We start from the raw sequence: 144,179 nt of genomic DNA, 5'->3' as shown, positions 1-144,179 counted from the left end.
AGCAAGATAGATTATAACCAGTGAGGCCACACTGACGGTATGTGGAATAATAGTTTACAATGGTGGGAGGAGAGAAAATACATATCCAACAACCACAATGCACAGAAGTCTTATTTTATATAGCTACAGAAAACCTTATAAGCATGAATTCTCCAGAGGACTTATAATAATTAATTTCCGAAATGGTTGAAATAAATTATAACTTCTTAAAAGGAATAAAGTTTTCAAGAACATATAATCAAATCATTGATAATACAAAAGGATTTATGTTATGAAAGGACCTGAGGCTATATAAAAAGTGTAAGACTTGCAAAAGAATGGTGTCAGAAAGCTAAATGGAGTTAAGGTAGAGAGTTTATCTTGAAAATGCTTCCCCTTTAAGTATTCTAAGTATGGAATAGAAAGATACAGTTAATTGGATGTGAGAAACTAATACTTATTGAATGGTTTTCTGCGTGGTGGCAGTAATTGAAAAGGGATATTTCCATGTAACTAATTACTAAGCCTCATAATATCAAAATTTTATCAATCATTTGAAATATTTGACCTAGAGAATTAAGAACAGGTAGGATCTGAAGGAAAAAAGTTTCTTTCCTCTGTTTGAGCTTTTTAATGCTTAAGAGCTTAACTTTAGAAACAGCCTAATCCAGGTCTGAGTCAGCATGATCTCTGTGTTGGCTTCCGGAAACCCTAGGGTTCTCATCTGCAAAATGGAGCTAGAAATCCCCATCTCACAGGATAATGGTGGAGACAGACATGGAAGGCAGGCAAAGGGCTTAGTACAGTCTGAAACCCAAGGTTTCAGACACTCAATAAATATTAAATATTACAATTATCATTCTTGTTTCCTTAGACAGAAATTTGAAAGCAAAGAGATATTGGAAAATTCGAGCTAAGAGCATTAGCTGTTGGTCCCATAATTTGGGATTGAGGACTGAAATCAGGGTGTTTTGTTTTGTTTTGTTTTCTATGTTGAAATCAGGTTTTACTTTCATCTGCTTTTGTTTCTTTGATTTTAGTACAAAATTTGAGGAAACCCCCCAAATAACTGACTGCTTTTTGAGGGTGTCCCTAGATGCTTTGTGGGCTCAACCTTGGTTGCTACCATTATTCTACCTACTCCAGACAAGGATGTCCCTGAGGTTAATTTTTCTTCACAACTACACCCAGATTGAAGACAGAGTTGAAGTATGCCCCAGGTCACATAGCTCATTCGCTGTTCAAGAATCTTCCCTAATCCCCGGTGCCATTTGGGAATGGTTTCAAAGGCATTCCAACAGCAGAATCATGCCAGTGCACTGGTTATCAATTATTTTGTTGATCCTTTAGCAAATCCTCAAACTGATTTTTCTACCCTCCTGGGGCACAAATCACAAAGCTGACCTTAACCGCTTTGGCATCCCCCTCCATTCCCAAGGCGCACAAAAGAGCAATGCGGGGCTAGTGATTTACTGTTTTCCCACGCAGGTCATCCTCTAGCCCAGACAGATAGAGAAGATCTGTCTTTAATGAGAGAAATGTACCATTACTTGGTCATAAATTCAACTTAATGGTAATTTTAGTAGGGCAGCTTGCCCAGGCTTTGTAGAAACACAAATCAAAAATCCCAGATTCCAGGCATATCCTCTTAGAAACTCTTTTGGCAACTCTATTCCCTTTGCTTTTTAAGGAACTCCATTTCCCTAGTTATAGTCCCTAGTTGCTTAGGGTAGATTTGCACAAAGTCTAGAATCACTGTGGCAGCAGAGAGGGGAGAGGGTGGCATGCTGTTCAAATTATTTTTGCCAAGCATTAGGCCCTGACTTCAGTCGTCAAGGAGGCACAAATGAACTGACACACAGATTCTGTATACAGCCCAGGAAAAGTAGTTTGCAGTGAGTATTCACACAACTCTTTCTAAGGAAAGGTTTTATTTTGTTCAAACCCTTATGTTCTTGACCAGTTCTAAACCAACTAATACTAGTCCTTACCAGGCTTAGATTGCAGAACAAGTTTTTATCCCCAGAGTTGACTTAATTTGAGTTGCTGTGTTAGAAATGTACGTAGAACAGGTTCAGGCATAATGGTACCAGACACCTTGACACACTTATAAGTAGACTTGAATGTATCCTCTTACTTTGTATCATATCCTGTGCTCACTTCCATTTTAACAACTAGCAGCTCCTTTTGTGCTTAATTCATGTATGCCGCCTTGGACTAAACTGTGTCCTCTCAGGTGTAGGATTATATCTGAGTATGTCCTTCTAGTTTCTAGCCCAGTACCTGCCATGTGACAGATGTGTAGTTAACATTTGTTGAATGAACAGAAGTATGAATAATCATATCTTTCCAGTAAGGGCTGACTTTTAAGTCAGGGAGCCTGGTAAATGGCCATTTCTTTCTATTTTCAGGATGATATACTTGGCTAGGTGAGGCAATGCTCTGGAAGACAGAGGAAAAAAACATAGCTGAGGACAACTGCCTCCCATATGTAGGGTAACTGGAATCTATTAAAAATATTAGTTGGTTAATTTAAGCAAATATGTACAGATGGCCAACATAGCTAAAGCAAGTGTCACAGCTACTGAAGATCATTCAGAGTAACCAGAAATCAAAGAGCTTATAATCTTTTAATCTTTAGTTCTAAGAGCCAATGTACAATGTTATCATAAACTGTTTTTTCCAATAGCATAACTCTATCCAGAGAAAAGACATGAAATTCCAGCTCTCTTCCTCTGATTTGGTATTATGGGTAAGTCTACCGACACTCCTGTCTTCAGTTGTAGAGAGAAGTTTAATTGGCAGTTTATTTGTGTTGCTATTCATTCCCCTAGGATATGGGAGAGTCAGGATTAGAGCAGGAAGGGACACCTGGAACACCCATGGGATGGCGTGTTTGGATCCTTAATTCTGTAGGAAAAGTGAGAGAGAGCTATCATTCGTACACCTTCCATTTATGTGATGTTAACTTACATATGGCAATTATAGCTCAGTAAAACTAGAAAAAAGGAATTCAGTGATAATGACAAAAATACAGTGGCTCTCAAGCTTAGGCAAATATCAGAATCACCAGGAAGCTTTTTTAAGACACAGATTGCTGGGCTCCACCTCCAGAGTTCCCAAGTCAGTGGTTCTGGGTTAGGATTCCAGAAGTTGTATTTCTAAAAAGTTCCCAAGCAGTGCAGATGATACGGGCCAACACCCGCTGATCCGAGGTAAGCCCTGATACTTACCTGATGTCTTTTTCTGCCATTATCTTGTGTAACCCCATAGGGTGATTCTATTTTTACGGTTTTGTCAGGGTAGCCTGGGGTGAAAGAAAATCAGTTTGAATTATTTTGTAGCTATTTCTTAGTGACCCAGGGCAAGTTTTTTAATGTCAGTTATTTTCCTTTTGCCATTTATCCTATGTACTTATGAGCTGCCTCTCCTGCCATTCGTTGGAGGTAAAAACAATGATAGTATCAATGAAAGCAACACATAAATGTACTGTTAGCAAAGACATGTATACATGTGAAGTATTTTACTTATGCCACTGACCTTGTGTGAATAGCTACCTGAAAGGATGAATTTGACATTAGCTCTTGGATTTTTTCTTCTTTCCTTCATCTGCTCTAATTAGGAAAATAATTGTAGTTTCAGTCTAAATCGGGAAATATCAGCCAGGTCTTTCTGTCTTCTAGATAGTTCCTGTAGTCCAGCCAAGCTATCTGGTTTTCTGATTATACAGTTTTTATAAAGAGAAAAAAAAATTTTTTTCCCCAACAATCATTTTTAGTTATTTTCCCATCTCATGATGAAAGGCTTATCTAAAAGCTCAAACTTCATTCAGGATTCTTCTGCACTCTTTGTCATCACCCATTCTTCCCTGACCCAACTCACCCCTCAGACAGCCAGGGATTTAAAAATATGTTGGAAGATTTTAATGGTGTCTGCAGAGTAGAATTATATTCTTCTGTAATGTAGCATTTGGACACTGAGCAGGAAGATAACACAGTCTGTCTAGATTTTTGTAATTAGTTTCATGATACTGTTTTAATTATGGCACAACTTAATCACTGGCTATGCACAGATTATACCACATAGTTAAAATAATTATGGGGATTTGATAAGATAATTCTTTGAATTCATAAAATGCTTCTTTTCCATTGGTCTCCATACTCTAAAAGGAAAGAGAGCAAAGGAGGATAGCCAATTGATGCTAGTATTTGTCATTTTCTACACCTTGCCAGAGCTGGCCAAGGGAATATTATTCCTTTATTTCAGTTCATCTTCTATCTTCCCAAAGCAACATTTTATCCAGTACTCAAAGATTCTGAAGATACTATGAAATGATACATATCCTGTTTGCAGGTAATATTTGATAGAGATTACATACCTAGTAACCTACACAAGCCTGTGTGTATGCATTAGTTCTAAATCCAGTGCTTTATTTACATAACTGATGGCTGCTGTCTTCATAAGCAGTTCTTTACTATCAGAATAGTGCAGTCTGATCTTAGGTCTTTCTTAGAACCACTCTACAATTTGTATGGTTTATTGAACATTCATTCGTTCACAGTAGTATGCCTCCTATGTGCCAAGTGCTATTCTAAACCCTAACAGTAAACAAGAGAAGCAAAACTCCTACCCTCATGGCACTGATGTAGGGGACATTCCAGGGGAACTGACAGTAAACAAACAATAAAATAATGACTTCAGAAATGATTAGTCCTATGAGTACAATAAATCAGGGTTAGGGAATAGAGAGTGTCTACAGTGGAGAAATTTTAGATATATCAGGAAATAACTTTTTAAAAAGATAACATTTGAACAGAGTCCTGATGATGAGAAGGAATTAAATATTTGAAGATTAGAGGAAAAGGAATTCTAGGCAGAAGGAAGAGAAAGTGTAATGGGCTGAATCTATATCAAGCTTAGTGACTCTGGGAACAGCAGGCAGAGTAGAGGGGCTGGAGCAGAGTGAGTAAAGGGGAGAGATGTTGGGGCGGAGGTAGAGGCAGAGGCCAGGTCAGAGTGCTGTGCCCAAGGGCTGCAAGTTTGGATTTTAAACTGATAGTAGGTCTTAGAGGGTTTCCATTGCCTGATTTACATTTTTTGATTTTTGATTTCTAATCTGGCTGAAGAGATTGGATTTATGAACAAGAACTGAGATGGGAAAGATAAAGGATATGAGACTTTTTTTTTTTAGATACTCGAATTTGAGATAGGTATTATACATCCATAGGTCCAAGTGGAAGAGATATATGTGGAGTTCTTCTATATACATATAGTATTTATTATCTAAGCTGGATGCAGGGCAAGTGGAGAAATGAGGCAATACAAAGGAAAAATATACATTGTTGCTCTATCCTAAAAGAGATTTTTAGGAAAAAATTTTTTTTTTTCAATTTGAGCATAGCTGACACACAATGTTACATTAGCTTTAGGTGTATAACATAGAGATTCAACAAGTTTAAACATTATGTTATGCGGGGGCGCCTGGGTGGCTCAGTGGGTTAAGCCGCTGCCTTCGGCCCAGGTCATGATCTCAGGGTCCTGGGATCGAGTCCCACATCGGGCTCTCTGCTCAGCAGGGAGCCTACTTCTCTCTCTGCCTGCCTCTCTGTCTACTTGTGATCTCTTTCTGTCAAGTAAATAAATAAATAAAAATCTAAAAAAAAATTTTAAACATTATGTTATGCTTTTTTATGATGCTTGTAATGAATAACAAGAAGTAACAGAGTATGACTTTAATACATTTTTGATTATTTAGATACTCAAAAAACTCTTATCCTTCAAAGAAGCCATTTGGGAGTGTTAGCCAATTGTCTTAACAATACTGCCATTTCTTAGAACTTTCTTGTAAAGATTGTGACCCAATTTTAGTTTGGCTTATGCCACATGAGAAAGTCAGCCTAAATTTTCATAAAATTTTAATCTCATTTTTTTTTTGTTTAAAAAATAGAACTGGCTTAAAAATTCACCTGCTATTATACTTGTAACATTTTTTAAAAGATTTTATTTATTTATTTGTCAGAATGAGAGAAGAGTGAGAGCGAGCACGGGCAGAGGGAGTAGCAGGCAGAGGCAGAGGCAGAGGGAGAAGCAGGATCACCGCCGAGCAAGGAGCCAACGCAGGACTTGAACCCAGGATGCTGGGATCATGATCTGAGCCAAAGGCAGCCGCTTAACCAACTGAGCCACCCAGGTGTCCCTATACTTGTAACATTTTTAAGAATAAAACCAAATACTTCACCATAGGGAGATGAGTTGACATTATTGATGATTTTATTTTATTTATTTATTTTAAAGGTTTTATTTATTTATTTGACAGAGAGATCACAAGTAGTCAGAGAGAGAGAGAGAGAGAGAGAGAGAGAAGCAGGCTCCCCACCGAGCAGAGAGCCCGATGCGGGGCTTGATCCCAGGACTCTGAGATCATGACCTGAGCTGAAGGCAGAGGCTTTACCCACTGGGCCACCCGGGCACCCCTCACTGATGATTTTAAAATGAATTTTCACTTGCTTTGGGGATTTTCTGAACAACATTTGGATATGTTTTGAGCAATAAGGGGATGAGTGGGATATGTACACCCTGTGTAGTCTGTGGTATGTGATAAATTTGTGATAGCTTTGAGGGAAATGTTCTTTTGGGGGTTTGAAGTTTTGGTTTTAAGTCTCTCATTCACTTAATCATTCATGAAAAAAATGTATTATCTACTACATGGCAAGTGGTTTTCTAGGCAGTGAAAAGGCAGTTAGGAGCAATTTAAAAAATAAGAAAATGCTAATTTTCAGGACTTCATCTTCAGCCCCAAAGATTAGTATGTCTTAGCCTTCAAAAATCTCATTTCTGCAAATGGCTCCAGTAATCAATTTATTGAAACAAAAACATTTACATGAAGTAATAATATTTAACTTTACCTTTGCTTTCCCCATCTGTTTTTCTCTTCCTATCATATTTCCAGAAGCCTAACTCTCAACCTCTGATTCTCAAGTTTAAAGTAATCTGTGCTCATATGCCAGAGATCCCCTTCAGACATGGAACACCTTGTTATTTTCTTTGTCCCTCATTTTGTCACTAGGAGATGTTCATAAATTTCTGAGGTAGGATTCTAATTTATTAATTAATTCATAGCAAGGTGTAAATGACTTAATGCTGATTTACTATGGCCTGAATTTTTATTTTAACAACAGAACAAGATTCAGACCAAAGAAATACATCTGTATTGATGGTAAGTAAAGCATTTGCAAGGAGTAAAATGATATATTTCTTGGCTGAGAGCTTTCTCCATGTTTATGAAATCACAGCCTATACAGCTTACTTAAATTGGCAATCATAATTTCTAGGAACAAGAAACTTTCAGTTTCCCCTTGTTGCTACTATTTCTTTTTCTTTTTAAGAAATATTCTGTAGCCCTTCCGTGTCATATAATAAATTGGCAAGCCATCCTCATAGCTTTGCTAGAGCAATGGACCATATTTTGTCTTGGCCTTTGTTTAGCTGGAAGGTGCCTACCCACTGAACTGGGGCTTTCCACTACCATTGCTCCTTCAGCCTTGTGCAGCATATTATTACAATCAGCTTCACTTGTTCCCAGTTCTTTCAGCATCTGTAGTGGCAGCTGGCGCATCTCCCACTTCATCAGGAAGTGCATTCAAGGGTATCCGGCTAGAAAGCTCCCCCAGCAAGCATTTCTTCATATTACAAAATGAAGAAACAAGGTTTCAGTTGGAGGTATTCATATTTGGGGTCAAGTAAGGTAGAGTAAAGTTGGGGAGATCTTCCATCATCAAAATGTCTTCATCATGGGTGAGACCAAACCAATAATAATAATAAAAATCCATTATTTTTTTCTAGTGGACTGGCATTCCTTTGACCCTGGTTTAATCAGAAAAGGGATGAGCAGAATTATGCGATTGGCACTGCCCTTGTTTGTTTTCTAAATTCTCAAAGAGAATTGTTCTCATACCATGGGTTTCCCTCAAGATCTACAGTTCTGATTACTGTGGTTCACTTTTGTGTGGAGTTTTCTGCATTTTGTCTTTGGACACCCATATCTCTATTCCAGCAGTTAATAGGAAAATTCCATTGTTCCACTTGTGGTTTGTTCTTTTTTTTTCCTTGAGAAAACAACCTCTGTTGTCCTCCACTTGCCTTTACCTGCTGCATTCTGTACTAATGTGTAATTGCTTGTAGGAGAGGTGCTGATGGTGATCAGCACATGTCAGAAAACTGTTCTGGTTAATTAGAAATTCTAGAGCTACGGTTTCAGAGGTCTAGTTCTTGTGAAAATAACTATGGCCCAGAGAACTAACTGGTATATTTTCTCCCTGGGGAAGAGCTTTGGGACAATGTCTCTCAAGGTCACTCATTTTTGCCTTTTAATTTTTTAGTATGCTGTGCATCCAGTAATGAGCACTAGAGCCAGAAGTGTTGCTAGCCTTCAACAGTCTTTGGCAGATATTGAGATAGATGTGTCTCTTAAAGAAATACTAATTGGAGCCTGATATATTTAAGGAAACTGACAATTATTGAGTACTTACTTTGTGCCAGGTAGTATGCTAGGAATTTCTACAGGTATTATGTCATAAAGCCTCAATTTTTTTGTGTGTGTCATTGTTGGAATATGGATTTTACTTATTTTTTTTTTAAGATTTTGCTTATTTATTTGAGATAGAATGAGTGTGAGAGAGAGAGAAGGCACAAGCAGGGGAGCAGCAGGCAGAGGGAGAAGCAGGCTCTCCACTGAGCCAGGAGCCCAAAGCAGGCTCAAAACCAGAACTCCAGGATCATGAGTTGAACTGAAGGGAGACACTTAACCAACTGGGCTACTCAGCGCCCCTGATTTTACTTAGTTTTTTTTTTTTTAATCTTGTTTTTATTGATTTGGTCTGAAATGTTACCTATGTCATTTTATACTACAGGGAAAGTGAATTTGGTGTTCTAAAAGAACAATGGTGGTAGTAAATAATTTGGAATTAGACCTTTTTGTGAAATATATAAATTCAAACAAATTTAAATTACAGTAGGGCTAGTCCACACACCAGAGTCAAGTGAGTAATTCCAAGAATTTGGTACTGTGGTAGTTACTGAGACTGTTCATCATTATTTCCCGATAACCCCCCTGAGTAACACCCTGTGTCCTATAACATGTTAGTAAACAATCCTCATAGTGAGACTCTACTTTCCTACATCCTTAACATTAGGTGTGGCCATGTAACTTACTTTGGCTAATGCAATATGAACAAATTGATGAGTATTACCTTCAGGTAGAAGCCTTTAAAGCCAGTGCACAAATCACCATCTTCCCATTCTTCAGTCATTATGACTAACAGCATTCTGAAGGGGGAGGTTCTGCCAACTGGGTTATGAGTGAGGATAATACTAAGCCAAATTCACTACTGACCCAATACAGCATGAGTGAGAAGTCACCTTGTTCTAAAACATTGAGATTTGGGGATTGTTTGTTAATGGAACACAACCTAATAATGTAGGTTCCATCCATCCAGAATGTAGAAACCCCAAAGTCCTTCCTAAATGTATCTGCTTTCCTTATCTGATGGTTTAACCAGAGTTTCGAATTGGCTAGCCCCTTGAGATGATAGGATAGTTTAGAGGTTAAGAGGTCTGTGCCATTAGGCTACCTCTATTCCTATACTGATCTGCTATTTTCTACCTGTAACTTGATGGAGTTACTCAATCTCTGAATCTCAGTTTCCTTATTTGGAAAATCAGACAATTAAAATTCCTACCTTACAAGACTATTATGAGATGAAGTAAAATATTGTATAAAAAACACTCAGCTTGGAGGATACCCTTCTAAGGTCTTAGGAGGGAGGGAAGTGGGGAGTCACTAAAAATGGGCATAAAGTAAGATAAATCAGCTCTAGGGTCTGCTGTACAACGTAGTGCATACCGTCAATGTAAATTTGCTCCAATGTAAATTTTTACCGGTGATGGTAAGAAAAAGAGGCTACGAGGCAAATGGATCCGAGAGATGAACTTTATTGCAAGCACCCTCGGGCGAGGTTCCGTGACTCACAGAAAGAAAGAGAGAGGGGGATAGTGAGTCAGGGAAGTCGTGCTGGGAGGGACTTGGCGAGGTCCTTTTATGAGTTGAGGTAGGGCATAGCCTTGGGCCCACTGGGCATGTGGTGATCAGAAGGTGTGGGGCGGGGGTGGTCCGTGATGGCCAGTTTTCAATTTGGAAGCTCCTGGGTGGAGAGTTTCAGTCTCCTGACGGTAAGATGGAGGCCGCAGGGAGGGTGGCGGGATAGACTGCCATTTTGGAGAGGGTTGGCGGGAAGATCCGCCATTTTGGAGCCCCCGTTTCCCAGCCAGCCCATCAGTCAATAGGCACATACTGTACACTTAAACATTGCTAAGAGTGAATCTCACTTTAAGTGTTCTTTCTGCAATAATTAAAAAATAAGTGTTACCTATCATTCTATTATCTGGTACCATTTGAGACTGGCTTTATGGATTTGATCTTCTAATAGCTTAATTGTTTGGGTGAGTGGTCCTTAAATTTCTTCACAGCTTTAAACTCTGTGCTTCCAAGAAATACCTTGCTTTCTAGTCCCCTAACTTCACTTAAAGTAGCTTTAGCTGTGGCTTGAATTTTGTGGTACATGAAGGAACAGATGCCAGCAGAGTTTCTTTGGCTTAGGAAGAAATCATCTACCAAAAAATCAATTTATTCTACTTCAACTTTCTCCCATTAGTCCACTCCATCATTCTTTGAAGTTGCTCCAGAATTCTATTTAGCTTTCTAGTTGCTTGCTTCTTACTCATTCTGAAATATATTTTTATTTTTGGCCTTTGATCCGGGACAACATAAACTTTTTTTTTTAGTAGACTTGCTTATGTATATAGTAAATAAGTCCAGGAATATGTCGAGGAGACTTCCCGAAGAGATTATGGAGGTTTTTGGTAGTAAGTGTAGTAAGTAAGTGTAAGTAAGTAAGTAAGTAAGTAAGTGTAGTAAGTGTAGCATACTAAGATCTTCTATGTATACTGAGTATATATATACTGAGGAGGAGAGGGGAGAAACACTGTTAGACACATATTGACTTTAATATTATACCAAAATATTTCATATGCACAAATTTGTAGGAATATTTCTGATTTGCTATGTATATTTGCAGTACTCGCTCTGGGAAAGAATGCAGTGTCCCCTGAAAAAGTAGTCATCATTGGCTAAAAATATTTTGTTAAAATAAGAAAGTGCAGTCTTTAAGTATTTCAGTAGTGTGTTTGGGATCAATGACTGTGCTTTGAAATGCAGAGGTAGATTGTGAAGCTGTGGACACAACTGCACAAGGAAAATGGCATTGTCTAGGATGGAGGAAAAGGGCAGGACCTGTGTCAGATGTGAGCAGGTAGTGCCAAGGTTATGTGTAAAAAAGATGATGAGAGAGGAGGAGGGTTGAGTTCCTGGGACAATAGCCTGAGAGCTTGGGGCACTGGAAAGAGAAGGGGGCAGGAAAAGTGACCCTGGGTGTGGGGGAGGTAAGAAAAACTCAGCAGGAAGAGGGAAGAGATCAGAGAGGATGTAGAATCAAGGCAAGCTGCAGACAAAGCCCTCAGGACCAAAAGCCAGAGAGAATCCCAGTTTGTTTAGTCCAGAGACAGGAAAAAGGACATCCTCTAAAAGGACCTAGGTTAAGGGCTGGAGGGAGAAGATAGATAACAGGAAAGAACCCAGCTTCTCTGGGGACCCAAAGAGCAAAGCCTGCCACCACCCATCCCCTCTGTATCCCTGCCCTAAGCCTTTTCACAAGACAATAGCTTGAATCCGAAGGGTAGAAATGGAACAAACTGCCTGACAGGAGAAAGAACCTGAGCCCCCCAGCCAGGGGACTGCCAGGGAAGGGCTGGCAGGAAGGCCAGCATACTAATGAGGCCTGCAGTCACAGACCATGCCAGGAAGAGCTTGTCTCATACTTTGAAAGCATTCTTTTATTGAATAAGTGAGTGTGTGAAGTGGGAAGCTTTGAGCTTGAGCTGAGCTTACTAGCAGCATGGCATTCAGTTCTAACTCTAGAAGTTCAGAGCCTGCAATTTCCTCACAGGTGGGAAAGTGCCTTGTCTGGAGTTGATGCCAAACAGGTACTCTGTGAGGGAGATGAGTCCTTCCCGGAAGCTGAGTCAGATGTGAGTGGGGGTGGAGAGAAGGAAGATGAGAGATACCCTGTGCTGGAAAGCAAGTGCATTGCGGCAATTCCCTCTTTTCTACTGCTCTCCCTCCCCAGTTCTCAGATTAGGTGAGTACTGGGAAACTCAAATTGATAAATCCATCACCCTAAATGGCATTGTATAATTTACTGTAACACTTCCATCATCCAGGCTATATAAAGGGGTCACTGAAAATCCAAAGCAAATACAGGAAGAGTTTGGGAAACAACTAATGCTAGGAAAATTTCCAGAATCCTCCGTTGATTCGGTGTCTTGAGTCCTTAGCTCTTTTTCCTTTGCAGTCTTAATGGATCCCAGTTGAATCAGATCTGATTTAACCTTAAGGGACGTTGATTCCCCTAGTTCGGGTAACTAGATCTTTGATTTGCATCTTTTCTTCTGAGGGGTCTCAAATGTTTTCTGGGAAGATAGCCTTGGGTGCTAGTACCTCAATCTCTGGTTCTCCACTTGTTAACTCTATCTTTAGGAAAGTACCTTACTTCTCTGAATTCTGTTTCCTTGTATATAAAGTGAAGTACTAGCACTACCACAGGGAAGTCTTATGAATAGATTACATGATATATTTGAAAAGTGCCAAGGTGTGTAGCATCCAGAAGGCAACCAGTAAATATTTCCCTTTTCTCAGAAGGCCAGACATCTAGTATGTCTTAGTGGGGGGTTTTGCCTCAGCAAAAAAGCAAGACAGCATGGTGTAAGGGTGTCAGAGGCTGCTCTGAAGAGACAAACTTTCTCCTTTCTCCTAAATGGATGAACAAGCGTGAGTAAGGGACAATCTCATGGCCACTTTCACGCCCCCAGCAGCAGAGCTCTTGAGACTAGAGACAAGAACTTTGCTACTAGAGACAAGAACTTAGAACTGGGTCAGCCACTGACCCCTCCGTTAGTACAACAGAGGACTGGGCTTGAGAATAGGTGAAAATGTGTACCAGTACATGAATGTTTTAAGTGAGTTATACTTACCTGAGATCAACTTAGAGGAAGTAGGTCTTAGCAAGCCTGAGGATGATATCAAATAGGGTCATTTGCTAAATGTGGTCTTTTAGCAAGTCCTAACAGGAGATCCAGTTAGGTGTTTCCCCAACCTTCAGCCACATTACCCTAGAACCCAGTGTGGTGACCTCATGATTGCACTAGCACTGTATTTCTGTCTTGGCCACAGGTTATAAAATAATTTACTAGCTGTCACACAAATGTGACCTTAATGACTTATATTTTAGCCCTCCACCTGGGAGAGGCTGAGTACCTCCAGCCTCGCTGGGACCTCCCCAGGCCTGCAGGATTTGTCTGACGGCTGCTGTGATTCAGAGGGTGAGCAGTGTGCATAATGTGGAATCCTTTACCTTTTGGTGGACCTTGAAGAGCTCATACCATCTGCATGAAGGGAGCTACATTTACCAGGTTTCCTTGCCACCTCGTTTGCAGGTGGGTCTGGCCACTGTGAGGTATTGGTGGAAGACCAGAAAGTAGGATGGACCAGAGTATTTCTCCTCCTCTTTGCTTCAAATGAGGCCTCCAGCACTAGCTGCTTTTGTATGCTTGTTTATTTATGTAGTTTCAGCTCCTATCAGTCAATCCCATCTTCTGTTTTCCCAGCTACTGTGGCATATTCCCTACCACAGTTCTAAATCTCAGCCACTGGCTTCAGTTCCAGGCTCTGGTAATGCCCCATCTTCCCTGGGTCCCTTCAGCCCTAGGCTGGGGGCATCTTTCTGTTCTTGCTAATAGCTGAGTTGCCTTACCATCCTTCCTTGACTTTTTAGCTCTTTCATCACCTGTGTAACCAGTTCCTTTGACATTGTTTCTGTCTGAAATTCTTTTGGCATGTCTGTTTACCTTGCTAGACACCAACTGCTATACCTCCTTCAGTTAATGCTATTTTATCTTTGTGTTGGAACTGAGGCTCTCAGGCAAAATTTGTAGTCTCCCAGGCCATACACTGGGAAACCAAGCAATGGTTCCTTGCAACAATTAGGTGCCTGTGAACATGCCCTGGGTTTCACTTATGCTTTGGGCTTATGACCCTCTGAGGAAGACAGGATGCTTGTCCTTTCTTAGTGAGCTACTTTATACAAACACTAGTTAAGCTTCTTGAGATTGTCCTTGTCCTTTAAAAAAAAACTGCTCTTAGCTCATCATACATTTCCCCCTTTTCCTTGGTTTATGTTACACACTCTGTTATTTCTCTAAACTTTGCTACTAGAGACAAGCCTTTAAATAAAAAAAATAAACACACATGCAAAAACAAGTCAGGGATGCAGAGCATTGGGGACGCACAGATCCATTAGAGTGATCAGTAGCTACATTTGATTTCCAGGGACAGCAATGATCTCAGGGCTATCATCAATATACAGTGGTATTGGTAGTGGCAATGGTGTCTTCACCAGCCAGGTTCTGTTACATGATTTTGAACATGATCCCTGAATGTGTAGCATCTGAGCCTGGTTTGCTGACTTTCCTAGAGATTTTGTGAGCTACCTAACATCATTTTTTTGGCAAGTCATAAAATTGTTTCTGATACTTACAGCTAAATAAAACGTACAGAAATTGGAATCATGCACAATGTTTTCTGATCCATAAAACCCCTACATTCTGGTGTGCCCAGGTGTACTTTAACCTGTTGTACTTTCAAAATGGTTCCACAATATCTGAGTTCCATATAAAAAGTCACTAAAAGGGCCTGTAATAATTAGGTGATTAATTATGATCTGTCCTTTGAATGCCAGTATGTCTTTACCTCAGCTGTGCCAATGGTGCTGAGTGGACTCATTAGTTAAGTGGCCATGGCAGCAGGAACTAACTAGTAGTTTAATTATGTGGAATTCCCTTCTCTAAGGACTTCCCAGAATCACCAACTTGTCTGCTCTAGTGACCAACCCTAACCGTCTCAACTAATACCATTCCAGTCATTCACATGGTGGCAGGTTCATCATTTTTGACTTCTTTTGTGGAGGGAGAAGCAGTATGTCCTTCCTAAAATAGTTAATATTTGGATTTGGATTTGTTTCCCTTCCCTCCATGCTTCTGCCAAAGCCATCATCTGTAGAGACTCTGAATGCCTTGTTCACTGTCACAGTATCTCACCCAATGTTGTTTCTCACCATGAAACTCACATTTTAGGAAAGGATGCCAATGGGCTGATGCCCATGAAAATTCATAGTCTCACCATAAGCTCTGTTCTGGAAGCACCTGTTTTTTTGTGTTGTTTTTTTTTTTGTTTGTTTGTTTTTGTTTGTTTTTTAATAATAGAATGAGTTAAGACTCAGTTACTATGCCAACATAAAGTTAACATCTTGAAATGTTGGAGTACCATTTTAGAGGTGAGACTTATGTTTACTTGTGTTTGATATGTGGTGCAGACCCTTACAGAAAATATGGATCCAGGGACCAAAGTGAGGAAATGGGAGTTCCACTTCTCATAATTACATTTAATATTATGGTCATTATACTATGACTTCTGGGCAATCGTTTTATAGCAGCTTTAGTACTTGGAGAAGACATGACTCTCCCAGAGGAAGAAACAGAGACTGCCACTCTCCCATCCCAGGCTCCTTTTACCCTGGGCCAGGAAAATATAGACCATAATGTTGGCTGGGGTGACTAATGTGACTGATCCTGGTTACCAAAACTTTCTGATACAGTGTGGTCAGAGAGGAGTATGAATGAAATCCAGAGGAAACTCATAGGACTTCCCTTTTCAATCATAAGTTAAGGGAAGCTATTTTAATCCCTTATAAGCGGGAACCACTGAAAGCTCATATCTTTCAGGAATAAAATTTGGGGTCAGTCTGAACACTGGCCATCTGAAGAGAAAATAAAGGGATGAGTAGTGGATGAGTAATGGAGTGGATGAGTAAATATGGTAGACCATATTTACTATGGTCTTCTTTTTTTATTTTTTATTTTTTTAAAAATATTTTATTTATTTATTTATTTGACAGAGAGAGATCACAAGTAGATAGAGAGGCAGGTAGAGAGAGAGAGAGAGAGGGAAGCAGGCTCCCTGCCGAGCAGAGAGCCCGATACGGGACTCGATCCCAGGACCCTGAGATCATGACCTGAGCCAAAGGCAGCGGCTTAACCCACTGAGCCACCCAGGCGCCCTTTACTATGGTCTTCTTATCAGAGGAGTCATGGTTTGAGAGTAGACATGAAAAAGAATAGGAAGTAATCCTCATTTTCAGGAACATAAAGGAAAACCTCTGAATATTTACTTTTGCAACAAGAATAAATTCCAAAGTTTACTCTGATTTACTGTGTGAGTTTGCCACTGCCTAACTCTCTCACTTCATTCCCTTCTATCCATTGCCTGTCATGTTAAAGCTTACCAGCAAGTTCATTCTAGTCTCGAGAATTTGTACTAGCTATTCCCCCAACCTGTAGTGATTTCCCCCCAGATATCTTACATAATCTCATCTCTCACTTTATTTGGATTTCTGCTCAAATGCCCCTCATCTGTGAAACTTTCCTTGCCCACGCTAAACTTTCCTTCCACTTCCTCATCCATGCTTTAGTTCTAATGACTATATTGCATATTAGATAATAGACATTATCTATGTCCATTCTCTATGTCTATGTATATTAGATAGTAGACTCATATATGTATTTATTGTTTGTCCCTCTCCAATGGAATGTGATCTCCATGAGAACAGAAACTTTGTTTATTATTATATCCATAAGGCCTAGAATAGTGAAGGTGTTCAGATATACATTGAATAAGTGATTTAATGAATTAATTAATTGGATAAATTAATATCTAAATTAGATAAAATGTATTACCAGATAATGGAAAGCCTTGCATATCAGATTGTATCTCTCAAAGTTCAGACAGTTTACTAAGCATAACATAAAAGATGTTTGAGAGAGTTTTTGAAATTGCTCTGGGTCCTTTGCTATCTTCCAAGTTCTTTAGCCATTCAGAATTGTGCTGATGGCTTATACTACTCTGAAAATGCTTTTATGTATTAGGCACCTATTCTTCCCAAACTACTCCTAATTCTTCCTTCCAAATCTCCCAAATGAGCATCCTCATTTCCTTTTCCAGGAAACTACTGACTTCTGTTTTTTTTTCCCCCAACATTTTCTTCTCAAGTGATATATCTTGATTATCTGGCAGCTGGTTCATAAAGATGGTGGGAGGGGGCCTTATATCTTTGTTATCACCCAGCATCCTGATTAATGTGCCTGTTTGCTTCTGTATATCAGCTTTTGAAGTTATTCTGAGCTTTTGTGTGGTATTTTCATTATCAGAATGTCCACATTGCTGCTCAGAATGACTGTCTCTCGTGAAATATAGTATGGAGTTAACTCTTTACTTTCCCATCAGGGTGGTTAAGGTGGCCTTCTCTCCACTTGCTCTGTCCACACTATACTGCGGTTTCAAGATTTGTCCAGAAATTTCTGCTGCTCTTCCATGCTTCACTGCTTTTCTCTTTGAGCTCATTTCACATATACAGTTTCTACCTCACATTTATGACCTTAATTACATACTGGTTGGCATTTTATTTCAGTGGGGGTTCAAAATCTTTTCTACCTCCAGACAGTTATCAGATCCCACATTCTCATTACCAAGATCCCTCTCCCATCAGTGATCATCAGTGTGGAGAATTTGCTATGCCCCGCTGCATTCTATTTTAAAACTTCTGCCTCTGCCTATTGTCTCAGTTATCTTTCTCAACCAGTTTGTAACTTCTGGAATCCTTGATTGTGTCTCAATTTTCTACAGTATTCCTCCAAATAGTGACTTAACATCTGGGATAGTGCTAGGCACATAGCAAGTGCTCTTTTCAACAAAAAGTAATTGATAGATTTTTTTATTGATTACTAACTGAGGGTTATACTGAAACTTAGGTGAGTCATTATATGTGTATATACACACACATACACACACACATATATATAATGACATATATATTTATATATAATGACATATATATAATATACAGTGACACACATAATATATTTGAATACTTTTACCTCAATTCCAAACTTTCAGTAAGGCTGTTCTTGGATTGATGACATGATTGCCATGATTATGTATTATGGATGGGGGTTCCACAGCTCCTTGGAAAGTCCAATTTTAGTCTGCAAACCTTAACTCCCATTTCAAGTATGGCAAAGACCAGGCTCCAGGTTACCCTCAGGCCTCTTAGATCAGCCTTTGGGGAAGTGGAAGTGCCACTAGAGACTGAGTTCAACAATGTGGGCCATCAATCAATCAATCAATCAATCAATCAATTATAGTTATGTAATAAAAGCTAGTAAAAACTCTGGACACGGAAGCTGAGTTTCCCCAGTTGGAAATTACTGTGTTTGTATTGTCACACATTGATGCTGGGAAGGTAATGTGTCCTGAAAATGACACAAGCTTTGCACTTGGAGCTCTCTGAAATGATCTTATATGAGTTTTCCTTTTGTTTGTTTTGATCCCTGTAATAAATTATGACTCTGTATATCATAGGTTTCAATGAGTTCTGCGAATCTTTCTAGTGAATGATCAAAACTGAGGTGGTGTTGGGAATCCCCCAAACTTATATTTAGTGTCAGACATTAGTGAATTTTGAGAGACTGTGCCCTGAGACTTTGCAGTTTGGCTAGCTCTGGTAATGACACCCCCATATTTCCCTCTTTTCTCAGAGTTTGAAACATGACCAGAAGTATTATTTTAGCTTGAGAGAGACAGGGCTGACCTTTGCTTTTGTTTGATTTATTTTTCCATCCCCTCAGTCTGTGCTGGCTTTATTTCTACAGCCTTTTTCAGCTTCTGTTTTCGTTTTCCACAATGGCCATTACCTTATACTCAAACTTGCTCGGCTCTTTACTTCACAGAGGTCGAATGGATAGGAAGAGCTTCCTCTCAAGCTGTTGTAATTCACTATAGGTTCTCTAAAAGTTAGACATGGTGTTCAGGGATCTAGGGATGACCCATGCCCAGTGTTCCCCAGACTTCAAACTTTCCTCATTCCCCACCGCATAGAGACTTAGTACCACAAGGACGGGTCATCAGCTGCTTGGGGATGCTGACTTTCCTTTGCATTAAAAACCTTTTCTGCCCATTCTCAGCACTTTCTAAATTTGCTTAGCCAGGTGTTTCATAAACCTGACTGATTATAAGTATCAGTTGGGACTTGTTAAACTTTCAGATTCTCAGCATATCTCATGAGGATTTTGTTTGTAGGTCTGGGCTTTGGCTTGAGAGTCTGCATTATTTGTATTTAAATACTAAGTGTATCAGTTATTCTTATGATTACTAACCATATCCATGAGTCTGGACTTCTGCTTCTTATATACTTCTAACTTTCAATTACTATCCTCTGTGTTTTTCTTATCCCTGCTGGTGTTAGGACACAAACCTGAATCTGTTTTGTATGCCCTCTGTGTTGAAGGAGTCATGCCCTAGTCTTGGTCCTGGGGCTGGCACTCTTCCTACCCCACTTTGTTATGGCCAACACTCCTCTCTGGCACTCGGATCTTTCCTGTTCCATATCCCAGCGTCTGTAGTCTTGCCACACATGGATGGATGGATATCAAATATGATGACCAACTCCACAAACAACTTTATTTAATTCAATAAACATTTACTGACTTGAATTATGGCCCAGGCACTGTGCTAGGTGCTGATGAGATGAAAAAAGGAAAATACTCATAGTTTAAAGACACGTAAAGAAACAGCCATAATACCGTATGATAAATGCTTTAGCAACAGCATGTACAAAGTGCTATGGAAACTCAGATGGGGAAAGTGATTAATTCCTCCTGGGAAGGGTCAGGAAAAGTCACAGAGAAGAGTTTACATTTGGAAGGTGACTGAAAGTTCTCTTAGAGGTCAGGGTGAGGGGAAGGCATTCCAAGGAGAGAGCAAATCCGAATCAAAGCCAAGGAGAGTGAGAGTGCTCTCTGTGCTCAGACAACTTGGACTGAGTAACCTGCTGGACAAAGAGCAGTGTTTTTTCCAAGTGTGGTCCTCACGCCATCTGCACCATCATTCTCTGGGGAATATGTGGAAAATGTACATTTTAAGGCTTTTACCTCTTACTGATTTAGAGTCTCAGGGGTGGGAGCTAAGTCATCTTTATTCTTAACAAGCCTCCTAGATGATTCTTGAACCAATCAATGCACTGATTCTCTACTTCAGTATGCTATAATCACCAGGGAGCTTTACAAAATATTAATGCCTGAGTCTCACCTTCAGAGATTGTCATTTATTGGAACTTGAGTGTGGCCTGAGCATTTTGGCAAGCTCCCCTGGTGATTCTAATGTGGAGAACCAGCCCATCCCACATTGAAAACCACAGCACCACAACATCAGATTCAAGAAGGTGAATGATGGAGATGTAAGAAGTTCATGAAGGAGTTTGCAGAGATTGCGGAGTTTGGTTTTGATTTTATGAGTGATAGAATGGGTGGGGGGGTGGTTGGGCAGCTCTTACAAGCTCACATTTTTCTTTTGGTCTCATTAAATACTAGTAGTAGGAAACAAGACCCAGTCTGGTTTGTATACACATTTGGTTGGGGGAAGAGATGTTTTCCTGGGAGCTTGTCTATATGAAGTGGCCCATCTATGTGTGACTGTGCTTTCCTGGTAACTGGGCACTGAGTATTCCTGTTACTTTCTTCAGAGATGCATTGGGCATCTATATGATGCCCACTGTTGAAAAATCCCTGTCTGTATCCCAGGTGAATTCTTAGCCATGCTAAGCTTCAAGGAGGCAAGACTGCAAGGAGATTGGTAGTGGGAGTTACACATTTACATAGTCTCCTTTAAACTCAGAGGTTAGAGGTATAAGCTTCAACCAAGCCCTTGAGATTAATGAATTGAAAGAAATGTGTGGATTATGGTGCCTTTGGAACACAGAGGAGAAGTTTTGAGGTAGACCAAAAGAGCATCGATGAGGGAGAGATAGGAGATGAGGGAGAAAGTACAGGAAACAACCAGTCACCATCCCAGGCTAAGACCCTAGAAGCTTTGTGATCAACTTGATCAAGATAGAATAAAATATTTCATGGGTACAGGTATGAAGGCAAAGGAAAGGGGATCAGAAGTATAGGAGCCTACCTAGCAGCTAGGCAAGCAGAACTCAATGAAATCTCTTCCTTTTAGAGTCTGCTCCAATTACCCCCTTTCCTCTTCTGTATTCTCCATGCTTTCTCCTCTTCATTAACACCGCTGCATCCTCATTACACATAGGGCTCCCAGGAACAACAAGCAAAACTTTCCTGACTCAGAAGTTTGTTTTTTTTTTAAAGATTATATTTATTTATTTGTCAGAGAGAGCACAAGCAGGCAGAGGCAGCGAGAGAAGTGGGCTCCCTGCTGAGCAAGTACTCTGATGGGAGACTCAATCCCAGGACCCTGGGATCATGACCTGAGCTGAAGGCAGCCGCCTAATTGACTGAGCCACCCAGGCATCCCAGACTCAGAAGTTTTTGAATGAGCCCACAAGTTACAGCTTTTGTTGAATCTTAGAACTGAGAAAAAGATTCTTCGACCAAGAATCTTTAATTTGTGTATCTTCTCCAAAAAGGAGCAGATACACAACTAGTCAGTGGTAGAAGTGAGACAGACCACTTGGTGTTATGTGTAAGTAATTAATCACTAAATTCTACACCTGAAACTAGGATTATACTGTATGTTAACCAACTGGAATTTAAACAAAAACTTGAAAAACAAACCAACCAATGAACCAAATAAATAAAAGATAGACCCATGTCTTCTGACTTTCTCTCTGGGACTATGTCTGCTGTACTGAGCTATTGTCACAATGGTGAATTCTTAGGTTTTGCATGCTTTGAGTGAGAAATTTTATATTCATCAATTTGGTTCCTATAGCCACTTTATAAGAAGGCTACAGCAATTAGTTCTCCATGTTTGCTAAGTCAACTGAAGAAGAAAACTACTTTGCTTAAAAATAGAATTTTCTCTGGAAAGGAAATACAAATTTACAAAATAGGGAATTTCAGGCTCATATAATTTTAGGCCATATGATCAGATTTTTCATATAGTAGATTCTAGAATTATAGTTTGCCATTATCACTATTTAGAGTCCCAGAACCACTATCCTGGGACAGGGAGACACTTTTTTGATTCTGTGGTTGAGTGCAAGAAAGGACATTGTGTGGTTACATTATGTGTGACCTTTGTCTTACTTTCTTTTCAAGTCTTCTGACCTTACCTGCTGCTGCACTCACACTAGGACGTGGGAAATGAGCTCATTGCTTCTCTCACAAAGCAATACGGTGGCGCCTTTGGCTACGGCTTTATGGAACTTGGGAACCTAACATAGTGTCTGACTCAGAGCCCGATACTTAGCAGATATTCAGGTTATTTGCTGAACTGCGTTGAGATGACATTTGCAGAGTTGCACAGAATTACTATCAGAGCAACCTTGGACAAGTCATTTCCATTCTCCAAGTTCACTCTTTGTTCCTACAAAATAGCAGATAAGAACCAGACACTCTGATAGTCCTTCCCACTCAAGAGATTATATACATTTTGGCATCTCTTTCAAAAAATCCCAGAAATTTGGACCAGGAGTGACTTTGAAGGTCAATTAGCCCAACCCACAGCTTGTTCAAGGCAGAGCTAGACTATTCAAAAAAGTGAAGATTTGGCAACTTTGTGGTTTGTGTAATAGTGAAAGTCAGCCAAAAGGAATAATTCAGATTAAAAATCATTTAAGGGCCAGAATTATTCTTTTTTTGCTCAATATCCATCAAGTCAGTAAGAAATAGTTAAGTCTCTGCTTTGGTTTTCTTCTTTGTTTTCTATGAATGTATACCTTACATACAATAAAATGCACTAATGTTAAATATACAGCTTGGTGAATCTTTACATATGTATCCATCTATGCAGCTACTTTCCACATCAAAATATAGACCTTTTCAACACCAGGGGAAAGCTCTCTCATACTGTCTCTTAGTCTTTGTCCTCTCTCAAGGAATAGAGATCTAATTTCTACCACTACAGGCTGGTTTTGCCTAGTTTTGAACTTTACATGAATGGAGTCACACAGTATATGCCTGTTATGTCTGACTTTTTCACCCAGCATTAAGTCTGAGATATATCCATGTTGTTTCACATGTCAGTAGGTTGTTTTACTTTTACTTACTATATGTGAATTGTATGATTATATCACATTGTATGACAGTCACACAACTTAAGAATTTACCAGTGCAGAATATTAGCTATAGCTCAGGAGAAAAAGTCAGAACACTTGGGTTCACATCTTAATTTTACCACTAAGTAGCTTTATAAACTTCTCTCTGGGCCCATTTTCCTCATTTGTAAATGAAAAGGTTGAGCTAAAGAACCACTAGTAATTTTTCTAGCTCCAAAGTTCAACAAACATTATGAGTCACAGACTCCATAAGGAATTGGAATAGTTGCTATATATATATATATCTGACTCATATTGAGAACTCATATCAAAGAATGCATATCAAGAATGTATAAGGGACTCCTATAAATCAATAAGCAAAAATGATAGATAACACAACTAAAAACAGGAAATATGCTTATATGCTCTGTGTGTGTGTGTGTGTGTGTGTGTGTATGTGTTACTGTTGTTGCAATGGAGTAGAAATTTGTCCAGTAGGGAGTCTTGGGGGTGCTACGACAATGTAATGATTATACTTAGGCAATCAGAATCATTTGGTCATCTATATGCTGCAGAAACTGATTTTTCAAAAAGTGTCGCTTTGTATTATTTTCTGTAAGGGAGGCACCATATTTGAATGCATGAAATGTACATAAAAAGGCTTCATAAACTGTAAAACTCTCTGCAAATGAAAGGCACTGTTATTATTCCAGATATAATATGAATGCCGCTGACATCAACCTCCATTCATCCCATTTGCAGGTGTAACAACCAACAAGGGTATTTTCCTTTGTTCCTTTGCCATGGCCATGGGAGAGTTTCTGAACCCAACACACAAATAACAGCTGTGATTTTAATTGAGACTTCTGAGTGGATAAGCAAGGTGTACACTGAACTCATAGCAACAGATAGACTTTCACTTGGGCAGACACATTATTATTTCCTCAGACTTTGAAAAGGGAAAGTTTTAACAGACCTCTTGGAAGTTGACCCTTATTCTCCCCCCCACCTGTTCACATTTACTTCACAGAATGCGTCATCTCTCTCCCACGCACACAGTGGGAAAAAAACTTTGCCATGCAGAGCAAAGAGAGTATTTTGCTCTGTCAGGGATATGAGAATCTGCATATGGTTCACTGTCCATTTCCCAATTAGGTTCCCTCCCTAGGCACTGGAGTTTCCTGCCCAGAAAGCCTGTCTGGGATCCTTATCATTTCAGCAGAAATAAGTCATCATGAGAGGCCCCTGCAAATCAGAATTTGCCAGAATGTTTGTGGTCTCTGCCTTGCCCTTTCTAAAAATTTTGCAACTCCAGTCTTGCCTTAGAAGGGTGAGAAGTTGTCCCAACAATGTAATCAACCCAGATTGGTCAACCGAAGGGAATTTGCTTGTTCACTCATATTTGCTTTCTGTATCTTCTTGGATAAGGATATGCCCAGGGCTCTGCCCTTTGACTAGGATGACTAGCTATTGGGTGTTTCCAGTAGTGGGCATAGTGGGCATTAATATTTCCCTTATCATGGATTTAGCAGCTGTATAGCGACACACACACACACTCACACACGCGTGCACACGCACACACACACACACACTAATAGATGTAGAGTGAAAAGGGCTTCAGAGTTCGGAAAACCTGGGTTTGAATGTTGGATTTATCACCACACCTGGATGATAAGACTCAGTTGCCTCATCTATAAAATGGGGATGAAAATACCTTCCTTGCTCTCAGGATTCTTTTGAAGTCAAGAGAGGCAAGGCATATACCTCTTCCCAGTGAGATCTGGCTCATGGTAACTGCCTCATAAATGGTGGATTGTTCCACAGGTTGTGCAACTGGAAGTGATTACCCAGTAGTGCAGGGAGGTGGCTAGCCCAAGTTTTGCGGTAAGTTAATGGCAGACTTAAGACAAAAGTTAAGGCTCAGAGCTGTTTTCCACTCTGAAGCAAATCAGGCCATGTACAAGAATTGCTTCTGCAGGTTTTGGGAGGAGGCAAAATGAAACAAAAGAAAATGAACCAACATATTTCAATGAAACAAATTTTTAAGCTTTGTTGATTTCTTTTTTTATGTGAGGTTTTATTTTTTATTTTATTTTATTTTGTAGTGTTTCAATATTTATTGTTTATGTACCTCAATGTTTATAGCTTTGATGATGTCTTAAATTGAGTAGACTATGGTTGATTGGCATGAAAGGGAGTTTTTTTTATTTTTATTTTTGTTTTTGAAGTACTAACCTCTCTTTATATTTCAACATTTCTTCCATGTTTAGCCACAGGCATCTATATTGCTTTGAGGAGAGTTAGGATTGTTAGATAAGGAAAGCAAAAAGAAAGAAACTAATAAAATATGTTCATGTGCATCACAATTCCGGACTTCAAGCTCTATTACAAAGCTGTCATCATCAAGACAGCATGGTACTGGCACAAAAACAGACACATAGATCAGTGGAACAGAATAGAGAGCCCCGAAATCAACCCTCAACTCTATGGTCAACTAATCTTCGACAAAGCAGGAAAGAATGTCCAATGGAAAAAAGACAGCCTCTTCAATAAATGGTGCTGGGAAAATTGGACAGCCACATGCAGAAAAATGAAATTGGACCACTTCCTTACACCACACACGAAAATAGACTCCAAATGGATGAAGGACCTCAATGTGAGAAAGGAATCCATCCAAATCCTTGAGGAGAATGCAGGCAGCAACCTCTTCGACCTCAGCCGTAGCAACATCTTCCTAGGAACAACGGCAAAGGCAAGGGAAGCAAGGGCAAAAATGAACTATTGGGATTTCATCAAGATCAAAAGCTTTTGCACAGCAAAGGAAACAGTTAACAAAACCAAAAGACAACTGACAGAATGGGAGAAGATATTTGCAAACGACATATCAGATAAAGGGCTAGTATCCAAAATCTATAAGGAACTTAGCAAACTCAACACCCAAAGAACAAACAATCCAATCAAGAAATGGGCAGAGGACATGAACAGACATTTCTGCAAAGAAGACATCCAGATGGCCAACAGACACATGAAAAAGTGCTCCACGTCACTCGGCATCAGGGAAATACAAATCAAAACCACAATGAGATATCACCTCACACCAGTCAGAATGGCTAAAATTAACAAGTCAGGAAATGACAGATGCTGGCGAGGATGTGGAGAAAGGGGAACCCTCCTCCACTGTTGGTGGGAATGCAAGCTGGTGCAACCACTCTGGAAAACAGCATGGAGGTTCCTCAAAATGTTGAAAATAGAACTACCCTATGACCCAGCAATTGCACTACTGGGTATTTACCCTAAAGATACAAACATAGTGATCCGAAGGGGCACGTGTACCCGAATGTTTATAGCAGCAATGTCTACAATAGCCAGACTATGGAAAGAACCTAGATGTCCATCAACAGATGAATGGATAAAGGAGAGGTGGTATATATACACAATGGAATACTATGCAGCCATCAAAATAAATGAAATCTTGCCATTTGCGACGACGTGGATGGAACTAGAGCGTATCATGCTTAGTGAAATAAGTCAATCGGAGAAAGACAACTATCATATGATCTCCCTGATATGAGGACATGGAGAAGCAACATGGGGGGGTAGGGGGATAGGAGAAGAATAAATGAAACAAGATGGGATTGGGAGGGAGATAAACCATAAATGACTCTTAATCTCACAAAACAAACTGGGGGTTGCTGGGGAGAGGTGGGATTGGGAGAGGGGGAGCGGGCTATGGACATTGGGGAGGGGAGGCGAACCATAAGAGACTATGGACTCTGAAAAACAACCTGAGGGTTTTGAGGGGTCAGGGGTGGGAGGTTGGGGGAACAGGTGGTGGGTAATGGGGAGGGCACGTTTTGCATGGAGCACTGGGTGTTGTGCAAAAAGAATGAATACTGTTACGCTGAAAAAATAAATAAAATGGAAAAAAAAATATGTTCATGCAGCCTACAACAGAAGCATAGATTCGAATGCCGGAACTTTGGATTTGGAAGAGACAAGTTTTGTTGATAGAGGAAAAAAAAATCCTTGAGAATCCTAAGGAAAGGTCCTTAAGGAAATAGGCTATATAATCTATGGCATAAAGTCAGGTGCCATTTAGGGGAGGGCCGTGTTAGCTGTTTCAACCTTTTTTGTTGAGGACCTTCTATAAACAGCGGCCTGCATGTCACCTTTGCGTGACGCTCAGCAGAAGTGAAACTCCACAAGGTCCCAAGATCTGCTAAGATTCCCTAAAAGCACCTATTTGGATATTTCTCCTTTAGTGGCCAATGACACTAACAAATAACCTCCAACACAGCCACACTTCTCAGAAGGTGGATGGAGATGTGGAGGGTGAGCCCCTAGCACAAGTATCCTGAGTCATCGGCTATCTTCATTAGGTTTAACATTAATTTTGGGAGTTAACAGAGCGCAGTGATTAAGAGTATGTGCTTAATATCTTGTTTCTCTCCCCTTTTTAGATGGGGATCTTTGAGAAAATTTACGAGACTCTCAACCCATTAGTTTCCTTGTCTGCCAGATGGCATAATCACAACGTCTGCTACATAGGTGTGCTTTGGTTAAAATGAATTAATACCTATGAAAGACTTAGTTAAAACAGTGCTTGACACATAGAAGTGTCCACTAATTGTTATTTCTAGTTGTTCTTACTATCTGTATTCAGCCACACCAGAGCAAATTTTTGTATGCATAGTACAGATCTGACAGTTTTTTTTACAATAACCCAGAGGTAAGTTACATTTCACTGTCTCAACTTTCTACATTAGGTTTTTGATTTTCTATTTATTTATTTATTTATTTATTTATTTATTTATTTATATGTGCTTTCAAGAAATATTTATCCAGTCGCTTCTATCTTACTGCCAGGTAGTGTGCAATGTGGTGAGGAGAAAATGACATAAGAGAGACATATTTCCACCCTTGTGTAGTTTCCAACCCCAGATATATTTTCAAATAACTTCTTTCCCTTTATCTGTTCTGGGCACACAGGACAATCTCCTGAGCATATTCCCTGGTGCTGACAATCTGGGGTCCTGCAGCAGGCCATAAAATGCATGGTATATGGATTTAATAATGTCAGGGGAAATTTTCAGTTAATCCCTTGGACTGTGGGTACACTCAGGATTCAAAGGCCAGACCAAAATGGCATGAAGAGAAACAGAGAACTGGTAATTATCTGGTGAATTTGGGTCATGTGGAAAGCCAAACTAAATTACTTTAGCCAAGGAAAAAATGACTTTTTTTTCTCTTCACATGAATTGGTAGTTTTGGTAAGATTTTGCAAGGGTCTCCCTTCTTCTCTTTGCTTTATTCCACCAGGTATTTCCTAGAAACCAGCATATTGTGAGAAAGAACTGAAGACAAGGACTTTGAGGGAAATGACAACTGTCCATTATGGGATATTATTTAGGAAGCACTGGTCTTTTCAGTGCATATATGGAAAATCAAAGCAAGGTTTTCAGTCATATTAAGTCGGCAGTGCTATCAAAAATCCAATCAACTACTAGGTGCTCTAACTTTGAACTAAATCTGACAAATGTTTTTCATTTGTGAAACAAATGTTTTGAGTTAGATGCTTTATTTTAGTTTTAAATTGTATTATTAATTTGCATTTCTAAGGCAAAAAAGCAAATGAAGGGAACATGATTTAATTTTTATGTTTTGAGTCATTTATTACCCTTTTAATAGAAGATTTCAATGTATTCCCCATCCAGGAAATGGTAATGGAAATCTCCTACTTCAACATGTAATCTATAAAATCTTGTTAAATGGTGTAATGAGAATTTGTCACTTTGTCACCTAGCTGAACTTTTACAACCCTGAGACCCAAAGTGAAATGACACCTTCCCCCATTCAGATGAAATGCCCACGTATTTTACTGTGTTCTTACCAAGAAAACCCTTCAGCCAAAATCCAGCTAGTCCAAGTCAATTTTTAAGCAAAGTGCATAACCAGAAATTGGCACAAACATTTGTGTATCATCCTTTCCATATTCAAAAGCTGTCTGAGACTCATTTGATTAAGCATAAAAATAACTCTGTGAATGTCATTAGAAAGGCTGATGAACATTCCATGTCTGGTCCCTTGAATTTGTATTCTGAAGATGCATTATTAAGTCACTGCTAAATAGTTTCTCTTGTAAGAACCTGATCATGCTCTCTAGAGTCTGAAGGAATTATTTTTATATTGAGTTTAGGAGGTTTAATTTTTCTATTTCCATTCAACAGAAAGGAAACAGCTGGTAAATTAGGGAAGACCATTACAATTTATTTGACTACGTAATCTCCACTGGCTTCTTTGGTTAATAGAGCATCTTTATTCCAACCAGGGCCCCCTCCCTGCCAAATCTCCTCATTAAACTGAGTTGTGATTAGAAAAGAATAAATGACATTTTATTTCATATGTGGTTCCTTCCAAGCTTCATGCTCCTCTTTAAGTTTTCCTCTTACACTACTTTTCCTTGGCCCTAAGCATTTCTTCTCCCTGGCAGCTCTTCCATACAAGATGTGCAAAAGTTTTTGTCCAGTCTTATAGATTCCTACTGAATGTAGCATCTCCTTGTCCCCTCCTTGGACTCAACTGTTATCCATTCATTTATTCATACCACAAAAAATTCTTACGCACAAAATGTTCTTATCTACTTTAGACTCAAGCAGTCATCTTTGAGGATAATTTATTGGTTCAGAGATGGAAGTCCTCTTTGCTTTCTCAGATTTGTTTCTCTATTAGGTGGGGCAGTGGTGTGTGTTTGTGTGTGTGTGCGTGCGTGTGTGTGTGTGGGCGTGTGTGAGTGTGCACACATGTGCATGCTTCTTTCCAGAGTCAAGAAAGACCAAAATATACCTTGCATGTGGTAGAGTGTGTTCCAAATGTTGACTGAAAAAGTATACTTGAGAAGTTTGACTGAAAAATTATCACTTAAGAAGTTTGTTAAAAATGGAGATTTTAAGAGCTTAGCCTGAAGATGGCTTAGGAAGATCCTGAACTTACCTCCTACAGACACAGCGAATCTATAACTACCTATGTAATGATTCCTTCTGAAAAGACCTGAAAACTTGCTGAACAGCATCTTCACAACAAAGGATAAAAGGACCATATCAAGATACGTAGGAGAGACAGAAATGCAGTCTTGCTAAAATCCCACCTCTGGCATGATGACGCACAATTGTGAGGGATCTCACAAATATGGAGCTTATCCCTAAGGAACCAAGGGTTTGTGCTCCACATCAGCCCTTGGGATCTGTCCTGGAGAGACAAGTCACCAAAATATTTGGCTCTGAAAACCAATATGGTTATGTCCAGGAGAACCAGAGTGCTGTCAGGAATGAAGATTCCACTTTTAAAGAGATCACATAAAGACTCATTTATCCTGGGACTCAGTGAAAAACCAACAGTTTGAAAAGCACCTAGATCAAGTGATAAGATTAATTTGCTAATCTTAAAACATCTATTAGAAGGACAGGAGCTTGTTAAAACTCTCTGGGGACTGAGTCACTGGCAAGAGCCATTTTTGCGTTCTCCTTCTAACCTGCTAGCGGGGGACCCACCTGTGTGCTGCTCCTATGGCCCCTTCAAAGCCATACATGCAGCTCATACAGGGGATGCCCCTTGAGCACTTAGGTCTGGTGGTCAAGGGAGTAGTTCTCTTTCTGGGCCCCATGGATCTGAAACAGTCAGGGAGATGATTCCTGGTGGGCTAACACTCCAAGGCACTGCACAGAGAGCAGACCAAAAAAATACCCTAGTCTTCCTGTGAGAAAGGCCTATATACTCGTCCTAGAGCTTCAGTCTGAGGTGCAGGCTTTAAGCTTACCACAAATCTAGAGGCTCTCAAGAAACACAGCAGGGGATGCCATTCTTATGCTCTCTCTTGACCTCACTACAACTCACTATTATCTTCCAGAAAGGAGCTAATATGCTTGTCTGGAGCCCTGATTTTTGCAACTGTTCCTGAGGCGACATCTCTAGGTCACATGGTTTGAAGGCCAACTGGCTTTACAATCGCAACCCCACAGGACAGTATGCATTTATATATACTAAAAGCTGCTTCCTGAAGTTCTAACTTCCAATCAGCCTGAAATTAGGTGCTGATGAGATCCTGTCTTCTGGAACATTTGACATACCTTTAGTAATAGGGTTCTATCAAGAATAAATCAGCTTCTTTGTAATCACAAAAGTTCAGGAGAAAAACAAGATCTAGGGCAAAGTTAAATGATAAGGTTCATCTCCTATACAAGGCTGCTCCTTCAAGACTGGATGAGATGTTTTACCTAGCACATAAAAATAAACACAGAGAGTCAAGCAAAATGAGGAAACAGAGGAATATGTCACACACATAATAAAAAAATAAAACTCCAGAAAAAAACCTTAGTAAAATATGGATAAGTAATTTATCTGGTAAAGAGTTCAAGTCATCATAAATATGCTCGCTGAGCTAAAGAGAATGGATGAACACACTAAGAACTTCAACAAAGAAAAAGTATAAGAAAGAACCAAACAAAAGTCATAGAGCTGATGAATACAATTATTATATAAAAAGCAGTAAGAGAAAAACAACTTATGTACAAGGGAACCCTGGTAAAACTGTCAGCAATTTATCAGCAGAAACTTTTCAGGCCAGAAAGGAGTGGAATGATATATTCAAAGTGCTGGAAAGAAAAAAACTTCCAAATAAGTATATTCTACCTGGCAAAGTGATCACTCAGAATTGAAGAAGATAAGCAAAAGCTATGGAAGTTCATAACCTATTCAACTGGTCTTATAAGGAATTTTATAGTAAAGGCAGCAGATAAATAATTTATAAAGCTAGTATGAAGGTTAAAAGACAAAAGTAGTAAAAATAACTATAACTATAATACTTAAGAGATATACAAAATAAGATGTAAAATGTGATATCAAAAACAAAACATGAGGGGCTGGGTAGTAAAAATGTAGAGTTTTATAAACTTAATACACTATCAATTTAAAATAGACATATGTATTTATATGTGAGCCTCATGGTAACAACAGAACAGAAACCTGTAGTAGATACACAGAAGATAATTAGTAAGGAATCTAAACATTAACATTAGAGAAAAACCACAGGGGAAGAAAGCAAGAGAAAAAGAAAGGAACAGAAAGGAACTACAACAACTAGAAAACAATTAACAAAATGGTAGTAAGTACATACCTAAAAAAATTACTTTAGGAGGGTATGTGCTATGGTGAGTACTGTGAAGTGTGTAAACCTGGCAATTCACAGACCTGTACCCCTGGGGCTAATAATACATTATATGTTAATAAAAAATTTAAAAAATACTTTAAATATAAATGGGTGAAACTCTCCAGTCAAGACATAGAGGGACTGAATGGAAAAAAAGACCCATATATGTGCTACCTACAAGAGACCCACTTCAGATGTAAGGACACATAGATTGAAAGTGAAGGAATAGAGAAAAGATGTTTCATGCAAATGGAAGCTGGGGTAGCTGCACATGACAAAATAGACTTTAAAACAAAGAGTGTCATAGAAGACAGAGATGGACATTACAGAATGATAAAGAGCTCATCCAATAAGGTGTACCATTTATAAATTTTAAGCACTCAACTTGGGAGCACCTAAATATATAAAATAAATATTAACAGACTTAAAGGGAGAAATTTACAGTGATATAATAATAGTAGGGAACTTTTATATCTTATTTACACCGATGGATATATTACCTAGACAGAAAATCAATATCAATCTTAAGTTACAGACCAAATGGACTTTATATATATATATAAAATTATATACATATATAAAAATATTTTATATACATAAATATAATATTTCATCCAAAAGCAGAATAGACATTCTTCTCAATTGAATATAGAACATTCTCCAGGATTGAACATATATTAGCCCACAAAATAAGTCTCAAAAGATGTAAGAAGATTGAAATCATCACACATTATTTCTAACTACATTGGTAGGAACCTTGAAAAGAACTGTAAGAATATAATGGGAAAAAAACCTCACAAATATGTGGAGATTAAACAACATGTTACTGAACAATCAGTGGGTCAATGAAGAAATCAAAGGAGAAATGAAAATACCTTGAGACAAATGAAAATGGAAATACAAGATGCCAAAATATATAGGATGCAACAAAAGCAGTTCTAAGAGGGAAGTTTATGGTGATAAGCTCTAACTCAAGAAACAAGAAAAATCTCAGATAAACAGTCTAGCTTTACACCCAAAGGAACTAGAAAAAGAGGAACTAATGAAGCCCAAATTTACTAAAAGGAAATAAGAAAGATCAGAGAAGACATAAATTAAATGGGGACTAAAAAACATTAGAAAAGATTGATGAAACTAAGAGCTGTTTCTTTGAAAAGGTAAACAAAATTGACTAATCTTTAGCTAGACTCATTAAGAAAAAAAGAGCAGAGCAAGGGTTCAAATAAATAAAGTAAGAACTGAAAGAGAAGTTACAACTGATACCAAAGAAATACAAAGGATCTATAAACAAGTCTATACTAACACATTGGACAACATAGAAGAAATGGATAAATTCCTAGAAACATACAGTCTTCCAAGACTGAATCATGAAAAAATAGAAAATATGAATAGACCAATTATTTGTTAGGAGATTGAATTGGTAATCAAAAAATTCCCAACAAACATAAGTCCAGGACTGCACAGTTTAACTGGTGAATTTTGCCAAACATTCAAAGAATATTTAATATCTATCTCCCTCAAACTCTTTCAAAAGAATTGGAGAACATGTCCAAACTCATTTTATATGGCCAGCATTATCCTGATACCAAAACCAGACAAAGATATCACAAAAAGAAAATTACAAGCCAATATCCCTGATGAATATAAATGCAAAAAAAAAAAAAAAAAATCCCCGAACTCAACAAAGTATTAGCAAACCAAATTCAGCAATGCATTAAAAGGATCATTCATTATGATCACGCAGGATTTATTCAAGGGAAATAAAGATGGTTCAATCAATCAGTGTGATATGCCACATTAATAGGATAAAGGATAAAAACCATATGATCATCTCAGTGGATGTAGAAAAAGCATTTGGCAAAGGTGAACATCGTTTATGATAAAAAAAATTCTCAATGAAATGAATATAGATGAAATGTATCTCAACATAATAAAGGTCATATATAACAAGTTCAAAGCTAACATCAGACTCAACAATGCAAAGCTGAATGGTTTTCCTTTAAGATCAGGAACAAGACCAAGATGCCTTCTTTCACCACTTTCATTCAACATAATATTGGAAGAGTAGCCAGAACAATTAGAAAACTTTAGGGGAAAGAAATAAAAGGCATTTAAATAGAAAAGGAAGAAATAAAACTGACACTGTTTGTAGCTGACATGATTTTACATACAAGTGATCCTTCAATAACATAGGGATTAAGGATGTGGACTCTCTGAACAGCCGAACATCTGTGTATAACTTTTGACTCCATCAAAACTAAGTTACTAATAGCCTACTGTTAACCAGAAGCCTTTCCAATAACATAAACAGTTGATTAGCACATATTTTGTATGTCATGTTTTGTATACTGTATTCTTACAATAAAGTAAGCTAAAAAAAACATGTTATTAAGAAAATCATAGGGAAGAGAAAATGTATTTATAGTACTGTACTATATTTAGTGAAAAACAAATCCATGTTCATGTGGACCCACACAGTTCAAACCTATTTTGTTCAAGGATCAACTCCATAGAAAACCCTAAAGGCTCTACCCAAAACTTTTAGGGCTAATAAATTCAGTAACATTGCAGGATACAAAATCAATATGGAAAAATCTGTTGTGTTTTTACACACTAACAACAAACTACCAGGAAGAGAAACTAAGAAAAATATTGCATTTATGATCAAAACAAAAAGAATAAAATACCTAGTAATAAATTTAACTAAGGAAGTGAAAAAAACTGCACACTGAAATCTATAACATTGATAAAAGAAATTGAAGAAGACACAAATAAATAAAAAGATATTCCATGCTCATGGGTGGAATAATTAATATTGTTAAAATATTCGTATTACCTAAAGCAATCTACAGATTCAATGCAATCCTTATCAAAATTCCAATGGCCTTTTCAGAGAAATATAACAAACATAAAATTTGTATGGAACCAAAAAAGATCCCCAAAAGCCAAAGCAATCTTTAGAAAGAAGAACAAAGCTGGAGGCACCATACTCCCTGATTTCAGAATATATTACAAAACTATAATAATCAAAACAGTGTGGTCTTTAGAAGTTCTGAACCAGTTTGGATAGAGTTTGTGGATTTTTTTTTTTTTTAAGATTTTATTTATTTATTTGACACAGAGAGATCACAAATAGGCAGAGAGGCAGGCAGAGAGAGAGGAGGAAGCAGGCTCCCTGCGGAGCAGAGAGCCCGATGTGGGGCTCGATCCCCAGACCCTGAGATCATGACCTGAGCCAAAGGCAGCGGCTTAATCCACTGAGCCACCCAGGTGCCCCGAGTTTGTGGATTCTTATGCTCAACGAGCTTCTGCCCCACTGATGTGCAGGGCTACAGTAATAGCAGTTAACTATGCAACACTTTAGAGAAACACCTAGAAGGCAGAATGGGAGGGCTTGCTGGCTTGAGGTAGCTACAGGAAGGAAGGAAAGAGAAGGATCAAAGGTAACTCATTTATACCTATTTTTTCTCAGTTCATATATTTACAAAAACAAAAAGAATACTTTTCATTTAAGACACTTTTGGAGAAGCTTTTGGAATAGCTTTAATGAAAAGGCACAAACAATATTCTCCAAATAATTTTTTGATTTCAAAAAATAAATGTCTGATAGAATGCACACTTTTTGATTGATTATAAATTTACTGAAAGTTGAATGAAAGTAAAACTTAATGCTATACATTTTCTCTAGTATATTTAACCTATAGTCACAGACAAGTGATCATATTGGCATATATATTTGTAATCTTCAACTTCAAATAGATATTCTCTGCTAATACATTTCAGTACTAAGATTGTCCTTCTACCTACCACAATAAATGTATTTTAGACCTTTTACTCAACCACCTCAAACTTTGACTTCCTTCACACCTTACACTGTCCTCACTTTTTTTTATTATATACGTTTCAGGTATATAACATTATAATTCAACATCTGTATACACTAAAAAGTGATCCCCCCAGAAAGTCTAGTTACCACCCATCACCCTATAGTTGGCTGCATTTGCCCCTTTTGCCCAACTCTAACCCCTTCCCTTCTGGTAACCACTGATCTATTCTGTGTACTTATGAGTTTTGTTTATTTGTTTGGTTTGATTTGGGTTTTAGATTCCATTCCATTTGGTGAAATCATATGGTATTTGTCTTATTCTTCTGATTTATCTCATTTGGCATAATACCCTCAAGTTCCATCCATGTTGTTGTTGATGAAAACATTTCATTCTTTTTGTGATGACCTTGAATCCTACCTACTTCACAGAGAATGTAGGCATCCTTAGATATGCACACCCCATTTTTTTCTTTTGTTACCAACGTTATAAGTCTATCTGAAGCTTCATTTTTTTCCTCCTTCCTTCCTGTTATCATTGAGGAAGTACCCCCTCTCTTATCAAATATGACTTTTTTTCCCCCCTGCAAGGGTCTGGATCTTATCCCTTCTCATCTTTTCAAGGACTTTGTTCTTCAAGTTTTCCCTTTCTCTCACTTTCATCTTTGATCTTTACCTTTTTACTGGGTTCTTTCTGTTATCATACATGCCTTCTCTAGTATTTTCCATTAAAAATAACTCTTAGACTCACATCCCCTTTTGTCTCTGACACCTTGTTGATCAAAAGTTCTCTATACATTTTTCTTCATTTCCTCACATCTCATTGATCTTTTACCTTCACCTTAAGGTGTGCTCTCTCTCTTATCTATCAATATTATTCAAGAAAAGTCATAATCTACCAATCATTTTTATCACCTTTCAATCTAGTGGAACACTGACAGTCTCCTTGTAACATTTTGTTAACCTCACTCCTTGGAACCTCAATGTTCTTGTTCTCTTCCTATCTTTGTCACTGCAGCTTCTCAGAATCCTCTTCCTTTACCCAAACTCTGAGTAATATAGCTCCTTGGGATTTAGTCCTGGGCCCTTCATTCTTCTGCATACTCTCCTTAGGGGTTTTAATCCATTTTCTTGTTCCAAATGATCTTCCTTTCTTTCCTTCCCCCTTCTTCCACCCTCCTTTTCTTACATCTATCTATCTAGTCTATTGGTATGGTCTGAATATTTGTATCTGCCAAAAATTCGTATGTTGAAAACCTAATGGTCATTGTGTTGATATTAGGAGGTGGGAGCTCTGGGAGGTGCTTAGGTCATGAAGGTAGAGCCTCATGGATGGGATTAGGACTTTTATAAAAAGAGACTCCATAGAGCTTCTTAACCCTTTTGTCATGTGAGGATATAATGTAAAGTCTGCAGTCCAGAAAAAAATCCCTAACCGGATCATGCTAACACCCTGACCTCAAACTTTCAGTTTACAGGACTGTAAGAAATTAATTTCAGTTGTTTATAAGCTACCCAGTCTGTGGTATTTTGTTATAGCAACTTGAATGGATTAAGATATTTATCATCTATCTATTTATCTCCATAGAAAAATGTATTGTTTTTTTTTCTATTGCATATATTATGTGCCACCATAGATATCATTCTAAATCTTGCTTTAGACATCTATTCATATAGTGTATAGAGATACACCCCATTTTTAATACTAAATGATAGTGTTCATTACCTGAATGCAATCAGAGTTATTTAATCATTTCCACACTGTTGACATTGATATTATTTACATATTTTTGCTTTAACAAATAATGCTGCATCAGATATCCTTATGCTTTCCTTTATGCACAGACTTGTCAGGAAGTCCCTACGGTAGTGAGTTGAATTGATGGAGGATATAGACATTTTAAATTTTAATAATTACTGCCCACTCACCCTCCAATGAACTAGAATGTACATCCACAAGCAGAATATAAGAATACCTGTTTTTCTGTACTCTTGTCAATACTTGATATTAACAAACCTTAAATTTTTGTTTGAATACAGGTTTTAGGGGGATTTTATTTTGGACTAAATATGCATTGGATGGTCAAATATGTTGCTAAGGTCAACTCCAAGGTTCTAAACTTGGTTGATTGAGTGATGGTGCCATAGACAGAAGTTTCAAATGGTAAATTCCTTACAGGAGTGGGAGCTGGGAGAGGAAAATGGGTTGAAGTCAAAGTGATGGAAGATATCCAAGTGGAAATTTCCAGTAAGCCTTAAGATGACTAAGGGATTCAGAGAATGTACTCTCTTTCCAAATCTTCTTCTTCTTCTTTTTTTTTTTTTTTTTTGCCTATATAGAAAGTGTTTACTTTATGTGTTTCCCTGTGGCTCTGTTGATTACATTCTTATGTGTGGTTTGAAGCTTCTCTGGCTTCAAACCTGTATTTGTTTTGGGCATGGTTGGAGTAGAGTGCTAATGAGCCCAAGGTCATGGGTTTGATCCCCAGAAGGGCCAGTTAGTTTCATGGAGAGGAAAACTGTGTTCTGTGGTTCACAGACTTCACCCCTAATCTTGTCTACTTGTCTCTAAACTATGTAGTATTGGTCCCAAGAGGGCCCATGAGAAGTGTGAGTGATTGTGTACAATCCATTAAAATACTGGAAGAGTGGCTTCAAGTGGGTTTATCTGGGTTGCTTCGTCAAGAAATTTTGTCTGCCTTCCTCTTTCAGCTTGTGGACAGAGATCATATTTTCAGAGACAATGTTATGACCAAGAGCCCACGGAACTGTCTTGTTTAAAGACCCCCCACATCTGTTTTTCCACACTTATTTACTTCTCAGGTAAAAGGCAGTGTGATGATCTAAGACTGTGTTGCTCAGTGCAAGTGTCTTCTTGGAAATATTAGAATATTATCACTCTGACTTTGTGAATCGGCTTATTAATATTGTACAAATAAACCCCGGAGTGCATGAATGTACCCAAAAGACTCTCTTGGCAAACCTTTCACTGACAGATTTTCTTTATCTTATCAGGCTGCTCTAGCTTGCTGCATACTCTTACTGGGAAATACAAGTCTACACTCAGAATTCTTGCTAAATAGTCATACACAGATACAGCTTAGAATGTCCTGTGTTTAAACAAGTGACAATGTCCATAGAACAACCTTTGGAAAAACCCACAGGAGGCATCTTCTACACAAGCACAGAGTTGCCAGGATTTGCTGGGATAATATCTGAAGTCTGTTTCTGTGGATACTGCATTTTCCAAAAATCAATCCCAGAGGTTCTCAAATCGCTTTTCCAGTTGACTGATACATCACTGGGTCCTACAGGAGCAACCCCAAAGAGGAATTGGAATAATATTACACACATATTGAAAGATTCAAAGTAAATCCTCACAGCTTAGGAAGGACTTGAAAATAGGTTCACTTTTCTTTCAGGGACTCTGTGTTTGCCACATCAGGGATATTTCTATTTGACATTATGGAAAATTTGAAAGGTTGAGGAGTAAGAGACCAGATCATCAAATATCATTTAATAGATTGCCAAAAATTACAGTGATGACTTAGAAGAATATGGTATAGAACAAATATGACTAAAATTAAGAGGTAGAATAACTAAAGTTATATGCTGATGAATCCAGGAAAAGTGGTTAAAAAATTAGTGGAGTTTGGGTTGTACATACTGACACACAAGGGACTTAATTACATTGTTTTCTTGAATTGATTATAGTGACAAGAGGAATTATTTTGGTACTACATAGGGATAGCCTGAAAATACCATATACGTAATTAAAAATCATTATTTGGAAAGTTTGTAGCCCTGATGGCTGGACTGGGGTGAATAGAGAGGATCAGTGACACAACAAGAAAATGCCAGATTTGAGATTTTACATTTGCCTTTGTAGTGCAAGGAATTTTAGGTTCAAAGAGTACTTTTCACCTGGTTTTGCTAAGTCAGAGTAAAATTAGGGAAAAAAGTGACACTGATCACTTGGTCACTGTCAGAAAAGTTGAGGCTATGAACCAGAATGTACACAGAAAAGAATATGACAAGGGACACCTGGGTTTCTCTGTCAGTTAAGTGCCTGACTCTTGATTTCAACACTGATCATGGTCTCACGGTTGTGAGATGGAGCCTCCCTGTGGATTCTCTCTCTGCCTCTCTGCTCCTCCCCCTGCTCTCTCTCAAAATAAGTAAATAAGTAAATAAATAAACAAATAATAATTAAAAAAGAGTGTGAAAAGCCAATGGAAATGTTCTACCTTGGATATCTTAGATCTTTAATTAATTCTCTCATAATTAATAATAACAATGGAAGTAGTGATATTGAAGGTACCTTTACAAATGTTAGGAACCACACCACACAAAAGATGATAAGCAGACCAATGCAGAACTGCACCAGTGTTTTAATCTAGCCATAAAGAAACTGAAAAGATGAAAAGAACAAATACAATGTGATGAGTTTCCCTAAAGGTTAATATATTAAACTTCCCTTTATTCTGAGATTATATCCATGTTATTTAAATAAATTCCCTTGTAATGACATAATGATCGATGTTTCTTTAAAAGAACTTATTTAGCCAAATATATTTTCCCACCTTAAGTCAATTTATAGTTTTATTTTTGGAAATTTCACTATTTTGAGAAATCTAAAAGTTTAGGGACTTGCATAATCATGTTTAATCCTCAAATAATATGAGGTAGATTATATTGTTATTATTATTATCACTTTCCAAAAGAGGAAACAGCCTCACAGAAATTATTTTAATTTTCCAAAGCTTCCAACCAGAAGTGTCAGAACCACAACACAACCCATGTCTGTCTGATTTCAGTGCTCATGCTTCTTACCACTATGTTATTCCTTTGGGTATTAGTTAGGGTCCATTGAGGGAAACAGAAACCATTCTAGGTATGTAAACAGAGGGTATTTAATACAAGTGATGGAAGAAATAATTAGACAAATTAGAGAGGGGAGTCAACCCACATATCAGTATCAGGAAGTCCCTACTGTCCCTAGGACTAGAGATCCAGAGAGGAGGTGGTGTTCCCATCTGAGAAAAACTATATGGTTGGGTCTAGATTTCCTCCAGGGACAGGGTCCATGACGGAGGAACTGCCATTGTTGCCAAAGATGCTACTTGAAGCAGAGAGAGAAAACGGGGGGTAATACCCTGGCTTCTTCCCTCCCTCTGCTCTGCTTCTTTCCTTAGTGCCTCTTATTATTAGGCAAACCTACTCAAACCAGAGAACACAGGGACTGGGAAATGTTCCTTATGAACATAGTCAAAGAAGGGAATGTTGGGAAATGGATATGAGAGTGAACAGATAAACGACCAGTATATTATAGCCTAAATATGTATTAAATTATTTCAGTGCACCTTTTACTATGGCAGTGAGGTCTAGAGATACCAGAAGGGACTTATCAGTATTAACAGTGTAAGAAAATTTATTTGGCCATAGGAAGGGGATGGGCAGGTTTCCATTTCCAAATGACCTCTAAAGCAGAGAGAGACAAAAGAAATAAAGAGAAAGTTTTGGTCTTGAGGTAACCCTGCCTTTGAGTATTTTAGGTTCCATAAAGGTGGCTGAATTAGATGTTCTGGGCCAAATAAGGTGGCAGAGCCCAACCCTATCATTTCTCCCTCTGTCATTGTGTCTCCTTTCCTCTTTAGAGGAACAATCACTTTCTCTTCACTCTCTCTCCCTCTCTCAGAGTTTTGGAGTTGGAAGGACAGTTTCATATTTGTGGAGTAGAATGATGGATTCAGCCATTGCACTTATATAGAGACTAGTCATAAATGGAGACTAGGACCTCCCCACCCCCACTCTCCAACTGCCATTTGGAGAAAGAGATTAGTATTTCCTCTGGAGGATGTTGGGGGCTAAGCAGGAGCCATTGAGTTAAAAAAACAAAATAGAATAAGGAAATTATAGGACAGGTATTCCAGTTTTAACTTTCCTGGTAGTAGCCATTAGAAAGAGAAATCTCATGGGGTGCCTGGATGGCTCAGTTGGTTAAGTGTCTGACTCTTAGTTTTATCTTATATTGGGATCTCAGGTCATGAGGTTGAGCCCTACCTTGGACTCCATGCTCAGTGTGGAGTTTGCTTGAGATTCTCTCTCTCCATCTCTGTTTGCACCTCCCCCTGCTCTCTTTTTTCTCTCTCAAATAAATAAATAAAATCTTGAGAGACAGAGAGAGAGAAAGAGAGAGAGACCTCCTTTATAGGTCACACATTGTACCTTGCTTGAGATCCAAGGTCGAATTTTACTTCTGATGTACTGTTGCAATTGTCTCAAATCCAATTTACATCTGTTTCTGTTTTTACTGATTGCTTTATTCTCTTCAGAATCATCTCATCCCGTCACAGGGCGAAGGAAAGAACATTTAGAAACCAGATGTTATATTAGCCATAACCATTATCCTTTATTGGATCCCAAAGAGATTTAATCTCTATCCATAAACAGGTGAGGAAGATACCAGCTTTCAGCTCAGCTTTACACTTTAAAGATGCCTCACTGAGAAGAGGACAAAGGCTCTGCCACCCACCTGTCATTATGACCCAGGAAGGTTCATAATTGGTATGTATAGACCAGTGGTTCATTTCTATCAAACCCAAGCTCTCCTTTATGTAACAAATATTTTATGATATATCCTCTGGTGTCCCGAAAAGAAATTTATAGATAATGCTGACATATACAATTTCAATAAAAATCAAAATGATGCATGAACTATAATATAAAGGAGAACTAAAATGAAAACAGTTTATAACAAGAAAACATGCATTATAAGATAAAAAGGCTCAGACACAACTCTATTAGAACATGTAATGAAGTGGTCAGATGGTTACACTTATGTGGAGAATCATGAATGTGACAGCTGCAAGTAGACTGATCTGCTCAGAGAATGGAGAGATTTAAACAGCACAATTAGCATTGTCATCGATGATGTTTTTTCTAAAATTGTGGACAACACTTGGTAAAGTTCCAAATGAAATAAAGTACCACCTTCTTCTTAATTTACATGGTAATTGCATTCCTGAAAAATTCCATTTATATTAAAATCACGCAGAAATACTTTGAGTTTGTAAGTAAATTAGAGTTATAGCCTAGGCTTAGGTTATAAATAAGTCAATGACAAATAAGTTTGTTGTATAATAAGCTTGTTGTATAAATAAGTTTGATGACAAATAAGTTTGCCATCTACATGAGATTTCTGAAACCCTAACCCCCTGCCCAATTAAATGCCAATAATGCCTTCCTCAGTTACCATGAATGACAACCCCAAATGTCCCTACACATTTCCAAAATGCCATGTAGGGCTAGCATTATACCCTTTGGAACTCCTGAGAGTGGGGTAACTAAACCCTTTCGAAGAGCAGAGATATAAGAACATGGGTCTCATGAAACTGACTCCCCAAATTTACATTTTTGTCTGTGGAAGCCCTGATTCAACCATGTTCCTTCAGACCACACTGGCTTTGACAAACCATCAAGAGAAAACTCTTGGCAAGCTTCTTCATCATCAACTTCTAGTTTTACTTATGTAGAAATGGTTTATTTCTGGACTGTATAAAGATAAAAGTCATACCTCCTCACTGAGAAATCCTGAGATTGTTTTAACATCTGATATTACATACACCATGTGAAGGAATACCAAGAACTGACATTGCAGTGTGAAGGAGCCGAGAAATGGCAGCAGGTAAGGTTGAAAGCCCAGTTAGATACATGGGTTAATGAGCAAAAATGCTTATTTATCTTGATAATGTAATATTCATAAATAGTTTATCACTCAAAGGTGCAATTACCTGTATTTCTGCCTGTACCATGTAAAAACACATTTTAATAGGAATGTATCTGTCTCTATCTGGAACTGTCCTTGTGTCTGGAGTGGGGCATGAAGGGCAATGTAGTAAAAACACAGGTTTGATATCATTAGACCCAGATTCAAGCCCATCCTGCCTATCTGTGACCTTTAGCAAATTACATAATGTCTTTGAATCTCCATTTCCTCACCTGTAAAATAGGGTTCATAATAATGCCTGACTCAGATAATTTTTATAAAGACTAATGAGATAATAGAGGTAAACCACCTGGCATAGTGACTAACCCCTAGTAAGTACTCAGCAAATATATTATTTTTATTTGTTTTGTTTTGTTTTCCATGGGAAGGGGCAGAGGGAGAAGGAGAAAGGATCTTAAGCAGGCTCCATGTTCAGCATGAAGACTGACATGGGCTCAATCTCACAACCTGAGATCATGACCTGAATCGAAACCAAGAGTCACATGTATAACCAACTGAGCCATCCAGTCACCCCAAATTCAATATTATTAATCAGCAGTATTAACCATTATTGTTGGGGTGGTCGTAATTACCACTCATAAGATCTTACAGGGAGAGGCTGCAATTTGACTTAGATGGAAAGAAGGAAGACAGAATTCCTCTTAGAGACAGAATTGCTTTTCTCTTTAGGAAAAATAATCTTTGGGGCACATTCAGTAATAAAAAATGAGAGGTCCTGCTCCCACTCCCATCATGGGTGAATCTGGGTTGGTCAAGATTGCTCTGCAGGAGAACAAAATAGATTTCCTCGCATGTCCTTATTTTTAGGAAGGGGGAGGGATAGAGGGACAGGGAGAGAGAGAATCTTAAGCAGGCTCCACGTCCAGTGAAGAGCCCCACCAAGTGCTTGATCTCAAAACCCTGAGATCATGCCCTGAGCTGAAACCTAGAGTCAGATGCTTATCTGCCTGAGCCACCCAGGTCACCTAACCCCCATCACCCCCTGCAAGTTCTTTCTAAGGGAGAGGATGGAGAGTTGGATAGGAAGTAATTCCAGGGACAGTTTGCTGAGGGGAGGAAGGAGGCTTACTAAAATGACCAGAGGCACATGAGCAGCCAAAATTCCTTAATGAATTTTAGTTAATAGTGATGTTTGACATTAGCAGCCAATTTTTGCCACGTGCTTAATTGCCTCCCACTTCATCATTCCCAAAACCTTAAGTGAAAGGCTGTACCCAGTGTAGCCTAGTGCGGCTAAAGGGAGAAAAGTATTGTCTAGGGAGAGAAGCAATGCAGTTAGAAGCTCATGGCCATAAGCAGCAAGATGTTGAGCACAAATAGGACAAAGAAGTCTAGAGGATAGGGTTAAGGAGAGCTGCGGCAACTCTGAGGGAGTCACGGGAGTCATGGTGAGATGCATGTGGGAAAATAATGAACTGGAATTGCTAGTAATTCCTTAAAATCAAGTACAAGACTCCTGAGCCTTTTTTACATTCAGGTAACTTGAAAAGTTACTTCATGGAAGTTTTAAGAAAAGGAAAATAGAATGAGATACTTTCAAACAAGAGGGAAATTACTCATCTTTCCACCCTGTGCTTCTACAAATGCTGTTGTGAGTTTGATATTCAGCAAAGATTTAGCAAGATTTATTGAAATAAAAACTCAATGCTAAGAGACCACATTCTTATGGAATCTCACAATATGTGTGAATATTGAATGCTACTTGTATATTATGTGCCCTGTTTGATAGAAAATCTATTTCCAGACCCTTTGTGTCATGGATTATAACTCACTGTTGGGTTACAGTGAGTGGGATCAGTTAATTACACCTGCTTTATTGTTAATACATATATCGTACAATTCATACATCTCTTACATAGTTTGTACAAGCTCTTGGAAACATTTATTTTTAAATATAATCTGTAAATTCTATATCTCCATTCTGGTGTATGATTAGTTTTATTTTTCTGGGTAAGTTTTCTTGTTTATTTGCTGCAGTGACCTCAATTAATAGAAATACTATATAACAACAGAATTCTTAAGGAATGACACATTACACCAACATTGTCCAAAAGAACTAATTAATCAAACATGATTAATTTTAATGTAATTACTAAAGAAAGATATATCATTTTATTATGACACTCTAGCCATACATTTTCCCAAATATGCTTACTTAACAGTAAATGTAAGATAATGATTCAGTTAGTTACAGTTTTAGAAGTCATTAGGATTGATATTCCTCTGCCATAAATGAATAATGATTTCAAATACAGAATTAATTTAATAAAAAATAGGCTTTTGAACTAAGACAGATAACGAATGACCAATCATTATTTTCTGGTTTCAAAGTAGCAGGGAAAGATTCAGTGTCCGTAAGTGTATTTATCACACTTGGCCTGTAAGTGTGATAAAACCGTATGAAGCAATACACAGGTTGTAATCCCAGTTCTCATAGTTCATTAACTCTTAGTAACAGGAGATCTGACATGGTATTTGGGGTCTTTATGTAAACTGAATACAAGCTGCATGGTGTTTGAAAGTTTTTAATTTTTTGAATAGACATTTTAATGATACACAGACACAGATAAGAGATGTTAGTAGGCAGTTGAAGGTTTCAGAGTCCCTCCTGCAGTGTGTTTAGCAGCAGGTACAAGATAAATATCCAAACAAAATCAGATTAAGGGATTAACAGAAGTGACTTTGCTCTGGGTAGGTAAATGGGGCCAGTGGGTGACTTGGAAGGGATTTTTGAGTTTTGTTTTTATTTTTCCTATTTTTACATCAGTGCATTTTGGCCAAAAGAAAATGAATAATATTTACCTTTAGGATGCAGTAGGCCTGGGCAATTAAATAAAAGGCAGATTCTAAGGCTTGCAAAAGGTCCTTCTGAAGGTGTCAGGTGATTCAATAGGGATTAAGTAGGAGAAACTATCTCCATCTAAACTCACATTTCAATTGGGCAATAACATTTGGACTTTTGTGTTCCTCTTTTAAAGTTAACACTTTTTTTTTCTTCAGACCCTACCAATGACAGCTGAAGAATGGGGAGAAAGAGCGACCATGTTTAAGATCAATGTGTCATCGTAAATTAGGAGGGGACATGTGAAATATATATATTTTAAAGAGGTCCCTTTAATTCCAGGGTTTAAGTTTGGTCACCCCTCTATAAAATTTTGAAGCAAATACTAAATGAATAAGCACTTGGAGGAATAGAGACAGTTTCAAAAACTCCCTGGGCCTCTGCCTTATATATGAGAGGTTTCCCCAAAAAAGTGTTGTTCTAGATAGGACTTGGTTATTTCAATTGGTATCTTTATCCTGTACCATAAAGTTTCAGATAGTCCTCTCATCTCCCTTTTTTTTAAATAGAAATCACACAAATATCTATGTATCAGTTTCTAACATCTAATAAGAAAGTCTTTTAGAATATTAAAATAGCAGTAAGCAAATATGTACTATAGGATTAAATGCTAGCATTGAAACAAACCAAAAACAAAGAATCAACAAATTTTTTCTCTTGTTTTTAGCTCCCTCATGTTCTGAACTTCATGATCATTGCAAGGGAGGGGCATAAAGAACTACAATTCTTCTATTAAAATTTTTTAAAATAAATGATACCATAATGATGGATAAATCATATTTATCTTTTGAAAACATTGGTGGGAAAGCCCAGGTGATTTGAGTGAGAATGCTCTTTTTTATGAAGAGAGCCAAACAGGATCTGTCTCTAATAAATTAGTACACTCTTTAAAGATTAAAAATAGGAAAAACATTTTAAATAGTCTGATTATAGCTTCAACAAGTCAAACATACACTTCTATCTAGCCTATAGTTTTAAAGAGTCTATGTGGGTTTAACTTATCATCCGTCATTCCAATATAAAAAAAGAAGAAAGAACCAAGTCATTTTTGAACATTAAGATAGTCATAAAGACTGCATAAAGTAAAAAACAGAAAAAAAACCCAAAACAAAAACAAAAACAAAAAATCTTCACAGATTGTTAGCCATCTCTTTCAACGATTTCTCATAAATTCTTCTCTTTCCTTATCAGTAGATAACCCCCATCTCATAAGGAAATGCTTTCCAACACTTCCCAATGAGATCAGTGATTGCTTTTTATGAGAGCTACTGCTCTGAGATGTTTAGTTGAAGGGAGAGTATCTTCTATAAACCAGTAAATGCCAAAGAATGACTTAAGGGGGATGTGGCAGAAGCTATTTTTAGCAGATTTAATCTATGCATTGTTTCTCTTTGTTTTTATTTTCTCCATTGCTGAATATCTGTTTTAGAACGGAGAGCACAAAAATCAATAAGTAACTTTATCATGTTTTGTTCTGCCGTTTGCCTAAAAGGTCCTTTTTTTCCCCCTATGTATACTCCATGCTCTTGATTGAGGTGTTCAGATTGGATAACATATTGCTAATTTTGCTGAGTTTGAGAGCCAGCAGAATAACAGAGCCTTCTTACTTTACAAAAATTCCATCTTCTGTCCCTACACCCCCAAACTCACAATTTGGTGAACAGTACTCTACTTGTGAGTGATAAAAAGTTGAAAGGTGGTGGAAACTAGACCTCATGCTATTTTATTAAGCCATCTATCTATAGAATTGTTGTTTCATACTTTAAAAAAATATGTCTATGCTTTCTTTTTTTCTTTTATTTTCTTTTTTTTTTCTTTTTTTTTTTTAGTCAAGTACTTTCTTAAAGAAACAATAGCACCACAGTGGCATAGCTGGCCAAACAATAAATGGGAAAGCAAGATGTGCTACATCTTTCATTGAAGAAGTCTCCCAAGTGCATAAACTAGTAACAGAAACCCTGGAGCCACAGTGCATGAGACGGTTTCATCTACACAAACATTGACATTCCAAGAAGGGGATGGATTCCCAAGGGAGGCCAGGCTTTTTTTTTTTTTTTTTTTTTTTTTTCCTAGTAAGTTTTTTCAGGGAAGTGATTTCTTCTCAGTATTCCATTGGTCTCTTAAATTGACTGTGTGTGTACACGTGCTTGTGCATGTGGTGGTTGTGTGTGGGGGTGTTGCAAGTTTTTATTTCTAGAAGAATGGATTCTGATGGAAGGATGCATTTACTTTTTCAGTGGAGCCTCCTCACCTTAAAGTGTTCAAAAGATACTGTGATGTTATTTGGGGAACTGGGAACCAAAATTTGATCTAGGCATTCAGTTTTGTCAGTTAAATTAGAACTAAGCCTGTAAGCTGAAAGCTCATTCTTACCGATATTTACAGCTTGTCCATAAAGCTTTTGAAATTGCCTCATTTGAAAAATCCAAAGCAAAGGTTATAAAAGTTTTGAGATATGAAATTTTAGGTGCTCCTTTCTATAGGTCGCGGGTCATTCTGCTGTAGTGTGTAGATCAACTGACTTTTGAAGTTTTACATTGATCTGTCTTCTAGTTTTAGTGCATTTAAAAATTAGATAGTGAGTTAGTATAATTAGTTAATTTTTAATTCATTGATTTATGATACAGTTGGAGAGGATTATGTGTCAGAAAAAATTAAAAATAATATAGCTTTGCATATTTAAGCTTTCCTCACTAGGGTAATTTTGGCTGTGAATAGAACTATTAAATGAATCAAATAAGTCATAGACATTCTTAGAATTACTATATCCAGCTGTGTCTGGAAACCCATAGGTCTGCAGAGGATCACATGTAAAGTGTTGCTGGGAGACAGTAATTTTAAAAGGTATACACGAAGAACAAGAAATAAAAACCAGAATGCCTGTCATTTTGGAAAGGGAGGTCCTGCATCTAAATCCACAGAACACATTGGTCTGAAAACAGATAAAGGGCAAAAATGACTTCCAGTTTCTTTTACATTTGTGTATAGTGATTACAACATTGCTCAGCATGCCAGAGGTGCTCAATTCAAGTAATGCTGAGGATCTGAGGGTTTAAGCACTTACTGGCTGAGCAGGGGGACCCACCCCATAGGGCTTCTTTTTGCATATGTTTGAAGATCCAGGAAGTCTTAGACTTTTTCTGGTTTCTGAACCTTGAGGTGAACCAGTGGGATGAAAACTACAGATGTTATTTTTGTTTTCCATGCACAATTTCCAAGAATAAGGAAATACAATTTGCATGAAGTAATCAGGCCTGGTTGCTTTTCACCAAAATGTTTGAAGGCAGATAAAAAGACATGAATGATGGATGATTCATTGTTCTAATAAGAAAATCTTAGTATGTAGATGGGAAACATTTTCTAGGTCACCATGGGCCTGTCCTCACTGTTGGATTTTCCTGATATCAATTTTCAGTTAAATGGATAAGATGCATCTGCAGAGGGCCAGGGATCACTCTGGTAAGCAGACATAAGGGAAATTTTCTAGTTCTAAAGGAAAATTTTGCCTTTCAGCTAGCAACTCTAGTCAAATATATTTTAACAAAATTAAAAAAAAGTATATGTAAATATAACTAAGGGTGAGAGCAAAATTTATTAAAGAAAGTGATTTTGTGATTTTTTAGAATTAGATATTATTTCAATATTTGAAATCTTGGGCCATTTTTTTTTTTTTTTTAGATTGCCCAAAGAGAATCTGGGAAAGAGAAAGAGAACTATATTTTTCAAAATGAATAAGATATCATTTATAATGTTACAAGAAGTATTACTAGGTTACTAGTAACTGCCTGGAAGAGTCAGCGAGTGCTAACAGATGGCATAGTCGCTCTTTCACTGGTAGAAACTTTTTCTTTTCTTTTTCTTTTTCTTCTTTTCCTTTTTCTCTTTGCACTTTGTATTCACAAATCCAAGTGCAGAATTCAGAGCAAATTGTAAATCAGTTATTTCTTACTTATTTTGAAAGGGTTTTAAAAGAGATGGAGCTGGCAGCTTTTAACTAGGATAGTTGAATAGTTAGCAGGATAGCTACATTGACAAGAATTAGCATGTCAGGAACATTTGGCTGATCAGTTTCCTAGCTATGCCATGAATGGGTTGTTTCTATAATTCCTTGCAACCCAGCAACTGAAAGGCTCTGACCTTGTGCCCTTCTAGCAACGCAGGATAAAATCTGGAGCTTTATCTTTGTAATCTTCATACCACCCCTGTGAGGTAGGTAGATGTCGTTTTGCCCCCATTTTGTAGATGAGGAAACTGAGGCACAGAGAGGTGAAGTGACTTGCCCAAAGTCACACAGCGGTGAGTCTGTGACAGAGTCAGTAGATGTTTGTTCCTTCAGTGAGAAATAAAAGCCAGGACTATTAAATTCCTAGCCTTCTGCTTTTTCCACTCCTCTCTGGACTCCCCAATCAAATTTGCATTAGCAGACTTTGCGTCTTAAGTTTTTTCTTGGAAGGCATTGTTGGGGGAATTTTGCCTTCTTTCCCAAATGGATGGATTTTTAGGACCCTTTCCCTTTGTGTCATCTTTGGCTCCAGGCTTCTTTTTTTTGCTTTCACCTTTTACCGTTTTGGCCAGTCTCTTTCGTATAACAAACTACAAAATAGCACCATTGTACTAAAAAACAGAGTTTTACATACTGTTTGTGATATATCCTGTATTCTTGATATGCTAAATTTACATAGTGCTCTATATGGAAAAAATAAAAAGAGAAAAGTTACTAATCACGTTACACACTAACTCATCATTTGAAGGAACTGTTGAGAGTTTGAGACTTTCTATGCTTAAAACATATGCCTAAAAATGATTGGCCTCAAAATTGCAACTACTTGCATTTTTTTTTTTTTTAGCAAGATGTGGAAAAATAAAGCTTTGTGTCTAAAATAAAAGCATCCAACTTATATTTGGTACAGATGCCACAGATGGAATTTTTTGGGTTAAAATCTTTTGGGTGTGCTACTTGACTGCTTGTTGCTGCTCTTGAGGAGGCCAAATTTGGCAAATATAAAGATGATGAAGTGGAGGGTGGAGATAAACAAACAAGATTATCAGACACTGTAATGTCTGTGTTGGCCTGTGTTGTGTAGTAAGAAGTGCAAATTAAAAAAAAAAAAAAAAAGAATAAACCACTTAGACAAGACTGCTGAATGAATGGCTCCAGCAGCCAAGACTCAGAAACAAATTAGTGCAACTGGATCTATACAACGCCCATGCATTTGTGGCTCTTGAGAGGCAGGGACTAAGATATATTTATATATATATTTTTCTCTATAGAACATTATTGATAAAGGATCAACAGCAATCTACCAACTCAGGACCATTGTTGCAAGGTGCAAAGCTTTTAACAATCACTCCTAAAGACAATGCTGGAATGTTTACTTGCGTATTTCATTAGGGGAATGCCCATCTTTTGAAATGTTATCCAACTTTTTTTTTTGGTAGGTCTTCTGGTGTTTATCAGGTAACTCCTACAGAGCAAATGATCCTGCCGGTGGCATGTCATTCTTCACAAAACAGGAAGGTCTTCCTACATTCTGTAGTTCTTGTTTCCTGCACTCCCTCTACTTGCGTTCTTCAAATGTACTTCCTAAAAATAAGGGAGAAAAAGTGACATTAACTTGATGAAGTTTTATGTGTCCTCCCCATCCATTTCTAACACCGGGTCTCAACCTTTTATAGTTGATACCTCATCAGTCAATCTCATGAGAGCTTGGGCCATTTTTGTTTGTTTGTTTGTTTGTTTGTTTTCTAAGAAAGATATATGTAAATAGGCTTTTAGTTTTCAGTTTAGTGAAAGTTAAGCTACTTTTATGTGCCCTTGGTGTCATGGGGACTAGAGATTGCCTTATAATCATACAGAAGTGTGTTTCTATTCACCCGCCACTATCACAGATTTGTTGACCAGAAGGAGACTCTGAAAAATCTAGAATTCTGGCCTGTGGCATCTTTTCCTACTAAGAGGGGGAAAAAAAACCCTCTTAAAAACAACACACTCTGGGGTCATCCTCTTTTGTTTTAGTGCATTTTGGGGGTTTAATTTTTGTTAAAAGGAGATATTTTTCATTTTTTTCCTTTCTTCCTATAGAGAGGGAGAGTTTTAGAAGTAAAAGATTGGGATGTTTTATAATTGACTTAGAATCTGTAAATCACAGATATACTGAGCTAGGTTCAAATTCTGACTCATTCAGTTTTAGTTACGTGAACTTGTACAAATGGCAATCTCTTGTGTCTCAATTTCATCTATAAACTAGCATAATAATAGTTCTTACCTTATAGGATTAAGAATTAAAGAATTAGTACCCCCAAAGATTTATAATGGGTTTGGCACATGGTAAGCTCTACATAAGTACTATTTATTTTTATTATTATTAATATTATTATTATTTAGTCATTATTATTATTATTTCATCTTCATTAGAAACCATTCCTGGACTAGAAACTCTGGGTTCCTTGTTTTGGTGCTACCATTCATTTATCAGCAAGCAATGCTATTACCATCCAAGGAATATTGAGTTTTGCTTAGAATAGAAGCCCTATATAATAGAGACCCATCTGTCTCTTCACTGTTATATCCCTGTGTCTAAAACAAAGCCTGGAATATTGCAGTTGCTCAATAAATAGCTATAGAATGAATTAAATGAGTATAATGGCTGTCTAATAATGTCATTATACTTTTCCTATAGTTATTATTTTGTACTTGAATATATTTAAATTGAAAAGTGTATTTCAAATCACTATACTTTTCCTATAGTTATTTTATACTTGAATATATTTAAATAGAAAAGTGTATTTATACAAATAAGAAGATGTGGATTAAATACAGGAGGAAATAGCATCTGTATGCATGAATATAAGGTGCTTTTTCTCTTGGTTTTACCTCTAGCCAGGAGGCCCTTAAAGGAGGACATAATGAATCATTATTGGTACAGAATGAAGTTCAAGAATCCCCAATATCACCTTCTCTCAGAACATGTTTTCATCAAGACCAAAAACAAGAGTTTTCATGATGGTGTCTGGAATCTCCAAATTATTCCTTCTGGCTGAGGTAATGACCTCTCAACCCAACCATTCTTAGGAAGTTATAGGTCATTGTAAGGGACTTTGGAAAATGTTCAGACCCGAGCCTGCAGGGTGTGAGAAGCTGGGACAGAATCAACTATGGTCCCTGAAAATAATACCTACTGGCTGAGACCCATTGGGATTTGGTAATATTTCTTACACATATTTTTCAGCTCTGAATGGAATGTTGGAGTTATTATCAAGTTCTTCAAAAAAGCTAGTTAGCACTTTATAAGTTGATGGTCAATATCCTGTACCGACTAAATAGAAAGAAGATAGTGTTACTGTGTAAATATGTTTATTAAAGTAACTAACTCAGTGGCCATTGAAAACTTGTGGGAAGAAGTTTGGCATTTGTATAGGATAGCTTGAAATGCATCTGTTTAAAATACTGGCACATTCCCCCCAGACATCATACAATTTTACCAAGTCCACTCAACATGCATTCATAACTATATAAAGCATCCCTGTTAAGCTACCGGTAAATTTATATTCCTAATCTTATATGTTATTCTGCATTCTTAAAGGAGTTCTCCTGAAAAATGGAAGAAAAAAAAAATGGAGCTACAGAGTTTGATCACTATTGTCTCAAACTCCTTGAAACTTTTCTGTTTAGTATGCAATGGACCCTGCAGATGGTATTTGGCTCATCCAAACCCCCAAATGGTCATTATTATGGATACCACCTCTCTACAAAACTACTAATCAAATTAAATAACAGATCTAAAAATATGCTAATTTGATTTTGCTCTGTTTTCTCTTTAATATCCATACCAGCTTAGAGAAAGAAGATTTTAAGAATCTGGATAATGAGCACACTAAGAGAAATGCTCAAGAACGAAATAGTAACAAATTAAAAGATGATTAATCTTTAATCTCCAGTCTAAACATATAAACATCAAAACTAAACTGTTTAGTCTCTAGTTTAAACATCTCTGGATGTTTAAACTGGAGACTTACAGAAGAAAAAAGTTCAGGTATCTTCTTTATGTCCGTCCCTCTTCAAGTTCATGAGGGCTGTAGCAAAAAGAATTGATGTTAGATTGGTCAACCATATGGATCTTATCCTTTTCCCCAACAGATTCGTTTCTCTCAAAGCAGAGGTGAAGTGTCAGTCTGAGCACAGGGATCCTCTGGTGTATTTCTTCTGAGTCTGTTTCCGCCTTGCAGCAAAGCCATGGGCAGAAACTCACTTGAGTGGAGCAGACACTGCTCCAAGTAGCATGGTTCCCATGCATACATGCGTAAGGTGGAGGCCATTGAAACCCAGCTGGGATGTTGTCTGGTTTGCATTTGGCTCCCTTCCCAGGCTTTGACATGTGACTTCTTTGTTGCAGACAATGACAGAGGCAAAACAAAAGCACTCAGAGATTTGGTCTCAGTCGCATCTGTTGCTTTGCTCATTGTCTTAATTTAATTACGCTGGCCACCCTTGACAATGGGCAGCAAGTGGAGGCATGTTAGAAGTAGCCTGAGCTGGCACCCACCTTCGATGCACTTCTTGAGGATTATGAAACTGTCCCACATTCAGCCAAGCAAAAACTTTTCACTTCAACAGCTTGTCCAAGACAAACAAACCAGCTGAAACTGTTTCTAGTATGCAACTAGGCAGATTTTTGAAAGGAAAACAGTAGTGAGTAAATACTGTTTCCTATTGACACCAGGGAAGGTATGATTATTTTAAAAAAATGTTGGTACTCTAGCTCACTCAGGTTGATTGAGAAAATTTATCATTCTGAAGGAAATGTTAACTAACTCGTCAGGGAAAAAGTTTTGGAACATCTTAATTTGTGATATACATTATAATACATTGTGTACCATACTCAGATATTTAGGAAGCTGGAAAATACCCTGAGGTATTATATGACATTCACATTCTCCTATTGTCTCTTGGCTCTTATCCTAGCTCCTGGCTTTACAAAGGAAAGTAATCCACAAACTTTTTGATTAAAAAGATCACTGAGAGCTAATAACAATAGCAGTAACACAATAACCTTGATTAACATTTGCAGACACTGTGTAGTTTATATGGTAATCACCAGTAACATGATATTGGCATCATTCTTATTTATAACCTAAGGCATGCTAAGATTTGGTGACTTGCATGAGGTCACATAAGAACAAACTGATAGACCTAGGACTAATAATTAGACAACTTATTATTTTAATAAGATAGTTCTATCTCTCAGGGCTGGGCACCATATTATATATGTTAATTGCACATGTTTTTCTTATTTAATTCTCCTCATTCTCTTGCAGGTGGATACTATGTCTTGCTCATCTTACCTTTAAGGAATCTGAAGCTTAGAAAAACTAAACAGCCAGTTTTTTTCTGATTCTGGAACTTACCAGTTAGCCATTCTACAATATTGTTTCCCCAAAAGATAAAACATTATCGGGTGCTTCAAGGTCCAAATATCTTTCCAACAATAATAATAATTAACAGTATTATAAGCTGCCCATGACCCCAGATGGTGGTATATTCTTGTTTAGAGGGTAAGGCAAGAGTCTAAGTTATGGAGGGGTACCGTTCCTTACCACAAGAGTGAGCTAGGACCCATTCATATTATTATTGATAGGAATCTAGTAGCACACTATTCATTTAGCAAAAGCTAACCCTGTGGATATTTTTTTGCCCCACCTATCTTTATTAGATTTTTGCCTGAGAAATAGTATCTAAAAGAAGGATGATAATAGTCTCTTTAAATTTCAGAGAGGAAGTGGTGACCTTTTCAATAGACTGTGTTTCCATCTCAACAACTCCAAACAAGTAAGTATTGTATGACATAAAGTCTAATAAAAGCCTGGCACCCTGGAAGAAATGCTAGGAAAATACTGTCCAGCATGGAATATTAGCAGTCTATTGTATAGCATGAAGTCCTAACTCAGCATTGACCTTCTCCTAAAAAGGGCAAAATGGGGGAAAAAAAGAGCAATTAACATATATAATATAGTGGATGTACTTTAGCTATTTTGCTAGTTTGGTCTGGAGACACATGAAATTGTGGAGGACAATTTAGATGTTTCAGTATCAACTTTGATTATCTCTTTACTTCAGGGAATCACAAGTTCCAATTCCAGGAGAGTTGGGTAAGCCTTTCATCTCTGGGAGCCAAGAGAGTAAGTGTCACGAGAACTACTTGGTGCTTTGGGATGTGACTTTTAAAACCAAATGACAAATGTGCACATTTCAAGAGACTTGTGGGATATCCCTTGTGGGATAATTGCCTCTTCAACAAAGTAAAAGTTATATAGACTGAATGTAATGTCATTCTGCTTAGGCTCTTTCTTTTTTTTTTTCTGGAAATTACCTCATCCTACCTTTTCTCTGGTTATGGTGGGAATGGCCATTTTTTTCCAATAAGACCCTTTTCTCTGGCCATGGTGAATGGCCCAGAGCTGGCATCTTCTCTAATGCCAAGACTGAGTGTGGTGGGGATATAAGGTAGACCCATTCCTGGGAAACATAAGATTTCTTTTATTGCCAAACTTTTGATTCAAGGTCTACCCAGTGGCTTTTCTGAGTGTTTCCTTAGACTGTACAGCAGTCCAAGACACTTCACCCAACATTATCTCTGCTTGCCCTTCTCCTTCACTTGTGGTCAAATTTACATTGTGTTCTGATGGCTTGCCCAGGCTTCCCAGTTCCTCCCCTTTCACATGGGTATTTCCCCTAATAATATCCTGCTCCTTTAACCCTGTCTCATCTGTTTCCCCAAAGACCTGGGCTTACATACTTAGTTTGGATCCTACCTCCCCACACAGGAATTAAGGACCTTAAGAATCATTACATTGTTCTCTCCCTGGTTTCCTCTTCTGTAAAATGAAAGAGTTGGATAAGAGCACCCACCTCATAATGTTGTTATGAGTGCAGGTGATCACCCTTACTCATTTACCTGAAATAATTGCACGTGAGAGAGCCTACTCTTTCAAGAGCCCTTGATTTTGATCCATTCTGTGAAGTTATTTATTAGCAACATCAGTTTGCTCAGGCTTCGGTGCTATCAGAGTCCACTCTGCCTCTTTGTTAAAGCATTGATGTGTTGTAGAGTAAACTGTACCTGTGTTTGTTTCCCCACTGAAAAGTAAGCACCTTGAGCGCAGGTAACATGTTTCCTTTACCTCTATATCCTCCCCAGAGGCATGGTGCTTTGAACAAACATAGCAAACCAGGAAAAGCTGGCTAAATTGTTTTAATTTTTCTATAGAGGTAGTAGAATAGAGTTTAAATAGCAACACTTGCATGGCTGCCTACTTCCTGCTGTGCTCTTAATGGAGACAAATAGCACAGAGACCCCTCTTATTTTGCGACTTACAGTTGGTGGGTTGTAGTACAAGAAGTATCAATGAAAAAATGCAGAAAAGAGAGTGCAGTGCATTGTTAACACGCTGGAGTCCGTCTTGAGTTTAGATTCTGGTCTGGCGATTTGTTAGAGCAAGACCTTGGTAAGACATTTAGCCTTACTTAGCCCAAGTTTTTAAATTTCTACAATGGGGATAATTTTAATATTTACCCTATATACTAATGATGAAGATTAACTGAAATAATTAACTATAATCCTTACCACAGGGCATGTGCTTAATAAATACCAGATATTCTTACTGCCCACTGACCTTTTATAGTTACTGGTGTCAAAGCACATCCCATAGGAGGGTGTTGCCTTTCCCTGGCTGGAGAAAGGGAATCTACTGACTGAGTGCTCAGGGCTTCCATGAATCCTGGGATACCAGATAGATACTTCTTTTTTCTAGAGACTGGTGTATCCCTAGGAATCCCTAGGAATCCCTAGGATTTAGGGAATTTATATTTGTCCCATAATTATTCATGGATTATCCAGATTTAGCAACTTTCTTACTCTTCAAAGGATACCACCTGACTCTACTTCAAAAGTTTCTGTCTGTGATGTAAGAAATCACTACCAAAATTGTTTAAAAGCCTGGAAAAAAAAAAAGGAAAAAAAAAAAGTGCTGAAGGGTATTTTCCCTTGTGGTCAAGAGGTATTTACGTTGCCTTTAATAGTCTTGAAGGATGCTGTAAAACACTTCAGGGTTCAAACTGCTTAGACTGTTGATTTTATGGGCAGCTTGTTTAGTTAGCTGTTTGTGTTACATTTTTAAATTAAAAAAAAAAAGTTTAAGCACACTATCTTCCCCAGAGAGAGTTGATTTTGGAATTGCTGAAAGGTTCAAATGTTGTGGTATTATAAAAAGTAAAACACCACATTCTAGCAATTTCACTGATATGTGCTAAAATTTCAGCACATTTTTACCTAAAAACTAGATTTGACTATTTTTTTTCCCTCAAGCCTCCAAAATGCCATACATCTGACATACAACTTAATGCTGGAATATTTTTATGCTGGAATATTTAAAGTAGTGTATGAAGCGATTTATATTGCCATGTTCTGAGGAGATGTGAGGCCCAGGGTTGTACCTTTTGGTGTCATTTCAACGCCATAGTGAAGAGTTCACAGGATCGGTAGGAAAGGGTGTTGCCTTCCTCCACTCATTCTTTGTGTGTGTGACACATCTGGGTAGAACACTCAAAGTCTGTGTTCTAAATTTTCCTCCTCGCTGAATTGAGAGAAATTTTGGAAGTTTGGAAGACTTGTCTGAACTTTTAGGATGAACAAAATAACACTATGACAAGTTAAAGTGATTTGCATCTGTTTGAGGTTGATGGGAGCCTTTCAGCATATAAAAGTAAACATGCATGGGGCCAGCGGAGCTTTTCCAAGACAGAAAATGGCACAAGAGCAATTCATGCATGTATATAGTTTTTAGAAATCAGAATTGTTTCATTGTGCCAAAATCACTTCTGTCTCTATCATAATATTCATTTGAAGAAGGAAATAAATATCATTATTTACAGAAAGACAGACCAGAACATCCAACAGTGGCCTAAGTCAACCGATACTGACAAAGTGACAGTAATAATGCTATATATTTATTGATTCACTTAGGCTTTCCTTATTTTCTAGTCCTACAATGCCTCCTGGAACTATTCAAGCATGCCACACTCACTCACACCATGACATAAATATTGCATATTCCGAAGTCTACAACAGTCAACAGAAATCCGTACCCAACCCTCAACCTGCTATAGTCTTGCACCTAATCATTTGAAATTTTTGTATTGTCATAATTATTATTTATAGCTGTGAAAAGAGCACATTGTATTTTTGCAGATGGCAGGGATCTTTGAGTTGGTCTTTGATTACTTGACCTCCTGGATCCGACCCGACAGAAAGCCCCATATAAACATTTATATATTTTACACAGAATTTTATAAAAATTTTTGGCATAAGACTCTCATCTTAGAAGAATGGGCCACTTGGTCAGTTTGGGTTTGATGTAAAATCTCTTGGTCTCTCGTGGGAACTTTGGGGTTATTTTACCAGATAGAACTGCCATCATGCTTAGTCTTTCATAGGTCTTGCTTTTAACATCCCACCTTCCTATAGAAATTCTGACCTTACTAGTTAGAAAGCCATGTAGGATGGTATAAATCATTGCCACTTTCTTTCCAGAGAGATAGTAATACATGTCTACTCAAATAAATGTATGTAACTTCATATGATCCAATGGAAACAGAAGTGTATGTATGCCAGAGGTAATTGAGGAAGTTAGAAGTTTATGGTTATGGAAGGGGAAAGTGGTACAAAAGGCATTGGATTGTTTTTGCCAATAACCCCAATCTCTAACAGAAGTAGGGGCAGGGGATGCTGGAATTAAGGCAGACTGAATGCATTGAGCTATGATTGTGTTGGGTCAAGAATTAGACCTTAAAGTTTCTAAAGTTGCAAATTGGTTCTATGTGAAAGTTTCTGTTTTCTGATCTACAGAGCCATTCTCTCTCTCCGTAGATCAGATTGGAAGTAATTGAAAAACATGGACATTTAGAATATACAATAGAAAGAAAAGTGACTCCTTTCTGCCCCTTCAACAATGTTCCCATTATTTCCTGAATAATATTTAATTTAGGACTAAACCTTTGAGAAGATAGAGGAATAATGTGATTTCTCCTGAATGATGATTAGTTTTCACATAAGAATTTGCCTTCTCTGAAAGAAAAGCCAAGATTCTGTATTTACCTATAATTTTGGAAAGTGATTCACCCCAAATCCCTAGTGGTTGCAACATTGCTAGAACACAAAACTATATAAACACACATAAGCACATACATACACATGAAGAAAGTAGAGAAAAGAATCCCTTTCTCCTCAAAACTATTTTCTGTAGTTAATTATAGATTGTAAATTACCAGCAAGGACATTTAAAATTAAAATTAGTTTTCTATCAAACTCCCGCTTTTCAAAAGAGTTAGTTTCCTGACCAATGGGTCTTAAGAATGTAACCATATTAGCTAATAAAATAAAGATAAGAATTTTCCAAAATGTTTTCTAGCTCTTGTTACTTATCTAGCAATATCCCATCGTTATCTGTAATTGAGCTTCTAGTATATGGTGAGAACTTTCCTGGCTGTTCACTAGAAGTACCAGGTATGGCCTTACATCTTGCTTAATTTCTCTGTTATTCTCAATTTCTATTTCTCTCTTTCTGAGTTTAAACATAAGTCAGTAATTCTAAATAATCTCTTTTCGTTGCTGGATAAAAGTGAGATGGCACTAAAGGCATTAAAGAGTTCCATCAAAGATGAACCCCAAACATGTGGACATCAGGGAAAGGTGCTCAAATTTCAGTTAGCACCCTAAGGATGGAGAAGCTGATTTTGACCAGGAAGTTTAGTGGCCACTGAAGAACATTTGTTAACTTCACCTGCTCCTTCTTTAAAAGTGGACTTGTCTTGCTTAGGTTAATAAATACTGTCACTGATTTTCATAGCAGTTAGTATCTGGGTTTTTAATCATTTTGATGAGCATATAACCTGAGGAGTTCTTCACTGAAAGAAAAGCCAAGAAATTGTATTTACCAAAAATGTTGGGAAACGATTCACCCCAAATCCCTAACCTCATAAAAGGGCATCCTGCTTTGTCTAAAACAATTTATCTTCTTATTGCTACCAAAGGTGTCCACCACTTTAACTTCAAACTATCAAATTTGCCCTTGGATTAAAAGTCGGCTCCCTGTTACCTATTAAATAATGAAAAAGACTTACTCCCTTCACACAGACAAGTAAAGAGAATAGACCTCATCTTTCCTCGTGGATGTTAATGGGCTTGAGAAATTGCAAAATGTTATTACTTAAGAAAACATTATTTCCTGTTGGTGGTTGGTGGGAGGGTGGTCAAGGGGTGAAGGGAGGGGATAGGGGCTCTTGGAGGACTCCTTTTTTGCTTCTTTTTCCACCCTTACATCCTAACAGCACGCACATTTGAAGCTGTATGAGGTTCTGTTTGTTTTCAAGAGATGTTTGAAAGAAGATCAAATGCGTGTGAAAGGCACTGGATCGGCAGCCCTAGAAACTGAAATGTCCCGGAAGATGTGTGAGCCCGGAAATATCCCACATTTCTATTTATTTTGGCAATTTTACTTAAAACTAGTAAGAGCTGGAGTTCATGCTACAATTAAATTTTCTTCAGGCACCATGAAATGAAAACACACATTACATTTGATTTTAACTGGTTGAGAAAAATGGTGGTTTCTGAAAGTTCATTCTGTGACCTTGAAATAAAAGTTAACGGCTCCTCATATGGGAGAGCTGAGCTTTCACTTAAGCTGGAATTATTCATAGAACTGGGGTTCTCTGGGTTGGAAGGGCTCTTAGGTCACTGAGTTCCCTTCTATCATTTTCTTGAAGCCCCGATACCACCTCTACAAAAAGGGCTAGCAAGCTTGGCCTTGAAGGTTTTAGTGATACAAGATTCACTTCTACTTAAAGGGATCTATTTCTTTTTCAGATGGCTCTAATTTTCAAAACTAGATAAAATAATATTAACTAAAACTCTAATAGTGATTACTATGTGCCAGGAATCATTTTAAGCAATATAATATGTATTTGTACACAAATGCTCACATACAACTTTATATAGATATTATCTCAATAAATCCTCACAACCATAGGAGGTAGATTCAAATAGCACCGTTGTTTGACAGATGAGAAAACCAAGGCACAGGTAAATGACATGATTTGCCCAAGGCCACACAATTAGTTAGAGTCGGGAATTCAACATGGGCAGCATGACTCTAGAGTCTGTATTCTTAACTGCTATGTTTTACTGCATCTTCAATCTTTATAATTCTCCTTCATCTTAGTACAGAGATTGGCACATTGTAGGTGCTCAATAAAAGTATTTTTTGAGAATTTTATTTCGGGATTATGATTCCTTCCATCTCCCCATTAGTTTTACACACAATCATCAATTTGTGCCAGGAAATGGTAGAAACAGAATTTTAAATGATGATCAGTACTCAGCCCACTTCCAAAAAAACATCCAGGAAAGCAACAGGTATATAACATTCACTATAAAGTACTACTCAGCCAGTTGTCACCTTTAGCAATGGGTCTTTGAACGATTTCAGTTTAATCTCTAGAAATGCAATGCTAGGCTTGTATCAGTGCAACTCCTCTGCCCTCCTTTTTTTTTTTTTTTTAAACTCTGTCCATGCCTCATTGTCCTGTGCAAGGACGAGAGGAATCATTTCATCTCAGCAATGACCCTTATTTTTATGGTCTTTCTCTGCCATTATTCAACTGCCTTTCTCACTTAAATTTGTCCATCTATTTCATCCATCTATCCATCCATCCACCCACCCATCAACCATCCATCTAGCATTATATGCCATGTATCACTAGGTGCTTCATATTGACTCTAGAAAGGAGGAGATAGAAAGACAATAATAGGTCCTTCCTGTTTACTTTCTTCATATTATTCAGAAATCATATGTAGGCATTCAGGATGACTGCTTTAGAGTTGATAAAACCCATTCCAAAAAGAAGTGTATTTTAATCCACAGTGTGAGAATGAAGCATTTTTTAACTAGAAAGTTCCATTCCTTTTTTTTTCTTTTAGAGTCTCTGCCTCACTTTTTTTGAATGAAGTTTATCATAGAGTATAATTAGAGTTTATCCAAAACCCTGAGTCATAATTGACATTTCCTCAGTCAACAATGAAATAGGGACAAGATAATCCTCTAAGGAACCTTTCTATAGGACATGAATTGTTAATTCTTCTGTGGAACTTGAAGAACCATCTGTGTTTGCAGGCTACTCTCAGGTGGTGGTCACAATAAACATTGGCCTATGCATGAGGCTGGTCTCAAAGCATGGATGTCTTAGTGAAGAACTCTGCATCTCCTGAATAAGGTGGCTGGCTAGACAGGCTTAGGCACCAGCCTACCCTCGTCTATTCAGATAGGCCAAGCTTTTGTAACCACAGCAGAAGTGGCTTAGCTCCCATTTTAGGCTTGACATGTTTCTGATTGGACTTTTCCTCCTGGGTTGAGCCTTGGGCATGGCCTTACATGCTTTGTTATATTATATTTATTATATACCCTGTGTTTTCACTGCACCATAGAGCAAGGATGATCCTGAAGTAGAAACATCAGGGGTATGAAGGATCAGGCAGAAAAGAGGTTCCTCTATATCATGACATCTTCAAAGTAGGTTACTTGGATGAAACGTTTCACTTCTTGGTTTAGTCATCTTCTTACACCAAGTGTCATCATTTCCTTGGAGACCACTTCTTTCCTACACCCTCTCTCAGGTCTTATAATTCACAATTTGGGTAATCTTGAGACTTTTTGTTTTATATCTGTGAAGACTCTACGCCTACTAATTAAATCAAAGAAGCTGAAGGAGAAGATTTACAAGACATGAATTCTGTGCTTCTACTTGGCTTTTTTTTACCTTCAGGGAAAACTAGGGTCCTGGGATCGAGCCCCACATCGGGCTCTCTGCTCCGCGGGGAGCCTGCTTCCTCCTCTCTCTCTCTCTCTGCCTGCTTCTCTGCCTACTTGTGATCTCTGTCTGTCACATAAATAAATAAAATATTAAAAAAAAAAAAAAAAAAAAAGAAGATTTCATGTGCCATCTATTTCTGCCCTGTCTTTTCCTTTTGGAATTATTTCTTAGTCCATTGATTATGTGCTCTTCTCTGCTGGCCAGAAGGAGGCCAGAAGTGAAGGGAACCCATCAACTTCCGAAGCTTTTTGTCCTAGTGTTTCTATGGAACAGAAACTTACAAGATTTCGTATCTGAAAACCTAGATTTGTGTGCGTGTGTGTGCGCGCACACGCATATATGAAACAAAGATAGACATACACACAGAGTTTTATAGAAGATAGGATTAGAAGGCAGTAATCAGATGTCAGAAGTCTTCTGTTGTGGGCTGAATTGTGTCTCTCCTTGGCCACTCGTTCATTAAAGTCCTGACTCTCATTATCTAAAACATGTTCTCTTTGGATATAGGAACTTCTAGCTTCCAGAAATGTATGAAAATATCTGTTGCTTAAGCCACTCAGTCTGTGGTACATTGTTATGGCAGCCCAAGAGACTGATAGAACTAACACATTTTTATATCTGATTCCAAAGTGCAAAAAAAAAAAAAAAAGGTTCAGTGACCTTCTCTTATAGGTTACCTCACCGGCTTCACAGGCTTTTAGGCAAATACTTAGTGCCCTTTGGCCTGAACCTGGACTTGACTAAGAAACCCAGCCTCCAATGATACTGCAGGAAAGAAAATCTGGGAACTTCTATGACACAATTCAGTTTTGCTGAGAATTTTGGGCTAATATTTAACTCTGGACATATATTGACCTGGGCAATTCTTCTATAATAGCTTCACACAAAGTTTTAAAATGCCTATAAAAGCCTTGATTTCTATCTTAATTCTTTTACTCTTATTTAATTTGTTTTTGTTTTTGTTTTTGAGGGGAATGTAGTATCTTATTTGCCTCTTTCATAATTTGTGTTCTTTTTTTCATTCTTGCCTCTGTTTTCCTTTGGACTTCCTTGCATTACATTTTTCTTTTCCATTATCTCCAAGTGTGTTATCCACATTCTACAACAGGTTCCTTCTCCTTCCATCACATGCATTATCTAGCTCCACCAGGCCTACTGTTCTTCATTCCTCTACAGCACTTCCCACTTTTCTTTATCGCTGTCTGCTTCTCTCTCATCGTCCTTGCCTCTGTCTGCTTAGTCCTTCTCTCCTCCAGTTTCCTTTTTTTGCCTCTGTGTTCAGTTTCTAGCTCCAGTCTCCCTTCTCTGCTCTTTCTTCTTTCCTTTCATCTGCTGACTTGCTTCCGTCCCCACCTTCTGTTCCCCTCCTGGGTGTTTCTTTGGCCCACCTTTCCTTCTCCTCTGAGACTTCGTTTTCTTGGTGGTAGATGGGGGATGATACTGTAAACATCACAAAAATAATTGTATTGAGAACAGGTGGTTCTCTTGGTGTGTCCCAGAAGACAGAGCCTTTGAGTCAGCCCAGAAGGCCTGGGCTCCATGTGGTACAGGAGACAACATTGGTGCTGGAGGGATGTCTAGGCCACAGCCCAAAGACCCAAACTTCTAGAACTCTGGGACTTATCTCCGACCCCCACCCTCTCCCCAGCTAGAAATTTTGAGGTGCTGGGTTACCTGGGAAGAGAAAGAATTAACCTGCCTTTGTCCCCTCAAGCACACTTCTCAAACACATTCACTTAAGTTACTTCTGTGATGCTTGCTCCCTGACTTACCCACTGGTTACTGTATTCTCTGTGCACCAGATTGTGCCCATCCCTTTCCATCATTCATGGTGGCTCCCTGGGGTCACCTCTCCACTAAGCTCCCTGGTCATCCTCCAGGCTCAGCTGCAGTGTAGGACCAGAAATCAGCACATGTTTCACTGTGAACTTCTTGGTTTCTCTTCTTATGCTTTCTGCACAATGCTAGTTTTGGCTCCAAAGAATAAAACCACAGTTTTTTGTTTTTGCTTTCTGGTTTTGGTTTTTCAAACAGTGTTCCCAAGGAGACCTACTTGGGCTTTACTCTCCTTACCACCCTTCCTCACTTTCTTTTTTCTCCTTCACCTACCCCTGACTCTTCAGTTCTCATTCTTTCTATTTCAGGACTAAAATTTAAGCACTTCTCATTTGTTCAATCATTTATTCACTCATCCAACAAAATTTATAAAGTGACTAATATGCATGAGATGATTTATGTATTTTTGATGGCATAGATAGCAGTTGTTTCTTTGAAGTCTAGGTCATAGATAAAGACACCTACAGATTTTGATCATTAGAAATTTCTAGGTATTCCTGGAGCCAAACAGAAATTTCTATGTTTAGTGGGGTTTTTCTTTAATTGAATTTGTTACTGAATGTGAATTTCAAATAGTTCCCACTTTAATACATATTTTTTTACACCTTTGCAGAATACTAGGACTTGAAAAGTTACATGCATTGTTATTAATTTCAATTACGAAAGATGGTAACACTTGTCCAACAGTTAATTTGTGTAGGATGTGAAAAGAAGTGCATGTGTATTTATTAATTCTTAAAACAACTTGATGCAGTAGATATTATTACCCCAATTCTACTGATGAAGCTAAGGTTTGGATAGGCTATGTTATTTGGCCAAGGGCTCTCAGCTGGTGACTGGTGAAGCTACGACTTCAGTTTTGTCTGATACTAAGGCTCACGTTTAGTGACTGTTCTCCATTTTCTTCTGGCATCAGATTGTCCAGAGCAGTGGAAAGGAGAATTTGCAATGTGGAGGGATGGATATCTGAGGTGAGAATGGTGCTTTTTTGACCTGTAACTCAGGAGATTGTGGGGCATAATTTCTGTCTGGCCTACCCACAAGTATCCTCAATATCTTGAGGATGGTGGATCCCTCCCCACCAGCTGGCTTACCTTCTGAGCCTTGGGCATGTCGGTGTGGCGCTGGGCACGGACAGAACGGGCAGACTTGGCGGGCTTGAGGGGTGCGCAGTACATCTCTAGCCTCCTCAGATCACAGCTCCGGAAGCAGCACTCGTCCACAATGCCTGTCTGAGGTGCCCTCCGACTGCTTGAACCATACCCCGTGGGCTTGTCTGTGCAAATCAAACACACAGTGGCCTGGCTTTAGAGGGGAAACTGCTTTCTTCACAGTTCCACCCCGCCCCTGAAGCCTCTCCTCTTTTCATACCTGGCCCACCTACACATCTCAACCTCTTCCTAAAGTTTCCCCAACAATTCCTAACTCCACAGATTCTTCTGGATTCTGGTGTGTCTCAGGACTCTGCCCCACGCTCCTTAGCATTAACTCAAGCACCATGTACTTTATTTGTGTTAATTCTCGAGTTCTCAGAAACCTGTAGTCAAGGATCTTGTCTATGCCCAAACCTAGTCTTTCTTTAAATATTCACTTAAGTTGGAGGCTGCTAAGAATATTAATTAAAAGAAGATAATGTTTTAAGTTTTCTTCCATCTTTTTAGCAAATCTGCATAGTTTTTACATGCAGGATGGCTCAAGTGTTTGCTCTTTTGCTTAACTGCTACCATTGTAATGTCAGGTTGAGTATCAAAGGAGTGTTAAGTCTGGAAAGGGCTCCTCATTTTACTGATGTGGAAACTGAGACTCAAGGTGGACTTGCTTTAAGTAATTCATGCAATAAGGGGTTGAATCAAGATTCAAACTCAGATCTATTCCCTGCAGAGTTCAAGTGCTTCAGAGAGCCCAGGAAACCTGTGGTGTAACTATGGACAAGTCACTTAAGCCTCTTGGGCCCAGTTTATCCATTTGTAAAGTATATTTAATAATATCTTCCTTATAAGAATTCTTTGAGGATTACATGAGATAATGTATGAAACGTGCTTAGAACATCACCTGACATAAAGCAGATCCTAAAGAAATGTTTGTTATGTTCTCTGAGTACCCTTTTCCAGGATCTTATATAGTCTGTGACGAAACAGCTTCAGTGTTAAGTGCATCCAGAAGCCTTGGAATTCGGAATTGATAACAGAACTAGTGTGATGGTGCTTCCTCTACTATCACCCTGGAGAGCCCAGAACAATCAATTCTGTTTCTTATAGAATAGCTACTACACTGAGACAGAATGAACTAAATGTCCATCTTTCATGTGATTTCTAATTGCCCAGAGGGCACATCATGAATCAAATTTCTTTTGATGTTCGCAAATTAGTTAGACCTCTTTACTTGGCAAATAGGTTTGGGTTTAGTTTTATTTTGCATTGTTTTGATTTGGACATAATTTTCCTGGCTCTAGAATTAAAAGAGAGGGCAAAACAAGCTTACATGAACTTGCCACGGGAACTGAAAGTGTACCTAAGTTCTTTGTAATCTTTTTCATTAAAGTAGAACTTCTGTTAAACCAAATCATGCTTATATACCAATAGATAAAGCAGACAAAAGTGAAACTGCTCTGGCTCAGGCAAAGGTGGGGGGCCAGGAACTTGGCTTTCTCTCATCTCCCTTACCTCGCTTGGGAGGTAGGGGGCCTGGACTTCTGCATTGATATCCAGCCTTCATGGAGGAAAATTTGTGAACCACTGATCCCAAAGAATCCAATTAATCAATCTCCATATATTCAATCTTTATTCCCGACACAGAAGACGATGTTATAGTTTAAACAAAAAGTCTTATGCTTGTGCAATAATGACACCATTCTGCAGAATGGTGTTTTGAAGGTCAAAATCCCCATGTATATTTTGAACTCCCTAGTTAGGGAAGATCAGACCCTTGGTAATGGCCTGCTACCAAACTAGTTTGGCTGCCTTGCTGCTTGAAGGGCCAACCGTTCATGGCATCCTCTACAAACCCAAATGTTTTCCTGATGTTTGGCACAGCAGTCTGGGGATGCTTCCTCCCCGTAAGGCAGGTTTATTGTCATTCTTAGGGCAGCTGAGGGTAGTAACTCAGGGAGGGTTCATTTGTGGTCTCTTTGGGTGGGGTCTGCTTTCTCACTTAGCGGCAAGCCCTGTGGGTGCCTCATGGTTGAGGGGTTTGGGAGGGACAGGCAGCTGGCCCCAATTGAAGCCTCAGTAGTGTTTTCACTTGCCATTGGAGAATGCACTAGCACAGAAGACTCTCTGGTTCTGCTCGCCAGCCGGGCTCTGGCAAGCTGAGACTCAGCCAGTCCCCTGGGCAATGTAAACAATGTTTTTTTGTTTTTTGTTTTTATAATCTCTTCCTGGGACTATAAATTAGAGGAAGGACACAAATGGGCTTACATGGTTCATTGTAATCCACAAAGGACTTCTACATACTTTTTGCTAAGTGGTTATTTCAAGAGGTTGAAGGGGTCAGCTGTAGCTGAAACACTGGTTTTTCTCTTAGGGTGGGAAGAAGAAGGTGACTTGGCCTACTTTGAGGTATCCCTGCTGTTCACCATAGGTAATGGTTGCTCTTTGTCGAAACTATACATTTCTTAATGGGACATAATTGGGATTTTTTTTGCTGTATAGTATAGAATAGTAATTTGAAGTTTAAAGGTGGGGTGGTAAAGGTGGTTCCAAAACCCTTCAAACTTGGCTAACTCGGAAACAACTAATTGCAAAATTCATGCTTATGGGTTGAAGATGGAGAGGGGTAGGGTCTGCAATTCCAGGACGCCTTTAGCATTTCCATTTCATGCATCTCTAATGTAATCTTCCTTCTGGAGGAAGACACCACCCTAAATCTTGGGAAGGCAGAAAACACGATGTACTGCATATTCCCTTCTTGAAGACTGTCAGTAGACATGAACCTCACCACAAGTCTATTTCCTCTTATGAAATAGAAAGTAATCATCAGCATAGCAAAAAAATAAATAAATAAAATAATAATAATAATAACATACCTGGGTATCTGCTTTGTCATCTTTCTTAGATGAGCTCAGAATTTAACATGGCTCAGTCTATAAAATAGCTATGCTTTTCCAGTCCATAGATGAATGAATTTAGGAACAGAAATTTAGGACATTTTTGTAATGACCCATAAAAGTTTACCTTATATCCATATCTTCTTAAATATTGTTGAAATGGTTGTATATAGTCTTGGATTTTACCATAAATGTAACTGCTGGTTAACTTTAGTTACCACAGTTCTAGAAAGATGTTTTTCTTTGTTTATATATTCATCATATCTATAATGGACTAATGACACTTCATTGGGAATATATGAATAGAGCAAATGTTTACCTATTGCCTTTTAAAGTTTATTTCATCCTTTGAAGTGTCCTATAGTCTCGATTTCTACATCAAGATATGTAACCAAAGAAATCATTTCTCACTAATTGAGAGGCCACAGTTGAGGGTCAAAGTTTTGTCCTTTATCTTCAAATGCCCCATATGACTTCTTTTGTTTCTTTAAATTGAACTACAGCTGACATACTCTATTATATTAGTTTTAGGTGCACAACGTAGTGATTCAATATTTATATACGTTATGAAATGATCACCATGATAAATCTAGCTACTATCTGTCATCATACAAAGTTATTACAATGTTATTACCTATTCTCTGCACATTGCATTCTTATTTTTCGTTTTTTTATACCTGGAAGTTTATACCTTTTAATCCCTTTCCCTTATTTCGCCCATTCCCACCCCTTCCTCTCTGGCTTGTTTTCTATAGCTGTTAGGCTGTTTCTGTTTTGTTTTGTTTGTTCCTTTGTGTTGTTTTTTAGATTCCACATATAAGTGAAATCGTATGATATCTGTCTTTATCCATCTGACTTTTTTCACTTTGTATGATACCTCTAGGTTTGTCCATCTTACTACAAAGGCAAAATTTAATATTTTTAATGGTTGACTAATACTCCATTGTATATACTATATACAACATCTTTTTTATTCATTCATCTATTGATGGACACTTAATTGCTTCCCTGTCTTGGCTATTATAAATAATGTTGCAATGAACATAGAGGTGCAAATATCTTTTCAAACTAGTGTTACATTTTCTTCAGATAAATACCCAGAAGCAGAATTACTGGATTATAGGTTCTATTTTTAATTTTTTGAGGAACCTCCATACTGTTTTCCATACTGTGGCAGGACCATTTTGTATTCCCACCACCAGTACACTCCTATTACTTTTTTTAGAGAACCAAAATAAAAATATTTGTTGCTATGGCCTAAAGCTAGAAGTCTGAAACAATATGGTTCACTGGAGAGGCTGTAAAATCATTTGCTTCAATATCAATTTTGAGAAAAATAGGGACTTATTATGACGTGTAAATTATAGCTTTTGTCATTGTGATTAATTTTTAAATGAGATAGAATGAATTGTTCTATCCTTGCCTTTATAAACTCCTCATTAGGAGCTATGTAATTCTGCTCCAGTGGGCAGTGTCAGAACTGGTAGGTGAATGAGAAACAAATATTGCCTTAGTATAAGAAGAAACTTCTAACAATTTGTACTCAAAACTGTTAAAAAGTAGATAAACTTCTTTTAAAGATAATGAACTTCCCATTGTTAGAAACAGATAAGACTGTATGAACACCTGCCAGAGATCTTAGGAACATATTCCTATATTGTACACAGTGTATGACTGCCATGGTCCCATCTATTTCAGATTCTGTAACAAATAAATAAATGGAGGAGAAAACGCATCTAGGCCAACTATTCAGTATGGTTGGAAGTTACTTACATTGTGTTCAAGAAAGAGTTTCAAATATTTTTTAACTTAGAAAGTGAAAATATATTTTTTCTATTTATTACTTGAGTTTCCCAAGAGGCTTAAAATATTTTTTCTTCACTTGGGACTACCAAAAAAGAAATAGAATAGAAAAAAGGAGAGTCCTTTCAACAAGTAGGTGCATTCCCAGAGTTCTGTGGTACTGGCATTATGAAGTGACTATATACTCACTCCACCATTAGCATGAACAGATAACATATATAAAATTTCACAGACTTTTTTCTTGCTGACAAAGTCTTGACACTGAAAATTTATTTATTTATTTATTTAGTCAGTAGTTTTGCTCCAAAGCATGCACACGAAATGTTGCTTAGCAGACAAATTGGCCACCACCTAACCTAGGCTTTGACTCCATTACGCGTAGACATAACATGTAGTCACAGTGCGCTGCTGTGTCTTGAAAGTAGGCGAACAGACAGAATTCCAATGGTTAAGCAGCTGGCTTCTATAATAATAGCACTTCCCTTTAAATAATGCATGGTCAGTGGAGTAATTCAATAATCTTCAGGGCAAACTTGCTAGTTACAAGGGTTTTGGGCAGAATTGTGGCATCATCAAAACCACACCAATTAGCTGAGTCTCACATTTTGTCATGGAGGCAAGCAACTTGCTTCCCTCCATCTCTGAAGGAGAAGGTGTAATGCTGAGATTAAACTGGGATAATATTTTCTAGAACAAAGAGCTCTAGTTGTGCATTACTGGTAGAAATGATATTAACTCTTCTGGTGCTATGTATGCTTGTGCTTCTTATAGGTTTCTCGGAAGGCAGTTGGGATGCTGTACTGAATTTTAATTTCCTTTGAAACTTCCCCTCTTATTGAGAAAGGTTTACTTTAATTATTTAAACCCCGTCAATGGAAAAAGGAGACATTGATTTGAAGTATCAATATTTAAACAATGAAAAATGCAAACATTTTGCAAACAGGAAAATATTCAGTTCTGAAGACACAACTTGCTACTATTTGGGTTCTGAGGAATAAAACTATATTCTAGAAATTGCTAACAGGAATAGGTTCTAAAGTCAATCATATTTTGAAGGCAGAAAAAAAGAAATAAGACAATTCAAGTTGGCTGTTTCTAAAAAAATCCTCAATTACGTGTTTGATGGAAAACACAAATGGAGTTATTAAGTAATAAGAAACTCCTTCCATTTAACTTTGATTAACTGAAGATTGATCTCAAAATTAACTACTACAGTAAGAATCCACAGAAGCCAGAAAATTGGGTTTCTCACACCAACTATTTATCCAAAACCTCCAGACATGTTGACAATTTATAGTAACTCAGAATGATTAATTTCTTAGGGCAATGTTTCCCCATGGGCCACCTTGTCTAATAAAAAATCATTCAGTTAACATAATTTTGCATGGTATACTCTAGGAAAGTTGGGTAAAATATGAGTAATCTTGAACTTGTCTCTATTTTAGCATTTTAATTGTTATTTTCATTGGTGGAAACGTGAGAATTACTTCTCAATCCTTCCTACACATTTTATGGCATTATATGGAAAACTAGGCTCCTATTGTGAATTTCTAACAAGGAAAATTGCGATAAGACTATTTATCCAAACACAAAATGTGATACATTGATGGTTGATATTTTCTGAATTCATAGGATCGGCATTTAACTTAAAGCCTTTTGATGAGTCAGTATTTTACCTTTAAAAAATTTTTATGGAAATCACACTTGAATGAAAACAATTATTGAAATATATGTTGTCATATGATTAGTAAAGATACAGAAAGAGGCTTTCACTTCTGTAAACTCGGTATATTATTATGCACTTAGAATAACATACATGCACACACTTACACATGTATCAGGGAGTCAAGTGACTTAAGGCTACTGTCATACACTTTGAAATTAAGATTGTTTTTGAAGAAGTTTTTCTGCCTTGTATGTGGCTAGTGGACTCTACATTTCTGCTTTTCTACACAAGGAGCTTTCCAAGTAGGATTGACCTTTGGCATCTGCAAAAGTGAACACTGAGAAAATGTCCACTTTTCTATGAACTACCTGTCATGAACTTTTCTGGAAAACCTATCACACTTAGGCATTGATTTCATTTTGGCCTATGTTAATTTTTAACTGCCGGTGTTTACTGGTCCCACTACTTCTTAGTTGGACGAGGTCATCTTTTCTAGGAATCTTGGCTCTGTTTGACCTCATCCCCGCCCCCACACTCAGCAACTCTTTCTCAGCTACTAAATCCCCACAACCCCAAAAGACCAAAATCTTCTCATTACCCAATCAAGTAAATGTTTGTGTATCTGTGGGGCTGAAAGGAATGAAGCAGAGATCCATGGGGCTTCCATTTTCTTTAAAGCCTCCTTTCTTTTGGAAGCCTCAACTCAAGGGCAGGTGTAAAAATAGTGTTATCTCTAAGACCAGGAAACTAAAGCACAAGACCTGGGGACAAGAAAACTGGCGATTCAGAGCAGAAATATTACCGTTTTAGGACTCTGGAGAAATGGGCCAACAAAGTGGGAAGCAACATGATATATTACTTTAGCATGATACAATGCCCTGGAGGACAACCGTCTTGCCAGGACAGCACAATTTACTAGCTTAGGTCTGATTCCAGGGCTTGGAGGAGATAGATGTAGCCAACAAAATTATATTTTGGCGAGAGAAATGCTTTGCTGGACAGAAATGTTGCCCTAAGGGAATGGTTTGGTTTATCAACGTCTAAGGTAAAAGATAATCAAATGCCAAGAGGTCATTTTTATGTTTGAATAACTTCAGTTGGGCCTGCTATATAAGTTAGCTACCATTTTCTAGTTGCATAGTTTCAGTTATTTAGAACATATTGCAGGATTTGAGCATGATCTGCCTGTGACATCAGTCATACCAATGAAGGAGGTAATATGTGGAATGGCTAAAAGCACAGGTTTTGGAGTCAGGCAGATCTGGATTCTGCCACTTATTCACTGTTCACCTTGGGCAAGACACCAAATATTCTAAGACTCAGATGTTATAGAAAATGGACATATGTAAAAGAGTACCTCCAAGATTGAGTGATAACGTGTGCAAAGTATCTTGTACGATGTCTGGTATGCAGAAAGGTCTGGATAAATGTTAGCTATTTAAAGCAGTATAATTACGGAGCTGAGTTGGATAACATAGCTCGGGGGGCAGGTATTGTCCTCCTCTCTTAATCTGGGTGTTGTGCAAACAATGAATACTGTTACGCTGAAAAAATAAATAAATTAAAAAAAAAGTTAAAAAAATTAAAAAAAAATGTATTTGCCATTAAAATAAATGAATAACAATTCCCTTTGAAAGGATATCCAAACTATAGGTTGTATAGATTGTTCTAAATAGTTTTAATCTAGAATAGACCTTCTGAAAATGGATGCATCTATCAAGTTAAACAAGGCAAAGTCACATGAGCTTATCTTGAACCCTTGTTACCTTTGATTTCTCCCCAATAGCTATTCAGTGTTACTATCCCCATCCATCCACTTCTTTCAAAACAGTGTTGCAAGGCATGAGGTGTGTGCGGGCAAAATAGGTGGTCAGAACTGGTTTCCCAATCACTTTCAACCAGTGTACGTATTTTTCTCCTCTCTCTTCACTTCATGCCTCAGCTCTTTCTTTCCTCTTCCTTTCTGTAGCTTCTCCTCTCTTCCTACTGACAACTGCTGATGTTTTTACTTACTGATGAATTTTAGGACAATTTCTATGCAGACTTCATAGTAGCCTAGGAATTAGAGTTTAGTTCCCTCCCTGGAATGACTGAAAACTAGGGCTCCCTCCCCTGCCAACCTCACTTTGGGAATAAGCAGTCACCAAGTATACAGTGTCACCAGGCCCGCTTAGTCACTACTCCATCTTGGACCCATGCCTGCATGAGATGAAAATAGACAACAAGAGAAAGAATATGAAGGGATGTTGAGGAATTACGTATATGGACTTCACTTATCTCATTTTTTTGAGAAAGACTATGACGGAAATTGTAAGATGAGTCTGGCTCCAACCTGGAGATTGTAGCCATGCTACCAACTTTATCTCTTCTACTTGCATTGTTATCGTTCGTTTACTCTTTCAAATGTGGTAAGAGAGGCCTTGTAGGCAAAACACAAGGCACTGGTGAGTAGAGGGCAACACCCTTCTCTCTGGTGCCACAGAAAAATGAATCAGCCAAAAGAGTATTGAAACACATTCTATTTTTAGTTTCACTCTAAAGTCTATCATTTCTCTTTTCTTTGCAACTTGGCACCTGCTCTGCGTTCTCAGGGGCCCTATTCCCTGTCAGTCTCCCCACTCAGGCCTCTGTGTTTTGCTCAGGGCACATCTGGAGATTTTCCCAGGGGTGGGTGTGACACAGTCAGGATGGCAGGTGAAGGGGTGACAGCTGCCAGGGCAGTCTGGCATGTCTGAAGGGAGAGTGTTGGTAAGGAGAGGCAGTGGGCCTGCCTCAGGGAGTGAGCTGTTGGAAGGCTGCCTCCACAGCAGCAGACACAGCCCTCGGCATGATTGTAGAGAAGGAACAGCCAGAGTCAGCGACAGATTGAACACAGGGAGAGAAGGAGGGGGAGGGAGGGAAGGAGAAGGTGGCCAGGGTGTTACATGATATAAATAACCACATGGTGTGCAGTTTGGTGCCAACTGGGTTGTGTGTGATGTCCCTTTCATGCCGGTGTGTCGCCAGCGCTGTTCCTGAATTGAAAGGTCCTGGGAAGTGTTGTAGCACCTACAAGAGTGCCATATGCAGAAAGGGAAGAAGAAGAAGGCCATGTGGTATATTGAAAACAACATTGGATTTTAGCTCCAGATTCTAGCTCACAAGTCACCCCAACTCTCTGAGATCCAATTTTCTCATGTTGACCACCAAAGTACTAGAGAGCATCAAGCACTCCTAACAACATGACCTTAAGGATTATCTGGCTGGTTGCGCTACCCACTTTTTAATCAATAATGTACATATGGCATATCAGTGTTTCTCCTTAATAATAGGGAAATATATAGTGAAGAGTAGTTGGATGAGACAACCAGGAGTTTGCTCTCTGTCAGGTTTAAATTTAGATGAAAAAAAATTAAGGAAGAAAAGAGTTTAAGGAAAGTAAATATCAGTGTTGGATTTGATGGAGGAAAATAGGGAATGTCTAATAGGGAGGCAGGCTTGAGTAAGAGGAGGGGACAAGACCATGTATGGGAATTGAAGAAGCCAGTTCAAGGAGGATACAGGTGTGAATTAGAAAGAGGGTAATATTTCTCAAAGAGCTGGAGCAAATAATCCTAAAATTTGTATGGAATCAGAAGAGACCCCGAATTGCTAAGGAAATGTTGAAAAACAAAAACAAAACTGGTGGCATCACGTTACCTGATTTCAAGATTTACTACAATGCTGTGATCACCAAAACAGCATGGTACTGGCATAAAAACAGACACATAGACCAGTGGAACAGAGTAGAGAGCCCAGATATGGGCCCTCAACTCTATGGTCAAATAATCTTCAACAAAACAGGAAAAAATATACAATGGAAAAAAGATAGTCTCTTCAATAAATGGTGCTGGGAAAACTAGACAGCTATATGTAGAAGAATGAAACTCGACCATTCTCTTACACCATACACAAAGATAAACTCGAAATGGATAAAAAGACCTCAATGTGAGACAGGAATCCATCAGAAACCTAGAGGAGAACATAGGCAGAAACCTCTTCGATATCAGCCACAGCAACTTCTTTCAAGATATGTCTCCAAAGGCAAAGGAAACAAAAGTGAAAATGAACTTTTGGGACTTCATCAAGATCAAAAGCTTCTGCACAGCAAAGGAAACAGTCAACAAAACAAAAAGGCAACCCACGGAATGGGAGAAGATATTTGCAAATGACAGTACAGACAAAAGGTTGATATCCAGGATCTATAAAGAACTCCTCAAACTCAACACACACAAAACAGATAATCATATCAAAAAATGGGCAGAAGATATGAACAGACACTTCTCCAATGAGGACATACAAATGGCTATCAGACACATGAAAAAATGCTCATCATCACTAGCCATCAGGGAGATTCAAATTAAAACCACATTGAGATATCACCTTATACCAGTTAGAATGGCCAAAATTAGCAAGACAGGAAACAACGTGTGTTGGAGAGGATGTGGAGAAAGGGGAACCCTCTTACACTGTTGGTGGGAATGCAAGTTAGTGCAGCCACTTTGGAGAACAGTGTGGAGATTCCTCAAGAAATTAAAAATAGAGCTTCCCTATGACCCTGCAATTGCACTACTGGGTATTTACCCCAAAGATACAGATGTAGTGAAAAGAAGGGCCATCTGTACCCCAATGTTTATAGCAGCAATGGCCATGGTTGCCAAACTGTGGAAAGAACCAAGATGCCCTTCAATGGACGAATGGATAAGGAAGATGTGGTCCATATACACGATGGGGTATTATGCCTCCATCAGAAAGGATGAATACCCAACTTTTGTAGCAACATGGACGGGACTGGAAGAGATTATGCTGAGTGAAATAAGTCAAGCAGAGAGAGTCAAGTATCATATGGTTTCACTTATTTGTGGAGCATAACAAATGACATGGAGGACATTGGGAGATGGAGAGGAGAAGGGAGTTGAGGGAAATTGGAAGGGGAGGTGAACCATGAGAGACTATGGACTCTGAAAAAAACCTGAGGGTTTTGAAGGGGCGGGGGGGGTGGGAGGTTGGGGAGGCAGGTGGTGGGTAATAGGGAGGGCATGTATTGCATGGAGCACTGGGTGTTGTGCAAAAACAATAAATACTGTTATGCTGAAAAAAATAAATTAATTAATTAGAAAAAGAAAGAGGGTAATAGGAGGAGTCATTTATTGAGGCTGTTGAAACAGTAGAGAGAATCAAACTACATTGTGGAAATCAGGGTCCTGAAGGCTTAGAGGAATAAGTGAGGGATGGCCTTCACTTGTGTGGGCACTTGGAAATGAAAATTAGTGTGAAACTGTGGCACAGTCTTTTACCATTACTTTTTACAAAGCTGTATCTTCAAAAAATGAATAAGCAGACAAGCCCTGGGAGGGTTGCTAATACTGTTGGCCAGAATGCTAAACTTGTAGCCCTCAGAACGGCCAACATTTAATTTCACTGGTTTCCTTGGTGTCTGTGTATGGTATATGAATCCTCTGTGAGACAATTCAGTTCCTTCCGGGGGGACACATGCATAGTTTCCCTGGAAAATTCCAGCTACAACCATATGTTGTCTCATCTCTGATAAAGTAAATGGGCTTCCAGACAGGTCATCATCTCTGTCATTGGTACCCAACATCTGCCCCACGGATAAAATTAGAAGATGACCACTATAAACATGGGTTTTCAAACATCACCTCCTTTTTTGGTAAAATAAACTAATGTTAAGGTTACTAAAATTTTAAAATCTGTACAAGGAGTTCCCAAGTTGTAGTATTATTTATCAGAATACCAAGCAGGTATTCAGATTAGAGTGAACATTTCACTTAGAGTTATTATATTATTTCAGGAACTTTCAGCTATATTCTGGACTCATGTGACCATCTTTTATTTCTTTTCTTTCAATGGAATGTTGCTGCTATAATTTTTCTCCCTTTTCTCTTAATATTTGATTACTTAAACATGGCCAATAGACTTGAAGGGCTTCCTAAAATTATTGTATTTTAGAATTTCATACATCTTTGGACATCATAGCAAACTTAAGTTCAACTAAAGTGATTTCTTAGTAATCTGGCAATCACTAAGCCTGTAAGCTTTTTTTTTTTTTAAAGATTTTTATTTATTTGACAGAGATCACAAATAGGCAGAGAGGCAGGCAGAGAGAGAGGAAGGGAAGCAGGCTCCCCGCTGCGCAGAGAGCCCGATGCAGGGCTCGATCCCAGGACCCTGAGATCATGACCTGAGCCAAAGGCAGAGGTTTAATCCACTGAGCCACCCAGGCGCCCCAAGCCGGTAAGCTTTTAACCACCCACTCATCCTAATCTTCTTCCCCCAAATATTATTTTTCTGAATTGAAGAAGTAAATTATGAATAAGGAGAGGGAGACATGTGGTTAAGTTGTGGCTTGTGTCCACGATAAATATTGTTCTTAATTTAATTTCATCTACGAGCGATAGCATGCCTACCTCTTTAAAACTTACGAATGCTATTTAGCAAATATTATTCTCAACTAAGAAAAATCTCTGATTTTCTTACTTATTTTAATAAATTCGGCAAAGAAAAATACTTTCCTCTTTGATATTCAAAATCACAAAAGAGAAACCAAACTCCTTTCTTTTTATTTTTTTCCTCACATAGTCAAACATGCTGTGAATGACCACATTGCTCCGCTCTGGGATCCCACTCCGAGGCAGTGGTCTCTTGGCCTTCTAGCCAGTCACTCATTTCCATGAATTTACTTTCTGAGAACTAGAGACAGTTGCCCCAGAAGTTGTTTTTCAGTTTATCCATGATTGGGGAATTCATTAGCCTCATTGGGAACAAGTAACCTGAGGACTAATGTGTCATATTGGGACAGGATATTGCTTGTGGGACATTTTATTTCCTTTAACACTTGCCTTCTGTCTGGTCTCTTTGGCTAAGATCTGGGTTTGGGAAGGTTGCATGGAGGCACTGCTTGCTTATACTAATACTTAAGCAAATTAGCTCTGTCTTAACTCTGGCAGGAAGTGAGGGCCCAAGTGAGGGCTAACAGATCTCTTCTGATGCATAGTCTTTTAGCAGGGCAGTCTCCATTTTCTCTTCTCAACTTTCCAGAAAGTATATTCTTCCCTGTAACCCCACACCAAGCCTCTCACACCTGTGAGAAAGAAGAATATCAAGTCCATTGACTTCTTGATAGCTATGGTCTCCATAATCTCCAATATGTCAATCAGATGTGTATTTGTATAAAAACTGCATATAGAAACCTTCAGTTTGATAAGAAGAAATGATCCTCAAGGTCTTGTAGCAACTTCTATACACTTGGGGTAAGAGGAGAGAAGTAAAGCTCTTTGAGTTGTATGGCTTCTGATAAGAGAATGTGGAGAGAGCTGCATACATCCTCATTTCTAAACTCAGAGTTCATGTCATCGATGAGGACTTCTTAAAGAAAAGAATGATAGGAAAAAGGCGGCTGTTGGCCTAAAAACATTTTAATTACTTCTAAAGACTTGCTGACATTTATTTTTCTTTTCAAACAACTTCTTGTTTTCCTCCTCTCCTCCTCCTCCTTTGCTCTGGTTCAAGATGATACTCTGGTAAAGGTCACTTGTGAAGTCCTAGTCTTTACATATCTTCTCACTGAACCAGTGCTCCCACGGTCCACTGAGATCTGCCCTTGGCAGACATTTCCCGGAGTTAGACTATGAATCGTCATAAATTCCTTGCATTCTTCACAACATCTGTGCCTTCTTTTGCCACATCTTTTTTCCTGGTACTCAACAGGCCACAAATTACCCTGGACTTCTCTTTTCAGGCTGCTGATGTCTTAACACTCTCCTTTCAAACCAAATTCCTCTCTTGTCCTTGGCTGTTGCTCTTGGCTTCCCAGACTTCCCATCTCCCTCATCTGGGTTAGTCATCTGCGGCATCACCAGCAGTGTCTCTTTCTCTTCGCCTTCTATCTGGCCTGAAATTATGCATTTCTTCAAATGTCAGAGTTACTATGCTCAACCATGCTACCTAGTTGGATGCTTAAACTCCCTAACATGATTTAAACACTCTGGTGCAGACAGTACCTCCCTGAAGCAAGAATACTTGACAAGACTCAAACCCAGAGGATACTGGTTAGCCAGTGGAAGAGAAAGAACTATAATAAGACCCAAAGATACAATCAAATGAGGTTGCAAACTTTTCCAATAAACAAACACAAGTTTCTCTTAAGAGTGAAAGGCAACATTTCATTCTTCTGTTGATTTTATATTTAAACTTATTTCTTTGACATTTAGAACAATGCGGGCCTTTGCAATAAAAACAATACCCATAGCTTCCTTTCTTTCAGTGATTTCTATTAAACTACTACAGTAAATAGTATTTTTCCTATTTTTTTTCATTTACATCTTACAGTACTACATGGAGTAGGCGTTATTACTATATCCATTTTACATATGAGGAAACGGATGCTTGGTAAGGTTAAGTAACTTGACCCAAATCATACAGTTAGAAAGTTGCAGAGCAAGTTCCCTTCAACTGAGGACACCTTGAAAATGGGAGAAATCCCTGGTGAGGAAAAACTCTGAAGTTGTAACTGTTACTGGGATTCTAGTAATGCTAATATCCATGAAGGATGTGGGTGAGGCCATCTATGTCAGCCAACCCCATGGTTTGAGCATGTGCTGTGGACAGTTTTACACTAGATATTCTAGACAGTGTCAGAAGGAATGCCATGCCTGGCCTTTGCCCTTGAGAGATAAGTCTATGCAATCCTGCAGTTTGGGGTACAGCTGGGTATGGGATGCTCACATCTCACCCCATGCACTGTGATTCTTTCCAGTTCCAGATGGGACAGCAGCCGGACCATCTTGTTTCCAATTTTTTTGGAAATTGGGTTTCCAATTTATAACAAATTCTAATAAAGTTATAACAACTTTGGGAGAAACTGAAATAAAGAAATTTTACCCATAATCTTGATATCTCAACAAATAATATTATCTTCACTTAAAAATTTTTTCTAGTTCTCATCCAGGTGCACGCATCATTTTGACATAGCTATAGTCACAGCCTAAATTTAATGCAATATTGTTTTCTTTGCTTAACATTATATTGCAAGCATTTTCCACATTGCTACATAATCTTCATAATTACAATTTTAAAGCAGCAGAATATTTTATTGAGTGGATTTTTCATCATTTAGCTCTTTAACAATTTTCCTGTTACTAGACATTTAGGCTATTTCTGGTTTTATCATTATTTTAACTAATCTAGCATTGTTTTTGTGTACACATCTTTCTACTCTTTGAGATCATTTGTAAGATCAGATTCTCGGTTGGGATGCCTGGGGGGGGGGCTCAGTCAGGTAAGTGGCTGCGTTAAGTGGCTTAGTTCATGGTCCCAGGGTCCAGGGATCAAGTCCCTCCTCAGTCTCCTTGCTGCTCAGCGGGGAGCCTGCTTTTCCCTCTGTCTGCAGTTCTCCCTGCTTGTGCATGGGCGCTCTCTCTCTCTGACAAATAAATAAATAAAATCTTTTTAAAATAAAGAATAAATTCCCAGGAATGGAATTATTAAGTCTCAAAAGATATGGTCAGACTACCCAATTTTGATGAAAGACCTTGATTTTTGTATAAAGACGCAAAGGAAAGACCAAAGGACTAAAACAGAGAATTATATCCAGATATTTTCCCAGGATTAGAAAAGACATGGCCAAGGTGGAGCACAAACAGGAATCTTACCTGCATCCCATGAATTAATCAAAGAACCAATTTCTGTTTTCAATTACTAGTACAGTTTCCTCTGAAGGAAACATAGGGTGTAACCAAGACTTGGGCTTGGCATCCAAAAGTTTGCTAAGTAGAAATAAAACCAGGGAAAATGAAATTGATGACAAGAGACCCTGGTTCTCAACTTTCAAAATTACCAAGTACCTATGAGGTTTCTTCTCATAGAAGAAGAAAGAGAGTGGGACTTCAAGGAGGCCAGACAACATCATGCCCCAGCGTATGGAGTAGGGGAATTTGTACTGTAAATAACAAAAGTCTCTGTTCCTTTTCTCCTTCTGAACCCAAGTTCTACATGGAATGCCAGGCTCTTGCCTCACCCAGTTTTGGGGAGCAGTATCCCTGACCGTTGGCCTCCCCATCCAACCCCAAATTTAGCAAACTATATTTATCCTTCTCCCACATTATTCTTCTCCTGCTTATTATATTTAATCACAGAAGTTTATGGAGCACCAAATATGTTCCAGATACTGCTCTCAGTACTGAGGATAAGTCAACAAAACAGATAAAAATGGGGTAACAGGTCACTATTCCCTTAATAATCCTGATTACTACGATAGCCAGGAAGGAGAATGTGTGCAGGGATGCTGAAATCAACAGTTCAATGACAGTTGCTCAGATCAACTGAAGTCTGAGTCTAGCAATAGGAGTTTCCTTCAGACCTTGTGAAAATTTCTGTCTGAGGACTTCATTTCCACCAACCTCCCTGAAGGTATAAAATGATTACTTTATACATCATAACCAGCATTTAACTACCTATTTAGCATTTATTTTCTGTTTTATGAAGATTGACACATTTTCCCAACTTGATTTGAAGCATCTTAAGAGCAGAAACTGTCTCATATTTCTGTGTCTAGAAGGACAGCACTGGGCACTAATGAGACACTTCATAAAAGCTTATTGATTAGTGGATTGGTAAGTCAAGTGCACAAACAGTATGCATAGAGGTGCAATATGAAGACATTTTTATCTTGGTAAGAAGAAATCCAACATCAAGACTAGTCTCTGTGTCTCTGTTTATTTTAACTAATGTAGCAGTAAATACCTTCATTGAAATAACTTTCTACTTCTTGAGATCATTTACAAAAATAAATTGTATTAGTAAGGAGGATGATAATAGTATGTACCTCTCTCAGGTTGTGATGAGGTAAGGCACAAAGAGAGCTTGGAACAGTGAGCAGCACAGAGCAAACATGAAATGTCACCTCCCATCACCATCCTTAGCATCACTATTCATGGATCAGTTGTGAGGTTGTGCAGAGAAGTTAGAGCTGAAGAACCTGTTTGCCTGAATTCAGATGCTGGCTCCACCATTTCTAACTATGTGGACATGGGTAAGGTACTTAACATCTCAATCCTCATCCACAAAAGGGGATACAAATAGTACCCACCTCAAAGGTTATTTGATGATTGCATGAGTAAACATTTACCAAATATTAGTTATAATTATTCAGCAAAAAGTCAATGAATGGCCATTATGTTGCCTGGACTCAGGGTTCAGAATACTGATAAGGACAAAGGAGATGCAGTCCCTGCCTGCACCCTGCCCCCCTTCTCCTACTCCTCAGGAGCCTGCAGTTCATAATACACTTCAGCATTATTGATTTGTATAGTTAACTCTAGAGCTAACTGCATAGAGTGCCTTGCAGTTCAGGAATCACATTCACATTCTGTCACATTCTGTCCTTCAGCCATTTCAACAACCCTACAAGACAGAGTTGGGAGCTACGAAATGGGAATAACTCCCATTCCCATTTTGTAGATGAGAAAACTGAGAGTTCAAGTGACTTACAAATCTGGAAGTTCCTTTGATTTCAGTAGTAAAATTCTCCCTCCCACCCACCACCTCACCTCACAATTTGTCTCTACTAATCTCCATGCAAGGATGGATTTCAGTATAAAACTACCTGGGTTCCTGAAGCATCTGGTGTGCAAACTGACTAATGAACCAGGAGGCGGGCAGTTGCATAATGATGTACATCAAGTCTTCTCCAACCTGAGCCCACATCAGTATCTTCTGGAGGGCTGGTTAAAGCATCATTGGCCCCCACCCCCTCAGAATTTCTATTACAGTAGGTCTGAGGTGATGCCTGAGAATGTGCATTTCCAACTAGTTCTCAGATGACGTCAAGGCCAATGCCTCTGTGTGATGTAGACTTCCAATATATGTATGTAATATGTGATTTAGTAGAACACTAGCAAAAAGGAAAGGGCCAATGAGGACAGGAGTTCTGGGAAAGACCTCTTACACATTAAAAACTCTAGAAATGTTTGATATCTCTTTTGATAATTGCCTAATAAAAATATCCATATGTTAGTCTGGTAACAAGACCAGTTTTATTGCAAGAAGGAAAAAAATAACCCTCCAAAATAAGAAACTAAACTGATAGGAAAAACACATGTTGACCTTTTCCCCTTCCCTGCATTTTTTATTTGCACAGTCTGTGTCATTCTGACTTCCAGCTAGCACCTGAAGACAAGCAGGTCACAAGGAAGGAAATTAGAGCCTTAACAAATTCCCCGATCATATGGAAAGCTAGAAACACAGGGACTTTCTAGCTTTCTAGCTTTCCATACCTTTTCTAAGTACCTTTTCTAAGTACCTTTTTCCATACCTTTTCTAAGTACCAGGTTCAATTTATTTTTAGGCTTTCAAAATTATCAGGTGGGTATTCAAGGCAATCTGCTCAATTGTAAAATTTTCTTCAGAAGACAGACTTCCTAAGGACCCAAATCTACCTTTTCTATGACTTCACCCTTTATAACCACCCAGGGTAATGCAGAGAAGCCAAAAAGATGGGGTGGGGTTTTGGCACACCTTCAGGACTACATCATCAAAACATCCTTTCATGGATCATTCAACACTCATGGCAAAGGAGAGTGAAAGGGAAGTATGCCACTGGTGATTGCCTATAGAATCAAGGTGATTATATAAACCAGAGGACATTCAGTTTTGTAAAAAAGAAAAAAATCATAATTTGTTATTTGTCAGCCAGGCTACACATAATCATCACAATTTCTCAAGCAAGTATCAGGATCAATCCTGCTGAGGAAACAGGGTTAATTAATCTAACTGCCTTCATACAGAAGTGGCAGGGAGAGGGCAAATGCTGCTCTATTTCTTTTCCAAGCCCTTCTCATGAGAGTGTGTGTGAGACTCCCATAGCTCTAAATCAAACGGTACCCTGCAGGCAGGAAATCCATATTGGGAGCATGGGGAGGAAAGCAGGAGCCACTGCTGGCTTGGCAGTTATAACCCTCCTCCAGGTCCCTGTTTCCATTTCCCTTTTAAAGAAGAAGTTGGGTTTTTAATAATTCCCTTTCTAGTCACTTCCTTCTCATTGCCTTGCTAGGTCATTTCAGTGCACGCCTTCTTCACGGATCTATTTCTGGAAAAGATCATAAGGAAAATGATCTCATTCACTAATTGGGAAGCCAACTGGGTATCCCCAGGGTTGGTTGGTACTTCTTTGTTGGGGGGGTCTCCCCACTCTCCCTGGCTGTTTCTCAGGCAGCAGCCACCACAGGACCCTCTGGGGAGGTGGCCACAGGCACACAGATAATTATCATCCTTTGCGTACAGCACTCCACCAAGGCTGAAAGGGCCTGGGAAGAGGTAAAACAACCAGTTTCAAGAAATCCACAGGCTAATAAAAAATATGAACCGAGAGGTCAGTATGATCTGAGAGCAGAAACTTAGAACTTTAACGTTGAACAGATCCTTAGAAATCTTCTAGTCCATGCATGCATTTTTGTAGGAGACCTGTGAACCCTCCACATGAGTGTAATTATATATGTTTGCATATTTTCCTGGAAAGAGGAAATTTAAGACACTCAAAAGACTCTCAAAATGCCCCATGATCTGTAGAAACAAGAGAAGTACAGGCCCAAGGTCATGGAGAAGCTCATTTTACCCCTGTCATACCATTCAGAAACATTCGAGGCTAGCCTGCATACTGGGTGCTTATAATTTAGAATCATATCCCTAATGCCAAACCCAGTGTCAAAAGTCACCAAAGGATCCAAGATGTCTCCTAAGCCCAGCATTCATCACAAAATATTCTTTCACAGATTTCATGCCAAAGCTTAGGGAACAGCTGTAAACATCCCATTTGAGAGAGTCCTGAAGTTCATCAACCTATTCAAGGCTATGAGAGACCCTGCAGTGAAGAAATTTATGTGATGTGCTGGTATTGAAGTAAATTATCTCCACACCTAAGGGACCAATGGGTCCTTGTTTTCCAGGAATGTTTATTAACTTCCTATGTAACTAAGGCACCTATGTCCTGAAATTCATTTACCATTCCTTTTGATTAAAGAACATGAATGATAGAAATATAAATAATTGGAAATGTAAATAATTACTAAGGAACAGTGCATTATCCACCATTAACATCCCAGAAAAAGCTATTTCTGTGTCTGAGAGAAGAGGCCAAGAGGAGGGTTTGGTTTGCTAAAGAGGATTGGTTCAGAATAGCAGAACCCTGCTAAGCTGCAAGGTCTTCAGAGCTCCCTTCTTGGGGAGGTCTTTCCTGTCTACCCCATCTAAGATAGCCATCACTATGATGTCTATCATCCCATTGTTTCTTTTAGAACACTTTTCAAGATTTGACATATTTGTCAACTTGTACTTTGTCTCCCTCTTCCTCTAGCTCCCTTAGAATGTGAGATCCACAAAGGTAAGAGCCTTATATGTCCTGTTCACTCTCATAGTCCCTATACCCACCACAGGTTTGCAAAGAGTGAGTACTTCATGAGTACATTTTGTATACACTGTATGTATATGTTACTGGGTGGATAGAGAAGTTATGATTTATCCATCACTGTATTCTCAGTGCCTGTCATTGGTGCTTGAAAAGATGTTTGTTGAATAGAAGACTGGAGACGGGTGGTCTGCAATGCTTTTCAGGCTCAAACCGTGCTTGTGGGTATTGGGAGAAAATTGAGACTCCTTCCTCAATGAAATAATAGACTAGAATGTTTTCAGATTGAACTAAGCCAGGAAAAGATCTTCAAATATTAAAAGAAAGGATTAGAATTTAAAGTGACCATTAACAATGTAGAAAGGGGGAGGTCTTTAAAGGAAGGAAGATGTTTAAAATGGACAAAAATGTGCTCCAACTGGCAGAAACAAGTACTAAAGGTAAATAGCTATGGGCCCCAAGTCAGCAGCAAAGTACTACAACAAAATTGTAATATGAGGCAGGCGTATGTTGAGAATTATGAAATGAAAGCCTAGAGAGTAATCCTTCTACAAAACTTGGCATTGCTGAGGTTTTAATTAGAGTGGGAACTCAGATTTCATCCTCCTATTTTAAGACTCATTTGGAGAAGCTGGAAAGAATCCAGCTAGGAGTAAGAAGGAAAAAAAAAAAAAGAAAAAAAAGGAAAAGAAAAAAAAAAAGAACAAAAAAGATTAACTGGATGAAAAATGGAGTTAAGATTTAGCCCCCTCACCCCCTGAAGGCTAATAGTTGACTTATTTACCACTGTCAGGTATAAGAAGGGTTATTTTCACACAGAATATTGTTCCTCATCTCCACTGAGGACTAGACAAGGGTAAACAGACGAGTGCTATACTGAAAGTGTTTCCACTTAAACACCAGGAAGAATTTCTTGATTGTAAAGGGGAAACATGCTGACCCAGGGCGCTGTGGGAAGCTGTCCTGGAGATCTTTAAATGTAGGATGACAACCATCTGCCTTGGAAGGCTTAGACAGAAACAGGGGACTGGACCTAAGGACCTCTTGGACTTCCTTCCATCTTTGATTTTGTGTTCAGAATCACAGCCGCTAAGCACCCCCATTCTACAGTAATCCTCCATTCCCGTCATAAGACAGACCCCACACTGTCAAAATCCGAATGGTTTCCCCTGGGAGGAGCTCGATTGTTCTCTTCTGAATGGGAAGGAAACTGATAGTGTTGCTTCAGCTGCTTCCCCTCTCCAGCCCCCACAGAGAGAGGCCAGTCCTTGTCCTGATGGGCCTCCCCAAATACTGGAATGGGCCCGCTCTCCATCTTGTGTGGGATTAGAAAATGTGGATCCAGTTGAAGACAGTTGATACCTCCAAGAATCAAGGAACATCAGAGCTGCAAGGCATTTCAGAGCTAATTCAGACCAATCTCCTTGCTACTCAACCAAGAAAACTGATATCTTGAAAAAGTAAATGACTGTCTCCACGTCACATAGCCAATTCTTTCTGTATGGGACTAAAATCCAGGCCCTCCAACTCCTTTTTCTACACTGTCTCCTCACTATCTGTGTTTATATTTCAGTTGGAAAGAAAATTTTTAATCAGGTAAAATCTCTAAAAACATACCTTTGGTAGCTGAATGGTAGCTGAAAAAAATGAGCAAGGAAGAACAGAAATTCTACTAGTAGGTTATAGTTACCTGGCATCACTGTCCAGCATGCGTGAACAAGAATAGGTCACATAGGGTCTGTAGAAGATCAATTTCCCCATATGTAAGTGAGGCATTTGGACCAGGAACATTTTAGGGCTTATTCCAAATAAAAAATGTTTTGAATTCTATAATTGTAAATTTTAGTTAGAAAAATAATAATGACTAAAAACTCAGTTGCTGGTCTAAAAGAATGAGTTTTTGGGAGATCATTTGTAATATAACTGGATGATGCTCAATTCTTTTGAGACTCCAAAATGACAATTTTATTTCTTCCTTCTTATTAAAAAAAAAACCTTTAAATTTAAATACTGGGGTGAGGGGGGTCATGCTTTGGCTATCATGTGTACAAGAAAATTTTCAAACCTATTTCCTTGGGCTGCTGTCTCTCTGAGCTTTGGACCAGCACCAGTAATGAGCCATGGGAATTGTCTCCTGAATGCACCATGATGATTCAGTATCTCTAAAACCAAAGTCAACATCTTTGCCATTGACTAAAGTCAGCTGAAATCAAATCTTCCTTTGGACTTGTCCATGTCTGTACCACCATCTTCCTGCTTATCCAGATGCAAAATTTTCCAGTCACCTTTGTTTACTTGCTCTTCCTTTCCCCCTTTATCCAAGTATGCAATATATTGTATCAAGTCTTATTTATCATAGCTCTCAGGGCTTCTGCAAAATTCCAGGCACTCATGACTCTCCTTGCTCTAGTTTTTTCCTACCCTTGATTCATCATTTGAAGGACTAGAGCAGGGGGCAGGTGATAGAAAAAGGCAGTTTCAGGAGTCAAGAGTGACAAATAGGAGTAGGAAACAGTGGGAAAGCAAACTGTGGAGTCAACTAAGGAAAAGCCTAGTGCCCCAAATATTCAGAGCTATTGGGCATGGAATGCAGAAAGGGGTCACAAGCCATTTTATGTAGATAGTGGATAAACATATGACTCAAGAAGACCAGAAAACCTGGGGACATCTGGTTTATACATGTACTATCTCATTTAATTATTACAACAATCCTATTAGATGAATACCATTATTATCCTCATCTCACAGTTGAAAACACTAAGGCTTAGAAATGTCTAATAATATTTCTCAAGATAACACAGTTATTAAGTGGCCAAGCCAGAATTTAAACTCATGTCTGCCCAAGTACCAAATCATTCAACTACAGTACTTTGCAATCAGAATATCAACTTCCTGACTAGATAGAACACAATGGGAGGAACTTAGTGCATCTTAGAGCATCTTCTAAGAGGAACTTAGTAGGGAAGAGTGGAAAATAAAGCCCAGTATACCTCTTAACCCATTTATTTGATATGGCATAGTATATATTTCTTTACCCTTTTCCAGAGTGACTTTCCACAGTAGTTTGTTTGACCTGATAAACAGAGTGAAGTGGCAACGAATACTCTTTGTATTCTAAAAAGCCCACTATCCCCTCTATCATTTTAGGCTCCTTTTTGAGTACTGCTGATTCTAATTATCATCTCTTGCAGTGCTGAGAAGTTTATTTATTGCTTTTGTCTTGTTTGACACCATCCAACAAAGGCAGAAAGAAAAGGACAACTAAGGATAAAGACACTCTCTTGAGCAGTCATTCATTTGCTCTAACACATCTGGCTAAAGGATAGGATGTGAATTATTCAAGAAACATGGCCACCAGGAGATTTATTAATGTTGTCATGCCCAACTTGGTCTAAAGCTTGGAACACAGCAGATCGGGATCTCATATGTGAGCAGAAAGATAATAATAATAATAACAATAATGATAAATGTCGACTAAGCATCTACTCTGTGCCAGACACTGTGCTATGCATCACCAGTCATCTTACATCATCCTATAAGAACCTAAGTGGGAGGTAGTATTCCCATGTTTGCTAGCATGGGAAAAGGTTCAGAGATCACAGAGCTGATTAAGTAATGCTGCCAGAATTGGCATCTGTACCTGGCTGACATAAGAACCACCTTTGCTTTTTGCAGGGCATATGTGAGCACCTACGTCATATGACTTAAAGATTTCTGGGATGGTCCTTCTGGCAGGGATTCCTTTTCATTGCCCAATATCCATTCTCCCTCTTTCCATGATAATGGAAACACTCATTTTCATCTGGTTATATTTCCTGGCCTCCCTTGAACCTATGTGTGATCATCTGCTCAAATTCTAGATAGTGGAATATAAGTGAAAGTTTCACAATACTGTTTCTGGGATTCTTCCTAAAAAGACAACCAGCATGTATCCTTTTCTTCTTAAAAATCTTCCAGCTGGCAGGAGTGTTGTTCTAAGATACTCCAGCAGCTATCTTGGGCCATGTAGATGAAGGCCACACTTGTAAGCATGGTGAAACAGAAAATTAGAAGGAGCCTTGATACCTGAGCTGTTCTGGCCAGCTGATAGTTTCAGCAGCTCTGAACTATGTATCTTGGGACTTGTATGTAAGAGAGAAATAAACTTCCATATTGGTTAAGTCAATGTAACCATAGAACTGTTACTTGCACAGAATCTTAATGATAACCACTTCTTTAAAGAGCAAAGTTTATTGAAGGTCACTGGCTTATTATTAGAGCCTCAAATGACCCCTTTATGGCTTTGTCCCATTGGATTAGGATATATTTATACAGAGCTTCTGGGAAGGAAGGTAACAGATCATTCAGGGTGCGTGAATGGAGTAGGAAGAAGTATAAAATAGGCAAGCCTGAAGGTCCTATAATTCTGTGGCAGGGTTTACCAGGTGCTGCTGCAGAGGGTGCGGGGTGGGGAAGGGGGTCAGGATGAAAGGGGCAGAAGAGAGTTAGGGCCTCCCTTGCTCTTGACAATATGGAAGAGGCCCAATTTATACTTTGTCTACTTAACAGTTTAGTTCAGGGACTGTTCTTTTCTAAGAAATTCACCCAGATCTGTGATTACACAGAGCAAAAGTTCAGGTTACATCAGTATTGGACTTACGGTGATGATGACACATTTGTATCAGCAATACTAGGCTGAAATAGGAGAGTGAGGGTCACATAATAAAGCATTCTCCCAATGCTGCCTAATACACAGGGAAACAGAGTAGCTCCTTCCATGAGTAGTTGTTCATGGACTTATTCACTCATAAATTCATTCAACAAATTATGGATTAACTATTAAGAGAGTATTAAGGAAATTTAAATCTATGGTGACAAAATAATTTCTTTTTTTTAGTTTTTTATCAGCAGGAAATATGTGTATTATTTGTAATAGTATTGGCCTTATTTTTTATTAACATATAATGTATTATTTGTTTCAGGGGTACAGGTCTGTGAATCATCAGTCTTACACTATTTGTAGCATTCACCATAGCACAAACCCTCCCTAATGTCTAACAGAATAATTTCTAATCAGGATAGTCTTCCTATAGAACTAAGATGGAATTCAATTTTAAAACAAGTCACTTTAAAAATCAAACACAACTTTTAGTTACCTGCCATTTTTAAGATGCACTGTCTTAAGTGTTGTAGGGTATGTGAAAATAGTTGGGTAATGCAAAACCCCTTGCTTTCAAGGAGTTTATGATCCAGCGGGGGTGGAATAACCCATAAATAGCCTAATAAAAAGTAGAATAAGTCTAATTGTCTGAGCAGGTACAAGGTACCATAGAGGTTCAGAGAAAGAACCCTGCTGAATAACTGAGGCGTGACCTCTATTCATAAGAGATGACCATATCATGAATTGGTATAACATCCCATTGCTATGCTTTTCTGTTTGTAAACCAGGGTGGGGCAGTAAAGTTGGGGGCTTTCAGCAGAGTCCTTCTGTCAAGATGTTGAAGAGCAGAGGGATTTTATGAGTTTGAAGGTTTTTTGCAAATTTATAATTCTATAGTCCTTCTATCTCCACTTTTAAAAAAGATTTTATTTATTTATTTGAGAGAGAGCACAAGCAGAGGAGGAGGGACAGAGGAAGAAGCAGACTCCTGAGCAGACAGCCTGATGTGGAGCTTAATCCTAGGACCCCAAGATCATGACCTGAGACAAAGTGAGGTTCTTAACTGACTGAGCCACCCAGGTACCCCCTCTATCTCCATTCTTGACAGAAACTCTTACCTTCTGGTCTACCAAGAGTTTCTAAGTCCTGTCATATTTCTAAGTCTTGTCACTATGGTAGAAATGAAGCACAAACATGGGTAGGCACAAGGACCTCTGAGGGACTACACCTCATGGGTTTTCCTTTTCATCTCCAGTAAATGTAAGGTAGAGAGAAGGGATAGGGAGAGAGAGAGAAAAAAAATATTCAACCACCTTAAATGAGAACTCACAAAAGCATTTATTAAAGTGATAACTTTTTCTGAGCTGAGAAAATCCATCCAGAGTTTATCTGTTTTACGAGTGTGGATTTTCACATAGTAGATTCTCTAAAGAGGAAGCACTCTTTTCCAGGGCTTTTATATTATTTCCCTATCACTCTTTCCCTCACTGAATTTCATGCTTTTCTTGCCCAATTCACTCATTTGCTGCTTAAAGCTAAAAATCTCCTTACTTTTACACAACTCTCATAGAAATTGCTCCATTACAGAGTAAAAGAGCAACACAAAGAGCAAGTGAACTATTTTGGCTGTGATAGGAACTGTATTTGCCTTTTGGCACTGCTTTCTGACTTTCTTTGTGAAGTCTTTCTTGCTCTGATGGCCCCAGCAGCTTTCTGCATGAACAGAAACACAGACACCAGGCAATGCTCCACTTGGAGACAAATGGACACCCAATAGCTCTGGGACTAAATTAGACCTGATAAAACACTGCTTTTCTGGACTTCTCAATCTCTTTTCACCTCCCATTTGAAGGCCAGGGTTTTCAACCCAGGGCCAAAACCCAGAGTTTTGAACCATCTCATTTAGAGATTATGGTTTTTACTCTGTTGGCAAATACGGATAAAAGACACATTGGCTCTTCTTTCAGGTTTATTTGGTGTACTTAAACAAGTTATCTCCTATTCTTGATTTTATTTTCTCAAGTTCTACATGCTGTTTATCAGTATTCTATCCTACTATCTATGCATCTAATTTTGATTCATTCTTTCCATTCTAATAAGACTGCAGTAACACCTTGTGTAGATTTTTAGAAGAGAACTCTTTGGTCATTTCTCCTAAATTTCTGTTAATTACAGGATTTGGGGTCTAGGGATACAGAATCACAAAGGTTTAGCCTTGAGTGATGCTTCAGATGATTTTGTATAGCAGGTTAGTCTGTGACAGTGTCAGAGAACAAAGAGAAGGGTTTTGGAAAACCAGAAAGTCTACTGGTAAGAAAAATAAACAATGTCAAAATACATATTCTAATATATCAAGTGAGTCAGTTTCATATCTAATTTGATATGATTTGATCCATGATTATCCACATTAAATCTGGCTTGTCTATTCCCAGAACTCTTCTAGGTAAATCAGTTGGCTCCTAGATTGGGATTGAGTTCATCAATCAAGTTGAATAAAAACCTGTGACTTCCTTACAGATTCAATCAAGGACAAGAGACCATTGCTCTCTTTTGCACAATAAATATCCCTTGGATATTTATCAAACAAGTAATATGAGACTTACCCAGAGTTTCCTACCATTCTCTATTTTGTTTGTTTACACAGAATAGGTAATAAATTTCCAGGAAGCTAGTACTTCCAGAAGCTTGAGATCAAGGTGCCAAGACATAGGTCCATGGACATTTTATGGTTTCCTTTACTTAACACCTCAGGAACTGTGGGCTCTCCACAGAGGACAAGAGACTCCAGTGTACATGGAATATCCTAGTATGTATAGTAAAGCAGAGGAGAATAATGAGTCTGACTCCTGATAGAAGCAAACTGGTCATGAAATTTAGGTTACCTCCTTTGATTGTCTGGGATAAGGAGAGGAAAGAGCAGGAACCCTAACTAATCCTAACATCGAGGCTTCTTTGCCACAAGGCATCTAAACCAGTGCCTGTAACAGTGGGTGTGCAACAATGCCTGCTATAGAAGGCAACAATAATAAGAGAGGGTAAGGAGAAGAAGATTGGAGATTGATTAGAAAAAATATTCCAATGATTAGGAAGAAAAGAAATCCTGGGGACTGTACTGTATAATTCTCCCCCAGACAAATGCAGGGCATAAGAGTCTCACCATTCCTTGTTCACCCTTAACTCCAGACCTTAGGAGCTTTCTGGCTCAACTCTAAGTGGCTAAGGCAGGAAAAGTGTCAGTTTGGTTCAGCTCTAAATTCCCAACACCTGCTTCAGAGTCTGGCATATAATAGATGCTCAGTAAATAACTGTGCACTCATCCATCACATTTCAGCACTCAACTTTGCACATCTCAATTTGTGTAGTGTTGGCCTTGACAATTAGATAATTGTAGGCCATTCCACATGCTTGTCTGATACCCTTCCAAAGGCATCACACTGTGTTTACTTGTTATTGACTCTTTGAACTTGGAGGTAACTCATGACAAACATTAAAAGGATACTTTTTAAAAAAGATAAGACATTCTCTTCCTATTGGGTATCCTCACCTATGGGAGAAAGAAATCTTCCAGGCCAGAAAAGAGCTAGGTGAAAGAGGGAGAGATTGGGCTGGAATCTGTCTGAGCAAACTGGCCCTCAGATTTATCAAGGCAGCAAAGCAATTTAAGGACGTGACCATAAAAAGAAAACAGCACCTGCCTTGCTGAGCAGTCTAGTCTGGAAATTGCTGGGTTAGCAACACGTTGCACCCTGTGAAAACTTGTGACTTCAATGTGAAAAAATAGAGGTTTTATTTAAATTGGGTGTTTTTGAGTCTCCCACAGGGAGTTGGGATTTGGGGGTTGAGAAACCGAGAACTTTATTAGAATAAAGGGAGCTTCTCAGAAATCCTGGAACCCCACAGCCCTTGGTGAGATACTTTATCCACATGTGGCCATGTTTTAGCCTGTAAAAGCACTGTTAGAGTTAGCATTCTTTTGCAGCCAAGCAGGGTAACCCTGGAATGGTGTTCTTGGTCTGTGGTCTAGGATTGTCCACATTGTGCTTTTCCAAATGGTTTTTGATGGGCTGTAGGATTTCAGGAGTGGAAGTGTTCCCTGTAGGACTCAAGATTTCTTAGTCTTTTGTTGTTGTTGTTGTCTTGAATTTGGAGAGATGATACAAATTAGGTATGGTGGGATTAGGGAACATTTCTCCAAACTTCAACCATCGGACTCTGATATTCAATTCAGCTATGTTAATTGAGCATTTTCTACATGAAAGCACTATTCCAGGGTCTGAGGGTATAAAAGGGGATATTAAGACAAGTCTGACCTATAGAAGTTTGTAAATGAGCACATACTTAAATCTAACAATATAAGTAAGATTGGAAAAATTACTGTATATACAAATAAAGAGGAATTTGGAGTAGGGAAAGATAAATTTTTCCAACTCAGTGGAGTTGGAAGAGATCTCACTAAAGAAGGAATATATGAGTTTGCCCTTAGAGATTCCTAATATTTCCATAGCTAGGGAAGAGGGGATGGAAGAAAAAGCAAAGAATAAAGGCATGCTATGGGCAGTATGCTAAAAGGCTATCAGGTACAATGGATGCTGGGGTCAGTTGCCTGAAAAACCATGGTTTTGGGGGCACCTGTGGCTCTGTGGGCTAAGCCTCTGCCTTCGGCTCGGGTCATGGTCTCAGGGTCCTGGGATTGAGCCCCGCATCAGGTTCTCTGCGGAGCAGGGAGCCTGCTTCCTCCTGTCTCTCTGCCTGCTGCTCTGCCTACTTGTGATCTCTGTCTGTCAAATGAATAAATAAAAATCTTAAAAAAAAAACAACAAAACCATGGTTTTGTTCCACTTAGAAGTTATGTGTCTTTATACACATTATACCCTTCTCTATGCCTCAGTAGTCTCACTTTAGAGTGAAGATACTGATAGTATACACTTCACAGTTTTGTTGTGGGGATTTTAAGAACAAATACATACTAGCGCTTAGAATAGTACCAAGCATATACTAAATGCTTAGAAAGTTCTAGTTATTATTCTTCTTCAATATGAATGTTTCTCTAACCTATCTTTTTGGGCTTTTTTAACACTATTCTCCACTAGCATGCTGCCCCAACCACTGGCTGGATGGCTTATGCATGTCCAAAGATGCCATATATTTTGCTGTTCATGGCTTTTCCACTAAGTTGTTTTCTCTACCTAGAATTTCTCCATCTTTCAAAATCCTATCTATTCAAAACCTCTCTTAAACACCAGATGTAACTTCTAGACAAATGTTAGTATCCTTATTTCACTTCACAGGCATCATGGTAAATTTTTGGAAGCTTCCTTTCTGAAACTTCCCATTAACCAAAGTTACTACTGACCTTCTGGAGTGATTCACGAGGTCTGAGGAATGTCAGGGTTTTCCCTTCCTTTTCCCTAGGGGGAAGGAAGGGCAGATTCATCTCTCTTCTATTTCTAGATTTCCCTGAAAGATGACAGCAACACAAAGGAACAAGGTAAACCTGGTCTCTTGAATGTGCTAATGTTTTACCTAACCCAAACTGGAGGCCATTGCCACATTAGTGAATAAGACAGGACTCAGAGAGAGCTCTTCATGAAGTTCGCAAGAACATTCTGAATCAGCCTATTTTAGAATGGAGAAGGGTCTCATCTCCTCAGTTTTGAAAGTGTTTCATAGATTGAGCTAGAGGAGTGATCCAAGGGGAGGAGGATGGAAGATTCCCCATCAAAGAGTCAGCAGGTTCAATGGCCAACATTGGAGGGAGAGTTTGGCTATTGGAAAGAATCCTAAATACTTTACTGGGAATGCAAGACTGAGTGGGAAGAAGCCTTTCCTATTTTCTGTTTACCTATCTGTCTGGGAACAAATGCAAGATCTCAGTCTCATGTTTTCACATCCAACTGTGTCAGAGTCCACCATAAGGCAGTGCTCAGTAGAGAAGTTCAGGCCTAAACATGCAAGGTCTGGAGCTTTGTTCACATTCAGCTCTCTCAAGCCTGGAGAATTTGGGCTCAGTGTGGGGGAAGGGAATGAGAAAAAGAGAGGACATGGCCCCAGCCACCCACTGTGGCATTCCTGGGTTTTGATTAAAGAAGAAAATATTGCTTCTGACATTCTCGATTTGCAAGATCCAAATGTATTTTGACTTTTTAGAAGAAACAAGGGTTCAGGTTTCGCGGGAATGATCCTGCTCAGAACTTCTGACTCAAACCTAAAGCTGCTCGGCTTCTCAGTAGTTGAATGCACAGCAAGTGCAGTTAACAAAGTGACATTGCAATGGCTGTGAGTTGCACAACAGCATGATGTCAGCCTTCTGATGAGAGCTGGGCTGTTGAGCAATGCCACTTGGAAGAGAGAGGTCACACACAGAAACCTGTCCAACAGTTCTAAGAATTTTATATCTTTAAAAATATTCAATATATTTCTCTATGTGTTGGGGCCCAGGCTTTCCAAAGCCCTGATTAGTGTTTTTCCAGAAATCTCCCTTTAATCTTGGGTCAGGAAATGAGGTTCCAGTTGACAAGTTAAGCTCATTTTAAAATATCCTGCAGCAAAATCAGGATAGGGCATTTATTTATTTTTTTATTTTTTAAAATTAAAAAAAAAATTTTTTTTTTAAATTTCTTATAAACATAAAACGTATTATTAGCTCCAGGGGTACAGGTCTGTGAATCGCCAGGTTTACATACAGGATAGGGCGTTTAAAGTGGGGGAGGAATTTCCCAGAAAGATCCCTGCCCATTGCACCTGCCCTCTCCTCCCAATTACTCTTACCTACAGTCTCTTTCTTAATGCTGAGTCTTGGATAGTTGAGATCAAGAGTCTCCAAGAGGCAAGGTAGGTTAGACTCAGGTAAGGTTTACCATTCCCTCATCCTAGCAGGCAAGAGACATGCTTTCCATTGCATTCTATCATGCCTGGTACGCAGCACCCTGCTGCTCCATCCACAAACCGTCGTCCCAGGATGAACCTAGAAGATGGCTTGGATGGGAAGCTGCCACTTCTCTTTCTGGCCCTTGGAAGAGATGAGTCATGGACATGAGCAGAGGACAAGAAGTTGGCTAACCAGACCTAAAGAGTTGGTATCCTTCTAGATATTGCTCCCTATAGAATGAAAGAAAAATAGCTGCATATCTGACAAGGGCTCAGTAGCAACAGCCCATGGGACATGACCCTTCCTCTACAGATCGTTTACTTTGGCCTTTCAGTCATTATTCTAACATTTGTTTGCTAAACGACCTACAATTTGGTAAAGAGTCTCCTTCACGAAAAGGCAAACTTTTGTAATAGGGTATGGTGACCATCTTGGGAGCCTCCAAGAAGAGTTTTACCTCTTTTGAATTCCTAAAACTGATATTTAATTTATTCAGTTTTTCCATTTAAAAAGTGCTCTCTCTCTCTCTCTGTGTGTGTGTGTGTATTCTAATCTAGAAGATAAAGAGAGATCCTGAGGAAGTGATGAAGTATGAATAAATGTACTTCAAAGACTAAAAGTGGATTCTAAACACAAATGCCTTCATTTAGGGAAAATTATAGAAAATACCCCAGAGAGGAAAAGGTATCAAATCTAACAGTTAGCATGTAATAATATTTTGTCAGGAGTTTTTCCTTCATTTCAGTTCAACTACAGACTTTCAGCTAGAACTAATCTTCTAATCAAAAGGGAACAAATCTATTTATAATTGACATAAATGATAGTCCTATTTATAGTTCTCTTTGGTGTTCCATGTTTCTCTGTGGGAGATTTTCCCTGAAACAAAAGCCTACTTTTTGAAGTAACTGTGTTCCAGAGACAGCCTTGATCATTTCTGTTGCCCGAGAGATATATTTAATTAACCTCTTATCCCTACTCATGGGATGATGAAATATGGGAAGCACTGACCAATAATACAGCTATTCCTACTTTTCCCCTTGTATTCCTAGCAAAAAGGGATACTTGACCCAAAAAGGAATTGCTGTCCCAACCTTTAGAGAAAGGTGCCTGAATGTCATTTTGGCTAACCCAATTGCAACTTTAGAACGTACTCTCGCCAAGCACTCCATCAATTCAAACAACACCTCATTCAAGTAATCTCTAGAAACCTAGGCCTTAATTACCTAGAAACTATGGGATGACTCCAGAGGTATTATTTTGCCTGATATGCACAAACCCCCCTTTTGGAGGCAGAACAGGTTTGACAGTACCCTGTTTACAAGAAAGAAAATTACCTAAAGGCACTCAGCTTATAAGAATCAAAGTCTTCTCAGGGTGTTCAGGTCTCCTCACCTCATAATCAGAGCCCCTTTTGATACTTAACATTGTCCCTTTGGTTAAAAAATACATCATATAAGTATATATTTTTATATAAAATATTTTATATTTTATATAATTTTATATTAATTTTATATTAATATTTTATATAAAAATATATATTTCAAATATACCCAAATATGCACAGTTAGATTTCTGTTTAATCTGGAAAAATGTTTGTTTTGAGGACTCCTTGTGCTGAAAGAGAAGGAATCAATGATGCACATATTCTCTGTGTCAGACCATGTCTGGACAAGGAAATACGCAGAATCGGATGGAAAGGGAACCTCATGACTCCAGGTAGAATTTGGATACATCATTGAGATTGAGTTGGAAAGATTGGCCTGGCAAATTTACAAAAGGACATTTTTTTTCACGTACTTCCCTTCAACTCAAAGTCAAAGCAGCTTGTTTGCCCAATATTTCTTGCCTCTCTAAGGCAACAGAGCACATCCATACCTCTACCTAGTTAAGGACCCAGGCAGACAGAAGGTATATGAAGGTAACAAATTCCACTTCCTTTTAAACATCAATGGAAAACCTCACAAGACTATACAGATAGAGAGAAGAATGAAAATTCTCAATATTCATTTGGAAATTTAGTAAGCATGTTTTGACATCTGCCATGTCCAGGAGGAATAGAAAAAAAAAAAAAAGAATGTCATTTTTATATTTTATTATTTATTTTAATGCTTTAAGTTTACCTTGATGATAATTTCTACACATGGATAAATGTTGCATTCTTAACCAGACTGAAGTAACTTAAGGCAGGCTTTTATGTTTTATCTGGAGAACATGGTGTGTGCTTGTTAATATATTAGTTGTCCCCACTTTCATTCTTGTTTTAGCTTTTTCTTGATTTCTAGCACCATCCTGGGTACCCATTAGTCCATAAAACACTGCCTAATTGAATTCTATTTTAGAAGAGTGGCTTTCTGCCTTTTAGTTCATATTTTACAACTGGTCATTCTGATCAAAATCCGTTAAGTTGGATCCATTTCTGGAGCCACTAAGGTTTTTTATTTGTTTTGTTTTGTTTTGTTTTGTTTTAGATTTTATTTATCTGTTTGACACAGAGAGAGAGAGAGAGATCACAAGCAGGCAGGCAGAGAACTAGAGAGCAGGCAGGGGGAAGCAGGCTCCCTGCCGAGCAGAGAGCCCGATGCAGACCTCTATCCCAGGACCCTGAGATCATGACCTGGGCCAAAGGCAGAGAGGCTTAACTCTCTGAGTCACCCAGGCGCCCCTGGAGCCACTAAGTTCTGACTCTATAACCTTGCAACTTGTTGATGGGCTCTTCCTTCTGCCAGGGCAAACGGGAATGAGAGTGCCTTTCTGGGTGTTCAGTAACTCTGGAAATGGATATCTTTGAATGCAGTGTGCAAAGTTCTTTCTCTTTCATTTTTTTCAAGGGTATTTGTGCTCTACCTGGCACTGGCTCAACTCACTGTTTCAGCACACTCCCCCCCCCCCCCCCCGCAAAAGACTGACTCCTGTAATTCTAACAAAGTTAAACATGCTAAAGGGTTTGCTGATGCTCCTTGTGAGACATGCAATAGGGATTTAATCAGAAGATCACAGCCAGCTTCCAACAGAAAGGATCATGTTCTGTTTACCTAAATTCCCTCAGTAGTTTCCTTTAGATACAGCATTTCTCACTCTCTATTTGAAAATGCTTCAGAGTCCATGGGGACCTTCCAACTCAGCCATGTCTGCATTTCAAATGAGTTACTACCTTATTATGGGCACACACTACCAATCTAGGCCTGGGAGGCTAAAGAAAAATGGATAGCTTAATTAATTCCATGCAGAAATTGACTGTGTTGTGTACAAGAGAGTATGTGGGATTTTACAGAAGATTAATAAAACAGTTGTCACCTTTGAGGAGCTTATAGCCAACTAGATGGTATAAAGAATGAACACTCACCAAAAAAATACAATATAGAATAGATTTTAAGTGTTGTAAGAGTAATAGTATTGTTATTCAGAGGAAAGAGAGTTGACATCTGGTAAAAGATTTTTCAGAAGAGGTGACATTTGAAAGAAAAACAGGAAGAAAACCCAGGAAAATAATATATATGGTAGGAAATCATCTAGGTTAGATGTTGGAATATGTAGGGAGCATTTGTAAACGCAAATGCCTATAACAGCCAAGAAAATCCTGTAAAGGAGTCAGTGGCCCACACTAATGCAATAGAGAGTAGTGAAGATTTTGGTACTAATGTAGATGTAAGAGACAGATAATTCAAAGTTTTGTAAAAACACTGCATTTGCCAAACTAAATACTTCTGAAGATTGGATGCAATTTACAGACTTCCAGTTTATGAGCTTTGCTGTAGGGAAATGTTAGAAAATAGAGTTGAAAAGTTAGGTAGAGGTCTTATATAAAATGCCTTACTATCAAATTGTGGAATTTGGATTCAATTTACTTAGCCATGGATGGTCACTGAAGTTGTTTAGAAAAGGAATAAAGTGATTAGAACTGTGCTTTAGAAAGATTAATTTCATGGGTGGGATGGCTGGTGTCAAGCAATATTGGACACAGAGCGATCATTGAGGAGGCTGTTGCAATAGTTTTGGTGAGTGATGAGGAGGACCTAAATAGTGATGGGAATGGAAGGAAGGACACATGTGTAATCTTCCAGTGAATTGGTAACAGCTGTTCTGGATCTTGGTGCAAAACAAACTACAATGCTACAACTCACTTTGTCTGAAGAGTTGAGTTTGATAGTCTCCATTGTCCTAAACACTTGGAGTGATTGCGTAACATGTCCATTGCTTTGGCCGGGAAACTGGTCTTTCCTTCTTTACAAGGTCACTGTCCAAAAGCTCACTTACTCTTGAAGAAATATCCCTCTGATAGTCTCTAAATTATTGAATGTTCAGTTTTTCATACTTGGCCTCTTCCTTCACTAGGAAGACTTGATCATCTTTTAAATTTTATCTGAGCTATACCCTTGCTATGTTTGAGGAGAAAAATGAAACACTTTAAAGAAAAGTTTATGGAATCAGCAGTGGCTAGTCTAATGTGTGGTTGATAATGCAAAGGCAATAAATGAGTGTTGTGTTGAATAAAGAGGAAAGGTGTATGGTTAATATCCAAAGAGATCTTGTATATCTGGGGAAGGGGTGGCACAGGTCCATGTATGCTGAGGCCCCATGGGTATGTAGATGAATAAAGCAACCTTGTAAGGCACTGTAGTGGGCTAAAGGGGCATATATCCCACCTAAAAGCCTCTAGCTAATAGCAGCTACTCAGGAATGCTGACCAGTACTGCTAGATCACCTAACTTTCCAAAAATATCTTGGTTTTTATAAGTCCAAAATTTAAAAAAAGTGTATTTGCTGGTGCAAACAAAACATGTTTGTGGCCTAGATTCAGATAGGGTGGGAATAGGGCACCATTTTGTGACACCTTCTTTAAAGTAACTCTGTGAGGGTAGTAGGTATCTTTACTCATGCCTTTCATCATTAATGTTTTGCTAACAAGAAGGAACTTAATGGATGGTTGGAATAACATAGGGGAGGAACATTTCTATCTGATCCAAGCTTGGGGTTCATGATTGATATTTAATGGGTTCTCACATACAAGTGAGAAATCTCCTTGAAGGCATGACTTTATCCTCTCTTGGGTAGCACTTAGCACAGAATAGGTGCCCAGTAAATGCTATAATTAAATAGATCAGTGCCATAATTTTACTTCCATACATTCTACTAAAGCTCTGAATAAAAATAATGAAAGAAGAATTCTAGCAAAGAAACAATAATAGCTCTATATCCAGTTGGATTTCTTAAATGATTTTAGAGATTTCCATGAAACAACAGTAAAAGTTAGTTTTGGAAAAGGTTCTAGAGAGTGCCTTGTCAACATTCTTCCAGTGGGTAGAGTGCTGAGGAGTAAGGGATATTGCATTAAAATGCTGAGGATTAAATCTAAATAAATTAAATATATAATTGTGAGCTAAATCCAGTACTACCAATTGAATTGATTACAATCAGGAGGTGACAGATACTTAAAATTTAAGGAAAATGTATATGAAAAAATTCTGAAAACTATCTATGACTTAATTTTTTCCCTCTGGAGAACTGTGAAAAGAGATCATAGTGACCCCATTTCAGAAGTGGAATGTCATGGTTCAACTTAATATTATTGTTCCAATGGAAACAGGTTTTGAGACTCATGGGACTATTCACCAAATTTACCAAGTTATTTAGTGGTAAACCTCTGGGTAAACCCAAGATACCCAAAGTCCCTCATTCAAAGCCCTCCCTCTTTTTTTCTCGTGCCATTCAAGGAAAAGAAGTTATAAACTGGACCTCTCTCACTTTTACCTGCCTTACTGTGGGATGAGGTCTCTGAACAAGCACGTCCTTTAGATATCTGGACTTTCATTAATGGGTTCAGTCTGGGGAACTTGTCTAGTTCCAGAAAGGGTCTAGTGAAGGCTTTCAACTGGGAAGCCAGCTGCAGTTTTAAAGTTTACCCTTTATGTTCCAATAGGAGACAGAAACCCAGTTTTCTTAGCTCAAAATAATTTCTTTTAAATTCTAATAGCAAACCTAATGGAACTAATCAACTCAGAGTCACAAGAAATAATATTAGAACCTGGCTAAACATGACAAAGGAAGCAATTTGATATGAGTAAAACACACATTTGTCCACTCAATGCAATTAGAAATATTTTTTTTTTAAGGACTCTTGCTTGGCTGTTCTTATAAAATGTAACTATTGAAAAAGAAGCTGGCAAGATCTAAAGGACTGGATCTCAGTTCCTGGCCCCAGTGATGGGTTTGGAAATTGCAGCCACAGCAATTAGGAGTTCCAATTTCCAGTTCACAGAAGGTCAGCCCTTGGGGTTATCCTTGGAGCAGTTCTATACTTCCTCCCAGGAAAGTCTCTACCAACATGAAGAAATTGGGGACTTGATATGGTTGAATTGGCATATATAATATTAATGATCACAAGCACATTTGGCTCCAACACTGTTCAAATCTTCAGTGGAAGTTCAGCCCTGACTAGCTTGTGTTCTCTTTCTTAACAGATGAGTCACCTACCAACATGTACCTGTTATTTTCTGTGATTCCCTAGACCAGGGCTCCTCCAATCCTGATGTGCATATGAATCCTCTGGGCATCTGGTTTAAAATGCAGATTTTGTTTTAATTAGTCTGGAATAGAGTCCCTGATTTTGCGTTTCCAACATGCTATCAGGTTGCTTTGAGTAGCAAGGTTGTAGTCTTTATACATTAAATTATATTTTTACTATGTTGTATGTGTGACCTTAGAACATTTGTTAATCAAACCAAACTTTCCTATCATGAACAAGAGACTACTTCTTGCCACTTTCCAGGGTCTTCAATAACGTCTGGTTTCTTCTAAGAGAATTCTCTGTTTATTATTGCCATTTTGTTGTTGTTTGTTGTTGGAGGAGGATATTGAAATCATTTATATTGACTGAAATAAATTACTTGATGGATGTCAGTAATCAGTGCCTACTTTAGAACCAGCCAGAAGTAAGTTCTGCTGTGTCTTTAGCTTACGCAGCATAGTGTTTTCATGCAATGTTACTAAACCCTGGTCTGGTTTCTCTGGTAAGGGAGATTTCCATAATTGCATGCAAAGCACTAGTAATCTACAGAAATGCCAGCCAGATTTGAGGCACTAATACCTTTTACAAGTCTTATGATTCTAATAACTCAGGGCCCACAGACTGTCTATCTTAAGGTAAGCCTGAAATGATGCTTATTGTATGAGTATGTCATTGATATTCTCAGAATCTATCCCCAAATATCTGTTCCATAGTGGGAGGCAAGAATCAGCTGAAAAGAAGGAATCTTTGGAAAGCCAAAAACATCTCTACACCAAATTGAGAGAGTGGAATTATAAGGTGAATGCAGTTAACTGGCAGTCACATCTATGCCGAAAACATAATCATCCCTTTAATAAGGAACATTTGCTGCGTTTGACAAACTCACAGTGAAATGGCTGGATCCATAGGAAGGAACATGCTGAAAATGGTTTCAATATGATCCTGTTTTTTCACTCAATAACCATTGATTGAGGGTGTCCAGCCAAAAACAATGAGAAAATGAGCCAACAATAGTCTTAGCCTTTGACCATATTAGATATAGTTGCAGCTGAAATTTGTTATATGTTTCAGTCATAACAAAGCACCCATATGGAACAAATATTGGCAGTATGGCAGCTGATGAAACCAGGAAAAATTAGACAAATTATCAATCGCTCACTCCCAAATTACCCCAAAAAGAAATTAGATCGATTTTCAGTAGCTTTGCTTTCAAATTTCTTCATTCCATGAGTCACCACTACCTTCTGCCAAACTAAATATGTCTATGAACGGCTGGAAACTTTAATGGAAAGAAACATAAAACTCAAAATACGTAGGAAAATTTAAGCTTCTTCATGGAAGACCTTCATGAAAGACTAGCGAGTCAGGAATGTGTGGAGACAGAAATAATGCATCAACAATACCTTTTGTTTTGGGTGGCTTTTGAGTTAACAAGCAATACAAAATGCATAAACTAGGCAACCAACTGACATGACTTGAAATTAAAGGTAGCTCTGAAAAGAAATTAACTCTTTATTATTTTCTTTAAAATTTCTAATCCATCAAACTACTAGAATCTATGAAAATCCATTAGTCCTACAGTAAGGTTGATAAGATCTGGAATAAAGAGACTTGATGATGTTATCCAATGGGTGACAGAAGTTGGAAAAAAAAAGTTTTCTGATTAGTTAAGGGCTCAGATTTTCAGACACTGTTCTAATGCACTATAACAGAAGTGACTGACTGACAGTAATCCTGAGTTGCTAGTGTTACCTTTATGTGAGTTTATCAAGGTTAAGTTTACAGTGTACTCCTGTGCAAAAACCCTAGATTAAGTGAGGTGACTGAATTGCAGTTCTGGCTTTCCTACCAGTGTGCTTTGCGACCTCATGCCTATTATTTTAATTTTCTGGATCTCGCTCCTTCTGGGAAGTGAGAGCACTGAACCAGATTGTTCTATATGGTTCTTTCTAGATCTCCAATTCTTCAATTATGCAGTGGCAAATAAAAAATTACCTATTCTCTGAGGGCTTGTGCTCTAGCTGTTATACTTGTATTGGGGGTTTATTTGCCAGAGATGGACCATTTGTTACGTGCCTGCCCTTGACTACCATCACTCCTTTTAGTATGAGTATCTCAGATGAAATAGGGAGGAACTGAGTGGAAGTTCTCTTTTCAAAGCCACTTCCACAGATGGACTTCTTTGTGAAGGCTCTTCTGGTAGACCTTGAAAATTCTCTGCTGACTAGAATTAGCTTACTGTTGAGCTAGCAGAAATACTGGGGCAATAGTGAAGGGGTCCCAAGAAATGATATCTCAGATAAGCTTTTTTATCATATACCTTAAATCTCAGATCCTTAATGGTGGCAGTAACAAAGTCCTGGGGATATATTCTGGGGACTGGTAGAAGGAAATAGTGGAATGATTTTGTCAACATCAAATCAAACAGTTTTATTAAGTGTCCAACACCAGATGCTGTGGAGGACAGGGAAAAAAATTAAAAAGCACAACTTAAAACTTTATTTTTCTGAAAGAGCTCAAAATAGAATGAAAATTCATGGTAGCAGTGACCAGTATTTGAGTGTGAGGTTCAAAAGTATCTTTGGTAAGTCAAATACTATGTTTCTGAGAGCTGTTGGATATGAAGCCTCTGAAACAGAAGAATCACCTGCCACATGGTCACTGGGCCATATGGTGATAAAACTCACAATTTTTATTTCATCAGAGACATGTCCAAACCAAAAAATTCAATTGTCCTAAGTCAACCCGAGATAAGGAAGGTGTTACACTCAGCAACCTGAGAGTGCAGAGATACTTTTCTGAGTAGTGAGTACATTCCCTCTGCTGAACATTGCATTTGAGGCTGAGCAGAAGTCACCGATAGCTGACTTGGGAGAATGGAAATCTTTTGCCTACATGTGAGACCTCAGTGACTACCTAACCACCTTGAGGAGGCAGAAACTTTAAGTAAGCTTAACGTGGTAAAGTGATAAGCTCTGTCTTTTTTTCTCCTGCTTCCTGCATTGAGGACATGAGTAGTAATACTGGGTGAACATTCTGAAAATCCATTAGCTAACTCTCGGGCCATCTAAATGCAAAGTGGTATCTTAATAGAAGATATCAATATATTTTTCTTTCTGATTAATAAGGTTGAGGTGGTACACTGCCAAATTAACTTTTCTAAATTATAATTATTGCAGAACACTTGAACTGATGGGTCAATACCATTAAAAACTGAAGTTGAACCACTGAAATAATTCGTGGTGATGATTAGAGGGACAAGGCAAAGCACTCAATTCAATCAATTAACAGAAACATATTTGGATGCCTCTTAGGTTTTCAAAGCCTTCTATAGTTAAACCTCAAAACAAGGTGTAATATTTTAATTCCCACTTTACTAATAAGGAGAATGTAAAAACTAAGGATATTAAGTAACTGCGCCAAGGGGAAGAAATGCTATTAAGTAGGGGAACTGGGTGAGACTTAAATGTGAAACTTCGGTTTCCTATGCAATACACCATTGATCTTTCTGTTTTCTGCTGGGGCTGTTTCTGGGCAATAAAATACCTCTGATGATATTTAGATCGGAAAGACACAGAAAGAAAGAAAAATTGTGGCTACCATATTTCAGTCAGGCTTTTTCACTTATGGGATATTGACAGCTATTTATTATATGACTAAGAAGGAAAATGCCATAAATATTGAGGTCATAGATAATGGTCTTCTTTTTCATTTGCTCCAGTGGTCATTATCATATTTATTTTTTTTTATTATCCTATTTCTAAGCACAAAGTTTTGCTTTATACCATTTCTACCATCCTTTACTGCTGTCACTAAAATAAATGAGTTCCATAGCTATAACACAAAAAGGAGTGCCTACAAATAACTTCTACATAGCCTATAGGAAGAGCTTTTTAATTTCAGAAAAAGTTTTCAAAGCCACAGTGAATGTTCTCATTGTTTACTCTGGGCAATGGAACATAAGCTCCTGATTAACCAGTGACTGATAATTAGCTTTTCTGTTTCTTTCACTCATGGCTTTCCCATCCCTCTAGTTGCTTCTCTTCTGGAGACCTCTAGTCCAGTAGTTCTCAACTAAGGGTGATTCCACACCCTTACCCTGGGGGGATCAGGCAATGTTGAGATGCTTTTGATTGTCATGACTCAGAGGAAGGATACTAGCATCCAGAGGGTAGTAGCCAAGTCTGGTGCTAAACATTCACAATGCACAGAAGAACTCCCCTCCCCCAGTAGAAAGTTACCTGGCCCAAAATGTCAATAGTGTTGAGGTTGACAAACTGTTGCCAATGACACTGCTGGGGGAGGTGAGTGGGGAGTATGAGAATAAAATAGGATTTAAAAACATGCCCCTTTGCCTCACAAAGGGGCTGGAGCTGGGGCAGTGAAGAAGGAGAAGTGAGGAGGCCAAAATCTATAGTGTCCTCAAATCAGTTTAATCCAGAATTCTAACTCTTGGTGCTCCTTTCCCCAGTTTCGTAGATAATCAGGAGTTGGCTGCATGTGCGTTGGCTCATTGCAGACTTTCTTAATCACTTGCCTCTGATGAAAGAGCCATTTCATCAGGGTAAATGGCACAGAGGCAGTACCATCTTCCCAGCAATATTCATAGAATTGACTCTATGACTAACCCGATTTCAAAGTTTAAAAAGACCACTCCAATAACCTTTTAATAGCTCATAAAGACCACAGTTAAAGAAAAAAGTCTGAAGAGATTCATAGAGCATTTGCCTGGAAGTCTGCAAAAAAATCAGGTGTAAATTTCTTTTGGCCTGGGGCTGTCAGAGAAATCTCCAGAAAAAAAGCTGATCCAACAACTCGTCAGACTGTTTCAGATTTTCCAAGAGCACAGCTTTGCTAAGTCATTCCAAAGCAGCTCTACCCAAGTTGACATTGGAGAGAGTGACCAAAGAGTCAGAATAATATAATATACAATAATAGTCTAAATTATGACCTTAAGTGGACTTGGAATGCCTAAAGCACATCTGAAGATTTTGTGTAATGTATAAGAAACAGGCAAGGAATTACTTTAGTTTGTGCAAATTTCTACACCAAGGGAAAGTGTTAAACTTAAGTTTCAGGTGAGTTTACTGGAATAAGAGAGCCACCAAGGTCTATATTCATTTCGGTGAGCCTGGTTGGAGGCCTGTCCCAGCCCATTTTAATTTACCGGGTAACTTTGACATAGGCACGGTTCATTGCTGCCGAAAGACAAACACCACATTGGAATCAGAAAAGAGAATCAATAGTACCTTTTTCTATTTCTGTCACTAAGTAACAGTGTGACCTTGGACATGTCACCTCTCTATGAGTTTCATTCTTGATGTATGACTATTTTTCAAAGGGTTCCAACCTTGTAGCAGTCTTTAATTTTACTTCCTTTGAATAATCAGGTATTTTTAAGAAGATACTAGAGAGATATATACTTAATCAATAATCAGGTCCTTGGGTGTCTTTCCAGATGCTTCAGCATGGCACTTTTTTTTTTTTTGCATGGAAACCCTATCCTGCAGTATGCCTGAGCATTAAATGCAAAAGGTTTTAATTTAAAAGAGTGTGTGGTCTCTATGGGTTGCACAATTTTTCTTTGTGTCCATGCTGCTGCTGATCAAATATTGCAAATATTGCAAAGCCATTAATTACCCTAAGACAAATGCAGAGGGCCACATGCAAAAGTTCTGGCCAATTGTATAAAGCAATATGCCAGATATAAAGTAAGTGAAGGGTTTTCTTGGTATTTAAGGTTCAGTGAAAAAGTAAGAGGGGCAGCTATGCCAAGAATGAAAAGCCAGAGCTTGCCAAGTGCTTCTTTAAGTGGCTTTAGCCAATGTGGAGAATAAACAATGCATTAAATGGCCTACAACTTACTGCATTTAAGGAATCACACGTCAAATAACAGCTCTTGCTCTTTTAAACATGATGTTGCATATAGATAAAGACAAACAAAATGCTGTGTTGTCATCTTCTTAGTCTAACAGCTAATAAGGCCTGAAGATTTGAACTTTCCAGGCAACTAAAGGTAATTATTTGTGATGTAAGAGCTTGCTGATGTTTCAGAGAGAGGTGTAGGATGGAACTCTGCCTGGGCAGCAGCTCTGGGCAAGAACAATTTTTTTGCCACCATGGTTGTCAAAGACATCTGGCTGCATGAGAGAGCAAAGGCTTTGTAGCCCATTATTGAGAACAATGAGAAATCTACTTGAGAGAGATCTTTTACTTCTTTCCAGGGTCTGATTTTTTTGTTATAGGCTGTGAAATGGGAAGGAAGGCTTCTAGAGGGGTGAGGTCGGCTCTTTACAGAGGCTCTGAGGAAGGCTGGCATGGTACATGATGTCTGGAAAAGGCATATGGTAGCCCAGGGAATTTGAAAAATACCAAGACTGTCTTCTGGCTCCAAAGTGCCTAACTCACTAGCCACTTAAGAAACAATACATCCAAAACCAACAGTGTCAAACAGCTGGTTGAATGGTATCTGCACAGGTGAAAGCCTTACATCCAAACCCCAGGCTGTCTTATAACTCCTCCCATCGTCAAGCTGGAGAAGTCTCTTTCTGCTTGGCACACTATCTGGATTATGGCACCTTGTGATCACCTCTCCTTTACCACCTCTCTTCCATAACACCCAGAGAAAGATTCCCAGTCCAAACAAACAGCCCTTTTTCAGTTGGTCTTTGAGAAAAAAAACAACAGAACTAAGAGCTGCAAGAAATGAGGCACTTGACATTTGCTGGCAGAGATGGAAGAAAACGTGAAGTTGTCCAGAAGAAGAGCTCCCCCGGATTGTACTGCATATCCTGGTGCTCACAGGTGAGCTGCAGTATTCACCCTGAATGGGGTCCAGTCTCTTGAACAGCAACAGCCCCTAATCAAAGATTTGCTTGGGCACCCTGAAGATATTCAATTAGTATTTCCTAAATTTTTCTGTAAGATAAAATGTAGGGTCATCACTTGAATATCTCCCTCATGCCTCCTTTCAAAGAAGTGTTCAGAATCAACTGTGTTACTCTCTCTCAGAAGAGGATGGGATTTTTGGAAGCATCTCCCTATGGCATAACATTTTGGGCCTCTAAACAATGTAAATTGCCAAATGAACATGCTTCTTGGAGACAAGAGACCTTGACTTTTGTTCTAGATCTGTCCAATGAGGTAAGTCACAAAATCTCCGTGTCTCACAATTCTAATTTGTCCAGTGAAGCAATAATTCTTCCCCTTCCAGGGATAAAACCAAAGTGAGAGAGCTGATACAAGCGAATTTTGAAAAAGTAAATATACTAGTCAAACATAAGACATTCTTCTTTCTATTCATACTGCTATTACTACTAATAATGGGTTTTATCAGCTACCCCTAAGGAGAGAAAATGAGTGTCTAACTAATTGGGCTGTTCAGATACCTCAACCTTTGCAATAGACTCTGCAACTGACTCCACAAGAAAGTAAATAAGTATGGCTAACATGTGCATGGTGCTTACTCTGTGCCAGGCTGTATTCTAAGTTAATATGTCCTAATACATTAATTCCTTTAATCCTAACACCAGTTCTATGAGGTAGGCCCCATTTTACAGATGAGGAATTGAGGAACAAAGAGGTTAAGTAGTTTGCTCAAGGCCACCCACCAAGTAAACTAGAATTCAAACTCTGAATTCTTGGCAGTAGAGACCATGCTCTTGGTCCAGAACCCTTCACTCTTCTGCTTCTTTTAATTCTCCATCAGGGAGATAATTTTAAAGAATATTAAAATGTCAGAAAAATGCAAATTATCTTCTAATTTCTCATAGAAACTATCACTTTTTAAGTGGTCCTTTGTTTGCATAGACTGGTCCTCTTGGGCATATTTAAAGAGTCATAGCAAGCATTTAGCATCAATACAAAAAACTCATTACTTTTCTTTAAGAATATCTGTGGCCTAGTAACTTAGTGGTGCTAATGCGAGCAGGGCCATAAGGTCAAACCCCACATGTGCCAAATAATTTCAAAGAGAAAAGCTCCACAGCCAGAGACTGTACCCTTAATTTTGACCAGCTGTCATACAAATGCATGGCTGGCCATCTAAGGGGTACCAAGCCATGGAATACAAATGGTGTGGCTCAACCCCAGCCCCACTCAAAGCAATGCTAATGGTGTATAGGTTTGAATGCCCTGAACTATATACTCCCTTCTTTAATTGGAAAGGCTGTTTCAATAGGCCTGGCAAAAGGAGGTTGGTCAAGATTTAGAAGGCTATAGATTCTTATTTGCCCCTTCTGGTTTAAACTGACCTACTCCCTTGTTCTCACATCCAAGAGAGTGAGAAAATGTAAAGATGAGAACTGTCAGCCGGTCGTTCCTCACGAAGAAACACAGCAATCTGCTTGCATGAGGCATGTGCTCTTTTGGTTAGATGACCTTCATGTATTTGGTCATGTCTGAGCTTCCGTTCCATTCCTGAGGGGTTGAAATCCAGCTTAAAACAAAATAAAGCAAAACAAAGAAGCTGGCTACTCTTTCTTTAAGTACTGGGATCTTCTATCTTTGGGGGCAAACAGAAACTCTTTAGGTAAGATAAAGAACACTAAATGTTCTTTGGTCACTACTTAAATTTAAGGTTTGACTTTCCCGAATAGCACCAAATCCTTGCTCATTACAACCTGGACGATGAGTCTGTTAAAATTAGAAGAAGTCATTTGCTTTAACAAAATCCCCTTGTTTTATGGACAAGGGCATTTTGACAGGAAGTTTAAATGCCTGCCAAAGTCATACAGCTAATGAGTGACAGGTCTGGGAGCAGTTTTCTGAACACTATATCTCAAATGAAACAAGCCTGAGTTAATAATAATACCTAGATCTAGGAAGGTTATTACAATCAATAACCATGAATTTCATTGCAAAGTTTCACTTAAACTCTATAAAGCAGTATGTTTTAACACATGAAGAATGGCCTTATTTTATTCAGACCTGTTCTTAATAACTATGCATTGGAACCATGTTTTACAAAACCTATAAATCTGGAATAGCTGAAAGGATATCCAACTTTTTTTTTCTAATTGATTTACTTCTCCTTTTTCCCAGACCACTGAGGTAAAGCATATACAGTTTATTTAAGGGACTGTTTATAGACTCTTAAAACTAAAAAGCACCCCAGAAACTTCCTTTCTCTTGGTTGCTCTTAATTGAAACCATCCAAGATGGTTGGTTGTCTGTCAAATTTTTAAGTATCTCCAAAGAGAGAAATTCCACAAGCCCCTAAAGTACATGTTAAAATGTTTAATCACCATGACTGTCAAAAAATTATATCTATGGCAAGCTTAACTTCTTCTTTTTCACTTGAAGCTCTTTTCCTCTTGCTATGTTTCATGCAAAATGAGGTTATAACAAACCCTCCTCTATGAGGGCTCCATCAATCTGGCGAGATAATAGCTAGCTCTTTCCCAATGTGCCACTTCATTACGCCACCATTTTTCTCCCAGGACTGTGAGAGCACAAGACTGGCTGATACCTTCTCTTACTACGATGCATAGGGAAGAATAAGTAATTAGCTCTTCATTGGAACTTTCATTTCATAAAATGTCTGGGGAAGCTGCATTAATTATAGAGGAACTGTTCTACTTATGCTAGAAAAATTGTTCACAAAATAGATAATCTAGAAGGTTGCCTCCACTATGTTGTAGTGGAACTTGTGCTTATAGAGAAATATGAGCTCATTCACACACTGGGTCAGTCTACACAAAGTAAACATTAATTTTTTCTTTTATTCAGAACTGTTCTGTTTCTAACAGGTTAAAAAAAAAAAACTCCCCTTCTTAAACATTCTGACCTGACAAAAAAGATACATATTGAGGCAATTTTCTTTTAGATATTTGAATTTTAAACGAAGATCAGAAACTGCTTTCCACTCTTAAAAAAGAAAACAACAACAAAACTATATTTTCAAAATGGATTTGAAGCAGCTTAAAATAAAAGGTACAACCACAATAAAACTTTGCAAGTAAAAACAATGAAAAGAGTCAACTAACAGAGAACAGAGGTGAAGAACACTGCTTTCCTCTAAAAAGTATCACAAAGACCCATAAATGCTTAGAGCTGACTTCTCCACAAACACTAAATCTCAGGGGACAAAAAGGAAACTTAATAAAATTTGTTGAAAACAGTTAATGCTTGTTAGAATAATTGGCTCAGACACAAAACAGACCATCAATGTAGGCTTAAGGATTATGACCAAAATGCAGACTCTAAGTCATTGTTAGTATCCACCATATTCAGTCGAATAAAAGAAAAACAATTTTATCCAACAGCTGGGTAAGTAGGAGTCAGGAATTATCCAAAGTACTTGACAAACCTAATTCTTTATGGTTCTGAAGACTAAGATCCCAAATAAGTAATTCCATTCCATTCAACTGGATTCAGTTGGATACAACTTAATTCAAGCTTGTCAGTTCAGTGATCAGATATGAGACTCTACTATCTCAGCCAGGCATTGAGCTAGATACTGGGATTCCATGGTAAATAAACAGTCTATGGCATCAAGGAGCCCATTGAGAGGGTAGATCCTGGTTAGGTGATTTCAAATGGGACAAAATATTCAGGAAAAGGATAAAGAACTATAATCTATTCTCCTATGATTATTTTCCTCTTACGACACTTGAAAATACTTATGTGTGTTTTTTTAATCTCCTAACTAGACTATAAGTTCTTTGAAAGTAAAGTCAATTTCTCATTCATTTCTAGGCATCTCATTCATGCCTAGTACAATGTCTGACATATAGCAGATGTTACATTGATGTTTAGAATTTAAAAATTTAAAGGGGTTAACTTCTTTTGGGCAGAAAAGATTGTCCAATTCACTAGAAAGTTAAAAAGAATAATTTTGGTCTATGTCAGACAAATAAAATATGTAAGTCATGGAATACTATAAGACAGAATTTATGAAACATAGTCTCAGTGACAATACTGACAACAATCGCAGCGATCTATGAAACCATTTTCGATCCAATGTCATACCCTAAACATCAAAAGCTGCTGTATATAACCTTTTCCTTTCAAGTTATTAGAATGGAATCAAAAAATATTTGCTAAAATTTGATCATTGTAGTAACAATAAAAGAACCTTTTTGGTGACTTGAAATTGATTTTCATCTTAGTTGTCCAATACTCTTAACCATCTGTGTGCACATATATCAGTATTATATGGTTACTTGAGACCAAATTATCATTTATATTCCCATTTTTCATTATCTAATGCAAACATCACAGGCACAGAATGATCCAGTTTTCTTGCCTCTACATGGAAATCCTGGAACACATCAAGTTGAACAAGACAATTCATCCTGGCACATAACAGAAGACAATTGTAGGCTTGGCAGTTACCTTGATCCTTGGATCAAAGGAAATTTCACAAACAGATTATCAAGGCAAAAAAAAAAAATCCTCTGGGACATAATATGGGAGAATTACTTATTCATTTTTTTATATGTGGATCAGTAGCAGCAAAGTAAAGAATAATGACATCTCATCATTGGGTGGTGATGATGTAACACATTTGCCTTTCATTATATATTTCAAAGGTAAAAGAAGTCTGCTATTTGAAAAGTACTCACCCAATGAACTTATTCATGTACCCTACAATAGAGAACTGGATAGAATTTCTTTATTGCCAGAAAAATAAATGAATTCACTCTATTAAAGCATTAGCTGGAAACAGAGAAGGATGTTTGCCCATTCAGGTAGCACTTCTCATTCTCGGTCACTAGTTGTTTAAAGACTATTTGTTGCCAAATCTATGGTGAGTACAAATCATCAGTCCCCCATTGTCTTCTCCCTTCCCATCTCCCCGACTCATCCCAGACTGCTCTATACAGCCCCCCCCCCACATGCTCACACTTGTGCATACACTGCACACACGCATAGGCACACACCACCTTCCCTAGGAAGAAGATGAGAAAGACTTGAAGTGTGTGAGTCATCAGAGGAGCTATTCAAAACTTAGTGGGCAACTGAGGTAAGCTGTCTACACTTGAGTGATAATGAACCTCTAAGAATGATTCATGCTCACTGAGGACCTGAACATCAGTTTCCTGGAACTCTCTAAAATTCTTAATAATTATATAGAATGAGCAATTGGCTTTGAATCTTTCACTGTCCTATACAATAAGGATAATAAGATCTATTATACAATAAAATAGATGCCTCTGAGGTAGATTCTGTAAGTGCTCATTTCCCCCAGGCAACATTGACTTATGTTTGTGTTTATTACTTGCAAACATTGACTGGGTTGTCTATTTTTTATTGACTGTCAGCTTTTTAATCACCGGAGACCTACTTATAGGATAAGTAACCCCACAATTGTCAGAAACCCTTTTCCAGATGGAGATATCACAGGAGAGTCCCAGAGAAAAGCTAAGTCAAAGGAAGGCAATAACAAAACATCAAGGTCAATTTGCATAGAGGACAAATTAATATGGCATTTCACTTTGCATCTAGAGAGTGGCTGTGTTTTTGCAAATGTGCCTTTGAGCAAAGTTCACCTTCTTTCCCTGGTGCTTTTGTATTACATGGTGACATCTGGGATTTGCCCCTTAATTCTTTCTCCCAGTCCACCTTACTATTTTACTCTGAATTACCTAGCGCTTAAAACAGGCCTCGATGTTTCCATATGTTTATATGGGCACCCACAGAGGTCAAAAACAAAAACCTCAATTCCCCAGGGTCATTCTGTCCCTTCCTTTCACTGAAAGGAAAGGGATAGTGAGGGTAGAGTACAATAATTTTGGGAAAGCTCCGCAGGAAGTAGTTAAAAGACGAACTGCTAAGGAGGAAAATTCCATCCTAAATCTGCAAAACCTGCCACAGCCCCGCTGAAACACTAGGCTTAGTTTAAGGTGAGGAATCTCAGAGGCGGAGGACAGCTGCCAGCCATGGGCAGTCACTCAGTTATTCACACACTCCCTGTGGTTGTAAATCCACAGAGCAGTGAGAGGGGGGGCTACTTACTGAAATAAAAACCCCTGTCTCCACACACGAACTGAAGAGCATCCACCAGTTCAGCCCCACAGAGCGTCTCTGGTCCAGCTGTCGCGGAGCTGGTGAAGGTGAGCAAGCACAGGGCCAGGTAGAAGAGATGAGAGGAGGACATGATGTGCAACTTTACCTGCCAAAAAAATAGAAGGATGGTCATGTTTCCTCCTTGGTCCTTGCAAGGGCAGTGGGGGTGAGGCAAATGTGTATCAGCCCTAGCATTCCATTATTGCCATTAGTCAGAACTACCCTGCACTGAATTGCAATAGAGTGCATGACAGACCACAGGGTGGTGTGAACTGAGCATGGCTTGGCATCAAACAACCTGTGTTTAACCCCCTTGCCACTCTGGACTTCACCGAACTCTTCTTTACAAGTTCCATTGCAATTCAATGAGATAAAATATCTAGAAACATTTACTATGTAAGTGAAAAATGCTCTTATCGCAGTAGAATCCTATAGCACTCGGAGATCCTGATAAACCTTTTGAATTATCAAAGGTTAAACTATGCTCATTCCAGATTTGGGGCCAAATACATTTTATTAATTAAAATTCTCTAAAGATTGTCATCCACAGATGGCATAGGCATTCATTATGGACCAGAATATTAAGTTAACTAGAACATCATTTTACAGCTACTGATTAAAGATAATTTACTGTGCATAAAAAAGTCTTTGAGAAAATGTTATATGTCATTATAGGTCTTTTTTTTTTTTTTAGATTTTTATTTATTTATTTGTCAGAGAGAGAGAGAGAGAGCAAGAGCACAAGTGGGCAGAGTGGCAGGCAGAGGCAGAGAGAGAAGCAGGCTCCGTCTTGGACAAGGAGCCTGATGTGGAACTCGATCCCAGAACCCTGGGATCATGACCTCAGCCAAAGGCAGTGGCTTAACTGACTGAGCCACCCAGATGTCCCTGCAGGGTTTTGTTTTTGTTTTTGTTTTTTGTTTTTTGCTTTTTCACTTAATGAGAGAGAGAAAGAGAGAAACAGAGACAGAGAGGAAGACAGAGAAGCAGAACAATTTCTTACCTGGGGAATATCAGCAGTTAACAAGACCAAAAGTGGAAGTGAAAACAAAACAAAACAAAACAAAACAAAAACCAGAAACAGGAAAAATAGGATTTAGGAATGAAATTGGTTCATGCTAAGTAGACCCTACATCTTCTGTATTCTAAAGCCCTTTGTGTCAAGTAAAATATCAAATCAACATATGCGGAGAGATTGCCTTCCATGAACAGGGTATTGGGCTCAAAACCTGCAAAAGATTTTTTTTTTTCTGTCACAGGAATTCTGACTTTATGTCTTAGAGGGACTTATGTGTTTCTGTAACCATTTTATGGCAAAATATATTGAGGGAACCCCTTAATAGCCAAATAGCAGACTGGCTGAAGGCAGAATTTCTGTGGCTTAGGGCTTCATCCTCTCTCAAAGTAGTAGAAACAACGCTACGGTCGCTAAGGTGATCACTAACTTTTCCATATCGCTCCTTGTGGCACAGAGATGTGGCTTCTTCCAGGAAGCCTCCCAAGGTGAGTAGCTTCACTTCCCTCAGATGCATTTACTTTCAGTGGTCTTGGAAGAAGCATTGACCGGATGAAAGCAAGGGACCTTATCAAAAAGGTCATGGAGTTACGCTGGAAGCGATCATTATAAAAAGAGGCTTTCCTGAACCTCACAGTAGTGGCAGGCCCATTCAACTCCAACCCTTTTGGTGAAACAGACTCAGTCATTTGCCTTCCTGGCCTCCATGAACTCGGAACCTAATGGCTCTCTACATCAGTGGCAGAGTTTGCTCCATCATTTTAATTAAGATTTCCATTTTTGTGGCCAGACCTTCAGCTCAGCAACTGGGGGGGGGGGGGGGAAACCCTTAAATCCCTGACTCTCGTTAACACAACATAAATACTTAGTTAATGCTTGGAAAAGAGTTTAAGATGAAAAGTGCCCTCCATTTGCAAACCATCATAAATAATGGACATAAAATAGAAGAGGAGGTAAAAGCTCAACTGAACACTTCTTCCATTTTCTCAATAGAACCTCTACATGGAAACCCTCTACCCCCACATAGCCAAAGCCACCAAGACTGATAGAAACAGATTCTCATCCCATCTGCATTTTTTTTTTTTTAGTTAAAAAATAATTGGTGGGGGTTTTCCCCTTCAGTATTTCCAGTGGAAATCGAAACCGTTCCAACCTATCTGGATTTCATTGCCTTTTTCAAAAGAGCAAACTCCGAGTTGATCTTATGGAACATACCCTACACTCTGGCAATGGGCCAGTTCTAGAATGCATGCTATTCTGCCAATCTTATTTCTCCATCCCTCCCTTCTTTGTTGAGTTCATAGTAATGCTGAAGGCTAAGCACCTGTAACTGCAGATGGCTTGAAGTTCTTCAGTTCTCGTGAAATCCATGGAAAGATGTAGACTTAGTGAATTAAGAACTCCGTGAGATGTCAGAACTATATTTTACATAGTTATTTCTGGCATAACACATATAAGTTCTCACATATAGACCACTGGCGCTTCAAAATATAGATTTATTTTTTATAATTTTTTTTTTCTTTTTCTTTCTATTTTGCTGAGTTATGTTGTTAGATAAATATCAGCACTTACAGTTCTAGGATAAGAGAAAACCTCCTCTGCATTTTCCTTTAGTTCAGGGAACAGTCCAGCACACCCACAGAGAACCAGAGAATTTTATCACTTATGTTCCCCCCAAAGAAAGCAATAACAAACTTGCTTAGGGGTTAAAAGTTTGAAACAAGTGGCCCCATATGTCCGTTCTTTTCTTGTTCGTCTATTTTGCCAGGCACCAAAGAAACAAAGAGAGAGAAAGGAAAGATAGAGAGAGAAAAGAAGGAAGAACCAGAAGGAGAAGAGAAAAAAAAAAAAAAGAAAAAAAGAATTCAGAGCACTGTTTCTCAAAAATCATTCACAATTTCAAAATCTAAGAGCCCTTTCTTTTTTATCTTAAGTAAATGGAATATCAATTGATTCCAGATGTCCGGGTTACAAGGAAAATGCCCAGCAAAATTTAAGGGCAATAGTCATAAGAAAATACTCACTGTAGGTGTAACCATTTTTTGTGTGTTCCAGATCTTTTACAGCAGGTCAGGGTGGGTGTTATGAAGCTGATGTGAATAGAAAACTGAGGACTTAAAAACATGTGTTGCTTTGTGGGTGGGGTTTGTGAAAGCATCTAGTTACATTTGGAGACCCAGGCAGGTATGCCATTAGTCTGGGTAAACTGCCTTTTGTCCATTCAAACAATGAACAAATTGCACAGCTGGGATTTGAGTCCATCTTCCCCCCTCAACTCCCCCTTTTACCCCTTACCCCACCCACCCACTCCCCGCCAGCTCAAGGCACCAATTTACATTGTGTGCCTATTGTAGCTGCTCAGAACAGGGATCCCAAGCTCCAATCTTCTGCCTTACCCCCTTCCCTCTGAACCAAACACTTACAAATATCTTGAGACTCACAGTACAATCAGCTTGTGAGTTCTGCCTCTAGGCAAGACACCTTTACTTAATTGAATTACATATGAAGGACCATGCAGCTCCCTCAAGCCACTTCTTGCTCCAGGTACAGGGGAAAAGCAACAACATTGCTAGTACTATTTCTGAAAAGTTCATTTGGAGACAGTTTTCCAAACTTGTAAGCAATACAGAGATAACACTCAACAACACCTTTTACGATCACCTAAGTAGGGAGACAAAAACCTGAGCTGTCAGACCACATATGTATATTATAAATATAGTATAGTATACAGTATATAGAGAGAATTCATTTCTTTTAAAAAGCAAGATAGTCAGCATGTGTCTTGGCAACTGGAAGGTAGCAGAATCAGGTGCCCGACAAAGATGTATTCTTAACTCCTAAGCCACTTACTTGACTAAGAAAAATCCTAGTGGTGGAGTATTTGAAAGCAGCGAATGAATGCTGTACTAACTGGCAGGGACGTTTTATGAATTGAGCTCTTAGGCAATTGCACTGAGGAGCCAGTGACAGCGGCTTAAAAATGCTTGCAAACTGGAAAAACACAAGTCTTGAAGGATATAATTTTGCTGAGAATGGAAACTTGAACTAGGGCCAGTGATTGGAAACGAGAAGTTGGCATTAACAGCAGCAGCCAAATTTACCTAAAGAGACTTTACAACACCGAGTATAAAAATCAGAGTTTTACAACACAAAATCCCAAGTCCAAACTTCACCTACGAAAGTCCCTTTCCAAAGAGAAAACTTGGACATGCGGTTGCTAGAAAGTTTCCGCTTTCCATATATACAGCATGCATTTGTTTAAATCATACAAAAATGCAGGGTCAGCAAGAGTTGTCAAGTTCTGTTTCAGAAGAGCATATTAAACTTCGCTGTAACTTTGACTCTCTGGGCAGAAGTTCAGAAAGTTCTGGGACCTTAGCTCCAAAGATCATATTTAAAAGCTTTAACATCACCTAAAAGGGAACTCTTCATATGTAGCATGCTTGTAATAAAAAGTCCTGACAACTTAAAACACACACACACACACACACATACACACACACACACATGCATACACACGAACACGGTCTTAAAAATAAAACATCTGCACCTGCAAAAAAAAAAAAAAATCCAAAAGTTCATATCCATGCTCTGTAGCCCTTAACCATAGACAGGATTTAAAGGAATCGTCTATAATGATACCACGGAAGCCCTGCAGGAGTGGAGGATTTAGCATAAGTACCTTGCAATAGTTTCTACTCATACAGATATCTGTGTAAAAGCATCCATCTCCCCGGAGCTAGTTTTTCAGATCCCACAGAATTGCATATTCAGCAATTTATAAATAACTCCCAGTTCCGAAACAATGAAAATTCTAAAGTGAATAACATTTCTAGGCAGAAGCAAACAGTACACAATTTAAAGAAAATTCCCCCAATGACTTCAAAGAGTAAGAAATATTTACCTTCAAGAAATCACAAAAGCAGCACTTAAATAATTGGGTTGGAAGACTGCTGATTTTTCCCATTGCTTCTGAAGTGCAAAGTCTGGAAATGAATTGGTTAGCAGGAATAATGAGGCAAAAAGAAATCCAGAGAGATGGGAGATGTGGAGAGCAATGTCACATTTCAATTTTGAGGACTTTATTCCATTGCGCAGGCTCTATCTGCTCTGAATTTAGCAGTGACAGTGAGATTTAGCAAACAGAAGAGGGATTTAGAGAAAATCCTCACATTTATCTACAAAACACAGACACTGTAGACAGGAAACAGCTGGGGGAACATTTGCCTTCTCTCTCTCTCCCTCTTCTGGCAAAGTTATCGAGTAAGGACTTTTTTGGGCATGGTGACAAATAACATCATACCTTTGCATTTTAAAACTAGAGCACAGAAGCATTTTTTTTCCCTTAAAAGAATGTGTGTTAGTGACAGGGTTAGCAGACATTAATATACTGATGCTGCCATAGAAAATAAGGATCTGTTCTCTGATTAACTTTCTGCTGGGCATGGAGACAACACATCTGCTAATACACCTTACCGGTATTAAAGGAACATACAATGGAGGATGGGCAAGCATTTTAATATTCTAGGGCAAATGCAAAATTAAAAAACAGAAATGAAGGGAAAAAACCACCCGAGGAAACCTCACAATTTTAACCCTGAAATGACTGGGATAAAGTAGGTTGGAAGACAGCACTGGGGTGACCCCTTGTCCTAGTTGCCAAGCAAGGGGAATGATCTCATTTCCTAGAACCTAGAAAAGGGGCAGGCAGCATTGCAGTTGGCTCCCTTTAGGACACTGTCTCATGCTTTTTGCCCGTGACAGGGCAAAGACTTTGCTAAGCTATAAAGCCAATTGAAACAAATAAAATCTTTTTCTTCCTTTCTCTACCAGGCTTCCTATCACCAGCGCCCACCCACGCACCCCCCGCCCACCGCCCCACTCCCACCACCGCCCCACCAAGGGGAAGGGCACCTGAGGGGCAAACTACTTTTCCATTGCTCATATTTTTCCTGCATAACTCGAACCTGTATGTGTGTGTGTGTATGTGTGTGTTTTCTTTCTCCAATTTTTGTGTATTCTAAATAACACCAGCTGGCTAGCAATACCCTCTCAAGGGTTATGATGTCATTCAAATCCCTCAACTGGATGAGTGGCCGGCAACATGGTCCAAACCAGCTGTTTTGCTATGTATAATGTATACTTGCTTTTGCCATTGAGAATCAAGTTCTGATCTTTTATCAATACAGTTTGTACCAATTGCTCTTTGGTTTTGTGAGATAGTAGATAAGAAAGTGGAATGTGAAATAAGGTTGCAAAAGCCCAGATCAGACATAATACTTTCCCTAGATGTCTATCCAAGCTTGGTTTCCCAGGGCTGGTGGGAATAACCTGGACCTTGAGTTTCTCTCTCGTGATTCTCAGGGGACTTGATGAGACTGACGCAACAACTGAAAACAGAGCTCTGCTGGATACCCTAGTCTGGACCTTTATGTCGTCCTGTGGCCAGAGAATTGTTTGCAGAGGTGAGTGCCCTCAAAGTAAAACCTGGTTGGTTTTGAAAGGGAGCTGGGGCTGGTCAAGTCTTCTGTGTAGTTAATAACTTATGGCAATGTTTACCTTCCAAAAAGAAGAATTAAACATCTGGAGTTATGCTGTTTGATGGTGCATTAAATTCAGCATCATTTAGTGGGTGTCTGCTATGTGCCCAACACTTGCATCACAGTCAAAGCCCTGCAAGAGCTTTCAGCTGAGGGGCAGAGCCAGAAAGGAAAATGTCACTGTCATGTGGTGGGTATGTACTCTTTTAAAAATATGAACACTGCACGTGAAAGGGAATAAGAAATTCTCTAGAAAGACAGGGAAGTGAAACTCTTTGGACAATCCAGAATGACAAATGTGTCATGAGAGGGTTTGGGGTACGTGGTTGGTAAGTTTTGGTGGATAGGATTTGATCTGAAGAGTATACACATACGCATCTTCAAGAGATGGCTTGGTAGGGAGCCACAGGTATGTGGGCACTTCCTGTCCTTAAAGAGTAATCCAAATCTTCCTTTAATGAGCCTCCTTTCGTGCGGTTAATTTATGACTTGATTTACCAAAAATCTTTTCTGCAGCCTTTGTGGATCATGCCCTTTGTGAAAAACAAAGTCCATCCTATCGTGGACTATAATGATGTAGATTGTGTTAAACCAAAGAACTGTACCTATTGCCCCAGCAGAAAGAACCACACTTTCTAAGTGCGCACTCAGGTGTTGGCTGGAGTCTTGGTGCTGAGAGCCTTGCTTTACCGCTGTGCACCTTCACAGGTGAAGGCCAGGAGGTTCCTGTTGCAGTTTTCACATATTTTAATCTTTCCAAGATGTCCTAGAAGCTCACTGCATTTCTCCAAGGCTGTCACCCAGTCTGATGTACTCTTGGTATGCACTGTGCACAGATCACCTTATCCTCAACCATTTCATGTGAATGGCTGTTTGGGATACAGAACACATATTGTTCCATCAGACATTGTGCTCCTGCGATATCGACACACTGACTCACAGTCTCTTGGTTTTATAACCCCAATTACCCTTAAAGGATAATTGGGTTTTAATTTATGTCCCAGTTTTTATGTCACAATCAAAGAAAACTGAAATTTCAGTGAGTCGTAATTATCATCAGCTGTGCTGTGGAAACATTCCGATGTGAGCTCTCAGTTTCCAATAGGGAAAGCAATTTCCTGAAGCGATTATTGTAGACTCCGATGTGGAGAATGGTCTGTATTTCTGGGTAGGGTGAGCCGGCGACAGAGCAGGGCAATAATTCCTAGAGACATAGCCATTTTCTTTGTTAATTCCAGGAGTCAGTCTGAAAGGGAAAGGGGCAATAAATGTGCCACATGATTACCTTTTAATAACTGAGAGCTGTGGCTGTTTAGGAGAAAAAGAAATGAAATGTATCTATTACTAGACAGACCAAGGTGGTAGTAAATCTAATCCCAGAAAAAGTTCAGGTCATTCGGTCCCACTGGGAGAGAAACATACAGGGTCAGTCTAAAATTACTGGATCATTATGTAGTCTCCTGCCCAGAACAATCTGACAGTTAGGTATGGGAATTGTGTACCACCAAAATAGCTAACTGCAAGGATGCGTTCATCATGAAAATATCCACTCCTGGAAATTCAGAGATTCACAGTTTCACCTTTTGCATGTGTAATGCCTGTGGGATATAAATAACTCTCCCCTAAAGCCGGCTTCTTGAGTACCGTATTTGCATAAAGCTGCAGCCTCAGAAGACTTCTGACACCTCTGTTAAAGAAAAAAAGAAAGAAAGAGAGAGAAAGGAAGAAAGAAAGAAAGAAATGGGGAAGAAAGTTGTTCATCTCTTGAAAGCACAGGCTGATTGAGATTCACAGAAAGGGGTGGCAAAGCCCAGCCTTCACTCTTTTTGCTGAAGCCCTGTTCCCAGAGGTCCCCATGTCAACTTCGGAGGAGCTCATCCAAAAGGCAATTTCATATCTATGGGCAACAGGGTGTGTATATACTAACAATTTATTTCATTCATGTCTTTGCTGACTCCCAAGAAAAGCTCAGGGTGGATATTTAGAGGGAAGGGGACTTTGGGATCAGATAAAGGGTGAGGTCTAAGGTTCTAGGGCCATCCATGAGGCAAAGAATTAAGGAACTCCTGGATGTATGTCTTGGATTATGATTTGTAAGGACAGTTGGTCTGGGAGTATATTCTGCAGCTTTTGAAATCAAGGCCTTGTTAAGTCAGAATGTAAAATTCAGAGAAAAAGGCCGGACCTCAAATATACAACGTGCTGCTGACAAGGGCACCAATGTCAGCTCCGAAAGATCTCATAAAGAGCTCTGTTATTACTCAGAAAGATCTTCAGCTCAAAGGAGCTGCTTTAAATCCTTAGAGGAGCATTTTCCCCACAGCTAGCGAAAACGGTAATAGGGGGAAGAAATCTTCTCACTAAATAAATCAGTGCTCTCTTTTCAACATTAAACTTGGATCTTATTTCTTCTAAAATGTCAAAAGGGCAAATGCTGAAAACAGTCAAAAGCAAAACTGTTGTGGTTTGGGGAGTGAAAGAATTCTTCATAATGGCAGACAAGGAAGGAGTCATTGCATGGGTCGAGGATGGTTTAGTGGAGTGAGAGAACCTGAGGGCTCGCCACAAATATCCCAAGTTGAACAGAAAGTGGGGAAAGGAGACACCAATTCCAAAGTTCAGGGGTAGTACCTAGATACGCACTTTCTTTCGAAATCGAAAAAATGTGCGCGCCGCCTAGTGGCCTGCGGGGAAACGGCCACGGCTTCGTGGTTAATGTGTGTTTGGGAGGAATGGGGCGTTTTGAAAAACTTTGGATTCAAATGTACTTTAAGATGCACTGATGTTTAATCTTTTCATCTGTTTGAAATAAATAAACTGGATATTTGATTTGCTGTAATTTTTAAAAGGGGAAGAGAGCTAAGGGGAGAAAGAAAGATGATAACTCAGTGAGGGTGCAAATGTCTTCCCCGTGCTTGCAGTCCCAAAGCTGAGCTTCTGGTATGAGTTCAAAACATTTTGTTGATTTAATGAAAGTCTGGAAAATAAGTGATGTTAAAAATAAAACTATTTCACGGGAAAACTATCATAAGCTCTCTTGAGAGTGAAAAAGAAAAATGAAGGGTGGGGCATTGATGGGTAGAAAAGTGACTTGTTTAATGAAACAAAATGCAGTGATTTTATCCAGAATTTAACAATACGGTTTTATTTTCATGGTATTTATTTTTAACGATAACTTCTATTTAAGGCAAGTGATACTGTTTTTGAAGCAGATATATAACTCTTAGAAAATCAATTTAAGAAAAAATTGTTTAAGTAAGTAAATACTATCACAAGTGACCAACAGTTATGACTAAAAAAGAAAAATGTGTGATTGGTATTTGAATGTCTGGTGTTTGAGAATCACTGCAGTAAAACATGCTGTGTGCTGGGGAAAAAAGTACATAGCCACAATGAAAAAGCAGGGAACAAAGACCCTGTGTATGAAAAATACCACCATATATATGTATTAATTATGTATCTTGGTAATTTAAGTATCTTCTAAGCTCACACTCATTTTTATTCTAGTCTTTCATAGAGTTTAAAGATGTTGAAAAAAGTTTGGAGGAGTAAATAGCATTTGAGTTAGGTCTTGAGGTATGAGTTTAACTTCAAGATGACAGGAAAACAGTAAAGTCTGTTCTGGGCAGAAGGAACAGCATGGACAAAGTTGTATAAGAATGAGGAAGTTCCCAGTGTTTGGGCAATGTGCGGGATGAGGTTGTAGCCATGATCTCAGATTCCTGCACTGTGGAGGCCCTTTGGTTTTCTCCTTTCCCCATCAGTTATCTCTTGCTTAGCTAAAAGACTGGAAAGCAATCTTAATTCTCTCATGATCCCCTAGTATAAAAAGATTTGTATGTAGACAAATATGTGATTAACTCTGGGAATGGCATCATGCCTTGAGGTACATGTGAAACAACAGACGTGGGTTACATTACAACATAGGTTAATTTGAGAGCAGTGGTAGGTAAGAAGAACTGAAGTGTCTATCACTCACTTAATGGTCTTTCCAGAGCTTCCATTTTGAAAAATTAAATTGTTTCTACTTTGGTAAGCACATTTTAGTAAAAAAATGAAATAATTATACTTGATAAAGATTTTGCAAAATAAAGGTTGATACAAAAAGGTCTTGTTTCTGATCAGCCCTGAACTTGCTAGGAAAACATATTTATCAGAGCATCCCACTCTTCATGTGGGTCGGTTAGAAAAGTGTTGTTGTGTTCTTTGAGAGCAGGGAACACAGCCTCCAGCCTTAATTCTTTATTTAAAGATGGCTGCTAGGGAATATTTCAGACTGCTTCCTGCCAAGGTTCCCTGCATAAATAGCAGTTTGAGTAATCAATTGAAGAGGAGATACAGATTCTAGGGAAACTCTTGGTAATGATCCATTTGGTAAGCATGTACCCTTGGAAACTGTACCTTATCCTCTGCTAAGCACAGACCCCTGATCCTGGAGTGAAAGTCAGCTGTGGACACCTTGCAGGCATTCAGATATGTCTATAACACACTTTGTTCCTTTTCACAACATGTGGTGTAGTCCTCAGCTTCTTCCAGAGCTCAAAATAAATATTTAAACACAGTTGTACTGATCAGAGTTCTCCAGAGAAAGAGCCAATAGCATCGATCGATACCTATCTATCACTATCTAAATCTGGCACATGTGAATATGGAGGCTCGGCAAGTCCAAAATCTGCAGATAGGCCTGCAGCCTGAAGACTCAGGGAAGAGTTGCAGTTTGAATCCAAAGGTGGTCTGCTGGTAGAATTCCCTCTTCTTCCCGTGAGGTGTTCAACTAATTGGATGAGGCCCACCCACTTTATGGAGGATAATCTGCTTTTACTCAAAGTCTACTGATTTAATTGTTAATCTTATCTAAAAATTGTCTTCACAGAAACATCTAGAATTTGACCAAAATGAGCCAAGATGTATATATTAACCATCACACCCCTGGTTCTGTAAAGGTATACTCAATAGTCCTCCTTCACTTAAATTGAACAATAATAAGAGTCTTTTCCCAGTTTCAGAAAGGAAAGCTCAAGTTAATGGATTATATTTCCTAATTCTGAATTGGGAATTCAGAAATGTATTCAAAATACATTTTCCTTAAACCTTTGGCTCCTGTACTCACTATTCCCTGATTCTTTATAAAAGGAAGTCACAGGGCACTTGCCTTGACTATGTCATTATATTTTATGAAGATGCTGGTCATTGGTGCCCAAACAGCCCTGTGTTTTCCCCTACCACTAAGGGGAACAAGTGTGCATATAACACACCCAATGCACTCATATACCTCAAACACAGGCACACATAAACATTTGCACTTAGTTTCTCTAGATAGCAGGTAATGTATTCATTCCCTTATTTTAATAATAGCTGTTTATATTACTGGAGAGAAGTTTCAGGCCTATGGTGATATCTTGCCTTTTCGCAAAATGGAGAGAGAAATTTCCTCATGCTTGTGCCTCCAGAGACTGACTCCATGCCTGGCTTTATGGGGGTGATGGTCTTTTCAGTAGCGGGACAACAAGTAATTTTAACCTTCTTCTTAATACTTTTCTGCATTTTCCAATTATTATTATTTTCTATATTCAGCAGGTATTACTTTTATAATCAGGAAAAGTCCAAAAAATTATTGAAGACATCATTGATAAGTGTTACCTGTTCCTAGTATTGACTTAATATGTAGTAGATATGTGTGTTTTTGGAGTGGATGTGTATTTCGTAACTCGGTTTATCTCTGCAAATCATTTGAACTTCTACGATTACTGCCTTATCTTGGCTTACTTATATGACATGTATATGCATGCACTCATCAAACATCACCCTCATTCTGCCACTCTCCCTTATAATGTCTAAAAAAGGTTCAGCCTCCTTCTCTCAACTTGCCCAGCACTGTTCTACATTGAATTAATGAATTCATGGTTTATTGCATGAGCTTCTAAAGAGTCTTCCCTCATGTCAGTCTAGCCAATTCTGGTTTCCATCCTCAAATGCTATGTTCATGTATTTCACACCTCCTCAGAGTCCCTTGGCCACATCTATGTCTCTCTCCTCCCATCCAAAACACCGCCTTCTTCAGCAACCTCTTCTCTTTCTAATGCCTATCATGCTTCTTCATAACCTGTTGTCCATCAGTATAACCCTAGCCCCAGCATAGTGTTTGCTTTTTAATAGTTTCTCAATATATATTTGCTAGTTAATAATGATAATAATCACTAACATTACTGAGTATATGTTATATTCAATTTTTTATTCCATTATTACTTTAATTGTCTCACTTAATTCTCACTTACCTCAATGAAATACTCTATTTTCACTTTCATTTCAAAGTGCCTGGTGCAGTTCTTGGAACATATTCAGATTCTCAAAAATATTTGTTGGATGAATGAAGAGAAAATTGAGCTAGGAGAATGTAATGGTTTGCCTTATGCCCCATAGCTGGTAAACTACAGAGCCAGGATTCAAATTCAAACTGGTCTAATATACAACACTACATGATTTGCACAACTTTGGTAGCTGAATGATCTTTTTCAGTATTTTGTTATATGACCCCTACATCCCCCATTGTAAAATGCTGTACTCACATTGCTGCTCAATAAAGAGATGAATTCTAAACATGAATTTAGAATAACTGTAATAGTAATTTCCAAAATAGCTAGTCCGAAAAGTTCAGAGATGAGTCCTCAGGGTGAAGTCTGGGTAGAGCCATATTTGGAGCATTTTAGGAGACCCCAACAAAGAAAGATTATGTTTACTTCCAGCCTGAACTGCTGCTTCAGAAACATAGAGAAAAAAGTCCCTTCAGATTTTTCACTATTCTATGGTACTTCTAATAAAGCAAAACAAGTAACCAAATTTGCTTAAATAGACAATTACTCTCAAGACACAACAGGTTCAAGAGTTCAAGGTAGAAAATCAGGCAGAGCTTGCCTCAGACAGAAAGCCACTTTAACTCTTACGACTGCAATAAGAACAGAGTAGAGATTTTCTAGGATGTAGATGAGGGCAGCTGTAGTAAAGCAACTCACGCTGTCAAGCATCTATCTACTGCATCCTACTCTGATTTATATTAATTTTGTTTCAATAAGATACAAACACCTTAACATTTCCTTTTAAGGGTAATTTATGCTCAACTGGACACTTAGAGGTTAGGGCAAACTCAGTCTTTGGTCAAACTCAGTCTTTTTGTTTCTGTACTTCTTAAGTTTAGGGAAACATCTACAGTTGTCCTGGGATAAGAAACATAACAAATCCCTTTCAACCTGCCTTAGAACCAGTGCCGCTTGACAGTTCTCAGAAAGCTATGACTTTACCTGTCTGGCAATTCCCAAGTGGAGCTCAGGGTGGATTAGGGACAATTCCTAAAGTCTTACAGACTTTTCTCAATTCAAGGTAGGATGGTTTGACCAGACTGTATGCTTACTAATTTGTATTTTAGCCTTTTGTTCCCAGTTATGCTTTGTGTTTGTTTATATCCCTCTTTCTTTCCGCTTTTTTGCTGGCTAATGAATGCTAACTGAACTAGTTCCCTTTAATCAACTGCTCTCTGGCTTTCCATCCTTGATTCTCCACAAGGAAGATGGTGACTTCAGATTTGGATCTTGCTGGGGCTAGATCACTGCCAATCCAACTGGCAGGCTCCTTCCCGGCTTGAGTTCCCATCAAGGTAGCAATCCCATATCCTGGAATGGCTAAGTTCTCTGCAAGGTGCCAAGGTTGTTAAACTCACTCCACTACTTTGGAAAGCAAGAGACATCCAGAGGCATTTGTAACATTCGCAGGGTTTGGAGAGAGGCTGGGGCTGCTAAATGAAGGCATCTGTTTCCCCTAAGAGGCTATCTAGGTCAAGTTTTCCAACATCTAAACTTTTTCTACCCACTCACTTTTGTGAATTTTTAAGATGAATCAAGTGTTGCCAAACCAAAGACAATTTGCCAGGTGTTGCCCCCAAGGACAGCCTCAGTGGGGCAAGGGGCTCTTGCGATCCAAACCTGGCCAACTCTTAGGACCCAAATACAAAAGTGACAAAGCATAAACCCAATATTCATGGGATGGGGAATGAACGGAATCTTTTCAGTGGGAAAGAAGAACCAAGAACAGATGCTAAGTGCAGTCAGAAAAACCAGACAATAGCAATTGTCAGCATCTAACACCAGTGGTGATAAATTTTCATTTTTTGCAGTTTATAAATAACAATTCCACAGGATCCTTACTGAGCCCTTTTGAAAAATTTTAGTGACAACCATGTCCCGAACATGCCAAACCCAGAGCTGTGTTATCCTACACAGAAGGGATTTTCTTTGTGAAAGGAGAACTATTTCTGAAACATGGGACTAGAAGATACAACTCATCAGATGGGGGTATTCCAGCCACCCACACTGAAGCTGGAGTTACCCCAAACTGGAGAAAATATCCTCCAATAACTACTAAACTATGCTGCTTTAGTTAGTTAACACTAAAATATGCTTACATAGCTTATTGTCAAGTTAAGTTCGTTCAGTCCAGAAAATGGGCAAGAAATGCCAGGGCAGGGCTGACATGGATGCCCCAAGTTACAGCATCACTTTGAATGAGACTATTATTTACTTTTTAAAGTAAATATCATGTGGCAAAATCATGCCTTATACAAACCAGCTGAAGTGTGTGATGTAACCATGTTAACACGTTTTTATAGTCTTGGAAGAACACAACAGGATTGGGTCTATCAGTAATCATGTAAAGAAGCCGAGTATATGTTCCAGATGTTCATTGTGTCCCAATCATCTTCTGGGAGCAAAGTGGAGGCTTTCTCCTTGCCCGGGAAGTCTGATTTTAGTAACTGAAACGGAGACACACTTGAAATATGATATGTGTGGAATTATAATGCTCAATCCCATAGTTCCAGTTAAGTAAGTGTATGTGTGCAAAACAAAACAAACACATAAAAAGCAGTGGGAATAAAGAGAAAAAGAAAAGAAAGAGCAAGCCAAGGAGGTACTGAAGGACCTTTCCATTCTGAGATCTTTCCCAGTTTAGCCTCATGGTGCCATGCTCATTTCCACGGTCAAACAGAACCTTTGCTGGAAAGGTCTAGGGGCATGAAATACAAATGCAGGTATAGATCGGCTTGACTATCACTCAGTAACCAATCTTTGTTAAATCAGATCTTTCAATGTCCTGCGTGATCAGAGCAAGAGTCTTCTATTAGTTCTTTTGCTTAAATATCAAAATCTCTGAAAGGAGGAGTTTTAAGCAACCTCTAAAGAGTCATCTTAAAACGTATTTAGATTATAAATATCTGCTTCACAAAGTTCTCTATCCTGGAAGGTAATGTTTTGAATCACACCAATGTTTTTAAGTTATTATTAAATTAATTCTACTTCCAAGCCAGTTCAGCCTGAACTGATCTTTGCAAACAAATGTACCTCTTGTTACATAACTTCATCTGTCCCTTGGGCCAAGTTAGACTACTTGCTGTACTCTAAACATGCTTTGCTACATTTGTACCTGTAGCTCCTACTAAAGTATCTTCCCCTCTGTCTCAATCCCAGCACATTTAGCTTGAAAATTCTGGTACATTTTCCACCTATCCTTCCTAATCCTCCTGGCATTTCTTTCATGCCCTCCTCACCCCTGTGCTAGCTAGAAGAGAGGACTCATCCCTGTAAGCTCCCATTTCACTTTTTCATGTCCTTCTCTTGTATGCATTATGTAGGCATATAGACACTTATTTGTATATTTTTTCCTTCATTCATAAAGCATATTGAGCACAATAGACAACATGCTAAGAAATGGAAATACAACCAGTATTCTTCTAGCTGTAGTCCAATATCCAGTATGTAGATAAATTGATGGTGTCAGTGACCCACTTTGAAAAAAGGTCTTCTAGAAGCACAAAGGGATAGTGTGTTATGGGCACTAACTGTGGGCTTTAACTAAACAACATGAACCCAAAGTAATTTTTTTTTTAAATGCAGGTAGAAATAAGTTAGACTCAAGAGTTGGTAGACAATTTAAATTTGCAATAAGATTAGAAATAGAATCAAGAAGTAGTTCTTCAAAAAAAAAAAACTGAACATGTAGAAATCACCTGTTATAGTAATCATGGTGTCAAGAAGCAATAACAAAAACTAAAATCTCAAGTTGCTTAAACCTTTTAGCTGGCAGAATAAGCTTAGTACTATAAGTTGAATCAAATGTCCTCCTCATTTGAAACTGTAGTTTCTATAAATTGAAGGTGCAGAGTTAGGAAACAAATATTCAAATATTTTTTAAAAATGAGCAAGCACATAGATAGAGAATAAATCTCAGTAAACTCATCTAAATGTTACAGATATAAAAAGATTTTTACTGTATTTGCCATGGGCTACATAAACTTCTGTCATGCATTCCTCATGACATTACTTGAACACAGTAAGTCTTCCAAAGCCATCTCTATGGACTGGAGTCTCCACAGAACAGACCACTCTTCAGTATTTGCTTCTCAGTTGGTGCCCTCCTAGCCATTTTTCCCAGCTCAAATCCCCAAGCCCCAAAGGCCAAAGAGCTCAAAATCAACCATTATGAACCACATCTTTTTCTGTGTTGCGAACAGACTTGCGAGCTCTGGCACACCAGGTCAGTTCTGATTCTAGAGAGGTAGTGGTTTTGGTTCTAACTGAATGCAGTGAGCATTCATGGAAACTCTGCTACATGCCCAGCACCTTTGGTAGGCACTATAGGATCACAAAGAAAGAAGAGATGTGATCTATGATGGCCTTGAGGAGCTTGTTATCTTGCTTAAGAGACACTAAACACACACAAAAAAGATTAGAGATAATATAATCACGAAATATTAAACTGAACATGTGATCAATGTCTAGATTATCTGATTATTGGTATGTGTTTATTGCTATGTGAGCAGAAAGGGGAGAATGGCCCTTTGATCTTGGCAATCATATTTTTTTTCCTTGTTTGTTCACTCACCTCCTCTTGTAGATGGCTGTTTACATTTCTCTCCCAAATTTTCTACTGCCTCTGCCACCGTCCTTACTCTTAGTTGAAAACCTTACCACCTATTTCATCAAAACGATAGAAGCTTTACCAGAGACTTCCTCCAAGCTCTTCCCACCATACTTTTCTACCCACTCACTATTGTTGCTACATGTATTGCTTTCTTTTCCATTAGTAGGTGTAAATATCTATGCTCCTAGTTGACACTAACCACCATTTGCATCCCCTCTTGCCTTTTCAAGGACCTCACTCCAGAAATTCTTCCCCTTTCCTGTATTCTCAATTAGCCCTTCATCTTGCATCATTCTCACCAGCACATAAATATGCTGGTTTTTCTCCCATCTTGATTCTACCTTCCCAGGAACAGGGGAAATCGCAGTTTATCAATGGTAAGAATTTCTAAAGGTCTGGTTCCAATTGGATATAAATGAAGTATTTCCTTTAGGAAAAAAGCACTTCTCAAAAGTGGGTGCAATAAAAAGAAAATTGGGATAAAAATGAAGGCTTGTGTGTTATAATGTGACTTCAAAGCCAGTATTCTAGCAAGTGAGTTAATGTCTATATGCCTCAGTTTCTTCATGCAGCTATGATTTCTTGGAGTTCATAAACATTTAGAACATAAAACATCTTGAACACATTTCTGAATTAGATATTGCTGCTTATATAACTGAATTATAACTATGATAATTTTAGTTTATAGGCAGCAAATAATTTAATCTATCTCATAGAACTGTACCAAAATTGTGTTAGGTGTAGGTGGAAAGCTGTTTGAGAAGACTCATGAAAAATCAAAAGCTGCAATAGACAAAGCTCAACTGGTAAGTTGCCAAGACAATTTCTAAAACAGCCAATCTGTAGACATCTACATGAAGAACATAGACAACTTGATAAATACATACCTATTCTCAGCCTCAAAGACAGGCTAATCAATGTCATCTTTTCATCTTACTGCTGAGTATTTGAAAACGTGGATGGCAAGTACAGAAAATCATGACCGCCTTCCATCTTTATGACGAAACTTTATTACTTGACATCATAGAAGAAACTACAGAAATGCAAATCCAACACTTAAAATAATTACTACGCATATTTTTGCTAGAGTCAGGGGAAGAAGGTTGGTGGCAACAAAAGCACATATCTACTATCAGTGCTTAATGTACTATATTTCAAGACAAGAATCAGAAGTGCAGATTGAGGGACTCATGGCATTTTAGAATTGGAAGAGACCTTGAAAACCACCTCAAGTCCAACTGCCTACTCATTTGATATCTTACTGAAATGGAGAAAGGGAGATCTGATGGGCTATGTACAGAATAATGAGGTACAGTGATCTCAACTGGGCAAGAGAACAAGAAGGAAGAAATGTGTATTTTTGCCACGTATATTCACTCGTGTGGCACTTTGTAGAAGAAGCAAATGGTAAGGATGACCTCTTTGATACACTGTTAGGCACTTGCCTGGGAAAAATATTTCTTCTAGATTTGTGTGTCTCAGGAAAGAGAGGTAACACAAAAAGAAAGGAAGTTTAGACTTAGATTTTTCAGTGAATAATCCAAGCCTCAAGATGGTCCTTGTTGGGGCATAGAAGCATCATGTTGGAAATAGTAAATGATAGCCCTCCAACTAGTTCTATGGCCTTGGACAAGTTATTCATTCTGAGCTTTCCTATCTCCAATCCCAGGTTGAAACAGACTGAGACTTAAATCCCAGTAGCATCATTAACTGTTGGTGTGATTGTGGGCTAGTTATCTGTAAAATGAGGATATGGATATCTACCTCACAGATTGAGCACACAACAGTGCTAATAGAATAGATGTTGTTGGTATGAGAATGCTTGTATATATTTAGTACAAACCACTAACATAAAGTTCTCCAATTTGGAATTTACTTTGTGTTATCTGTATACAGAATTTTCTGATGGCTTCTCTTTAGTAGAAAAGTTGGGTCAAGTTCAAGATGACCCATTTCAAACTGATTTGGGTATTCCCAAATTTATGTAAGTCTTGATAAATAAGCTAGCTAACATGAATGATTGCAAACCCCTTAGGAAATACTACTATAAACCTACTATAAAATGTACCATCCCTGTCATTAATCCACAGTGGAAACCAAATCTAAATATCCAACCTAAGAGCTATCCAAAAAATTTCAGATTCTGAAATTTCTTCAAACCACAAATAGTCACATTGATCTCTCTGTCATATTTGTTAGCTTTAATTTAGAAAAACATTACAGTAAGTTTTAGTATTTACTTTATTTTGATGATTTGATGAAGGAGAATAGCAGCTGTAATCTTTGTTCTGCCATATTAACTCTCTAGACAATTAGCTGAGGTGAATTGGGGAACATACATAAAAATGGGTCACAGGAAGCAAGATGCAGAGGCTCAAATCTCTTCCTCCATTCAGTTAAGGAAACAGCCTCACTTAAAAATACAAACAGTCCCTGAAAAGGTTACAGTTTATGCAGAGCTTAATAGGAATTTCTTTGGGGTTCCCTATAAGGCTAGCAGGGCCTCTCATGGTTTTTTTTATTAAAATGAAACATTTTTATTGCACACATTTATAAGAAATTTGAATCACATGTTCATTTCTCATTTGTTTTAACACTCTGACGTATCATTTTAGATGTCATCACCTGTCAAGGACTGTCAAAATTTTCTCTGCCCATCCAGATATTTAGTAAAGAAAGTCAGTCATTCCCTTCCTATGTCAATTGTCTTCTTTCTTTCTTTTTTCCCTTCCTTCCTTTCTTTCTTCCTTCCTCTCTCTCTCTTTCTTTCTTTTGTTACATTATGTTAGTCACCATATAGTACATCATTAGTTTTTGATGTAGTGTTCCATGATTCATTGTTTGTGTATAACACCCAGTGCTCCATGCACTCTGTGCCCTCCTTAATACCCATCACCAGCTAACCCAACCCCCACCCCCTCCCCTCTAAAACCCTCAGTTTGTCAGTCCTCAGTCTTTCATGGTTCATCTCCCCCTCTGATTTCCCCCCTTCAATTTTCCTTTCCTTCTCCTCATGTCGCCCATGCTATTCCTTATGTTCCACAAATAAGTGAAACCATATGATAATGGTCTTTCTCTGCTTGACTTATTTCACTTAGCATAATCTCCTCCAGTCCCATCCATGTTGATGCAAATGGTAGGTATTCATCCTTTCTGATGAACTGAGTAATATTCCATTGTATATATGGACCACATCTTCTTTTTTTATTTTATAATTTTTTATTTTTTATTAACATATAATGTATTACTAGTCCCAGGGCTACAGGTCTGTGAATCGCCAGGTTTACACACTTCACAGCCCTTACTGTAGTACATAACTTCCCCAACTGGGCTACATCTTCTTTACCCATTTGTCTGTTGAAAGGCATCTTGGCTTCTTCCACAGTTTGGCTATTGTTGCTATGAACATTGGGGTTCATGTGGCCCTTCTTTTCATTACCTCTGTATCTTTGGGGTAAATATCCAGTAGTGCAATTGCTGGGTCATAGGGTAGCTCTATATTTAACTTTTTGAGGAAGTTCCACACTGTTTTCCAAAGTGGCTGTACCAACTTGCATTCCTACCAACAGTGTGTGAGGCTTCCCCTTTCTCCACAACCTCATTAATATTTGTTGTTTCTTGCCTTGTCAGTTTTTGCCATTCTAATTGATATAAGGTGGTATCTCACTGTGGGTTTGATTTGAAGTGGGGGGCATCATGTTCTCTGATTTCAAGCTGTATTACAAAGCTGTGATTATCAAGACAGCATGGTACCAGCACAAAAACAGACACATAAATCAATGGAACAGAATAGAGGCCCCAGATATGGACCTTCAGCTCTATGGTCAACTAATTTTCCACAAAGCAGGAAAAATATCCAAGGGAAAAAAGACAGTCTTTTCATAAATGGTGCTGGGAAAATTAGACAGCTATATACTGAAGAATGAAACTTGACCATTCTCTTACACTGTACACAAAGATAAACTCTAAATGGATGAAAGACCTCAATGTGTGACAGGAATCCATCAAAATCCTAGAGGAGAACATAGGCAGTAACCTTTTTGACATTGACACAGCAATTTCTTTTAAGACACATCTATAAAGGCAAGGGAAACAAAAGCGAAAATGAACATTTGGGACTTCATCAAGATAAAAAGCTTCTGTACAGCGAAGGAAACAGTCAACAAAACAAAGAGGCAACTCAAGGAATGGGAAAAGATATTTTTAAATAATAAAGTGTACAGATAAAGGACTGGTATCCAAGATGTATGAAGAACTTCTCAAACTCAACACCCAAAAAAACAAGTCAAAAAATGGGCAGAAGACATGAACAGACACTTCTCCAAAGAAGACATATGAATGGCTAACAAACACATAAAAGAATGTTCTCATGCTTTTTAGCAAGACCATGTTGCTTTCCATACTTCCCACTCACTACTGAAAACTATTTCAGGTACTATTCTCAGAAAAAGGACTACAGTCAGAGCTGGTTACTAACTTCTCTCTAAAAGACCACATGGACTAACCCATCATGTTTTTGATCCCTGTTTATATTCCAGGTCATATCTCATTGTGAGTACGCTTTATCCTGCTCTACACATTCCTTAATCTGACTTAGTCTTCTGTATTCCTTCCCTGAACTCTTCTGCATTCCTTCCCTGAACTCTTCTGCTGTGCTCTCTAGAACTCATGACATGTCATCAGCAAAATCCCCCATTACTTCATCTTCTTTTGCTTCCCCTTTTTGCTCTAACTGAAACCCATCTGTCTCTCTGGAGGATGTAAATTTTTCCCAGTCTTCTCTTGAGATTCTTTTATTTTTTTCATGTTATATTTCTTTTTTTTAAAGTGTTTTTATTTTTATTTATTTTTTTTAAGATTTTATCTATTTATTTGACAGAGAGAGAGATCACAAGTAGGCAGAGAGGCAGGCAGAGAGAGAGGAGGAAGCAGGCTCCCTGCGGAGCAGAGAACCCAATGCGGGGCTCGATCCCAGGACCCTGAGATCATGACCTGAGCTGAAGGCAGCAGCTTAATCCACTGAGCCACCCAGGCGCCCCTCATGTTATATTTCATAAACAAAAGGGTCTGGGATGATGGATAGGTATCCTCCTTATTCCCTATGATTATTTTCTGACTTTTGCTTTTTCTTCCCAAAGCTACTTCACTTCCACCTCCTTGGGAGCACAAACTCTCAGCATATGCCACCTTCTCTGCCACCTTATTGCTATTACTGATTGTCTTTTTGGTCATTACTCTTTATGCATTGAAGATTTGTTGTCTGTATCATTGTTTTTCCTTCCACCATTGCTCTTGTCACCATTCTTGAGGACTTCAGCATCCATATGAACAGTACATCTGACAATGTGACCTTTGAATGCCTTGACCTCCTTGTATCCAATCTTCTGTTCCTCCACTCTATCTTAGCTATCACCCCCTCTCCGTACACACACACTATACCCCAGACATTACTACTTTTCAATTACCACTATCTTGGATATCTCAATTGGTAGGGTATCGGACTTTTAATCTGAGTGTTCTGGGTTCAAGTTTCTGTTTGGGGATTTGTGGCATTTGCCACTTACTTAGGTTACCAAATATTATCACTTAAAATTCCATTGCTGAACCATGCTTCCACTTTAAAATGAATTCGATAAATTTCTTTTCCATTATTTTCAGAAGATGCTAGATAAACGTGTTTGCAGGAAAGAAAAAAAAAAGAATAATCTCCCAAATCCTTCTTTTAAGTATACCACTCCCTGCATACCATTTTCTATCTTTCCAGCTCATCTCTTTTAGTACTCTTCCATCATATTTGTCAAGCAAAACCTCAATTCTGAATCTCTTTCGAGTACCTGGTGCAGGTGAATGTGGCTGAAGAAAACATTTAATCAGACTAAGCAGTCTCACATTAGATTTTTTTTTAAACCAGAAATATCAAGTCAACCTACTGTGCAGTATTGCTTGAAAATCCATGACTTTCCGAAATAATGTGAAGAATGTTGGGGGAGGGGATAAGACTACAAGAAGAAGACTGGGTATGATTCAGATGAGAGAGTGAGAAAAGAGATGATGAGCCATGGACTATAGAAGAGGTCACAAGAATGTGGGTCATGGAATATTTTCCAGAAACATTTAGGAGGCAGAACTGGCATGATCTGATGAGTGAAACATGGCTTGGGAAATTAAATAATCAGCTTTGCTCATATCAGGAACCACTGGGTAGAAGCTAGAGACAACAGGCAAATGAAATCATTCTAGATTTAAGATTTTACCCAGAGTACTTCATTGGATGATTAGAAGGGACTTAACAGGAAAGTTATTCATAGGAAGTTGTTCATTTCTGTTTTTCATAGGTTTTTCATTTCTTTGCACTCTGACCATCCTTCCACAAGCTTCCTACCTAAGACTTCTCAAAAATATTCTTTGTAGCTTCTATCCATTCCTGTTGGTGAGGTTTCCAATCTATTATCCTTTGTTATTTATAACCTCCAATTTGAGGGGATAAAGAGAATAATTGATCCTTATTAGTTTAAAAATTCATTCATTTAAAAATAAAAATCTATTCAAAGAAAGCCAAGCAGAAAGTTAAAAGTAGGGAATGTGCTAATTTTAGTTTGGGACATTTTAATTTTACTATTAAGTGACAGGGTCAATAGGCAGTTGGTTATAATTGTTAAAGATGTAGACCTGGGAATTGTGTCTATTGCTTTTACCCACCTAGAATTCATTATTCCTATTAATATCCTGATAGTCTGTGGGAAGTTACCCCTGTCCCCCTCAGCAGTCTCATCACTCTCCACCACTTTATCTTCCTATGCTTATATTTATCTGCTTGTTTGTTTTGTTTACTGACTCTATATCCCTCTGTAATATAAGCTTCATGAGCCTAAGGACTGACTCCATTGGTAACTGTTGCATTCCTAGAGCCAAGAAGAGTACTGGGCACATAGTAAGTGTTCAATGAATGTTAAATAAAGGTCAGTTTGTTTAAAGTTGACCTCACTCCTACCACCAGAGATGGTGATATGACTCAGGC

At 38.5% G+C, this 144,179-nt stretch overlaps 1 protein-coding gene across 3 annotated transcripts; it reads right to left on the bottom strand.

Annotated features, from left to right (window-relative positions):
• Positions 1-45,863: 45,863 nt before the first annotated feature.
• On the bottom strand, positions 45,864-124,819 carry IGF1 (insulin like growth factor 1). 3 transcript variants are annotated; one of them, XM_046013467.1, is made up of 5 exons: positions 124,561-124,819; positions 119,591-119,747; positions 67,762-67,943; positions 66,220-66,271; positions 45,864-52,495 (listed from the first exon to the last, which is right to left on the bottom strand). In XM_046013467.1, exons 1-5 carry the CDS (start codon positions 124,621-124,623, stop codon positions 52,470-52,472), a joined length of 480 nt encoding a protein of 159 aa, XP_045869423.1. In that variant the 5' UTR covers positions 124,624-124,819; the 3' UTR covers positions 45,864-52,469. The 3 variants fall into 3 exon arrangements, with proteins under 3 accessions (XP_045869423.1, XP_045869424.1, XP_045869422.1); XM_046013468.1 differs by lacking the exon at positions 66,220-66,271; XM_046013466.1 differs by lacking the exon at positions 45,864-52,495 and having other exon boundaries at positions 66,110-66,271.
• Positions 124,820-144,179: the final 19,360 nt, after the last annotated feature.

Source organism: Meles meles, chromosome 7 (genome assembly GCF_922984935.1).
Source record: "Meles meles chromosome 7, mMelMel3.1 paternal haplotype, whole genome shotgun sequence".
Classification (NCBI taxonomy): Eukaryota; Metazoa; Chordata; class Mammalia; order Carnivora; family Mustelidae; genus Meles; species Meles meles.
The sequence above is the reverse complement of the archived record's forward strand: the minus strand, read 5'-3'. Positions and strand labels throughout refer to the sequence as shown.

What these genes read in the sequence shown, in the direction of transcription:
- IGF1 (XM_046013466.1), bottom strand. Translation starts at nt 124,623, where the DNA reads ATGGGAAAAATCAGCAGTCTTCCAACCCAATTATTTAAGTGCTGCTTT. An exon ending in GCTTTTGTGATTTCTTGAAG is followed by an intron (nt 119,748 to 124,560) that starts GTAAATATTTCT and finishes TTTTTTTGGCAG; the next exon opens with GTAAAGTTGCACATCATGTC. An exon ending in ACATGCCCAAGGCTCAGAAG is followed by an intron (nt 66,272 to 67,761) that starts GTAAGCCAGCTG and finishes TGATGTTTACAG; the next exon opens with TATCATCCCCCATCTACCAC.